At 37.8% G+C, this 144,179-nt stretch overlaps 6 protein-coding genes across 15 annotated transcripts in view; 4 read left to right on the forward strand and 2 right to left on the reverse strand.

Annotated features, from left to right (window-relative positions):
• The first annotated feature begins 302 nt into the window (after window positions 1–302).
• LOC110676106 (tubulin alpha-8 chain-like) lies at window positions 303–2,840 on the forward strand. The gene is made up of 2 exons (XM_021842647.1): window positions 303–539; window positions 1,374–2,840. The coding sequence occupies exons 1-2, from the start codon at window positions 537–539 to the stop codon at window positions 2,715–2,717; spliced, it is 1,347 nt and encodes a 448-aa protein (XP_021698339.1). The 5' UTR covers window positions 303–536; the 3' UTR covers window positions 2,718–2,840.
• Window positions 2,841–25,841: 23,001 nt separating this feature from the next.
• On the reverse strand, window positions 25,842–66,409 carry LOC5564225 (ribose-phosphate pyrophosphokinase 1). 4 transcript variants are annotated; one of them, XM_021842650.1, is made up of 7 exons: window positions 66,247–66,409; window positions 53,186–53,423; window positions 38,493–38,676; window positions 28,253–28,276; window positions 27,580–27,678; window positions 26,863–27,321; window positions 25,842–26,691 (listed from the first exon to the last, which is right to left on the reverse strand). In XM_021842650.1, the coding sequence occupies exons 1-7, from the start codon at window positions 66,296–66,298 to the stop codon at window positions 26,599–26,601; spliced, it is 1,149 nt and encodes a 382-aa protein (XP_021698342.1). In that variant the 5' UTR covers window positions 66,299–66,409; the 3' UTR covers window positions 25,842–26,598. The 4 variants fall into 4 exon arrangements, with proteins under 4 accessions (XP_021698342.1, XP_021698341.1, XP_001648571.1 ...); XM_021842649.1 differs by lacking the exon at window positions 28,253–28,276 and adding an exon at window positions 36,973–37,026; XM_001648521.2 differs by lacking the exons at window positions 28,253–28,276; window positions 66,247–66,409 and adding exons at window positions 36,973–37,026; window positions 53,588–53,602.
• LOC5564232 (ubiquitin-conjugating enzyme E2-22 kDa) lies at window positions 61,308–71,567 on the forward strand. Its single transcript, XM_001648519.2, has 3 exons — window positions 61,308–61,813; window positions 70,653–70,805; window positions 70,867–71,567. The coding sequence occupies exons 1-3, from the start codon at window positions 61,751–61,753 to the stop codon at window positions 71,248–71,250; spliced, it is 600 nt and encodes a 199-aa protein (XP_001648569.1). The 5' UTR covers window positions 61,308–61,750; the 3' UTR covers window positions 71,251–71,567.
• A 3,152-nt stretch (window positions 71,568–74,719) lies between these two features.
• Window positions 74,720–82,752, reverse strand: LOC5564220 (uncharacterized protein KIAA1841 homolog). Its single transcript, XM_001648518.2, has 4 exons — window positions 82,651–82,752; window positions 81,849–82,579; window positions 76,066–76,993; window positions 74,720–75,517 (listed from the first exon to the last, which is right to left on the reverse strand). The coding sequence occupies exons 2-4, from the start codon at window positions 82,544–82,546 to the stop codon at window positions 74,846–74,848; spliced, it is 2,298 nt and encodes a 765-aa protein (XP_001648568.2). The 5' UTR covers window positions 82,547–82,579; window positions 82,651–82,752; the 3' UTR covers window positions 74,720–74,845.
• Window positions 82,753–93,340: 10,588 nt separating this feature from the next.
• LOC5564226 (40S ribosomal protein S17) lies at window positions 93,341–99,919 on the forward strand. Its single transcript, XM_001648517.2, has 3 exons — window positions 93,341–93,472; window positions 93,805–93,956; window positions 99,518–99,919. The coding sequence occupies exons 1-3, from the start codon at window positions 93,470–93,472 to the stop codon at window positions 99,753–99,755; spliced, it is 393 nt and encodes a 130-aa protein (XP_001648567.1). The 5' UTR covers window positions 93,341–93,469; the 3' UTR covers window positions 99,756–99,919.
• An 8,374-nt stretch (window positions 99,920–108,293) lies between these two features.
• LOC5564231 (microtubule-associated protein RP/EB family member 1) overlaps window positions 108,294–144,179 on the forward strand; it is a 51,421-nt gene continuing 15,535 nt past the window's right edge. For 2 of the 7 annotated variants that reach the window (XM_021842656.1, XM_021842653.1), the window contains exons 1-2: window positions 108,343–108,722; window positions 143,243–143,511. In XM_021842656.1, the coding sequence (XP_021698348.1) occupies window positions 143,245–143,511 (267 nt within the window). In that variant the 5' untranslated portion in view covers window positions 108,343–108,722; window positions 143,243–143,244. Of the gene's footprint in view, window positions 108,723–120,549; window positions 120,638–143,242; window positions 143,512–143,668; window positions 143,919–144,179 lie in introns of those variants that run through there. The other 5 variants (XM_021842651.1, XM_021842652.1, XM_021842655.1 and 2 more) reach the window with 4 other exon arrangements.

The following is a 144,179-nucleotide window of genomic DNA, read 5'->3' on the forward strand; positions in this document are numbered from 1 at the left end:
AATAAATTTATGCGCTCATTTGTCTCATCAAACATCGAAATAAGTGACCTACGGGTCAAACTATTGAAAAACAATCAATTCTTTTTAAGTGATTTTGAATAATTTAGCTTATTTGCAACAACTTTTGTTCAAGCACTTTTTTTAGTAACGCCATTTTGACAGTTAAATTGTCGAACAAAGCTGTGGGAAAGAAAGGGTTAAATTTCATTAATTCTTATATATAGGCCTACCCAATACCGAATCAGTCTAATGTGCAAACCTTTTAGAGTAAATATTTTACGCCCCAGCCAACAGTACACGGTGCAAAATATTTCTGGGACTGAGAACCCAACAATCAGTACAACATGAAAAGTACCTTTCCATTGTCAAACAGATGTTTGTCCTTCAATCCAATTTGGGTCATATATTTGACCCCTTGTAGTACAGGCTATGTTAAGTAGGGAAAATAATTGAATGTCTGACATTTTTGTTGTGATTACTGAAAACTCAAAATTCTATTTTCAAATGCAACAAGCATATAATTGTGATACAGAACAATGGTAAGTATAGTAGCTGCAGTTTGATTTGATTTAAAAGCATTTTTCTAAATAGAACATATCACATACAAAGTGAATGCACAGTCATGACAAACATGCTTACAAGGGAAGGTCACGATGGTGTTACACGGGGTTTTCAACCGGACTATTTTTGTTAGATTCTACATGTCGAAATATGAAAAACTCCAAAGCCTTTCGGGTGATGGACCAGTGGTGTAGCCAGGAGGGGCTCTGAAAGGGGAAATTTTGTACGTATACTATATTATTAAGCTAATTGGAAATTTGACAAAAATATTTTTTTGGTGTCTATTGTGATGGTAGAGAACAGAATTGACACTAATGTATGTTTAAAATGTATTTTACATGCCATAGGCGCAATCGGGATGGGTTTAGTATTGGTATACTATTATAATAAAACCAAATTTGTTTTGGTGTCCATATTACATGTTAGTTACGCCAATGTCATGGAAAATACATTTTAAACATACACTAATGTCAATTCTGTTCTCTACCTTCACAATAGATACTAAAAAAATATTTTTGTCAAATTTCCAATTAGCTCGATAATATAGTATACGTGCAAAATTGCCCCTTTCAGCGCCCCTCTTGACTACACCACTGGTCCATCACCCGAAAGGCTTTGGGGTTTTTCATCTTTCGACATGTAGAATCTAACAAAAATACTCCGGTTGAAAACCCCGTGTAACACCATCGTGACCTTCCCTTGTTAGACCACTGCACTAAATTCTGAAAATAAATGATCTAAAGATTAGAAAGCGATACAATGTAATGCCACTTCATATGGTTTACATGACATAATTTGTGGTTCTTCCGCAGCGCGAGGTCATATCTATCCACATCGGGCAGGCCGGTTGCCAGATTGGGAACGCCTGCTGGCCATTGTTCGCGCTTGAGCATGGCGTCGGGGCCGACGGCAAGATTGGCTCGCGGGCCCAAGCTGACGACACTATGCACACGTTTTTCCACGACACCCGATCGGGTCGGGTCGTGCCACGCAATATGTTTCTAGATCTGGAAGAATCGGTGATAGACGACATCAAAAAGGGACCCTATCGAGACCTCTATCACCCACTGTACATGATCAGTGGTAAAGAGGACGCGGCCAATAACTACGCTCGAGGACACTACACAGTTGGTCGTCAGAACCTCGAACCTGTTACGAATGCTATACAAAAGCTTGCGGAGCAATGCGATGGACTGCAGGGATTCTTGATCTACCGTTCGTTCGGTGGAGGCACCGGGTCAGGATTTTCGTCCTTGCTGATGCATCAAATTGCTATGGACTTTGGCAAAATATCAAAGCTGGAATTCTCCGTATATCCTGCTCCTATGATTTCAACATCCGTCGTCGAGCCTTACAACACTGTGCTGACCACGCATACCTCCATGGAATCTTCCGATTGTTGCTTCATGATGGACAATGAAGCCACGTACGAGATATGCTCCAAAAACCTTCAAATTGGTAGACCGGACTATCGGCATTTGAACGGACTGGTCGCTCAAATTGTATCATCCGTGACCGCCTCGCTGCGCTTCAAGGGAACGATGAACGTGGATTTGAACGAGTTCCAAACTAATTTGGTTCCCTATCCTAGGGTACATTTCCCTCTGGTGTCGTATGCTCCTCTTTTATCAGCCTCAAAAGCCCAACACGAACTCTCCTCCGTAGCCGAGATAACCAACGCGGCATTCAGCCCCCAGAACACGATGGTTAAGTGCGATCCCAGAAGTGGCAAGTATATGGCGTGCTGTTTGCTCTATCGGGGAGACGTCGTTCCCAACGATATCAACAACGCGATCACGGCCATCAAAAACAAACGGAACATCATATTCGTCGATTGGTGTCCGACGGGATTCAAAATAGGCGTTAATCAGCAATCGCCGGACATCCTACCGGGAGGTGACCTGGCCAAACCCAAGAGGGCCGTTTGCCTGCTGTCCAATTCGACGGCCATTGCCGGAGCTTGGGAACGCATGAATTACAAGTTCGATCTCATGTACAGGAAGCGCGCGTTTGTCCATTGGTACGTCGGCGAGGGCATGGAGGAAGGCGAATTCAGCGAAGCGCGGGAGGATTTGGCCGCGCTGGAGCAGGACTATATTGAAGTCAGTTGTGATAGGGCCGCTGAGGGTGAAGATTACGGTGATGATGAATATTAGGTGTTGAGTTTTTTTTGGTTTTGGTCATGTCTTGTTTGTCTTTTTTTTATGAAATGAATGTGTTAGAATAATATATGTTTGATAATTTCTGAAAGAACGTCTGCTTCTTTATATTAATAAATTCTTAAATGAGAAAAATTGAATTGATATTGATATTGACTTGTATTGGTATTCTATGAGCTATTTTTTGGTGGACTCGATAGACTTGATCTCCTGGGAAACGGGCAGGATCTTGTGCATAGCATAGCATAGACTGACTGTACATGTCAATGGTTGCTACTCCGTGATTGATCGGAACAGGTAATAATTGCATTGCGATCCAAATTAATAAGGGATACGAGTTTCCGCTTACTCTCGGAGTGCAATTTCAGCAGATCTAATATTATTGATCAATAACGGCGCCGGCCAAGTCCTTACAGTCAGTTGGGATGGGGAAGGAATGTTAGAGTGTAATGATTGTTGGTTCTAGAGACAGAGAATACCTCTGCATCTCCACAATCACCACGGGAAGGGTGTTTATTAGTGGAGGAGGAAAAGATCTGGGAGTCACCTGTGGTCGGTCATGCGATCCATGGATATGGAGGAAAAATACGACTTATACTTAAAGCTAGCTGTGCATTTTTGTCTCAAGAAGAAAATTCTTTGGTAGATGTTAAAAAAAATACGTCAACATTCATAATGTCGAACAATTAAAAAAATATTTTAAGTAATGTCAAAAATTTTATATGTATATTAGAATTGTATAAAACAGGCATAATGCCGACACTTGTAGTGACGAACCATACAAAGTTTGATTGAATATTACATAAAAGTAACGCTCTCATGAAAAAATGTGTTAGCATGAAACGAGCTCACCAGTTGGTAATCCATCCTCGACTGAACACGAATATCTTTTCACACGCACACAGCGCGAACAGCAAACGGCGCCCCGAAAACGAATCGTCTTGCTTGGGCTTTCTTAAGCACTCAGGCGTTAACCACTTGATTCTACCCTTGTGTCCCAGTAACTCAAACAAAATTTTCATTTTTTTTAATTATTGCTTTTAAAAACATTATTATAGTGCTGTTAGACCATCCTTATGGAATCATATAATATCGAGAATACGGAACGGACCATTTCGCAGCCGATTTCCGTAGGGTTGGACTATGCTATGAATCTTTAGCCCTGTAATGTTAATTGTGACCTAGGTTCCACATACTTCATATCGCTTAAATGTCTTCAATGAGTTTGTATAAGTTAATTGCACACTATCTGCATGTATGGACCATGTAGAATCAATAATCGCATAAGTAACCTTTATTCAAGAACTGAACATTTTTCAGAGAGTCCATTTAAAATCAGTTTTCTAATTCTCGGATTTTTTTTTTTCGCATACCTAAGAAATTTAAAACGTGACAAGCCAAACCATGTCACGCTTACAAAATTTCCGGAGGACTCATACAAAAACCGTGACAAAGGCGGTCGAAAAAGTTGAAATTTAGCATGACATAATTTGTGTACCATCCCTTATAAGAATCGACTAATTACCTTTTCAGTGATCTTTCAAATAACTTTCAAGAAACTGGTCAATTATCGCCTCGATTCCCGTCGCAAAGGTCCCATTAAAAATTTGCCATGGACCTAAATGTAAATCCAGTAAATCTATCATGTACCTTGCCAGAAATCCCCAATAACCATTCTAGAAATGTTTCAAAGATGTTGGTAATGTGCTATAAGTTATTTTTTTTTAGTTTGCTGTCAGTAACACAGCGTAACAAAAACTACATTTTTGCTTGTCTCAATTAAATTATGTGTCTCTAGTAGATTTGGGATCGCTGAATCGAATGCGGTTCTCAGAAATGTTCCAGCACGTCACAATTTTTAGCTACAGGTAGCCGAAGTTGTATAAAACACTAGTTTAATGGATGTTTACATGAAATTTTAAGTATGATTAATTGAACTTTTTTGTGGTTTAACCCAGCAAGCAAACAAAACAGGACTTCAACTATAATTTGACTTCAGATATAATTTGATTGAAATTTCTCGATAAAAACAATATTAAGTCGATTTTTTCAACATGCTTGCAGTCTCCATACAAAACTCTTCGTTTCTCTTATATGGCAAAATACAATACTTTTCTAAAACACCAAAAAAAGCTTTTAAGCGTGGATAGTATTATGAACTTTGCTGATAAATATTGTTATACACATAAAGTTTGAATTCTGTGGCAAATTAAGCGAAGAAATTGTCTTACAAGCTAGCAAACTTGCATGCAAGGTGGCTGAAATAGTACACTCAAAATAATCCAAACGTCATTGTTACGTGAGAACATACGTGATTTTTTTCCATCGCACTTTTCACGTAGCTCTTACGTAAATCATAGGTAGCCCAGAATGAACGCATGAACTTTGGAAGTTCGTCCATTCCACCGTCGCTAAACGTAAGAGCTACGTGGATTTTCCGGTAGCCTTTACGAAGCGTTTCAATAGGACCTAGATGTACTAACTGTAATAAAGACCAATCTTATTTCTAACCCAAGTAACATTGGTAGCTGAATAACAGTTTATTCAGCTAAAAAGAGGCTGTATAAACCGCATTTTAGCTGAATAAGCTGTTATTCAGCTATCATTATTACTTGGGAATAGGCTTTGGAAGAAAACTAATTCCCAATTGGAAAATGTAAACAAACTTAAAAGATTGTGATATTTTTATTGTCAATCTTGTAAAATATCGTGAACAGGGTTTTAAGTCAGGGAACTATCAATTGGTTCTCCAAGGGGTTTTTAAAACACAAGTTGTTCGGTTGAGTACCAAATGATTTCTGACCAGATTTATTTCTCCTGTTTATCATTACACTTCTATCTTCCCTTTTCTTTATACCTTTCTCTTTTACGCATGCATCTCTCTTTCTCACTATTCTTGATTTACATTTTATGTTCGAAACCGGTGTCTTCCTATTTTACCGAATGTCATATTGAACTTGCATACCACAACTCCTCATCCCTTTAAGAAATTACTAAACATTTGTATATACAATTATCCAAACAGTTGTTCAACTAAAATTCATCAATCTTAGCATTTCCGATAGCTTATCTAATAATAAACAAAATCTTTCTTCCTTTTCTTCTTCGATCTTCTTTCACTTCTTCTGATAGGATTCTGTTGAATCTCTAAATTTTCATCTTCAAAACTTAAACCTTCTAAATCTTGTTCTTGAAATATAGACGAATCGGCAGGGTAACCGTAGAACGACGAACTTGATTCTGAAAATTCATCTTCTTCTCTTCTTCTTTTTCTATTATTATCTTCTACATTTTCTTCTTCATCACCTTCCTGCTGCTGTAAACAATCTGCGTGCGGCCGATGCGCTGCATCAACTGCACCCATCAAACTCTCTCCTCGAAAAACTACTTTGTGATCCCTTTTGTGGTATGAATCAGGCTGCACTTTCAGTTGACGCTTGTGCGCCCAAATCATCCTGCCACCGAGGGAAACTCTTAATGTCGTCAACCGTTTCCTTTTCCGTCAAAGCATTAATCCTCCCTGATGGTGTCGAAGGTCTAGCAAAAGTATTTCTCCATCCCTGATAAAAAACGTCCAGCCACGTACGACCCATCAATGGTACAAACTCGTTGTCGCACCGGAGTACTACCAGAGAAAGTTCTCTGCTGATGTCTCCTACCTGTATTGGGACGAAAACTTTTCCTAAAATCGCCAAACGCATTCCATCTATAACTACTAACTTTTTGTTGCAAGGTTTCAAGGAACGGGTACTGAAATTTCTCAAAAACAAATTTTCCGAAATGACGCTCTCTGCAGAGCCGCAATCAATTTCCATTGTTAGCCTCTTTCTGTCCGCTAAAACTTCAACATAACACGGTTCGCTAATCTTCTTAACCGCCGAAATCATCATGCAAGGGGATTCATCTTCCGATTCTGTATCTGTGTCATGTAAATCCGTCTTTAATCTCTTAAATAACGCGGATGTAGAAGCTTTTGAGGATTTAGGCGACTGAATACGGTTAACACTGCTTCTTTCCTTGCTTGGGCTCTTTTGGTTCAGCTTGTGACAAAACTTTCTAGTATGCCCGCGTCTTTTACAAAACGAGCATAAAAATGATGGTTTCCCACCATTGTTCTCGCGACGCTCTTCAAACCTGCGGTTTCTCCGGCCTCCTCTAGAAAACGATCTATCTCTGCTGTAACTCCTACTCCTGCTTCGACTTCTACGTTCAAATCTAACGCGAGAACGATCTACACTAGCACCAAGTCTTGCAATGACGTTACCTCGGGTACTGGTCCTTTTGTCATCGTCTTCCTTCAAATAACGCGTCCTGTCACTAGAGATCTCCTGATTGACGATGATACGCTCAGCTTTGGAAGCAGTGAGATCGTCTTCATCAAATAATCGCTTATGCAACTGCCGATCCAAAACACCGATTACTAATACATCGCGAATAGCTCTCTCTTTAAAACCACCAAAATCGCACTCTTCGGCCAATTGCTTGACGGCAAGTGTGGGGTTCGGATTACTCGTAGAAGTACACTTTCACGTTTCTCACGAATTCTATACACAGTCTATATTTTGCTCAACAACCGCTACATCCAACTTCCCTTGCTGACACTGATCTTCTTCCCTTCTCTCCTCTCTACCATCCATCATCCTACACTGAACTAAAACAGCTTTATTTATATTTAGGATTCAACCGAGGGTACGACCCTACAACCCCCCCTTAACTTATTTTAGTGTGGCAGGTAGTCCAAAAACCTAGCAGCACAGACAAACAGACGTAACACTTAGAACAAATCTCGATCAAAACCATAGTCACGAGGACATGTACGCCCAATGCTAAAATCGGTGTGTTTGGCCGACGGGCCAACAGATGGCGGTAGTGTGTAAACGTCACACACGTACAAAAACGATGCGAACGCTATGGGTGGCGGATTGGCCACCTGACATATATTTGAATCGACCGTTAAAAAGGAAGTCGATGGACAACGATAAGAGTGTGACGTCTGTTTGTCTGTGCTAGCAGGCTCTTTCCTATTTCGTTGCAAATGTAATCTTCGATCGATTAGTTCCCTAGCCTCAGTTGAAACTTGAATATCCTCATTTCCAGCAGCTAGACTGTGTTCTGCTTCTTCGTTTGAAGGCACTGCATCATTGCTGCTCTCGCAAGTTGAAGTCACATCTGACAACTTTTTGAGATGTGAGATGTTACGGCGACATTCCTTACCAGTTTCCAACGATTTTATGGTCACATCCGCTCCCCGTCTTCGAACAACAGAATGCTCTTCTGGTGAGAAATTTGTGCTAAGCTTATTCTCTTTGCGAAATCTTTTAACCAATACCTTATCGCCCACCTCAATGTTGCTTTGACAAGCTCGTCGTTTTTGATCAGCGTAAACCTTCCCCTTTTCTTTTTGTTCTCGATCGCGATCACTGACTCCTTCATCGGCTGAAACCTCACGTGGTATTTGCGGTAGTTTGCTGCGAATTCGCCTTCCAAACATTAGGTCAAAAGGACACCGTCCTGTTGTAGGATGAGGAGTAGAATGGTAGGACAAGATGTATTGATCCAGAACTCTTCTCCAGTCTTGACCTAACTCCTGAGCAATCTTTAGTCGTTTCAAAATGGATCGATTCTGTCGCTCCACTTCGCCATTTTGCTGCGGCCAGTATGGAATGGTATTCACCAGACGAATCCCCATCTCTTCACAAAAGGTGCTGAACTCTTCACAAGAAGTACTCAACTGAGGACCGTTATCTGCGCGTAAAGTTATGGGCACCCCGTAACGGCAAAAAATCTTAGACAGCTGTAAAATAGTGTCGTTTGCTGTAATCTGTGTCATCTCACAAATTTCTATGAAGCGACTGTAAAAATCCACAACAACGAACAGTGTCTGTCCCTCTGGTAATGGACCTAAAAAATCTACCGCAACTTCTTCCCAGGGCCCATAAGGCATCTCCTTACGAATCATCGGTACAGGTGGATCCGGAGCAGCAACCAAAGCACATGAGCGGCATTTCTTCACAAAATCCTCTACCGCTGAATCCATTTTAGGCCACCAAACAGCACAACGCAAATGAGCCTTCATCATTCGCATACCGATATGTCCTTCGTGGGCAACACACAACACACGGTGACGCAGCACAGCAGGTACAACAATTCTGTCAGTTCTCAAAAGGACATCATCACAACGACATAGTTCGTTGGCAACTATACGATAAGCCAACGGAATCTCATCGACCTTATCTTGATCCAGACACTCTAGAATTTGGCAAATCTCCGGATCTTCTCGTGACTCTTTAACTATTTCCTTCCAGTCTAATGCAGCTGTTGTTGCTGCATACAGAGCAACTTGTCTGATCGCAATTTCTTCTGATGGATCAAATGGGATCGGTTTGAGTGTCGCCAGCCGAGATAAAACATCTGCTACGTTTTTCTCGCCAGGTATGTAGATAACTCTGTAGTCGAATGCTTGAAGCCTCAATACCCAACGTTCGATTCTAGCACAAGGTCTCCAGCGCACGGTGAACAAGAACTCCAAGGCCTTGCAATCAGTCAAAATATCGAATTCATTTCCGTACAAATAGGTGTAAAAACGCTCAACGCTCCATACGATAGCCAAGGCTTCCTTCTCGGTTTGGCAGTACTTTTTCTCCGTCTCTGTTAAAGATTTTGAGGCACAACTGACGACTCGACTACATCCTGACCTATCTGTTTGAAGGAGCAGGGCCCCTAGCCCCGTTGGACTAGCATCAGCCATGACTGCAGTGCGGTCTTCAGTGTTGAAGAATCCTAATGACCCGGCATTGGCCATTGCAGCTTTGATTTGTTCAAAAGATTGTTGATGTTGCTCAGTCCAAACAAACGCACAGCCCTTTCTTGTTAACTGTCGCAGAGGTTCATCGAGAGTAGCCAAATCAGGAATGAATTTGTTTAAATAATTTGCCAATCCCAAGAAACTGCGGACCTCCGATTCAGAATCAGGTTGACGGAAGGACAGTATTGTTTCAATCTTTGAACTCAATGGATATATACCTTCAGCTGAAATAGTATAACCCACAAAATCAATTTTCTTTGCACGAAATACGCATTTCTCCCAGTTGAGTTGGACTGACGGATCGTTAAAACGTTTCAATACTTCATTAAGCCTTTCGTCGTGTTCTTGTAGATCCTTTCCTTCAACTACTACATCATCTAGATACCAATATGTTCCAGTGCAACCCGCTAATATCTGGTCCATGACCTTTTGGAACAGTTCCGGAGCACAGACCAATCCAAAAGGAAGTCTTTTAAACCGAAAAAACCCCTTGTTCGTGATAAATGTGGTGACATCTCTTGACGCGGGAGCTAATTCAACCTGACAAACACATCATAGATAGTTGCAATTGCTTTATTTAGTCATCTCTAACGACCTACCTGAAGGAATGCGTCCTTGATGTCCAACTTGCTCCAAATCTTACCTTCACCTAATCTGGCCATGTACTCATCCACCACAGGCATCGGATGACGTTCACGAAGAACCGCTTTGTTCACTCGCCGCAGATCAAGGCAAATTCTCGGCTCTCCATTGCTTTTTCCCACTACGACCAGAGGGGAAACCCAAGTGGCAGGGCCGTGCTTGACTTCAATAATATCCGTTGCTAACAGTTGATTCAACTTCTTGTCCACTGCAGCCTCGAGTGGAATTGGGACGCGTCGAACCGGTTGAAAAACAGGCTTAACTTCCGGATCTGTATGGATGTGTACCTGCACGTCTTTAATCTTTGGAAAAGGTTCGACCTGATGTGCGATACTGTTGACTTGCAGCCCTACTTGAAGGATCCCCAGTTGCTTGGCCGTTTGGTCTCCCAAAATGCTCCTTTGTCCACCTTTGATGACGAAAAACTCCGCCCGAACAGCCTTATGCCCAACTTTAACATCAGCCACGAAAGTTCCAAGTATCGGCAGAGGATTATCGTTTGCATAGCCTTTGAGAATTTTACTGCTGCCTTTCACGCACTGGTGTACTACAATACAAGCCTGCTTGAGGTTCTCCCACACATTGGCAGGAACAAGATTCACATCAGATCCAGAGTCAACTAGTAGATCCAACTGAATTCCGCCAACCACACATGGCACTACGTTGGATTCGTTGCCGGAATGGAATGTATAGTAGGTTTTCGATGATTCAGCCTCCTGGACAGCTAGCTCAGGGGCGGACTCCTCTACAGCTCTCACGTTTTTCGTCAGCGGTGGCTGCTTCCTCTTTCGGGATCGACAGCTCGACTCGAAGTGACCAACTCGTTTACAGGCATGACAAACTTTTCCTTTTGCTGGACAGGTTTCGGAAGTAGAAATATGATCACGGCGACCACAGTTATAGCAAGTATATCCGTCCTTTCCACTAAACTTTCCCTTGAATCCCGTAGACTGATAGCGAAACTTCTTCTGAAGTGAACCCGATTCGTTTCCAATTCTCAAAACCTGCTGTCCAAAACCTGCTTGTTCGTTCCTCCTGTTAAAACCTTTCACCTGATGATCTATCCCTTCCAACGTCACACCTAACGACTCAATCTCCGCCAAGCACCTATCTTGCTGTAGTATCCTACGCCGCAGTTCTTCAGACTGGCACCCTTCGATGATAGTATCGATAAGGAATATTTCACTCAACACCTCTTTAACTTCTTCCGGATATTTGTCAAAGCCGCAATCGGAAATCTGTTGTCTCAAACGTAGAATGAAATCGGCGAACCGTTCTCCTTCCTTCTGCTTTATCTGCCGCAACTTGTACCTCTCCAAACAGTCTTGGCGATACGGCTGGAAGAATGCATCTAATGCATTGACCGCCACATCATACCACTGCCTCTCAAGAGAAACCAATGGGAAGTTTTCTCTGTCCGGCAAATTGTGGAACACCCGTTGCAGTTGTGGACCGCCTAGATGTAGTAACTTCGCTCTTCTCTGCTTTTGGTCACAAATTCCATAAGCATCAAAGTAGCACTCAAGAGCTCCTTTCCAGGTCTTCCACTCCTTGAAAAGCTTTTGCTTTTCAATTTCTTTGCAACGAAATTGTGGGAGTGGCCGGGAGTCTTCCATCTGCAATTATAACACAATTTCGAAATTCTAAACCAACCGTTTCACGAGCTTGCATTTGAATATGTTTATTGTCATATTTGTTTATCTCAATTCGTCATATAAAATAATAAAGCAAAACACGAGAAAATCATATTTTATTTGATTCGTATACTTCAACTAATTAACTTTTAGAATACATTTGCAACCGAACCCGTGAAATTATATTTCACCTCCTGTCCATTGACCAGGTACACATACTCATTTGTAAATTATACCCGGGAGCATATCGCACACTCCCCCCCTGCTATGCCAACAGGTACATTCATATTTCACAACAGTACCCGTGAATAGACATTCACCTCCTGTACACTTACAGGTACAAACAACTTCACTGTGACCCGGGACCAAATTTCCTTTTTGATCCCCTCCTGTTACCTCAACAGGTACACTCTAGAAAATAACGCTTCTTCTTATCACTCCCCATTTGTAGCATATAAGTCAATGTTTTGTTAGCATCCATCTCAAAGACTATCATCAACTGCTCCCCTGTTTATTTTATTTCATCCGAACATTTTCAACAGGTCAACATTTTCTCATACACCCCTTCGACTTCAGAAAATCGGCATTACACACATACTATTGCCCGTCAGTAAAATGAAAGTATGAGCCAAGAAAATTTGACGCCATCTTCCACCTCTTTGCCAGCGGAACACAATGGTATAATGATAATCTCAAAACACTATTTTTCGGAAATCCATTTCTTACCTTCAATCCTCTATCTTCGTCGCCACTTTGTGGGGTTCGGATTACTCGTAGAAGTACACTTTCACGTTTCTCACGAATTCTATACACAGTCTATATTTTGCTCAACAACCGCTACATCCAACTTCCCTTGCTGACACTGATCTTCTTCCCTTCTCTCCTCTCTACCATCCATCATCCTACACTGAACTAAAACAGCTTTATTTATATTTAGGATTCAACCGAGGGTACGACCCTACAGCAAGGACAAAATCGATTGCTTTTTCGTATTGTCCTTGGCGACGAGTCCAAAATTTATAGCTATGTATGACATCTGACTCCTTTTTATCGAAACGCTTTGTCAACTCCTCAGTCATTTGCTTGTAGGTCAAGTCTTTAAAATCTTTACCCGGGAATAAAAGCTTTAATTGGGTAAAAACTTCACGGCCACATACCGCCAAGAACGAAGTTTTGTACTAGTCTTCCTTGATATTGTTATGCAAAAACAGCCATTCTAACTGCTCTTGGTATTGAGCAAATGGTATGGTACCAGGCAAATAAGGCTCAGTAGTGGTTTGCAACATACTGAAAGCTTTTCAGCCCGAGAACGCAACCGACTCCCAGCAGCAACAGCCCAACAGCAGCACAGCAACCTCCGGAATCCCATCCTCGTCGCCACTGTAAAATATCGTGAACAGGGTTTTAAGTCAGGGAACTATCAATTGGTTCTCCAAGGGGTTTTTAAAACACAAGTTGTTCGGTTGAGTACCAAATGATTTCTGACCAGATTTATTTCTCATGTTTATCATTACACTTCTATCTTCCCTTTTCTTTATACCTTTCTCTTTTACGCATGCATCTCTCTTTCTCACTATTCTTGATTTACATTCTATGTTCGAAATCGGTGTCTTCCTATTTTACCGAATGTCATATTGAACTTGCATACCACAAATCTGAGCATTTTGAATCCTGTTTCCCCAATTTTGTGGATTTGGTCTGTCTTGTTGAAGCCTTCCCGTGCTATAATTGATAGAAGTTATAAATCAGGTATAAAATATAAAGTAATGCAGGGATTCTTCGGTATTCGAAGCATATTTACCTTGAAATCAATCTTACACAGTGTTTAAAGCAGCAGCAGCTTCTGAAGTTCTTCAAAAATCAAGCGGGCGCCATCTTAGGATTTGAGCTCAACATCGAATGTACGTACACTATGCAGATGCCAAAATGAACTTAGGCACCTACGTGAATTCCACGTAAGTGCGATAGGTATCCTCAGTAAACATTACCGAGTCACTATTTGGTGGTTATGAACAGTCTTCCAAATTGCCTTTGCATTTCGTTGCTTTAATGTATAAAACAAAGAGAAAGAGAATGCACGATCCTTATTTTACAATCCAACAAGGCTTTGATTTGCTCCAATAATTTCGGTGAAAATACTGCATCATTTATTTGAATCATTTGTGGCTCCTTCGACTTAGCGCACTAGGCTGCAGGATGATAACAAACATTGTTGGTAGGCTTAGCAACCAAGAATGTTTTCTTTTCATTGCAAGGTCAAAAAGTTCTTGTCAGTACCTATCCAGTGGATGAATCGGCGCAATGTATTTCTTCTGATTTCATAAGACTGGGTGCCAAACCAAAGCAATTAAAATTATTGACAGTCTGATCTGCAATGTTTTTAAACATACACAGCGGGGATTCGCTGGTTGGAACACGACTGCCTTCCATTTAGCAAATCCGACCAGTTAGTTGGAGCGACTAACAGCTGGTGAAAATGTTCCAGACTAACGCATCTGGAGCGCAAATCCTTACGAAATATGTGCGTACATACACATTTGTTCTATATAGGGACACTTCAATGCCGATGTGGGGTATTAAGAGGTGCGGGCGAACATCAAATCAGTATTTGTGATAACATCAGTTTTGAAGTGGTAGTTGTGCAATGCCAACTTCGGCGAGCCGAAAGTTCACGAAGCAGCCGAAGATGACGTCACGTTGAGGAAACTGCGAACAAAATTTTTCGCAGCCCTGTCGTCACCATCAGCTGATCGTTTGTTTACATCTTTTTCGTGACTAATACAAGCAAACACATACTAAGAGCCGGACCTGTTATATATGACATTGCTTCAATGCGCCGGTACTCAGACGTCAAATCAGTTTGACATCTTTTCTTGGCATTCGAGTGCTTTTAAGTTGGATTTTTTTTTCAACCACCGAACATCCAACCAACGAGTCATTCCATGTAATGGACCCCCAGCGAGCAAATTCCCATTATAAATTGTCTCTTGCCAATAGGAAATATATTGCTGAGTTAAGTGATGATAAGCTAATAACTGCAGTACTAGCAGAATACTGACGACATAAATGACCTTAACTAACGAAAATATAACTGACCTTTACATCAGACTCTTTTTTTATTTTTCGTAGAAAGAGTTAATCTTTAAACGAATGATATTACTCATATAAATTATAAGTTTATACCCATGGTAAGTACATTAGACTACAACACTTTTATTTATTTACTATACTGTTTACATTGCCCTTTAGATAGGTTTGAAATAGGTTTCAAGAAGTTCCAATTGAAAGCTCGTTGAATACCGCATTTTTGAAAGGGGTAGTTTTTATGCTTACCAAGGCTGGCAATCCGAGGTCTAGAGTATGCAGTTTGCGGTGAAATGATTTGAATCAATGATGCATTATTTTTGATCAAGTGAGCACAGGAGCAATTGAATTGAAAAGGCGTGAATCCTACGCGAAGCATTGATATTTTCAAAGCATGCTTTTCAAAATATCTGTGCAGCAATGATGATCTTTGAAGACTGGTTATGAATAGTTTAGTCATCTTTATCTTAGTCAGATGAAGTGGAGGTAAAATTAATTTGGAATGATCTACGTGATTTTTCACGTAGCGATGACGTTTGGATTTTTTTGAGTGTAAAATTTTGCATTTTCAACAGCCAATAGGGAGCCGGATCGAATTCTTGGCACTTTTGATTCACTTCGGCAGTGGGGTTTTTTGAAAGCTACAATGCTCATATTCGGCCACAATATGCGTCATAGTGAAGTGCTCCTTATTGCAAAGTTTCAGACAATTCGGCAGAGAAAAAAACCCCATTCCAAAGTGAATCATGGAAGTGCCCAAGTAGTTCTGCACCCTATCTCAATAACTAGACGTGCTGTGATATTTTTGGCACTGGATTCAGCAATCCCTAATTAAGTAAATAGCGGTATTTTGATGTTTGAGACAAAATCGTGTTCCGCAGTGTAATCTAAAAAAAGTATTTCACGAGAAATCGGTACAATTGTTGAAATAAAACTACAGATCAACTTTACAGGAAACCAACGATTTTCACATGATTTGGAATAGAAATCGTTTACTAGCTTTACAAGCTTACCAAAAGTTAGCCGTGCACTTCCTGTCAAAGTTTTCTAGTGTAGTACTTCAAGTTGTAATAAATCGATGCGCCGTAGCGTGCGGTTGGCCAGGTTGGCACCCGCCAAGGGCGCCAGCCTAAAGGGGGCGCCAAAATGTGTAAATCACTTGGTAAAATTTTAGTAAATTAAAATATTAAATTAGGGTTTCTTATTAATAACAATCTCAAAAGAATTCTTAGGCATTATAAAGAAAATATCAAACATGCCTTGTATTTTTTAAGTTTGAAGTCCAAATAATCTATCTATCTATCTATCTGCCTTTTATCTTCTTCTTCTTCTATATAAATAAAAATGGAATGGTGTTTGTATGTCACGAAATGACATACGAACGGATCAGCGGATCTGAATGATTCTTTCTCCGTTTTGTTTGTCACGGGTTCCGATGTGTTTGTGTGTATAAAAATCCCAGGATATGCACCGGGAAAGTCGGAAAAACGAGAGTGAACGGAACTGTCGTTTTGTATGGGACGAACCACAGCATTTTTCTACAGCCTACTTGATGGCAAGACGAAGTTTGTCGGGACCACAAGTTATACATAAATTTAGTTTGTTAATGAGATGAAATAAAGATTTTGTATATGCTGGGAAGTTAGACTGTATGTTTCGATTACTCGATTAATGTATTAAAATTACAAGAAATACTTTCCCACCTATGACTCTTTAAGAAGTTGACAGGCCATATTGAAATTCTACTAAGCCGTGGTAAGGATTGCAGCATAATGACTAAAGTCATAGAACACAATCTCACTGCATCCCAAGCTGGATCCTAAAACAATTTTTCATACAATATTGAACATGAATCTAACATTAGTTTGAGTGGGATACACGAAACACTAGGCAAAACTTCAACAGCAAATTGGGCAAGATTTTCGCAAAACCGAGGACGGGATTCTAAGCGAAACTCTCGCTTCATCTTGATCGGGCTTTCACATAATTCTAGGTATGTTTCTGACAGAACGTTGTGGATTTTTTTCAAATATCTCTGACCTTTTTTAAATTTAAAATTTCTGAACCTTGCCGATAATTCTCACAGCAGGCATAATTTTACAATCTGTAATACATTATAATAACCTAAAAAATGTTCTACACTAGCTGATACTCGTTTGGTTCTCAAAAAAAATGTAGTAGAAAGGTTGATTGTAATTATTTAGACCTCTTTAGCATTGTAGATTTAAACACCTTTCAAAAAGTTTGCCTGGTTACGATTTTCCTTATTCATTTGATTTTTTTTTTTCAAATGCCGTAAAAAAATATATATTGTGGAATTACTTTTGATAGATCATTGATGAACCTTTTCTTCCACCATGAAGTTAAATTCAATTATAAAACTCTTGAAAAATAAAACTTTTGAAATCTTACTGTATACAAGCTTTCAATTTCAATGGTAATAGCAATTCCATTAACATTAATTGACAACTCTTTGAAATATTTGAAGATATTTTTTATTGATTTATGTCAAAATTTGAGACCCCTGACTTCATTATTTTGCAATAAAAATTAAGAATATCTTGACTAAATCTACGCGAAATTTCTAAAAAAAAAAATTCCCTTCAAATCTTAGATAATTTTCTTAGACTTCTCTATGAATTTCCTGAAAACAATAAATTTATTTCAATTTACGAAGAATCTAAACCATCCTATCCAATCTATTTGACAATCACAATTATGAAGTCAGTCTTTGCAAAACATTTTCAATTTTGTAAAGAGTTGCAATGGCTTTCGAATTCTATTTCAGGCATGAGCTCTTAAATTCTTTCCAGTTTTGTAGGGCAAAAAATGATATGCTTCAGCGATGTTTAGGAGAATTTGTTTAAAATTTTGTATTTCTATATTTTGTTCGAAACTTGTAGATTCTGTAGTTTTTTTTCCTAGCTTTGTGAACTGTAAATTTCATCGGATTTTTTCAAACCATATTCTAGATTTCATTCAAAAGTACTCAGACAATTTTCATTTAAAAATAATGTACATATCGTTCAGTCAATAATTTAGAAAATATTTTAACTATTTATGATATTTTTGATGCTTTTCATGAAAATTGCAGTAATCACTCAAACTAGTTTCAATTTTCTAAGAAATTTTGATTAAATGTTTTGATGAGCATTGACTAAGGGGCGCTAAAATGAAGGTTCGCCAAGAGCGCCACGAGGCCACGCTACGGCTCTGTGTATGCACTTATATTTGAAATACACCGTGTCCAATATATTCTCATACACTTTTTCTTTTCTTTGGTATAACTTAACTGAATGTAGGATAATCCAATGTTGTACACGGGAAAAAATTCTGTGGTAAAAATAACTATTTTAGCTGACTACGCCCATTCTTAAAACTACCATGGAAATTCAGACCAATTTACTATGTTTACGGTACACCCCCCGCATTGATGGTACATTTTACAGAAATAATTTACAACAATCTGATTCCAACTACAGACATGGTAAAATCAAGTGCATATCTGGTCTGCTGAAAATTGCCGGTGCGAGCGCTTAAGTTAACCCCCTAAAATGGTAGTTTTTACCGCACAATTTTTTTGCGTGTAGTATTTCATTGTAGTCTGGTAGTATTATACTAACGTTGAATAGCTTGTTTTATGAATAAGAAAAAAATAATTGCTATGATAAGTGATGAAATGAAGCTGAAGTCGTGTTTTGCACTTAAAATGAATTTTTGTTCATATTGGTCTGGTTTACAAAGTGAAAATCAGAGCATTCACAAAAAAGTTTCAGAAACTTTAAGTTAATCATATTGCGTTTTGAATAGATAAATATTGATAAAATTTGATAAATATATATGCGATAACTGCAGATTGAAATTGGGCTCTGCCTATGAGCGTGCCGCTGGAAATATTTTTCGTTAATTTTTAAGTTGATAAAATAAGTTTATAATTGAAATATTTCCAAAATATTTCCTGTAGTGAATCAGAATTATAACCACTTCCAAAAAATATTATCACCAATGATGTCAGTTAGACAAGCGCAAAGTAATGTTATCTTGAATTTGTATGAGAATATACTGGACACGGTGTACATTACATATTTTCCCGGTGAGTTCTTCAAATTTCCGGGTGTTTCCAGTATTTTTCCCGGTCATTTGTAATTCCCGGGATTTCCCGCTATTCAGGAATACCCGGACAAATGGACACTCTAATTTCTTTAAAACTGTGTAATAATATGAAAAAAAAAAACAATGTAAACAGTGATGCATTTTAAACTGAACGCGAGCCAAAAGTGAACTGAACGCGTTCTAATTTTGCGCGAGAACCTAGTAAGCATTGAACACTCGTGCAAGATTCTGCACATGCTCTTTGAAATGCACAATGAAGTTGAACCCAGGAAAAAGCTGCATCAGAACATATTGAATACATGTCATTACAAACATATGGAACCATAAATGTTTCCTAACATCTTTGCAAAGCTTCCACATTGACATATGTCGTGTATCTACCATGACGACAGTTTTCATTACATGTTCAATTTTCAGCTCGCACGGGTTCAAATTTTTGAACTGCTCAATGTTTGAACTAGAACGCAAACTGAACGCGTTCAAATGCAACACTGACTGTAAAGACGAATTTACAAAAAAAAAATGCTCTGGGTTTTACAAATACACAAAAAAGCTTCTTATAATTTTTATTTGAAATTAGTTTTAATTATTTTTTTCAGAAATTCAGCTTGATATATGTTATAATCCTATTTTTTGAAATCAACGGTAATTCACAGGATCCTACTATGAAACATCAAGAACCCAATAAGAATCTTCAGGTACTCGTAAGGAAACTACAGGAATACGCTGGACTCTGAAGCAACTTGCTACAAATCAACATGGTCCCGTCTAGAATTCCCAGGATCTCGCTTAGGATTCCGATAAGAATTTACATATGCCGAAAGGTTACCATTAGTATTCTTCCCAAGTTACCACTAGTATTTTTCCCAAGTTACCAAGGTCCACACGGTCCACTCTATCCATCAGCGAAGACGATGTCTCGATGTTAAATTCAAGGAACACTTAGCGGAAATAGGGAAAGCTCAGAAGACGATAGAAATGGGACAGGTAGGACATGTCCTACGTACAAAAACATCTGGGTACAGTCAAAGGATTGTCCTACACATGATTCAACAAAAAAAAACATGATCAGTAGAAAGCTAGAGAAATAAAATAAACTTTTTATCATCTATTCAATATACACACAAACTCGATAAACTTCGTAATTATTCTTATGGGGGATGAAAGACGATAAGATTTTTCATGGTATTCTCATGCCTAGTAATGCGTGACGACTCGCGAGAATAACGATTGACAATCTATAGTGAAAATCCTGGGAAACTAACTGTAACTTCAAGAAACTTCTTTGATAGTTACAACAACAAATGGAGCAATCTTCTTTGGCTTTTCTGAATGAATCAATTAAATGTTTTTTTTTATATATATATATATATATATAGAATACTTTCAGGGATCTCTCCAGAAGTTCTTCTAGAGTTTTCTCTACCAATTCTCATATAAACTCTTCCAGCGATTTTTCAGAGGATGCTCAGAAGAATTTCTCCAGAGTTTGCTCCATAAAGTTATTGACAACTCCAAAACTACTAACTCCAGTAATTTCCTCAGGCATTACTTTGTGGGTTCCCTCAAGAATTCTTCCACGTTTCCTCCTAAAAATCCAAATTTCCTTAAGAGGTTCTTCGTACAATTTTTTTTTCTAGAAATTTTTCCAGCATTTCATTTCTGCAGTTTAACCAAACATTCTCAAAATGTTTTTCAAAAAAATCCCATGCAGTCTTCAAAAGTTTATTTAAGTTTTCACACCAGTTTATACTACAGCATTTTTTCAATAATTTCTCCAATCATTCCTACACAAATTTCTATACAGATTCTGTCCAATGTTTTGCGAGAAATTTCTTTAAAAAATCTTACGGAATACTATCCTGAGATTCTATTGATTTACTTCGATTATCTAGAAAATCCAGATTATTTAGTTGAAATCTTATATAAATCTTGAAAGTTAATTCCTCAACTCAAAACAGAACCAAACTGTTTCTTACACCACTCGGCGTTTGATCCCCTCAAATAAAGTAACTTTCAAATTCCAGTTCAGAGTTAACGTTACTTAACTCTGTTAATCAAAAGCTTCAAAAATAAGGTTCCTTCCCCAACATTCCAAATCCTACTAGAAATTCGTAAAAAAAATTTCCAGTAGTTCATTGAGGATTTCGCTAAGCTATCTCCTAAGAATCAAACCAGAAATTATCAGATCTGGAGGTTCTACCTTGAATATTTCAAGAACCTTGCTAATGAGTTTCTAAGAAGCCAACTATCTGCTGTTGGGAGAATTTGTCATAAATTTCCCAAGGAAATCTTACGAAACCTTGTCAGATATCCATTAGCAATCCTCGCGGAAATCTACGCATAAGCAATCTGACAGATATTGAGCGAAAATTTTACAGAAAAAAAAATGCAGAGTTGCTAAATATCAATCATATCAGCTGATGGTTGATGTTTTAAAACTATCAATATCACTTGCGAGCTATCAATATCACTTTGATTTGACAACCAACAGCAGTGATGCGACATCGCACTCTAGATCATAATCACTGCAGAATGAGTGATCAAATGGTAATTATCTATGCTATTGATGTTTGAATCAGCGTGCGAAGTTCGACTTTTGACCAACTTCGCCGCGTCGCGAGGCACTTTGCTATAGTGCGCATCTATGCCCTCCGCCGTGTGCATTATGCGCACTATTGAGAATCGAGTTGCGACGCGACGAAGTTGGTCAAAAATCAAACTTCGCACGTTGGTTAACCCATTTTCTAACGCGAAGCAGTATACTACACGCAAAAAAATTGTGCGGTAAAAACTACCATTTTAGGGGGTTAACTTAAGCGCTAGCACCGGCAATTTTCAGCAGACCAGAAATGCGCTTGATTTTACCATGTCTGTAGTCGGAATCAGATTGTTGTAAATTATTTCTGTCAAATGTACCAGTAATGCGGTGGGGTGTACCGTAAACATAGTAAATTGGTCTGAATTTCCATGGTAGTTTCAAGAATGGGCGTAGTCAGCTAAAATAGTTATTTTTACCACAGAATTTTTTCCCGTGTAGGATCAAATTCCTCATATTTATTATTCGAGATAAACGACACTTAGGGGTCTATGCTATAAGTTGAGTCGATAAAACTGACTCGACTGGAGTCACTGTCGACCAAAAAATTCACTCGACACGGCTCTGTCACTCGAGTTCCTCGACATTTGTCACACTATGTGACTAGATTATTATGGACCTATGCACGGGTTCATTATTTGACGTTATTTCGAAATTATTTCGGTAAAAGTAATTTTGCATGAAGCAAAAAAATGAAATATTTTTCTTTTTTAAATTTTTTGTCAATGCGATTATTAATTGTTGATTTTTTCGGCTGTTTATTAGTTTGGATATGTAGCTCAAAGATCTATAACGAAACAAAATACACTTTTTAGCAATAAGGAAGCCATGTCCGTGTTACAATATTATTCTCGACGCCGAGCAAAATCAGCACTGCTGGTCTGTTGCCAAATAATTCCATTTTACTTCCGCTTATCTCTCTATAAAGGATCACTAATGGGAACTAGTGAATACGACACCGCTCAAACGTCAAATTAGTGAAGTCGTGCATCGGTCCATGGGAGTCGGCGGGTAACATCTGAAATATGCATGGTTACTTTGATCGACAGTGACTACAGATGAGTCACATGAATCTGCTCGATTTTCAAAATAGACCTCTTATTCTCAATGGCTTCGCGGGAGAACTTGTCACTCGAACCCCCTGGGGTCCGTCCTGATTTAATTCCACCAAAGTTTGTATCCTTTTGTGCTTATTCAGCGGGGCGTGTGAGGTGACAATTGTCGACTCACTCTAATTTGGTTAGCATTAATCGCCTTACGTTACTTGAGGTGAAAGTGACACTTCTCGACTCATACGTCGCGCAGAATAAGCACCTTTGACATATACACGTACTCTGACTGTACGGCCATCTTCAGTATCCTGTACTAGATTCGACACTGAAAACGGCTTTACAGTTGAGGTCGAAATACAGATATTTGTCAAAGGATACAAATCCTAGTGAGATTAAATGGTATAGTACTAAATAACCTAGTTTCAGCTCAAATATTTCCGTTAGCTGACACTTTCCGTAGAAAATCCATCCATCCAGTTTTTGTTAAATAACTAAGGAAATACTATTTTTAAATTAATTTGTTGTACAATTTGAAAACTAAATAAGTGTCAGATTAGTTTTCTCCAGGTTTTCCGGTTCGGAGACTTTCCAAAACTTTTTTCTACGCAGGAACACGTCGGAGTCCTGGACGAATGCAAGTGTGAAATAATTATGCAAACCCGATGACCCGTTCTAAAGCCATTTCGTGACATACAAACACCATTCCATTTTTATTGATGTAGATGTACAAAATGTTATGGAACGTATTTTTATCATGAAAACGTTGGGAATGTTAATTAAATGAATTGATTTATCAAAATATGAACAGTTCGTCACTGTAATTGTCGACATAAACTCTTGTACACTCACACTAAAAACCCCATACCTTTCCTTTCTCCAGTTTTTCACCCTTATAAAAAATAACATTTGAATGGTTCGACGCTACAAGTGTCGACTTTTCGTATGTTCACGTTGTCTTTAGAGTACTGATAGGTGAATTTTCGAACTGATGTTGCATGAATCGCATCACTTTCCAAGGTGAATCCTGATCATGCAGCTATGATCCTCCCCACTAACAAAACCCATTCCCATGACAACCATGGAGATGCAGAAGTGATCTCGTTTTCTAGTAACAATGGATGTCACACTAACATTTCTTTCCATCCCCGATGACCGTAAGGACGTGGCCGGCGCCGTTATTAACTTTTTAATGTTTGGAATTCTCGAAAATGTACGCTGAAGATGGAAAGCTACTCTCAAGCTACATCTTTTGATACCATGTGCAACTTCGATTATTCTGGTCAATCACGGAGTAGCAACTAGGGTAGATGTACCAGTTATGGACGTAGTGGTTCCCTATTTCGCCATACGGGATTACTTGAATGTTTTCACATTTTGAAAGATTTTGTGTGTTGTATTAGTAAGATTTAAGATATATCTTGATGTTTAAACATTCAAAAAGATTGAAAATGTGGAAGTTATCAAAATTTCCGGTATGGCCAAATAGGGAACCATTATGGCCATAACTGGTACACTTTCCCTAACTACGAATTGTACGATCATCAATGTTATTCTTAAATCCAGAGTTCAAAGTTTAAAAGTCAGTTACGGCGCCGGTCCTATAACACTTCCCCGAATACCATTACCCCGAAAACCATCTCCCCGAAAACCAGTACCCCGAAAACCATTACCCCGAATGCAACGTTACCCCGAATGACACATTACCCCGAAAACCATTACCCCGAATGGTAAATTACCCCGAAAACCAGTTCCCCTAATACGACACTTCCCTGAAAATCAGTGATGCACTTCAAGAAATTCTTCAAGGAAGCTCGCGAATTTGAGCCTGAAAGTTTTCGGCTTAGTAACTACTACTATTCCTATTAGTGATTTTTTATTCTTTCAATCATCGGCTGTTCTTTCGAGGTTGTATAATGGCAGTGTAAAAATTTTAATCAATGATTTTCTCTTCATTGAGTTATAGGCTGTTCTTTCGAGTTGTACCGTTTGAGTTGAAGTTTGAGCGATAGCGGTAAAAAAAATCGACTGACAAAATTGTCTTGAGCAAAATTCAAAGTTGACAGTGACTTCAAAAAATAAATGAAAATAAGCCCCTGCATTACTTGTCTGTATTACATCTTGTCAGTATTACAATTTCCAACAAGAGATTTGTCCTTCTTTTAGTTATCGGCTATTCTTTCGGAAGTTGCACTAGCAAAGTGATTGTTGGCATCATAATTATTGACGCTTTCAACAGTGATTTTTTCTTCTTTTATTATAGGCTGTTCTTTAGCGATGTACTTTTGAAATAGTGGTCAATTTAATATCAGTTAACATTTTCATCTGACATTTTTCAAACCATAGTCTAATGACATTTTAGAATATGTTGAATTCGCATTGCCTCCAGCAATATAAAAATATAATTATGCATTACCGAATAATATAACGCTTTTGAAAGAGGGCGGGAAAGGTCTCTAATATTAACATGTCAGCATTATCATCAGTTCGAAAAATGATTTATTGCTGTGAACACAATCATTCTCACAAAATCAAGTACATGCCTGTGAATAAATTTTGGGTTCTCACTTGGCTCATGAAGAATAGCTGTTGATTAAAAGAATAATAAATCTTTGATAACATGAAGAACATGAATTCAAATGAAAATCAAAATTCTATGAAATAGTTACATGGGATTCATTTGTCGGATCTTCAATTTTTCGTGCCAAGAAAATTCGGAATTATGGTCCATTCGAGGAAATGGTATTCGGGGCAACGGACTATTCGGGGTAATGGTTTTCGGGGTATTGGTTTTCGGGGTACTTGACCATTCGGGTATTGACTTTCGGGGTGATGGTTTTCGGGGTAATGGTATTCGGGGAAATGTTATAGGATCACGGCGCCGGCCACGCCCAATGTGGTCATCGAAAACCATCTAATACCGTAGTTAACAAAACCAACAAAGATTTGTTTGTTTCAAACAGCATCTTGACCATGCGGTTATCGACATCAGTCGTTTATTCGTATTGTGAATGCTATTAGGCGGGTGCGATTCCCGCTCTAGTCGTTGGAACCTTTTCGTCAACCCGTTCCAGTTCGTGGAAACTTTGGCTGAAGACGATGTACATTTTCTTTTTACATCTTGAAAAACTCGAATGACGTAGGTACAATAAGTAAAATAATTATTTCGGATAACAAAACATAACGACACAAAGGTTTTTTACTAGTGTAATACTATCTTTTTTATTTCTCTCCTGTTTTATAGCAAATAGCATAAAAATAAGAACTGTTTGTTGTTGTCTTACATAATAGTTTGATTTAAATTTATATTTCACTTTCTATCGCCTAGTTGATGTAGTTGTTCCAATAAAACCAATTCCACAACTGAAATTAATAAGAGTCTCGTTCTGGCATTCGCAGGTTTGGCTCACTATAGCAAAACTATGTTTAGGATGTGTGCAAGGGGATAGAATATTCCCTTTACGTTGCTAGGATGGGGAATTCACCGAATTGATATTACTTCAATGGGGTTCTAAATAATTAACGGAAGAAGATAAACAGATTCCATGCTATGCATGAAATGGGGAAATGGCTCCTGTGGACTTCCTGCCTTTAAGGAAGGAGGCCATTATAGTAGTGGGCCGTCGTTGCGGCGTTGAGCGGTGCCTTCGTTTGTCTAGGCTTCACTTTCGCGATATTTGAGATATTTAATGCAAAAATTGCGGAATCGTTTCTTTTAGCTTAATCCAATTGTTTCAGATTTTTTTTCTCAAGAATAGTTTAAGACAGTTGCGAGTCTTTTAATAGCCAAAAAGTATATATGGTCGTGTTATATAAATGTGTACACTTTTCGAAAGAAAAAAATATACGATGATAAAATAAATGTTAGAAAAAAAATGGCGATCACGAGTTTCGCGACTCAAATAATTTTCCTTGCCCTCCCCAGCATTGTCCAGGTACAAACGCGTCATATTTAGTAGGGAACGTTCGAAAACAGATAGGAAACACTTTCACCGTTGTGTGTTCGGCGAACCGCCTCAGCGAACATCATGGAAACATCAATGCACTGCAAAAAAAAATAATATGGTGTTCGCGATTATTATTTTGAATATTTTATGTTACGGTGCTTTCCAGACCGTTATGATTAGAAAAAAAATCTCCATCCATTCTATGCTCTCCAGTACATAATAACGGATATAACGGGAAGCACCGCGTAAAACAAAAGTTCGAAACTCACCTGAATCTTGGGACAATCTTTCATGTGCCCATCCTGAGGTATGGTATTCGTGACGACTACGGCTTCGAAGCATGCGTTGTTTATCCGCGAAACAGCCGGTCCACTGAATATTCCATGCGTGAGAATGGCGTACACTTTGGTGGCGCCCGCTTCCCTTAGCTTCTCCGCGGCGTGGCAAATGGTGCCGCACGTATCGGCCATGTCGTCCACCAAAATGGCTACCCGATCTTTCACGTCACCGACTAGCACCATTGAGGCCACTTCGTTGGCCTTCTTTCGCTCCTTGTGGATCAGAGCAAACTCCACATTGAGCCGGTCAGCAATTGACGTCACACGCTTGGCACCGCCGGCATCTGGGGACACAATAATCGAGTTTCGCCACTCGGCAATGTTCTCCCGAATCCACTTGAGCACGGCCGGTTCAGCGTACAGGTTATCCACCGGGATGTCGAAGAAACCCTAAGAGAATGGAAGGATGTTAGCAAAGGTTAGCACAAAATCTTAAACATCCTAACTGGATCATTTGATGAGGGGTATTTGGCATACCACCATTTAATATAAAGGACATTTAGCATAACATTCATTTGAATTCATATGTTTTATCAAGAACAGGTATATTTTTAAAGAAGGAATATATTTATTAGGGTGGTTCAAAATATCGATTATGTTTATATTTATGCCAAAGGCCCGTTCCCGATCAAAATTATAAAATCTTACCTGAATTTGTGAAGCATGGAGATCCATCGTAATGATGTGATCAGCGCCAGCAACGGACAACATGTTCGCCACCAGCTTCGCCGATATCGGGGCACGGCTCTGTAAAAGAGATTTAGTTCAAAACCAAATGTTAGTTTTACCCAATCATGAACGTTTAAAAAAATGTTGTTTAAAAACCCAAAAAAAGTTCAATCCTGTTAGTTTTGCTGCAAATTAGAAACTAGTTTGATGTACCCGCAATGAGTTGACCGTTGTTTTCCCACATCATGCTTTTAATCGTGAGTGCCGTTTTGAAATGATTGGACCGAAACATGTGATCTATGTATGAAACGAGTTAACTCTGCATCTGAGACGCCCCTCAAGTGCTACAAAGTTAAGGTTATTCCTAGTTTTCTACTTGTCCTATGTCGGAAATATAAAGTTCTGTGAAAGCGTTCTCAAGTACACACAAAATTGCTCTGAAAGCATTCAACCGAAACACATAAGTTTAAGGGAAACTATCTACAATGTTTTGGGAAGAAAAATAGATATCGGGAGTGGATTTTCAGTGGAAGTGCACGTTAAGTTTGGAGAGTAGTAGACAAGTATAGCTGCACGCCGTAGGAAATCTCACACTCGCCAGCGGAATCAATCAACTGCTGATAGAAACAACATCTCCCAAGCTACTACTCACAGTATAAACGTCGGGCACATAGTCCTAGAGGGATACGTTTCACGTAAGGAGAGAATAGTCATTAGAATCCGTGTTTCAGTAAATGATGATTGATATTGTATGGCCAAAAATCAAAAAACTCGTTTGAAAAATCGTTTGGCAACGCTTAAAAATTTAAACAGCATGGATATCTCGGAAAAATTAGGCTTTAATGTTTAAATGTTTGTTCCGTGTGGAATAAAAGTATCAGAATATATTCAGAGATAGATGTATTCGGGCGGATTTCATAGGTGACTTCTCAAGAAACTTTTTAGGAATTCGTGCATGGAGCCGTCAGAGAATTTTTTAAGAAATATTGGAGGATTTCTTTCCGCCTTTCAAAGGTAATCTTAAAGTAATCTCTGATGAAACTCCCAGAAAAATACCTGATGAAATACTGCCAAAAAAGCTCCTTCAAGGATCTCGGAAGGAACTTCTAGAACCTTTAAGGCAGGCTTGAAAGATTCCCTAGATAAATTGGTGGAATAATTGTAGAAATCATTATTCTATAAAACTCTGGAAAATTTACTAAGATATTTTCAGGATAAATCGCTGGCATATGCGGAATCCCTCTGAAATTGTGTTGAATAACTTGAGTAATTCCTGGATACAATGGTCAGAAGATCCCTAGAAAAATCTTTAAATGAACTTCAGGAGGAATGCTTGAACAAATGTATTGAGAATCCCTGCAGGAATTTCTGTATTGTATATTGTATACATCCTGGAAGAATCTTTGAAGCAATCTCTTAAGGAATCGGTGGAAAACTTGCTGATGGATAACACTGCGGAACACGTTTTTGTCTCAAGCACCAAAATACCGCTATATACTAAATTAAGGGTTGCTGAATCCATTGCCGTTTTCAGAAATATCATAGCACGTCTAGTTTTTGAGATATTGACTGTTGAAAATGCAAAATTTGACAATTTCAGCCAACTTGAATGCAAATTTGACAGCTAGTATGGCAATTTATTTGCTCAATTTGCCACATAATTCAAACTTTATGTATAGAACAATTATTATCAACAAAATTCATTATTCTTTCGATGTTTAAAAGTTTTTTATGATAGTTTTGAAAAGTATTGTGTTTTGCCATATAAGAGAAACGAGAAATTTTGTATGGAGAATGCAAGCATATTGAAAAAATCGATTTAATCTCAATTTAATCGTGCAATTTCAACCAAATTATATATGAAATGAAAGTTTAAGTCATATATTCCATGTTTGGTGTATTAGATCACAGAGAAGTTTGATACATCATACTTCAAATTTCATGTAAATATCAACGAAAACAGTGTTTTATACAACTTTGACGACCTTTAGCTAAAAATTGTGACGTGCTGGGACATTTCTGAGAACGGCATCAGAAACAGCAACCCCAAATCTACTAGAGACGCATAATTTGATCCTTGAGACACGCAAAACTGTCATTTTTGTTACGCTGTGTAATAGGAAATAATCCCTAGAGGATCCGTGGGCAGTATAATCGCTAATTTTTATACTTTGATTCGTAAGGAAGCCCAAGTGACCCAATCTTTTTGCTGAAATTTACTGTAAATCGGTCTCATACCATGGAAATCTATAGAGTCTCATAGTCATAGTCCGCTATTTTACTTGCGTTTCCTTTTTTGTACCTACAATTATTTAAACATAATGCCATACTGATCCAAGCAACCAAAAGTTCGCATAAAGAGCATGTTTTGGTTTAATCAGCTATTGTTTGCTTTGGACAGCGAAAAATTCGTTCTGGGGACGTTCTTCACAAACCAGTGATTCTTTAACGGATTTTCCTATGGATTTTTAAAAGAATTTTGTTCAGGGCACCATCAAGAATTCATTCAGGAATGTTTCTAATGATATCATCGAAATCATGAATTTCTTTGAAATTTCTCAAGGAAGTCTTCGAGGAAATTATCCAGTGATTCTTCTATAGATTTTTCTAGGACTTACTCCGATTACTTGGATTTTACTTCGGACATCTTGAAAAATTCAACCAATACAGTATCGGACATAAAAAGGGATTCAATGCATTCCCATACAAAATAGTCAACTTCAGAAAGCATTATCTCCGCCGTCTCTCAACCGATTCTTTTCACCGAAGACATCAAGATATTCCACCTTTCTGTAACTTTTGAATTAGTTTTCACACGATTTTTTGAAGTTATCAAAAATTGAGATTATTTGTAGTTCGTCACAGACAAATGAAAATAATTGCTTGAAAAACGACAGAGATATAGCTATCTGAAGTTTACCATTTTGTATGGAAAAACAGCTTCGCTGCATTTTACTTAGCCGATATTGTATCTCAAATTTAAGCAGGAACCCCTCTAAGGATACGCCCAAAAATTGTTCCAGGAATTCTTCCATTGTTTTTTCACGGTAGTCCTCATTTTTTGTTTTAGAAATTCATCCACGGATTTTTCTAGCAATTTCTCCAATGTTTTGTTTATGATTTTTTTTTTCAAGAGTTATATCAAAAATTTATATAAGGAGAATTACACCTGAGATTATCCCACAAATTCATTGTTTTTTATTATAGCTTCTTCTATCATTTTCTATTAAAAATTGATCGGGAAGTTCTGACTGTGATTTCTCTATAAATTCATTCCCAAATATCCTCAGATGTTCTCCAAAATTTTAGTACAAGATTTCTCCGAGATTCCAACCAGATATTTCTATTAAGATACCTCCTGAAGAGAATTTTTCAAAAGAAATTTCTCAATGAATCTATCCATTCTTATTGTAAATCCTCCAGGGAGCCGTCAGAGACATTTTTTTAGCAATTATTGGAGGATTTCCTGAAAAAAAAATCGAGAGATATCTGTTTCTAATGGAAATTCTAACGGCATCTCTGACGATACACCGAGATATACCTTATAAAGCCCTATAATGGACCTGTGAAGATATTTATGGACCTTGAAGGATTGTATAGATAAACTGCTGGAATAATTGTTTTAAAAATATTAAAACGAAAGAACAGTTTCTGAAGATCAGCGATTTCTCCTCGAACGGAGTTCTTGAAGATATTTGTGAAGAAAACATGGGAGGAATAAGTGGAAAAATATATTTTTATTTCCTGGTTTGAACCCTAAATAAACTTTTTATTTTTACAACTTTTCAAAAATTCATAAAAAATGTACTACTCGAGATTCTTCGATAAATATCTGATACAGTAATCTCTGGATAAAATGCGTATTCTCTAGGGAAATCTTTGAAGTAAATGTTTATGTTTGGAACTTCACAAGAAACCCCTAAACGAATTTAATACGAAGTCGTGCAGAAACTCTAGAAACATCTCTGGATAATGCCTGAAAGAGTTGCTGGAAAATTTCCGGAATATTCAGAGCAATTCTATGAATATCCGATAGGTGATTTTTTCACACAATACTTGGGGATATGCCTGAATATTAAAATGATGAACTGTAAACAACAAAAATACAGATTGTCCAGCGAAATCTACTATTTTACCGACAAAATCCGTGAAATCAACTATTTTACCGGAGAAAATCCGTGAAATCTGTGATTTTACCGGAAAAAATCCGCGAAACAAACAATTTTACTGTAACCCTGTGAAATACTAACGAACAGTTCGGTAACAGCATTATTTTCACCGAACTTCTGTGAAATCGTGTGACAGTCGCTCTGGCAGGCATGAGCTTCCTTTTGTTTTAGTTTTTGCACACCACTAACAAGCAGTGAAAGCTGGCGTAATGATAGCAAGCCTACTTCCTGATCGGTAGGTCGGGAGTTCGATCCCCGATCTGAACCATTTTCTTGTTTTTCTTTATGATTTTGTTCCCAGATTTTACAGATTGTTCGGTGATTTTTCACCGAAGCTTCAGCTGTTGAGATTACGGTGAAATTTCACCGTAATCCGTATTTTTTAAAAGTGTGTAGTGCAGTGGGAATTCGTGCGTCGGGGGTCCGCTACATGGAATGACTTGATGGTTGGATGTTCGCTAATTGGAAAATATTCCAACTAAAAAGCACTCGAATGTCAAGAGAAGATGTCAAACTGACTTTGACGTCTGAGCACCGTCGCATTGAAGTCACCATATATAGAACATATGTGCATGTATATGTGCGTTTCGTGATTATTTGCTCTCCAGATGCATGAATATGGAGCATTTTCACCATCTGTCAGTCGTTCCAACTAACAAGACGGATTCGCTAGATGGAAGGCCGTCGTGTTCCAACCAGCGAATCCCCGCTGTAGTAGGCTTGAATTTCGCGAAACTGACGTGGCTCTCCTCACTATAGTAGTTTGAAAAGGTGAATCTCATCATGTAGCCTATTTTGTTTTTTTTTAACACTAGTGCCATTACAGGCTGTAAATGCGGGAAATGCAACGAGAAATAGAACATTTTTCTACAGTAATTATGAATTGCTCTTAGCAACGGATATTTCGTTGCTTTCAAGGCATTTTGCCTACAGCAGCGATGGGCGTGAGTTTCACTGGCTTCGCTTACTGTGATTAGCTTTGCTTGGCTACTGTAGAATGAATCTCAGAACTTTTCCCAACCCTGCTTGTAATTACTTTGGAAAATTATCTCGCTCAAATAACGGCTAGGGTAGATGTACCAATAGTGGAGGTACTAAGCACGATTGAACTTCATTTAACCGCCTAAATTCAAGAAGCGTAATTAATATACATGTCAATGTTGTAACGGGAAGTAACGACCATTGACTTAATGAGTAAAATAGTTTCATCGCAGTAATCCACGGCATGTCAGTGAAAAATAATACCTCCACTATTGGTACACTGTTCCTTTAGTTGCGGTATATTTTTAATTTGTGTTCCTATAGTTGCAGTATCCGTTGTTCTCTTATGGGATCCTCCACTATAAGAACACTTTACCGCAACTGTTGGTACAAGCAAAAAAAGTTTTAAAAATTTTAGTGATATTTCATCATTTTTAAATCAATTTGAACGCTCTTTTCAACTATTCCGTGTATCAACAAGCCAATACGTCGATTGACAGTGTCGGTTCTGTGGCTTATATAATAAAATCAGTGAAAATGGCACTACCGCAACTATAGGATCACCCACAACTAAGGGAACACTTACCCTACATCAAATGTAAACTTTAATTTTTAAAATGGGTGCAAATTTGAACCTTGACCTTTTTGATCATTTTGCTATTCACTTAGTCTACAAAATCGTCACAGGGGTTTTACTTTTCAACACTGTGCTTATTCCTATCTGACATTTCAAAAGGGACACGGAAAACAAAATACACCCAAAACTAGAGTTTGAACTAAGGCGTGTGACAAAATCTTAAAAACCGTTTTTTTTTGGATCTAAACCAACGAAACACATCTAAAAATTGAGTAAACATGTGTTTTTGGTCTAAACTTAAGCGTTTGATTTCGTCTTTGGTTTGATACAAAAATTGACACTGGGCTTTAGGACCCTATTGATTATAATGAATCTCATGTCTGGATAGTTGAAGTACTGGATTTTTAGGGAGAATTAAATTTAAACAGATTCTTTTTCACAGGATATTTTACAGGATTGCACTAAATTCGAGACATAATTATCATGGAATCCTAGGAGGCTTTTTTTTAACCCTTGGTATGTTTGGACCGGGTTTTTAGCAAGATTCTTATAAAATCCTTCAACATTCTTCAGATTTCGAACTGAATCTTGGGCAAGCTATTGACGGACTCCTAGGAACAATTACCACAGGATTTTGCACACGATTTTTTCAAAATTCTGGACATCTTAACACGCTGAAGATAATTTCACGTGGAGCTCTGACATAATCTTATATAGATTTCTGACAAAGTGCTGAGAAGGATTAAAAAAAAGTCCAAGGCAGAATTGAAAAAAGTCCAGAAAAAATAAATCTAGAGAGCTAGATTCTGACGTAATCCTAAGCATAACCCTCATAGGATCCTGAAAACAGGTTTTCTACAGAATTCTAGACAAAATACACAGAATACAACAGATTTTTTTTTTTGTTTTTTTTTTGTCACTAGGCTAGAAGCACCGGTTTTGGCCATACGCTAGTTGTAGCCATAGTGGATTATACACCGTTTTGCATAGCCAATCTGCATGAGACCTTTTGTATTCAGTAGATCACATTCACATGATAGAGCTACATTCGTTTACTCGTCGGAATTGATTCAAACCATAAGAAAAACATTTTTTCCTCATAATTTCAACTTCCATACACCTAATTTGGCCAGGGTACTCCTAATTTGGCCACTCTCAAAAGAAATCAATGTGATTGGTCAGTTTAGGAACCGAAGTTAAATCTCTGGCCGAAACTGGTTCTGGAGGCCTATATTGACCAACGATTTTTTCGAAGCGAAACAATGGTTTTAGCTCATTTTCGATATTTACACACATAATGAGGATTGAAAGATATAATTTTTATCAGCATTTTGCCATAGGCTGGCCAAAACCGGTGCTTTTACTCTAGCTGATTGTTGCTCGAATTTACAGAAATTTTGGAAATATTCGTGCAATAACAAAATTTGGCTGGCGTCAGAATATTGTTCCAGAAAATTGGCCCGCGGTTCAAAAAGCTTGGACATGTCTGTTCTAAAAGCTATTGATGGCGCCTATTTATGTTCTATCGGTTCGTTTGTGTCAAATACTTGGACTGTTCTAATTTAATCAAATGTGCATTTTGAGAAAATTTGTGAAAAGTTCTCAACGAGATTTAGCGCTAAATTCTGAATCAATTTGTGTATTATTTTTTACCCACTTGTATGAAGGAATTTTTAAATAAATTTATGAAGGACTTCCTCTATGTATACTAGGTATAAAATACATTTTTCGAGATGCTTCGTAAAACACGATGTAACCATCAAGGCATCCCGACTAAAATTTCGTTAGCTATTTGACAAAAAAATCTACGCCATAAATTCCTATAGAAGTCCACTAGCAACTCATCTAGCACGTTTTTTAGTAGATAGTTATGCCAAAAAGTAAGCCGTAAATTTTACCAGAAATGCCTACAAAAAGCCTTTAGAGACATGAATTTGGAGTAACTTTCAATGATAACTCTCTATAAATCGGTATCGAGTTATAGATCCAACCTTTGCGTACCTGGCCAAATTTTTGTGCCCTAATTTTCACAATTTTCAGCCGATTTCTATAAAACTTTGACAAAGCGTCACAACACTATTAAAGTTTCATGAAATGCATTCGGAAGCCAAGTCGGGCGATCGGCTCCGTATTTATACGGATGTCCCGTGTGATCTGCTCGAAGGTCATTTGAGACATTTCCATTATTATTTTGCGCGGATTAAACAAAATTACAGTGTCTGTAACTGAATCGTAAACCTTTACTTGTAATGTTTTGTCAAAATTTCATTGAAAACGGGTAAAAATTGTGGAAATTAGAGCCAAAAGATCACGAAGATACAAAGGTTAAAAATTGTTTTTATGGATTTCTCGATAGTCCCTTATATTGCAATCGCACCGATTTTACTCTTGATACTTTAATATCGAGTTATGGAGAATTGACTGTTTTATTGACTACTATTGTTTGCATTAATTATTATAAGTTATTCATACCAATTAGGGTAACCAATATATTTTGGACCCCCTGGGCCATTTACCTGCAAATTCCTCAGTTTAAATCGAAAGACCAACTCAATTCGCATGCCATTTGGAATGATAGGGCTGTTCCGCACTTGCATCAACCGTTTGTACAAAGAAAATGTGTTTATTTTATCTGAAAATAATTGAGTAAAATCGGTTCATCCATGCAACCGTTACAACACGTTACACACAAAAATTGAAGCCGTCAGATTTTTTTCAAATGTAAACAAAAACTTTTTTCTAATTTCTGGACTAAACGCGTAGAATTTCTTCTGTTTTCCATTGTCAATCGATTGATTAGACTATGGGCAAGCATATTTTACAACCAGTGTCATGGAATTTGTCGCAAAACGATAGAAAATGCCGGGGGTCCAAAATGTAGGGGTGTGTCCAAAATAATGAAAAACAGTGCTTCACAATTCAATTATTTTCGACGTTTTTTGGATCCTTCATGACCGTTTGGGCATTTTTATCTCGTAGAGGAAGTTTTTCTTTACATTTTAACATGTGCTTTAACTTGGTTACGCTGTGCAATTAATTAATTAATTGGGACAAACAACTAAAATCTCTTCCTTAGAGGGTCCAAAATACGACCGTTACCCTAGTAAACGCCATTTTTGAAAAGTGACAGTTGGCCAATAAATTTGTATCTTCCTTTTGTCTCTATCCAACAATAAAAAGTGGTTTTAATTTTAAAATTTTATGTTTGCTTTTCTTTTTTTTTTGGATTTTTTTTCTTCTTGAACCAATGACCTTACTTCTACCCAAAAATGAATATGAACAATCACAGATGACAATTATTACAACAACAAAACATGTTTCACACTTGTTTCAAATACCATACAAAACTACCCATTCTATGCCGATACAAAATGTGGAAATTTTCCTATCATTACTTTTTTTGAAACTTTAATTCAATATATCAGTATCGTTACCAATCAAAAACATTTCGCAATAGGACAATCATTATATGCTGGGTTAAAAAACGGTGAACCAACTTGCTGATGTTCATCAAGTCACTTGAAAATGAAGGTGTTTAAAAGTCCCGATGAAACGAAACTGAACGATGAGGGTTTGTAATCGATGACGTTCTCCACAAATAGAACAAACAAAAGAGAGATTGAAAGATAATTGAAAGATCAATACCCGAAACTTCCACTCATGGGTTTTCATCAACATGGCCAGCTTTTCATCGCCTGCCTGAAGAAGCGATACAAAAGGCATTTGGTTATTATTGTTGTCGTTGATAATTATTTGTTCGCTGTAGTAATGTAACTAAAGTGACGGCTTTAGTGCAGTACACCATTCGGTGTAGGGGTAGACGGGGCAAGATGGCAACCCGGGGCAAGATGAGCACCATTCGCTTGTGAGGTTCTTGTTATAGTTCTTATATCAAGTATTTGCAATTCTGATCAATGAAAGTTGACAATTGATAACTTTGTTGCGATAATCAATTCACTCGTACTTTTAATAACTTAAAAAAAAATTCAACTTTATCAACAATTGTACATACGTGGGCAATACGACTCGAAATATAACGTCCTATGAGTGGAAGATATCAGGTCTGTGAAAAAGTTCTACAAACATAATATCACTACATTTTGTGTCGTTTTCAAGTTATTTGCGCAAAACACTGTTTTCAATTGAGGACGCTGGGCGTTAACGGGTAAATATTTTTGGCTTCAACCATGAGGTTTCTCTTTTTATATGATTTAAATTCAAAAGATGCTGGTTGTTGAAACGTTTGTTTCTAATAACTTTTAAAAATCAGTAGCATCCTAGTGGCGTCTATTTTAAATGTTATTTATAAAACTTCAGAACGAAACTTTTGGTGATTGGAGATTGAAGAGTATTAATGTCAAATATAATACTGATTACTAATTCGACCGTAACAAGAACATTCTTAGGGTGCTCATCTTGCCCCGTCTACCCCTTCATAAAGTCGCCTTATGGATTATTATGACGGACTGAAAACGCAACTTAATCTAAACGTTAAGGGACAACAAACGCGATTGATAATGGGCAGCGCCGGCATACATCGATTGACGAATTTCTAACGCTCGAAAGTGAAATCATTTACTTCGCTGCTTTGAGAGGCTTGTCGACGACGTTTTGTTCGTTTTGACGCGGATGTAACATATCAATGCATTGCAACTAGGTAGTAGCGGGTCGTCTCCGTACGTAGTAAAACGCCGTTGGTGATAAGTCGTCACACTCGTGATTGCAAACGGAAAACAAGAAAGAGTTGAAATCAATGCAGTAAAACCAATAGTCAAGTGAAGCTTTGACCGAAGCCCAATCATGCACCATAATATTATTCTGAATCATGGCCGCGCGGTGATAACCTATTGACCTGAACTCAATCCGATAGTGGGCTGTTTACGATTGCTCTCTACTTTGCACGGTTACTAATAGCGATGGAATAGTTTTACGTTGGAGGAACGAGAAAAAAAACACGAGAAGAAACTTAAAACTTAAGAAAATTTTCCACATTTTCGCATTACACTACAAATAAACAGCCATAAGTAAAAAGTTGCAAAAATCAAAAAAAAACTATAACAAACGGATCTGAATCTGACGAGATTACATGGAGATTGCAGTGATGAAGAGGTAAAAAATAAGGCATTTCCTACAGCTAGAAAACTAAAAGGGATGCGATGGCCTACCTTGTCCTTCTTGTCCTGGCGAGCGTACGGAAAGCAGGGTATCACAGCGGTCACTCGGGAAGCGGACGCAATCTTGCACGCGTTGATCATGATCAGCAGTTCCATCAGGTTGTCGTTGATCTCGCCGGATCCGGACTGTACGATATAGACATCTTCGCCGCGGACGGATTCGCCGATTTCAACACTGAAAAATACGATGGGAGTTTTTAGTTGATTTATTTATTTTATTCCATTCTTTTATTTGTTAGGCTCCCTAACCTGCAAGGATTTTCTGAAAAAAAATCTTTGAAAATGTCGGACGAAATCCCTAAACAATTGTCTAGGCAATGGTCGGATAATTACCGAAATAATTGCTGAATGCGGCTCAAGACCTCAAATAGAATTTTTAACATTAATATACATTTTACATAAGAATTATTCGAATAATATTTGGAAGAGCTGGAGGAGTGGTCCTAGGATAAAATGTCTTGAGAAATGTTTGCAACTTCATGATTAAATTTATTCCGAAATTCCTAAATGAGTTCTCAATACATTTCATGAAACAACCCCTGTAAGAATTTTTGAAGCATTTCCTGGAAGAAACCGTGGTTGATTCCTTGATAAAATCCATATGTAAATGGTTGGAAGAATTACTTAAAAATTACCGTAGGAACTCCTGAAGAAGTCCTTACTAAAATTCATAAACGGCTTTCTTCAAAATCTCTGTAATAAACCTTTACGGATTTTCTTGGAAAAACTCCTTTCGATTTTTTAGAATATCTGCTTGAGTAATAGGTAACTGGAGAAAATACTGGAATAGGAAGGAAATTACTGGAGGTGATAACGTTGGCTCAATGATTTATTTGAGTGATTTTAGAACGGTCTCTGGTTGAAAAAAAAAAGAGACTGAAGATGTTTCTTTAAAAATAGAAACTTTTCAGAGAAGTGCAGATTTCACATTGATCTGAGATCTGACTGTATCTGAAAAAAAGAAGTAATGACAAAAAGAATAATAACACCAAATAAAGAAACTCTTCGTAATTTGAAGGATTAGTCGAAAGAAATCATTATTAGAAAGTCCCATCACTGTCGAACAGCGAACAAAGCAAAGAATAGTTAAGGTGAAACAGTTTGGAATTAAAATTCAATAATGTACCAAAACTTTGAAGACACAAATCAAAAAAGCATCAAACTACAGTGCAATTTCTATTTAAGCTTTGTGCACTAGCATAGTTTAAAATAAGAAGACTTTATAACATTATACATGCATTTTTTCAGCAGATTAGTGCCTTCAAAATCGTGAGTAGGGGCATAAGCCGGCAATTGTGCCAGCCATGTTTGAATTCCGACAGTGACACATGTAATAAAATAGAAATCTTGAAATATTTCAAAAATATCATGAAATGGTTTATACATTCTTGTAGCTTTTTACTGTCAAGTTTGTATCAGGCATCAATTAATATATAATCTGAATAAGCATTAGGATCATATAGGCTTGAGTTATTTTCCAATTTGACGGAGAACCATCAAACAGTTTAGCCGAAGCCAGGAAATGTGTCGGGTTCAGGGCTGGTAGAGATTAAGTGTCTGAAAATAGGAAACCCTGGTAACCAAATTTCCATTTTCAAATAAACGCTTTTTTCCCGGTATAATTATCAAAATATTCCCGGTTTTTAATTGTGCTCATAGGACGCATCATAATTCTTTTGATTCATTTCGGCAGAGTGCTTTGTTGAATACTTCGTCTTCTTCTTGGCATTACGCTCCCACTGGGGCAGAGGCTGCTTCTCAGCTTTGTGTTCTTATGAGCGCTTCCACAGCTATTAACTGAAAGCTTTCTTTGCCTATGTGATTATTTTTCGCATTAGTTCATCCTGTTACAGTCAAGGAAATTTGCATTAAGAAAAGCTTCTCGACCGCCCGGGTATCAAACCCAGACACCAGCATTGCTTGCCACGGAGTTTACCACTATGCTAGGGGAGGCCTTAACTGCTATTTATTAACAATATGCTCCTCAAGTACATCCTACTGACGAGTTTCAGATAATTTGATCGACAAAAACTCCAGATGCCAAAATACATTATCGAGGCGCTCAAGTAATTCTTCTTCCTAATTGAAAGTATTTCGAACCCTGATCCTTCATTTCTTTCGTCATGGAATTAAAGTGTTCTCTAAAGCCACACATGTAGAAGCATTAAGCTTACCTATTCAATTTTTAATCGATTAGTAGACTAATAACAGATTGAAAGCTCTTATGTTTCCAAGAAAATCCGGATTATTCATTAAAATAATATAGATAAAATAAAAAAATTACCCCAATAAAAAAATAAATAATTTAGACATCGGTAAAAAACTTTTTCAAGCTAAATATATTAACTTATCATACCGAAACCGAGGTAATGTCCCTCGAACTCAAATAAAAAAAAAGAAATAATAGTTAATTTAAAAATAAATAAAATTCTATAAATATTTCTACCTAAAAAAATAACTCTAAATAATATGCTTATAAATAAAATACTAGAATACTCAGCTAAAAAAATTAAAGCAAACCCCCCTCTTCTATATTTTAAATCCAATATGTTTGAGTGCTAAAACTTTCGGTAAGATGCTTTCAAACTTTGATTCAAAACTCTAAGTCAAAAAAGTCAGAGAAAAGTTAAAAAAAGTCACTGTCAGTAAGAGGAAAAAATTGATATAAATATTTCGAAACATTGCTAATCATTGAGAAAAGTGAGACATTTTAAGAAGTATAGTGTAGCAAAGTAAAAATTAAATCATCAATTTTGAATACATCTCAATGAAACTTATTTGTCCAAAATCATAAATAGGGGGAGATCCCCCAGTACCGGACAGCACCCAATACCGGACAAAGTCGAAACATTGAGAAATCATGGTCCAATCAAGATGGTGTATTAGTAGTAAAGGAAGCTATTATGGAGACTAATGTTTGCGTAGAACAACACATCCTTGAAAAATGCATGCCTTCTTAAAAAAGTACAAAAATTTGAAAATTTCAAAAAAAATTACGTGTCGCCTTAATTTTGAGCCTATTTAGTAATTATTTTGAATATGAAAAAATACTTTGGATCACGCAAGCATATTCGAACATAATCCTATTTTGATAGTATGAATGTATTTTGTACCATAATTGGACTAAATATGGACAAATTACAATTTTGGTTAAGCACCTCCTGTCCCCCAGTTTCGGACAGCCTGATTTGTTATATGATATCTTTGTAATTATTGCACCAGTGTCTCAAAATACATTCATTTTTCATGGATTCCGTCGATCATGGTATCAAAGATGCAATAAAAATAAGGAAAATGAACATTCAGAACAACATCGTAAAATGTGCTATTTTTCATCATATAAGAAAGAAGTTTTTTTATGTACATGTTGCTAACTAAGAAATACTCAAATTGTTCTTGTAAATGTTGCAAATGCATTGAATTGGCAATTATATACTATTCCTATAGTAAACACATTCAATGATGTTCAAATTTACAGAATTCAAGGCATTTCCAGATCGTGTCCGGTATTGGGTGCCACCTTTCAAGATCGATTAATTTGGTACTAAAATACATAATCAAAATGCAATGTCAAAATTCATAATTATATTTTCAAATTTATTTGTGTACACTATAAATATGATAATATTTATCATAAATGAGTAACACGAGCACATAAAACGAATATTTTACGAATTATGAATTTGGTGGCTTAAGTGTCCGGTACTGGGGGATCTCCCCCTACTTTATGACGATATAATCAAACCTAACGGCTTATTTTTTGATGATTTGTAGATTTAGAGCTTGGAAATTTTCGTTCAAAACGATTTTCCCGGCGATCATCTCAAATTCCCGGTTTTTCTCGTCTTTTTTCCGGTGGATTCAAATTACAGTCTTTTTCCTGCTCTTCCAGTTTTTCCCGGTTCGGTGGCTACCCTGGCACACCACATGTTGGAAAAAAGACAAAACGGAATCAAAAAGAGACCAACCAAAAATCAAAAATAGAAAAAGACATTTGGAAACTCCTCGAGGCATTATGCCCAGATTATTTTTGTACTGTTTTTCTCCGCAATTTCACCAGAAATCGACTTCTACCTTTGCCAAACGTTTCCCAAGATTTATTTAGAAATTCATCTAAATATTTTTACACGGATTTCCTATAGCATTCTCTCAAGATTTTGGTTCAGGATACATTCATGCATGCATGCAGCAATTATTCTGAAGATGTTTCCATAAGTTACTACGGACATTCCGGTGCATGTTTGAAAATTCCTTGACAAATCTCCAAAAGAATCTCCTGGAGGAACTTCATGATGGAACCCTACTAAAATTCATCCAAACTCGTTCAATAATACACCCAGGAGTTATTCCAGACTATATCTGGGCTTTCTTAAAATTCTTAAATTCCTTCTCTTGAAAATTTGAGGTGTGGCTTCGTTAAGAACATATTTAAAGATTCCCTTGAAAATTTGCTGGAATAATTATTGGAAACATTATCAAACGATACCCAGGAAAATATTCTGAATTTCCTGGAGTTATTAATACTAGTTAGATATTATTGGAGTTATTAGTGAAACACTTCAATATTTTTTTGACAAAATCCATGGAAAATTAATTGGAGCAGTTACTTTACGAAAATTTTTGGAGGAGACTGATCCATGTTTGAAAATTCTTCGATAAATCTCTAAAATAAATTCTTAGAGCAACTTCATGATGTAATTTCTGCAGTTATCTCTGGAAAATCTTCTGGTCTGGAATAGGTAGGTAGTAAACTAAAAAAATGCAGGAATGATTCTTGAAAGTTTTCTTAAAAAAACTGGAGAACATTGTGGAGCAATTCCTGGGAGAACCCGGTCGCCTTTTGGAAGGAATCGATGTAAAAATTTCTTGAATAATAATAGAAAATCAGCATTGGAGCTCCTAAACGAGTTTTCTTAGGATTTCTTAGAGGTTTTTTTCTGGATATAGTTATGAAAAAATACATTTCAAATGGAAGAATTAGCGGTGGTACCTATGTGGAAGAACCTAGGAAGAGGTAACAGACCAATGTGCTATAAAGTAGGTGAGGAGAAAGTCATTGTGTGCTTGTATTAGTACAGTGTAAAACCAAAACAAACATTGAGGGGAAATGGGTGACGTCATACGGTTTCAATGAAATGCTGTAAGTGAGCAAAGAAGCCTCCATAACTTAAAGCACATTGGTAACAGACTGCTGAAGGATGCTCCTTGATGAAATTCTCGAACAATTCCCTGGAATAGCTGGAGGAATTTCTGTGCTGGGAGACTTGCTAGAAGCTGTCCTAAATGTATTTCTAGAGGAATCTCTCGAAAAAAGACCCAGGAAAAAAGCTGGAGCTTATCATCAAGGAATCTGTGAAGGAATTTCTGCAAAATCGATGGAATATGTAAATATGAAGTTTTGGATCCTTTGGGATTCACACTAGTGTTCTCCACCGTGACTCCTCCTCGAAATGGTGCAGAAATTCAATTTTCATTACTCATGGGCAAGGATGAAAATGTAGTGATCATGACAAAATAAATTATGCATCGCGGTTGTTCTTTATCCTGAGATCATAGCAACAACGATTAACCGTTTGTCGTCAAGTCATCACAACAAACTACGCTCCGCGAATAATGCATCATTCTGCATGTGTGCTAATGATCAAATGTTCGCAAACCGAAATTATAATTTCTGGAGTCAATGGTCTTTGACCATTCAACTAATGTGTTGTTAGTCGCTAGAGATGATTTTGTTTCATCCTTGCTCCACGACACGATTCGTAGGCATTTCTTAAGAACTTTCTGAAGATTTGGTTGTCGCAAAGCCAAAAGGAATCATTTGAAGTACCCTATTAGAAAACAAATAAGATTTGGAAGTATTAATTGAGCATAGTTTTCGAATAATATCTGGAAATGATATATCGATTCATTCCAATCTTAACCATATTCCAATCTGTAACAGATAAGTTATAACGTTTTTGATTAATGGTAGTACATTGCACGATGAAAAATGACGTGTCACGTTTGCTACAAGCAAAAACAGCATAATCATATAAACGCTGTAGGAGAGTTAGGAAACGTGATTGAAATGATTGTGAGGTTTTTAGTCTATTGAAGATTAAAAGACAAGTCCATAGAGAAATTGAAAAAGGTGGGTCTTTAGAGACCACTTTGCTTGCATAAAAAACAGACTGGATGGAATGGAATATCATTAAAATTAGAAATCCATTGACTTCCATCAAAATACTCTCCAAAAGAGACACAGATAATGATTGAAGTCTTACTCTTAAGTTTGCAGACTTCATCCCAACAGAAGGCAATGATTTGAATTAGAATAATTGTTTTAACCCTCTCCTTGATCGACTTTGTCTTTACGAAAACATTGTTTTTATATTATATGTATATGTAATGTGCTTGAATAAACAATGTTGCAAATGGTCCAAATTTTCCGAAATCAGTTTAAAAACTTTTGATTGTTTTTTTTTTCAATAGTAAATTGATTATTTATCAATAGTTTTACTATTGAAACAGTTTGCTGACTTTTTGATAAATCTGATGAGTATGCAATCATATTCTAGTACCGTCAAGCTACCATTCACCGTGCATTTAAAAAAAATTTGCTTTTTTAAATTATTCAAAGCATACTAGAATACCACTACGTGGCGTGCAATTATATAATAATTCAGGGAAAAATCTAAAACTAGTGATGCATAACAAAAAAATATTCAAAAATTATGTTTGAAAATGCCATGTTAAGGTCGCCCCGTACCGTTCTATGTCACCATTTACCGTGCACACTAGTGCACCATTCACCGTGCGTATAGTTTTCGTCTTGATTTAATTTTGTATCTTGAAGAAAGGTTATTGATGGAGCAACTATGTTGCTAGTAGTGTGCGCACTCATTTTTAAGAGTATGCAAATCTTCATTTGCAATAAAAAATCATAAAAATATAAAATTGTTTGAATAATTATTTTTTCATTAAAATCGTTATAGGGGTTTGACTGTATTGCCCAAACTATTCCATATTCACTCAAAAACTAAATATGAAGTAGTTTAATGACGCCATAACAATAAATCTAATATGATCGAATAGTTTCATGCCTTTTACACTGATGCACGGTAATAGGAACCATATATATTGAAAAGGGTCCATTCACCGTGCATTTGGGTTTCGACTGAAACAAAATAAAAAATTCTAATTTGCATAAAATCTCATTGCTCATACGATGAAATACATCTTACTCATAGTATCCACAGTGAAAACTTGTTGAAATTTTGAAAAATTTCATACTCTATCGTTAAAATGAAAAATGTGATTTTTTGGCGTTTCTACTAAGAGTGTTGAAAAATCTCATAATCTAACAGAATTCAAATGATTTTGACCACATAAACTAGGTTTTTCAAATTGCTTTGTGACAAAAACTACTTCATTTCATCAGTTTTATCTTATTCTGTTGACAAAAAAATAATTTGTGATAATTGTATGAATATTCTGTAGGAATTTGTATATGTGCACGGTGAATGGAGGCCGCACGGTGACTGGTGACTTAACGGTAACTATATATTGCACAGTATTTAATTGATTCGTCTTAAGTTTGTCGAAAATCAGTAGAGCTCTGGAGCTACCATGGGAAAAATAGAATTAAGTGTTGAATGCGATTATATACGTACTTGCATTATAATCACAGCAAAATTGTAGGAGGCGAAACAAATTCATGAGAAAATAAGTTTTATTAGGTATAATAAATCTGCAAACAGTTCAAAGTGAAACACCTATGATTAAATATAAGCCGAATTCAAAACTATACCGTTGAATTCTCCTATAGTGTGAATCATTAGACATAAACGCGTATCTCGACATCAATGGTATGGCAGTCTAACAGTTGAGGTCGAAATACTCGTATCTATGAAATGATACAAACTCTTGTGGCATTAAATGATAAAATACTAAATACAATTTCTAACTCATTTAATTTTTATTAATTTATTTTGTGCAATATTGCTCTGTCAAGCTTGAAAGATGACCCTATTCTCCCGATTCTATGCTATGCGTTGATCACACTACAACACCAATAAATCAAGATCATATTCATTAAATTTGATTGACTTTGCGAACGAAACCCAGCATAAAGTGAGAGTACCGACCGGCAAAACAGAAACCAAGCATATACATATACCTACAGGCAACAGCATCCAACCCATGCTTGATCGTGTACTGTACAGCTACATGTAGGTGAAAAGCTGACGTTAGCTGGGCAGGTATGGGTTGATGAAGCTGCCCACGAATGTGTAGTTTGGCGTCGAGGATTTACCCTCATCCCAGACATGTGACTCGCTATGGTATCGTAATTTTGGCAGCGTTTGTTTATGACAACAAGCAATAACACACATCTGAAGCTACCCCCAAATAATCACGAATCATCGAAACCCACTTGTTAATATTTAGCATTTGAACATCTAGTGCTGGGTTGGGATATGGATTAGCAGCAAATCGAACATGTTGTTACATCACTTCTGCGACAAAAGTGCATCGCAGATCCGTGCTGTTTATCCCGGAGGAAAAAAGAGTCCGTATAGGTATAGGATGCTCTAAAAATACCCAATCAAAATGAGTTCGGAATAAGAATAAAATAGAATGGAAACTATCGGCCAAAGATGTCGAGTCTAACCGGTGTGTGCCTCGTGGTGGTTCGGCTACAGCCTACTACATCGGCAAAGGACCCGAGCAGGGGATGAGAACATGTTCATAAAATAATGATAGCCATGATAGGTATCGAAATTTGTTTTTAACTATAAATAATCGTTTGAGATGTTTTGAGATGAAAAAATATTGATAGCTATTTTGCTCTTATGAGAAAATAAGAATTCGGTTATCATTTTGTATCATTTTATTGTAATTTATCTAATCTATTTAAGTTGAACTTAAGCATTGAAACATAATTAAATTGAGAACATGTTCTAGAATTCAACCAGTATTTTCTCCAGTGATTTTCTTGGATTCGCTTCAAATTTCGGGCATTCTACTTTATATGGGAAATTCCCATAATGGGAAAGGTTACACTTGAAAGCTTTCAAAATTTGCCGTTCAAATTTAGTCAATTTGGAAGAGTGATTTCCGTAGATACGCTAACCATTAAGTTTTAGAATGCCCAACTGGCTTACACGTATCTCTCATGGCTGTGCAACCCTTATCGATGGCTTGATTTTTCTGATTATGCTTTTCGTGAGCTGTGCTGTGTTCTAATCAAATATTGAGCTAGGGCAGGACGTGACAGCTCAACTAAGACTGCCCCGTTGTTTTTCAGTCGATAACCCTGACGATACAACAGCCAGTGAACAAATTCAATTATCAAAGCTCATAATTTGGTTGTTTCTTGTACACTCAATTCATTTAGTGTAATAAATGATGCAAGCTTTTTGAAAATCAGGTTAATACTCAAAACCGACGTTATTTTCAAAGATAATTGACATAATTTACATCAAATTGTTTACAATTAATTATTGTTATTATATTTTTCATTGTAAGCACATGCTTTAAACTTAACATCGAATATAAATAGATTTTTAACAAAAAGATTTCATGAAAATTTTCCAAACATTTGATAAAAACTTTAATCTATGAACTAGCAACACGGCCGGGCTAACAACAAAGTGCCCTGCTGCAATCCAACTCAACGATGTGAAAGTAGGCCTTTGCCAAAACGACCAATGAGTAGTGGTCTTTTTTGACAGGCAATTGGTTTTGTTTTTGCACTTTGACCTGTCGCGTCTTGTTTTAGGTTCTAACTAGTGATCCATAATAGCTGTGTTCAACGAGCTGCTCGAACTTGGTTGCAACCACTTGCGAGTCAGCTTTTGGTGTTCATTGAGCCACTCCAACCTACTTCGAGTCGCTCGGGTTTGTGTTCATTGAGCCGAGTCCAACCAACTCCGAGTCGCTCGAAACAGGTTGGAAGCTAGAGTCCGAGCTAGTTCAACCAGCTCGCAGTAGCTTGTGTTTTTGACGTTTAAAAACGTAAACATTGAAAAAAAAGCAAAATTCCGAAGCGATACGGATTGTTAAGTGCGCGAATTTTTTTTTCACGTGGAATTCCGGTAAATTAGTAAAAAGAGTAAAAAGAGCGTTCATTGAGAAAGCAGCTTGGAGTTGCTCGAAGTAGCTTTGACAGTTATTTGTTGACAAAAAATACGAGCTAGTACAACCAACCCCGAGCAAGTTCGATCAAAGTCATTGAACACAGCTAATATGGGTCAGGAAATGATTGTTTACCAAGGTTATGGATCACTTCCACAGAATGTCTATTTCTGCCATTTTAAGCATTGTATTCGACCTTTTCAGGCAACAGCACTAAGGATAATACTCATTAAACATCAAGGATTGTAAATTTCATTTTTTAACAGACACGAGCGAAAACAGTTCATGTCTCATTTACTACAATGCAGTATCACAAAAAAAATCTCAAAAAACATAAAACTTGAGCAGCAACTTATTCAGAGATGAAATATGCTTCCAAACAAGCACAATTATCATGGATGAATAGTCATAGCAGATTGTCTGAAAAGTGTGAACTAGCTGAAAAGCGCCTTCTGGTTTTATTTATTGATCCATTCCTAATTCTTAAGTTTACTAACCAAAGTTCCAATTTGAAACGTTTCAATTCGTGCTTTTACATTAAAATTTTCTATAGGGTTTAAGTCACCGTCGATTGTTATATTTGAAGATTGTTGATATTTTTCACCGAAAAATATCAACAATCTTCAAATATATTAAAATTTTATGTTTTCTAGGGTGATCAAAGTAATTTGGACAGACCGTTACACCCTATGCCGTTTTATTGAATTTTATAGGTTGGACTCAACACTATTTGATCCATAACTGTGGGGCCATGGTATTAAACAATTTGGGCAGGTATGTGGGATTCAGTAAGTTAACGACATGAACCTTTGATGACTTGTCTTTCAATTGAGGTGCTAATCAAGAAATTTCGTTAGGCCAGCAAAAAGTTATAAACGTTTAAAATAGTTCATACCAACGTAACGCTCTTGGTTTTGAAATTCCTATTTCACTCCTGTTATAGAGAAGAAAGACGTAGACCTACGTCAAAATCCTCTACGGGTTCCAATAATATGTGTCATTCAATATATGCAAAAACATGGTAGAATTTTCAATCGCTGTATAGTTAAGTATATTTCAGTTGTACTGTGTTAAGGTGATTATAAAACGAAGCCAAACTTTGTATTTTTCAAGTGCACAAGACTGGATAATCTGACAACAGTTCACGTTGAAAATCAATCAGATTGCTTGCTTGTTGGGGATCATTCAAATATTACGTAACGCAACAGGGAGAGGGAGGGGGTCTTACATTGTGTTACGGTCCATACAAGTATTTAAAATTCTGCATACAAAAGCTGTTACGTGGGGAAGGGAGGGGGTCTAAAGTTGGCAAATTTTGCGTTACGTAATATTTGAATGAACCCTTGGCATTTGTGACCAATGGGATAAATTTTGAAGGAAACAACTTCTTTTCAGTTTGATGGTTATTTATTGAATGTCAATCCCTTTACATATTAAGTCATGTGTCCCCAAGTCACTGCCTACCTTGATTATATTAATTTTATTATTCTTTATTACAACAAATTTTCAACGCAGAGCGCCATTTGGATCTCAAGACTTGCTCTTGAAAATTTGAGATGTGGCTTCGTTCTATAATCACCTTAAGTTTATGTCAAATGAAATTTTACTTTTTGAAAAGAAGCGAACTTAGGTAACACTGAAGACCGTGTTATTTTACCTATCTTTTGTCTCATTATAACAATTATCATTAAACTTTTCAGAAGCAAATCTCGACTTGAAGCTGAAAATTTAATGGGTTATGCGCTACATATATATAATAATACTGATCCCGTGGGGCCTTAACACTTTTCATTTGAAGCCTCATTAAAAAACCAACCATCCAACCATGTTGGTCCGGTTCAATCAGTTATTGTGGCGCTCATTTTAAATCCACATCCAGCGGCGGCGGGAACGCGCAAAAGATATGCGCGCAATTCAAACGCAACGTCAAAATTCAAGCAGGCTTGGATTTTTTCGTTCTTCAAGGACGCAAATGTTTCAAATTTGCTAAATCTGAAACATTTATTTGGTGATTTTCATTATCACTGCGACGGTATATCGACATTTTCAGATAATCGCATTACGTGGATTTATCTTGCAGAGCACAATATATTTACAAACATTTTGCCGCCACTGATCGAAAATATATCGGCGTACAGGTCTTATTGTGAATATAGGGACTTTGATGACATTTTTTCCAGAAATAATGACTTCAATAACTGACACTGCAGAAGACTGCAATTAGCAGTCGAAACACGCGTCGCGTATTTGTCAAGAGATAAGTATTAGGGCGGAATCAAGGCGCCAGGATCCGTTATTGATTTCAGAATTTAGAAAAGCAGTTATATCATTCAACATCGAAAAAAATTTACATGAAAAAGTGTGCTCTGTAATAAATATATTCTCCAACCGAAATACAGTGAACACATTTTTATCGAATAATATTCAGTTTTGAACAAAAAACTGCTTTTGAAGTTTCGATAATGGATCATTGAAGGTAGTTTTTGCAAGGGCTCACCGCATCAAAACAAAGGCGCCACTGTATATGGGATTTAATATTGTGACAGCATTGCTGTTCTGTCAAACACACAAGGCTACGGTGGCGCTACCTATGCTTTCCATAGCGGCCGTTTTGGTTATTTTAATGATCCAGTACGATGACGGAGCCTTGAACGTTAAAAGGTTCAATACTCAAATCTGCTCTCTTGGTTCTGATTATTGAGATTCTGTTCAGAGGGTTCGAATTCGTAAGAGTTTTGTTTTTACTTTATGACATAACACAATAAAATCTAATAACCTTTCAATAAATAAAACAAATCTCGAAAACTTATTCAAACAGACTCAAGTCAAAAAAGTATACAAACTTACTTTATCGATTCTACGTGTTTCGCAGACGAAATTCTACACATTTTGCTCTAAACCAACTCGATTTTTCACTTTTAGAACGTTTACTTTCCGGAATTACAAAACGACGAAAGTAAGATTTTCAACTTTCGCTACCTAACCACTACTTTCGCCGCTCCGCTGTTTGAAGAGACAAAGTGACTTAACCACGAATCAAAACAAAACACTACTTGAGCCGATTTTACACTGGTACAAAAACGCCGAAAGTAACTGAATAAATCGGCTTATCATTTTGTAATAATTTTTTTGTGGGAAATAACAGGAACTCCCTAGTTTTTGAATGCGAGCTTATTGTATGCAAAATTTAAGCAGTGTACACGGCGAAAAAATGTGAAAAATATGATTCATTTTAAAACAGTTTTAGAAGACAGGTTGTGATTCTTCTGAATTAATTTTCTCAAAACTGTATGGAAGTTACTTACGTCGATTTGAAAAAGTAATCGAGAAATAGAAATTGTTCAGTCAGAGTGGACCAAGTGCGCATAGTCCATCAAAAAATCGTTCAATCAGAGGTTTGGATTGTGATTTTTCATGATTATCACTTCACATTATATTGTTTGAAAGTAACACAAAGATGGGTAGAAATATTGAGCCAAAATTTTACTGAGTTAAAAAAAACAAAGCGTTAGACTTTGAGCCCGTTTCTCTCAAAATATGAAAAATGTCACTTGGTCCACTCTCGGCGTAGAGTATGTAACTAAAATAAATCATTATATCTCATTCAGTTATGATTCTGTTATAACTGAGAGCTAGTCATGTTATCACTAAAATCTTCCAAGTAGGTACACACTTTTGTTTGCGTTTTTGTTACTCAAGTCAAACACAACGAGATCTAATCAAAATCCAAAATATCCGAACAACTAAATTTGATACCATTTAGTTTTCATTCCCTGCTCGAGCGAGAGACCCGCAGACAGGTTTTTTTTCTCTTTTTCAGCACGCACATAATTGACTGATTATATTCATTGACGATGGAAGAAGGTCGTGTGTAACACTGTCGAGGCCAATTCACCATCTACCAAACATTTTGGGTAAAGGTAGTGGTTTAAAAGTAAGAGATCAGACGAGACATCAAAGGACCAATCAACTATACTGATGTATGATTGCACAGTCCGCAGCAAACAATACCAAGCTCAATATGTCGTCAGTTTTTGGGAAACGGTACTCTAACAGGTAGCTTTACCTGGTAATTTTTTGTAGCACTAAAAATGTCCCTTTTCATGAACCGCATTTCACCGAAAGGGCAGCTAAAACGTGAAACTCATAGATTTAGCACACAGAATTATGTTTTGGGAATTTTGCAAAACACTCAATACTTGTTCCGCCGAAAGCCCCAATTTCTGGTTCTTCCTGTGAATGATGTACAATCACTATATAGAGATAGAAGGAGCTGCTGTCACACTTCAAGGTTAAGTGTGAATTTTATTTTTAAAGCCATTTCTGCCATTTTAGCCAATAGCCGACCTCTACTTTTCTCCGATGTCACTCATGATAGTTGAATTCCTGAAAAATCTTCCATACACTGCCACAGTCTTATCGATCTTTCCCCATTATTGGGAAGCTCGTGCACAGCTTGTTTAATCAATAACACTGCTTGGTCATATAATAGAGGAACGACGAAAACAACCCCATTGGTCCCAAAATGAACCCATGAAAAGAAGCAATAGCAATAAGGAGTCACTCACCATGTTTCCAGATTGCTGAACTTCTTGGTGACGACCTTCCCGAGATCGATTCCGAGGCGGTCCACGATGCGCGACGCCAGATCCGGATGGGACGAGCCGGAGAAGACCTTGATGTTCGGCATTCTGGATTGCAGGTGCGGCTGCTGCTGCTGGTTGTTGCTGCTAGACTTCTCCAAGTTGTTCCGGATGAGACTTCTGGCGCGAATCGGGTTTGACGATCTGACTGGCATCACACAATCTACGGTATCAAATTAAATAAGCGAGAGAGCTCAGTCTCGGATCGGTTGGCTATATAGAAGTGTGCGCGCGGGATGTGGAAGTAGTGTTTTGCTTTTGAATGTGGAATATACCCACATTGATATAACACTGCAGGTAGTTGTGCACGGAACAATAATCTCTTACCCCCAACACTAGCAAATAACGGTCCTTGTAGTAGAGTAACTGTAAAAATGTCTGTAAATAACGAACGAGCGAATTGAGCTCTCGCTGAGCGGTGTCACGAACACATGCGCAAATTTGCTGGTTGAAAATGCTGTCATTTGATTTTGCTGGGAACAGCTGATCTTTGTTTATATTTTCAACCAGCAATTTCTAAGTAGTGTTGGTGACATGTACCGTGTATGTACACGAGCGCAGAAACCACTATGATGGATGACTGGATGACAGCTGCGGCTTGAAAACCATGTGGAAAATCAAAACAAATCACTTACACCGCCCGCGAAGCGAGGGACGGGCGAATACACCGACGACAACGGAGTTCGGTGGGAGTTATTCGAAAATGCATTAGGTTAACAAAGTACATTATTATATGCGTGGTGATCCTTTATATGAGAGATACGCGGAAGTAAAATGGAATGGTTTGGCAACAGACCAGCAGTGCTGAATTTCATCGGCGTCGAGAATAATATTGCAACACGGAAATGACTTCCTCATAGCTAAAAATTGTATTTTGTTTCGTTATAGGCCTCTGCACTGTTTTGATTTTGTATGGGATTTTGACTTTTACTGGTCTTGTTGTTTACAAATTTCATGAAAGAGTGAAATTGAGGGGTACATTTTTGTGCAGAACCCCATAGATCTTCGAACTACATTTCCAAACTAATCAACAGCACAAAAAATCAACAAATAATATTGCACTGACAAAAAAGGAAAATTTTTCAAATTTATTGCTCTAAGCAAAACAACTTTCACCGAAATAATTTCCAGCGGGTTACATTACTCCTCAAGAAAAGTCCAAAACAAACATAGGGCCCATTCACAAATTTCATAACGCTGAAGGGGGTGGGTGGGTGTCCTTAAGATGTTACAGCTCATACAAAATTCGAAAAATATTCATATAAAATGCGTTACGAGGAGGTGGGTGGGTGTCAAAAATGACCATTTTTGGCGTTATGAAATTTGTGAACAAACCCATAACGCATGATCGTTTGGCTCACGCTTTGACAGCTATCGCTGCTCGATTGGCTCACACTTAGATAAAAATGTCAGCTTCCGCGAATCTCTCTAATAAAGGATCACTAATTATGCGGTAGAAAATCTTGCGGAACATGTGCCTTCATGTGCATGACGCTTTGAGTTGTGACACGGGACATGCACAAGGATATGCTAACTTTTTGCCAGACAAAACAGCTCACTGAAGTGAACGACTCCGAACGGGTTAGCTCTATATTGTTTACCGAATTTTTGGATCAGCTCACTTGTAAACGAACCCATTGATCAGTGCAACGCCAGTCCGTAAACAAACGTAAGAATCGAGTCTATCGCAAAAAAAAAGATTGTGATCGAATTTTCATTACGATCTACCCCCAAAAACAAAAGACCATGCTTCGCACAACTTCCCCTGCCCGAACCGATCAAAACTGCCATGTCTTCACCGAATGATCTTATACACTGATGAACTGAATTCACTCGATTGAATATGACCAAATATTTGGGTTCAAAAATGAGCGATTTCTCTTAATTGATCCTCTCTGTCGATAATAACTTCGATTAATGGATTACCTGATTTGCTCTTGTTCACAGTTGATCAGCTTGTTTTCTTGTTTATTTTGTATGGGGAATGGCATCTAACTTCAAATTTCTCGTAAATAAAAGCAATAATCGAAAAATATGTGGTAGGCATGATAGCCATATTTTCTTACAGCTAATAACGTGCATATAGCACAGGCCTGCCCAACCTTTTTGGCACATTTTTGACATAAATGGATACCGCGTTCGCAATAATAGTCCGATCGGAAATATTTGTACCTCAAATGAAAACTTTGTATTACATCTGATCGATCCATGCATAAAAATTCAAAGTTATATTGAACTCTTGGCTAGCGATGCGAACAAAGGCAAAAATCAATCCGGCCCGCGGGCCGGACCAATTTTTTTGCCCAACTGCTTCTGTAACGAAGAGTTTAATACAACTTTGAATTTTTATGCATGAATCGAACAGATATAATTCCAAGCCTTCATTTGAGGTACAAATATTTCCGATCGGACTATTATTGCGAACGCGGCAACCATTTAAGTCAAAAAACAAGGTTGGGCAGGCCTGATATAGCAGTTATTACTGAAACCTATTTGAAACCTGGATCTAAACTCAAAAGAGATCCTAACTTTTTTGTTTATCGTAATGATCGACTTGATGGGGCATGTGGGGGTATTGCAATCATCATTCATAGGCGTATATAACATCAACTGTTTTCGTCATTTGAAACTTTAGGTGTTTCAATTGAAACACAATTTGATAAATATACTTTCATAGCTGCCTATTTGAATTTTCAATATTCTGGACAGCAAGTTAATTTGCTCCAGATTGACTTGCGAAAATTGACTCACAATATGTCATATTTTTTGTCATTGGTGACTTTAATGCCAAACATCGGTCATGGAATAATTCTCAAAGTAATTCCAACGGCAGAATTTTATTTGATGAGTACTCTTCAGGATATTTCTCAATTCAATACCCTGATAGCCCTACATGTTTTCCTCTTCTAGAAATCCATCTACGATTGATTTGGTCTTAACCGACTCTAGTCATCTTTGTAGCCAACTGATTACTCATGCTGATTTTGATTCTGATCATGTCCCTGTTACATTTCAAATATGCCATGAAGCGATTCTCAATCCTATCAGCTCTACTTTCAATTATTTTCGAGCCGACTGGAATATATATGAAACATTTGTTGACTCTAATCTTGATGTTAATATTCCTTTACAAATAAAACTTGATATTGACAATGCTCTTGAAACTTTAACAAATTCCATTGTTGAAGCCAGGAGCATTGCAATTCCAAAATGTGAAGTAAAATTTGAATCCATGATTATAGACGATGATCTTAAACTCTTGGGGTTCATTAATTTATTTCATAACGCCGAAAACGACCATTTCTGACACCCACCCACCCCTTCGTAACGCTTTTTGTATGAATATTCCACAAATTTTTTATGAGCCGTAACATCGTGAGGACACCCACCCACCCCCTTCAGCGTTATGAAATTTGTGAATAAGCCCTTGATCCGTCTTAAAAACGTAAAGAGAAGGCAATTTCAACGCACTCGCGATCCTGCTATGAAAATTATATGGCAGGATTTGCAAAAAGAAATCAAGAAACGTTTTGCACAATTAAGAAACAAAAATTATGAACATAAGATTTCTCAAGTGGACCCTGGCTCTAAGCCCTTTTGGAAATTATCTAAAATTTTGAAAAAAAAAAACCTCAGAAGCCAATACCGACATTGAAAGAGGAAAGCAAATTATTACTAACTAATTGCGAAAAAGCTCAAAAACTTGCTATGCAGTTTGAAAGTGTGCACAATTTTAATTTAGGACTTACTACATACCCGCATAATTATGAACTATACTTGTACTGTTTCCGAAACTGTTATGAACCACTTCAAACAATATCTGAATAGTTTCGAATAACATCCATATTAACAATAAACGCACCGTACCATAGTTGGTTTTGACAGTTTGGCAAATAGTTATTGAAGAAATAACAATGTGGGGAATAGGCGGTTAAGTTATGTAACCATACAGAAAAGCCGATTTTGTCGAACAAAATTTTTCGTTTACCGTTTACAAGATGGTAGATATATTATCCATTTTTTTCACAATCCACCTTACGAGAAACAGTTGCAGAACAGTATAACAATATGTTGAGAACAATACACGTTCACTCTTTGTGTAATTATTTAATTATGGTTTCAAATGGTTCCACATCCGCATGCGATACTGTACATTCGTGATTAAAAAAATGAAGACACAAACAAAACAAATAAAATATTTTAGCATTACATGTATTTAAACGATCTAAAGTCAACATTTTAAAAGCCAAGCAAAATGAAACAAAATTATTTCAGCTGGGCTCGTCTCATTCAGCGGCAAGGTTTCCTATCTCCGGAACTTTATTGCGTCAAATGAGCCACATCAAAAACATCACTGCTCAACTGCTGAAAGCTGCCAATCGGTCTAAAATCAAGTTCAGCGATCCATTTCTTGCTCTAAGGCCCAGCATTGATAGACGTAATAATGTCCCACAAAGTTTTGTGGCATTGTTGTATCGTATTTATGGAATTCTGTAAAGAACAATTGAAAATTTGTCAACTCTTATCCCAGCAAAAACTGAAAATATAACTCACCTGAGAATATTTTGCAACAGCATGCTGGAGTCAAGTAATGTTCCGACACCCCTAAAAACACAGAAAACAAATTAAGAACTTTATTTAGGCGCAATATAGGATGAAATATCTCACCAGGAACTCCAGAAATGCTTTTCGAAGAAATGAAAACAAATATGACAACCGACTGGTGAAAAAATTTCACCGAACTAGCCAAACGCACACAAGCGCCACATAACCATACCACTTACGGTATGTTTAATCTGAAACCATAAAATGTTTAATGTATGTGTGGCAACTGTTTCAGTTTTGTGAACAGTATGTAACCATCAATGAATGGTTTCCCAAAATGTTACCATCTGTGATACAACCCACGTATGTTTTTATATAATCGATTTGTTCATAATTTTCAAATGTGGATTATATGGAATTAATTGATAACATCAAGCTGTACGTTAACCGGTAATGGAATAGTAGATGTAGGGTGGGATACAGTAAATAACTGACAAATATTTATAGTCAAACAAATAGGCTACAATAACGGAAACAGCTAACGTATGACTTATGTTTTACATATTGTTTGGACAACCTATCAAAGTGTTTTTAGCTATGCGGGTAGTCCAATTGAAAATCAAGTTACTCAGGACTTCGAAAATATTCTCAATCAAGAGAACGTTTTCGAAAATGCCTGTGAGACTGATTTGGAAGAAGTGAGAATTATTATTAAAAAAAATCAAAAGTATGAAAACTTTATAAGGGTAATTTAGAACAGAATGATGGCCCACATCAACGAAAATTCCTTTTTTGCCAATGAACAGTTCGGATTCCGCCATGGACATTCGACCACTCATCAACTTTTACGTGTAACCAGGCTTCCAAATTCTCACTCACTCTCACGATAATGGATTTATCCCTCACAGCAATTTTCAGCGATTAGCTGCCTTGCGATTTTACCCGTCCACAAAACAAAGCGAAAATAGATAATAGGGTAACGACTGTTTATTTCGTTCTTAATCGCTAACAGTTGGCGCCAGCGGCAAATAGTACAGGCAACAACCTTTCAAACATTTAGTTTCTTTCACCGGCCACCGAGCGACGACACTGTTGTTTGTATTCCTCCCACTGATCACGCTACGCTGGATTCTCAAATTTCTCAAACTTTCAACACAAGCGCATGGAAGAATGGTAGTCGGAGAACTGTCAAAACGTATGGAAAATAATGAAAAACGTAAATTACTTGCAATTTGGAAACTGGATCAAAAAAGTAGTGATTAGAAATCAAGTGTAAAGTGAATACATAACTTTTTGTGTTTAGTTCATCTTCCGTGGAGCTTTCTTTGCTTCAGGATTTCGTTTTTACTACCACTGAAAAAGAGCCATCTATTGCCTTTTCAGTTTTGAATATCGCCCTATTGCACATTTCCGCAGCTGTGAGAAGTTTGTTTTCTCTTTCTCCGATCCATGGAGAACTTTTCCTGTATGCATCGCCACAAGCAGCAGTTGCTTTTATGCACCAAATTAACCACTCCTATCGTCAAGTTGGTGTGGTAGTATGGTTTTCGTGCACGCATCGCGGTTGTTTTTAGCAATGTTCTAGGTTCGAATCCGGTTATCCACCATCGTAGCTCCAGGGAAAATTAGTATGAGTGATAAAAGATGTTCACGTGAGGAAGCGAAAAAAGCATTCTCCTTACGTGCGAAAAATCGTAGATTTCGCATCATTGATACGAAAATTCAGAACCCTGCGTGTAACAAATTTGATCCATTCCAACAAATCTGAAGGCTATTCTACTGGTCTTGCTCTTCTAGACATATAAAAAGCATTCGACAGTGTTTGGCATGAAGATTTGATTGTAAAATTAAAAAACTTTAATTTTCCGACATACATTTTTAGAATAATTCAAAGTTATTTGTTCAAATTGTTAAGACACGAATGCCATGACAAATGGTAAAGTGTCTTAAATAAAACATAATAATAATAATAATATTTGTTCAAATCGTACACTTCAGGTTAATTATCAGAACTCCAGATCTGAAAGACTTCCTGTGAGAGCTGGTGTTCCTCAAGGCAGCATTTTGGGACCAATTGTATACAATATTTTCAAATCTGACTTACCTGAGTTACCTCAGGGATGTCAATAATCCTTGTTTGCGGATGACACAGACCTCTCCGCCAAAGGACGAAGCCTGCGTGTTATCTGTAGTCGATTGCAAAAAAGTTTGGATATTTTTCCTTTATACTTGCAAAAATGAAAGATTTATCCCAATTCTTCCAAAACTCAACTAATAATATTCCCACATAAACCAAAAGCTCTTCATTTGAAACCTTCAAGTAGACATGTTTTCACGGTTAGAGGGGTTCCAATAAATTGGTCAGATGAAGTTAAGTATCTAGGGCTCATGCTAGATAAGAATTTAACTTTCAAAAATCACATTGAGGGCATTCAAGCCAAATGTAATAAATATGTAAAATGTCTCTTTCCCCTTATTAATAGAAAATCAAAACTTTGTCTTAAGAACAAGCTTTTGATATTCAAACAAATTTTCAGGCCAGCCATGTTGTATGCTGTATCAATATGGACTAGCGGTTGTAATACCAGGAAGAAAGCTCTACAGAGAATTCAAAATAAAATTTTGAAAATGATTCTGAAGCTTCCTCACAGGTATAGTACCAATGAGTTACATAGAATATCCAATGTTGAAGTATTAGAACAAATGTCAAATAAAATAATTAATAATTTCAGGCAAAAAACTTTACAATCTTCTATTGCCACGATTAATGCGTTATATGTTTATGTTAAGTTAGGTTAAGTATATTCAAAGCGTTTTTTTTTCTCTTATAAGCAGGTGAAATCAACTCACCTGTAAAAAATCTGAACTGCTACGGCAAATGAAATGTAATGTGTTGTTAACAAAATGTTAATAAAATTTTAAATTTGTTTTACCAAATTAGGATGATAGTGTTGCCTAATAACACAAAACACCTAGATGTAAGAAATGAATGTAATGTTTGGAATGATGCTAATAAAGAAATTCAAAAATTAAATACAAAATGCAAACATGACAACTTTGGCAAAGAAAGCTCTCAGTTAATAAACTGTGGCAGTGCTCATAAGGACAGCTGAGAAGCAGTTTCTGTCCCAGTGAGGACGTTAATGCCGTAAAGAAGAAAGAAGATAATTATGATTATGTTTGCGGTGTAAAAAATTTTCGACCTTCAACCGCTTACACCGCTCGCTTAACACCGACGTATCAGATCAAAGTTTTATACTGTTAAGGTACCATTTGCAAAGTCATGCATTTGTATTGAGGAGCTACGAGATTTTTGTTCGAACTTTTTACGATTCATATCAAACACCAAAATCGATTTTCTAAGAAAATTCATAACATTTTCTATTTTGCATTATTTTAATCGAAAAAGTGCATGTTCACGAGACAAACTGACATTCATTTACCTATCGTCAATGCATACACACAAAAATTAAGATGGTGTGCGCCCTCCGTCGTGTGTAACACACGTGTTTGTGAATTAAAACGCCACATGCTTATGCATGTGTGTGTATGAAAATTAGCAACAAAAAATAAGAACAACGCTCGCCAAAAAGGAAAAAGTCAAAAAATTCAAGACCTCTGCTAAAAGTGTGTTGTTCGGTTTTTCGGTGCAAAAAAAAAATCAAAAACACAGCGCTTTTTGTTTGAAATTGTTTCGGAAAAGGAAGTGCTAGTTGCAAGTGAATCCTGGTATCTGGTGTCGGTAGAAAGGCAGCACTTTCGGGAAGTGATAAATCCAAGCCTTTATTTGCGAGTTCTTTGAATTGGGGTAAAAGGATTTCCACATCTGCTGCTGCATCTTCGGAAGCAAGAAAGAAAACCCCAAAGGAACATCACCGTAGTAAAGCCGGGTTCTCTTTAGTGGCAGTTGGTTTAGCAGCGGCGGTGACAGCGGAATAAGGCAAAATGGCGAATATGGCAGTATCCCGTATCAAACGAGAGTTCAAGGAGGTTCTTAAAAGCGAAGAAGTAAGTGACATTGATTTCCATTATCGGGCACCATAAGAGGACAGATAAAATCGAAATTGCATAACGTAACGAGAGAGGTTCCTTTGTTGGTGGCCGAGGAAAGAGGAGTGAAAGCAAGATGTCAAAAGTTTCCGTTTCTAGTTACAGGGCTGGTAGTAGATCTCTACTTAGAGATGGTCTCTAAAGTCACTGTTTTTCTTCAAGCAGTGAATTCAGTGGGTACGAGTAAATTACATTGAAGAAGGTTACAAGCGGTAGTCGAAATACGCGTATCTATCAAAGATAAGCAATTAGGGCGGAATTGAAAGGTACAAGGTACTACTACTTTTAAATTCTCTTTATTGAAATTCTGCTCAGAGGGTGAATTCTGATTCGAAATACCTAACCAGGAATTTCTCTAGGGAGTAATCTTAAAATTGTCTAAAATGCTAGTTCAGGAATCCTTTTAGCGAATTTTCCACCAATTCCAGCTTTCCATCAATTTTTCCAGTAGTTACTCTATAAGATCGTCCAAAAATTTCTGCAGGTGTTCTTCCAAGAAACTTCCAATGGGTTTATTCTAGAGTTTTTGGAGAAAATCGTTGAAAGATTTTTCCAGCAGTTTCACTCCTGCCATTTTCATATCAGGGTGTCTATTACCTGGTAAACCTGGAATTGTCAGCGAATTTTATTGAATCTAAAAAAAAACTGAAATGCTCAGGGAATTTCGATTTCAGTGAGGCTGTAGTTCATGATAGAATATGTTCATAACAACGGATTTTCGCGTTAATATTCCCCAAAAAATTTCGGCTGCGCCACTATCAAAACGCTTCTTTAGCTGTTCAATGAGGATCTTTTCGGGTATGCAATTTAATCGACTTCCCAAGATATTCAATTTTATGAACATGTCTAAATTTGATCATTAATAAATTCACACATTTTCAAGCACGATTTTTAAATTACTCCAAATTTGAAAAACTGGAAAACAATTGGATTTTGAGAAAGTAATCTGGAATTTTACCAGTTGTCAATTTAAAGTGTTGAAACAATCAATTTCGGGGCTGGTAGAATGTCTCTTTTTAGAAATTCGGTTTTTATTTTGATAGGATAGGATCTTTCTTTACTAAATCACAAATCTCATTTTTCCCTATCTTGTTTGCAGTGAATTCTGATGCAAAATTCAGTATGATCCAGAGTAACCTTTTGAGACTATTACGAGCGTATTCAACTGACTCTTTAAAAATAATCATCTTAAATTAAGCAAATATCCTAGTGGCTTTTCAGAGATTTAATCTGGAATACGTTCAGATACTTCTACAGGGATCTCTCCAAAAATTCTTCCAGAGATACCTCTATCAATTCCTCCAGATATTCTTCCAGCGATTTTCAAAGAATATCTTAAAAAATTAATCCAAAAGTTGCTCTTCGAAATTATTAATTTGAACTTTTTTTAGACGCTAACCCAGCACTTCCTCCAGATATTTTTCCACGAATTCTTCAACTGAATTTTCCATTAGTTACTCTAAGAGATCTTCCAAAGATTTTTACAAAATTTCTTAATTTCTTCCAATGAAACCCGAAGATTTATTACCGAGTTTTTGAAAATAAAAATACATGCCCAGGCTTTTTTCAAGAAAACCGACAAGAATGTCTACGTCACTTGATCCACGTTAACTCCAAAAATTCCTCGAAAGGTTATTCAAGAAAATCTTATAAGAAATTTTCAAAGAGTTTCGCAAACTTAACTTTGTGTTTCATCAATGAGTTCCTCTAGATGTTTCTATGAATTTCTCCAGAATTTCACCCAAGAATTACTACTGTTGTTCTTTCGAACATTTCTCGAAAAAAAATCCCCTAGAATCCTCTAAAGTGTATTTAGAATTCCATACCAGTTAATTCTGCAACATTTTTTGTCATTTTATGATCTTCTGATCACTCCTACGCATTTTTTTAAGATTCCGATGTTATTCAAGGAGTTCCTTCAGAAAATCCAGCAATCTGAATTTGTTTCGTGAACAGAATCCTCACATATAGTCCTTCGCAGGATTTTTAAAAGATCATGGGCGAGATTCTCATGGAACGCTGTGCCCAATTTCACAGAATCTATGAGCAAGATTATTGCAGATTCATGTAAAAGATTCTCAAAGAATGCTGAAAGTCTCTAAAAAGTTAGACAAGTCTGCCTTATATTTTGTGGCTCACATAGATGCTTGAAAGTATAGGGTAATGAACAATTTGACGAAATCTCAAGCTAGATTTCACACAAATTTGTTGCTGCTGCAAACGAACCATTTAGAAGCTATGGCTGCATAATTGCAAAACTCTATTCCGTTCCCAATTCTTTTTATTATGACCGTTGAATTAATAATGCAATAATTGCAAAAGGTAGTAATATTTACTGCGCGTGAAATGCGGGAGATTTTATTGATTTAAGTAAAGTGACCATACGTCCCGTTTTTCACGGGAAACTCCCGAATTTTGCACATTAATCCTGCGCTAAATAGTGTCTCGCGGATTTCATTTTAATCAATAAAATGTCCTTCATTTCTAGAGAAGTTATTACTTATTCTACACTGTTAAAATTCTCTAACTCAGGATAATGTGTGCGTCCTTCCCATGATTCTGTGATAATCTTGCATGGAAATCTGTGAGATTAGGTCCCAGGGTTCCATTAGGGTCTCGGCTAGGATTGTTTGAATTTTTTGAAGGATTATGTGAGAATGCTGTTTAGGATTTTATAAACTAAACCAATACGAGTCTTTTTCTGGATTCACTAGTAATTATTATTATTAATAGACAAATGCTCAAATTGCGGGACGCTTTATTTGGAGCAATATCAGAATTTAATAACTGGTCAAAGATTTTTAAATTTCAATGTTCAAAAGTGAAGCTCTGAGAATCACGATTTATTAAACTGTCAGCAGCACATTCATGATTCAAATCATACTTTCAACCAGTTTTTGTACAAAATTGTCCCATTGTGACTTGTCTTCAAAATCATCCAATCAAAAAAATCAGAACGCAAGGAAGACCATTTTACCTTCCAAAAAATAATGTTTTCAAGAAAATACAAGTAGTTTTGTACATGCATTATTCAAATAATTTCTGCTAGACATTGTAATGAAATCATAGGAGGAAACTTGGATATGAAATGAACGACAGTTCTGGATGAAATCCTAAGGAATCGGTGGAGGCATCCCTGGAGCGAGAAATTATTACTTGGGTTCCCAAAAATGTTTTAAACAAAACTCTTGGATGAAATTCTAAATCGATTGAGGGATCATTGGATGATCTCCAGGATTATTATGACAAATTCGTGAAAGAATATTTCAAGATAAAAACAATCTCACCACTAAGAGATAGAGGAGGATCTTTTCTTTACCGTAGCATTATTAAATAACGTGTAAATCCATTCGTTTACTCAGTAACAACAAGCTTCACACTTGATTGCCAATGGCTTTTAGGGCGAGATCATAAGTTATGAGAGATTTTTCTTAAATGCTCCATCTTTTTTTTTTTCAAAAAGCACAAAAAGCACATATTTTTATAGGTATTTGACCAAACACAGAAAAATCGTGTTAAGGTGATTATAAAACGAAGCCAAACTTTAAATTTTCAAGTGCACAAGTCTGGAGAATCTGCTTGCTGATGGTGACCAATCTGATAAATTTTCAACGCGGAGCGCTGTTTGGTTCTCAAGACTTATGGTCTTGAAAATTTGAGGTGTGGCTTAGTTCTATAATCATCCTAAGGCCTTTTGAAAAAAAAAATAATTGCTACATTGATCGCGAATTTACTAAGTGGATGCAAGTATTCATGATCAGGGTAGCTAATTGTCAAAATTTCAGAAAAATTCAAATGCTTATAAAACCTTTTCATTTGAAATGTAGCATCAGCAAATGATTCCAAATGATAGTAAACATGGAATCGTCATTAAGTAAAATATTTTCCGATGATCTTCCATGAGAAGGAATACATTCACAATCTACAATTATCAAAGTCACGTGATATTGATGACACTCAACAAAACTGCTGATGAGTATATACAGTTCTTTGTAGTATAACATACAGCAGTTGTCTCAATGACGAGCATTATTGGATTTTTTGTCGAATGCCTTACAAAAAAAAAATCGTTACATTCGTAGGAAAACAGATTGATTAAAAACCATATCAACTCAACTGAATCAACATTTCCTTCCATTTCCTTGACGAGAAACTCGCATTCTCAAGAAAATGAAAGTATCATGAATGACAAGAATACCTGGTTTATTTTCTTTTTGTTTACTTGATTTTCGTATGGTCTCTATTCAATTCTTGTGTGGTTTTTTCAGACATGAGTCGCTACCAGCCCTGTTAGTTATTTGCCGGGGGATTTCATTTCTATCGCCGACGTGAAGTTTTCCCGATGGCGGCTTCCACAACTCGAAAGAAAGCAATAACAATCCGGTACTGACCTTGTTCGAATTCCGTTTCGGAATTGCTGGATGCATTTTCCACATCACTCATTATAAGAGTAGTTGCCTGAACTAAACACTTGACAAAATTTACGGATACGCGGTTTCCCTTCCTAAACGTCACTGGAATTCATACACAATTTAGGTATACGTCAAACACTTCCAACCTCCCGACTGCAAACTATTGCGAAGGGAGAGGATGCGGATCAATATTTTGAAAAACCAATCGTTCGTGATAATGGATTGCTCTGGATTCTGTCGTTGCCATATGAACACGACGACGATTACACATTATCTCGAATCGAGAATCAATTTTGTTTTCCAAGAGCTAACAGTCTGACGAACTACTAAAGTACTTGTTGTGCATAATTAGTAGCATGCGCTCTCTAGTTTGAGAGGTTCTTAGGTCAAACAAATATGTTCGGCTAAACATATGTTTTTTGACGTCAGAAACGAAGGGAGCTGGCTAACTGTAATTCAAACCCTAAACTAGTTATACAGGTCGGACTCGATTATCCGGGGACTCGATTATTCGGGATTCGATTTTCCGGAATTTTAGACTCGATTATCCGGAATTTGTTTTTTGATGTTCTTGTTTTTAGATTTTTATGCATAAATCTGAGATAATTTGGTATTGCAATATACAATATGAATGGTTCTGCAGTTTAGAATCTACCGTAATCCGGGGTATCATTGATCAGCGGGGTAACATTGATCGGAATGACCCATCTCATAAAAAGTTCGCATTATCATTTATTGATGGAACATTTCCAAATCATGAATGGTTCTTTTCTTTCTTGTATTCATCAGCTGATAAAAGTGAAGATTTTTGTGAAAATTGCGTTTACCTTATGCGTAAATTTGGCAACTTTTCGAAACAATGATTTCAATGGTTAAGGATGACACTACCAAACATTCATGTCTCACATAAGTTCTGTAAATGATATGAGCAACGAAAATGCGGTTCTTACTAAAAACGGCATCGCCGAAAACGATGCCGTTTTCAAAACTTTCATAAGTATGTTCAATTAGGCAACATTACCTAATTACTGTTAAGAATGTAACTTTCCCTTAGAAAATTGCCTACCTTTAGGCGTATTCCGTGGTTCGAGTTGTTTTTAATTTTAAAATAACTCAAAAAGTAAATGACTTGTAAGCATTTGGCCTTCATATTCGGCTTCAGAGGCCATGATTTTAGTAGGTAACGCCATTTTCAATATTACCGAACATTGTTTACATAGGTGATCAATGTTACCCCATATCAGCTAAATAAAAAAATCACTTAAAACATTTTTTTAACATGCTTAAACCTTTCAAAAAACAAAATAAAGTATACAGTCTCGAGCTATGGGTGGCAGTACTTGTTTTAAAAATATAAAATTTGCAACTATTCCATTTTCGAACCAAATATTTAAGAAATATTAAAAAAAAAGATCAATGTTACCCCGGATTACGGTACTAATGTATGTATATTAGAGTGGTTCAAAAAATCGTTTTTGCTCCACACCGCTCATTCGATTCTAGATCAAATTCTGAGTGTCCTCCCAAAATTTGAGCTCATTTGGATGAAAACTGAGACTGCACAAGCCCTTTAAAGTTTATATGGGAATTACTATGGGAAAAGCAAGCAATTCATTCAATCGGTCATAGGGTTTTCCCATGTGCTCTTGGGGATTAGAACTATGTTGATACTGTGGGATACTATAATCAGCTACAACTTTGTCGAAGACCGTTTTCAAATCGGACGCCCCAGTAATTAGTTATTGGTTTTTGAATTAGTTGTAAAACTTTGGCTATAATTATCGGGCTGTTCTACAGGCATCACTGGATACATGCAGTAAAACATAGTAGCCATGATTTGTGCGTGCTATCTTTCGCGCCAGGTACAGCAATGTTGCCTGTTCAGAAGTTAAACGAACACTGTTGAAGAATTTGTGACTGGATATAAATCATATATATGTAAGGGTGATCATTCATTATTGCAGGGTACATCTGTTACACAGTAGACTGTTCTCCAATAAGTAGTTTTCATTTTGTGACTTCCTTGACCCGATAAAAATGTTAAAGCTGGTTATCGTAAGATTAATAAATACAATTACAATTACAATTACTGTCATTTTTATATGATGATATCCTGTTTATTGTTCCAGTTCCTTGTTATATTTTGAGGATTGCTTAAGGCACTTCAAAATTACAACCCGATCTACCGATCCTGCTTCATTGGCCGCCCGTGGTTGCTACTCCAGTATCGCCTGATCAGTTGCACTTACACAAGAAACCAATCAGATGACTGCTTGGGACTAACAGACACCCTCAGTGTATAAATGCTGGTGATTTTTAGGCAACAATGGCGCCTGCCACACCAGAATGCAGACCAATGAGGGCAAGGGCGGGAATTTGAGTTGCATTCCGTGGTTGCATTCAAAACTTGGCCACAGTAAATCGGATATACCTTTGCATCTAAGCCAGTTTATGCGGAAAGTGTAGGGGGTAAAGGTAATTTTGTGACTGAGAGGCTTTGCTTTTTGGTTAGCAGACTGCCTGTATATCAGGCGTAAGGAATGACGTGCTATAATGATGAAAGAATGGAAGCGCAGGGAAACGGTTTCTTGTCCGCCTCTGGTACTTGCGATTGATACGAACAAATAGTTTAGGGCAGGGTTTCTCAACCGGTGGTCCGCGGACCCCTGGGGGGCCGTAACGGCTTCTCAGGGGGTCCGCGAAGCTATTTCAAATAAGCGTCTAGTTGCTGTACAAATATTTCAAAACTGGAACTTATTTTATGTAACTTTCAAGAAGGCTAGTACTGATAAAATACATTCAATATCAGTTTGTTTACAAGAGTTTGTCAGGTCAAATTACTATTTGTGTAGTTGTTCTGAACTTTCTTCTCCTTGCTTGATTTTTATTCCAGCGTGAGCTTGAAAATAATTCTAAGCTCGTCCAATGAGGTATGAATAGGAATGTCCTTGCATGGCTTCGTTCGCTTGCTAAGTGCTTTGCGAAGGCCCAAGCTGTACGATTCATTTTTCACGCGGTCGGCGTGTTTTTTTTTCAGTTAGCACTTTATTCGTTGGTTCCCTGTTCAATTTCGATGATTCTTGTCAATCACGGAGTAGCTCATGCTCAAATTTCCTAAGATATATATAGTAGTATTAATTGGCAGGAACTTCGTCAGATAATCGTCGGGAACCCTTGCAAAGATTTTAGATAGATATCTGACAAAGTTTTCAGAGAGTTCCCGGAGATTTGTTCAACGAATTCTATCCACAACCTTTAGTTGGCTCTTCAGAAGCACATTTACAAATCTTCCACGAACTTTTATTTAGCAAACAATTTTGCTGAATAAAAGTTAAGTAAATTTTAAACATATTGTGACTGAACCAACTTTTATAAAGCTTACTTATGTTACTTGGGGTGGGAATATTATCAGCAGAATTTTATGTTGGGATCTTGACCTACATTTTTTTATTCAGGGTTTTGACAAGATACTTTATTGAGATTCATTATCAGATTCTTCGAAAGATATTTGTTAAACTCTTGACTAGTCTTAGTGGACTTCTTCGAAGGATGATAGCAGAATTCTTGCATTATCTACTTGTTTTGGGTTCTTCTTCTTTCTGGCGTTACGTCCCAACTGGGACAAAGCCTGCTTCCCAGATTAGTGTTCTTATGAGCACTTCCACAGTTATTAACTGGGAGCTTTCTTTGCCGATTGACCATTTTTGCATGTGTATATCGTGTGGCAGGTACGAAGATACTCTATGCCCTGGGAATCGAGAAAATTTCCTTTACGAAAAGATCCTCGACCAGCGGGATTCGAACCCACGACCCTCAGCATGGTCATGCTGAATAGCTGCGCGTTTACCGCTACGGCTATCTGGGCCCCTCACTTGTTTTGGGTATGACTGCCAAGAATATCTATGGATTTCAATATCAACCATATTCAGGGGGCCGTCGGATGTTTGTAGGACTCCAAAGGGGGTCGCAGCTACAAAAAGGTTGAGAACCACTGGTTTAGGGTTTATAGAGTAAGAGTGGTAGATAGATGCAAGTGAAATATACAACTACATAGTACGAGGGAAGAGATAGGGCCTGGGAATGAACCCATGACCTTCTGCTTATGAAGCAGAAGCGGTAGCCATTAGACCACCAACCCCGCCAAAAACATTTCTACTCATTTTGGATGGAATTTGTCAGTTGTGCCTATCGACGTCTGCTTCAAGAGGTTTCAATTCCAATCACAAAAAAATCTTTGTTCAAAACTGCTGGGGAAAATACAAATGGTTCTACTGTTCTCTACTAGCCACAGATGATAGTACCAATCTTTTTCGACTTTCAATACCCACCTATCTTAGTTGACATACTTATTTCTCAATATAAACAATTTTCATTTCTCTTTTCAGATTGTCCAATGTTCTATCAAATTAGACATAGTCAACGATAACTTTACAGAATTGCGCGGTGAAATAGCCGGACCTCCGGATACTCCTTATGAGGGCGGTAAATTCCTGCTCGAAATCAAGGTGCCTGAAACGTACCCTTTCAATCCACCGAAGGTAAGTTTGTTTCAGTAGACACTATGAAATGGATTGATCATGTTTATAACTTCCTTGACAGGTTAAATTCATCACAAAAATCTGGCACCCGAACATTTCTTCCGTTACCGGAGCCATTTGTCTGGACATCCTGAAAGATAACTGGGCAGCTGCTATGACACTGCGAACGGTTTTGCTGTCGCTGCAGGCCCTGCTGGCCGCTGCCGAACCGGACGATCCCCAGGATGCCATAGTGGCCACACAGTACAAAGACAACCACGAGATGTTCATCCTGACCGCCAAGCACTGGACAAACGTGTACGCGGGGGGACCTTGCCGCAATCCGGACTTTGACCAGAAGGTGCAACGATTGCGTGACATGGGAGTGGCCGATTATGAAGCGCGGGCCGCTCTTTCCAGGCATAATTGGCACCTCGAGCGCGCATCCGAACAATTGTTTAGTTAGTTTTATCGAATCTGTGGATTGCTATCTCGTATTCCTGTCTGTTCTGTCAGTGAATTGGTTTCCGGTTTTCTGTAAAATTCTTGTCAAATTATAAAACATGTTCTGGTTAAATTGCAAAGCAAGGCAGTCAAATATTGTGTACTATTGTCATCTGTTCCGAAGTGCGTAATATATAAGAAAGATATTTGATATACTAATAATTTCACGAAGAATAAAAGACAAGCATGTAACATTAACACTAAGGAGCTTGCTGCTGAGGATGGAGGAAGGTGATATCTTTTAAATAAATAGAAACCCATTGATGATTACGCTACTTATTTTTGTAGTTTTATTACACTCACTATAATCAGTGATTTACCAACTTGCTTTTTCACGATTGCGATCGACTATTGCGACATCCGAACAGCGTTTTCATAAGAAGCGAAGTTGTTGCAAATGCATATATTTTCAAAATCAAATATAAAATAATTGTGTGACTCACTACGATTTCATTGTTCATCAATAGTTTTACTATTGAAGCAAAAAATTGACTTCTAGACTACACCTGATTCTGTTTTTGCACGGCCGTGCAAAAAAAGTTTCCATGCATTTTTTTTTCGTCAAAACCTTATTTTTGCATGAAACGTCGAGAAATGGTGTTACTTTTTTTGCGCGGTTTTTGAAATTTTGAACTGAAAACTTGTTTTGCCCGGTACGAATCCCCCGTGCAAAAACAGAATCGGGTGTAATCTAACATGTAGGGCTGATAGCGACTAAGTGTCTAAAAATAGGAACTTTAAAGACATCGTGCCCAAAAATAAGAAACTTAAAATTTACTTCCTGTATTTTTCAGGTTTCTGTCCGAAAACTCTTCAAAATGTAATTCAGGATATACTCTTCCTTAGATTCGTAGTAAAGTTTACGGGTACAAAGCAAGGGGTCTATGTTCGATTCCCGGTCCGGAATGCGAAAATGGCAACTTTGGCAAATAAAGCTGGAAGTGTGGAAGTGCTCATCGAACACTAAGCTAAGGATCAGGCTCAATCCCAGTGGGGACGTAATGCCAAGATGAAGAAGTATTTGAGGAATTTTTTCATAGCTTCCTTCAAGCATTACTCCGCAGATTTCTTCAGGAAAGATTAAAAGGTTGTTCCACGAACTTCTCAAGGAATTCCTCCGGATGCGGAACCTTCAAAAGCCCAACCAGTATTTTTCTCCTAGTATAGGTACCTGCAGAATTGACATCACTGCAGAGATTCGTTTAGGAACTTCTCCAAAGATACAGTAATACCTCGATATAACGTAACTCGAATTTTATTTTCGTTACGTTATATCGAAGCAAAATATTTTTTTTTAAATTTCGTTGGACATGTATTGTTTGATGAGAAAATGCGTCTTACATTGATATTATTGAACTAGCAGGCATTTTCAGTGTATCTTACATTTTTTTCAATATTTTTCCGTATTTAAATTTTATTTATTTTGCTTTTTATTTTTATTTTTACCTATTGCATTTTTTCTATTGCAGTAATCCTTAAATAAATGTATTCTGAAAAATCTTTGGAGGAATTTTTGAACACTCGGAGCAAGAAATTCATAAATGAGATTCAGAAATCTTTAAAAATGTTACTGTTGAGCAGTCCATGAACATTTCTAGCAGGCAATTATCGAACTTCAAAATGTTGGTTATTAGGAACTCGTGGTAAAACTCCTAAAGCAATTCTGTTTGCAGTTTTTTTTTTGCAGATTTTCAGAATTCATTTCCTAAGAATTCTTTAAAATATTTTTTTTTTTTTCAGAATTCATGCAGAAATCACTTGAAAACTCCAAAAACAAGAACTATTTTCGAAGAATTTTCCATGCAAAAGTTCTTGAACGAATACGTGGTGGAATTATCGACAGTATTCTAGGAGATTTTTCTAGAGGATCTGGGGAACTTGCGTTTGGACGAATCGCTGAATATATTTTTGTAATACAAAAAATCCATAGAAAAATTTCCAGACTTATCGTCTTCAAGAATTACTTGAAGAACCCAATGAAAAAGAATCATTGAGAACTTTCTTAAAAAATTCCTGATGCAATGAATGAAGGATTTCATTTCACACAGAATCCTTGAAGAAACTGAAGTAGTACTTAAAATGTTTTTGGCATAAATATTTGGAAAATTCTACAGAAAATTAAATGAAATTACTAGAGAAATGCCAAAAAAAATGTTTTGCAGGTTTTTGTTGATAGAACCTGTACGATTTTTTTGAATAATTTGTAGAGCATTCCAAGAATTATAACTGTATTTTTCACTAAAAGGGCCACTGGAAGAATTTATGAAAAAAATGCTGAAATAATTTATGGATCTCTAGACTCCGAAAAATATGCGGAATGGTTTGATGAATTCATAGTTGAATCCATTTTATATCCTGGAGAAATTATTTGGTGAAATTTTTGTACAATGACACAGTAGAATGCATAGATGTGTTTAAAAAACTATATTTGTACCATTCCTTGGTGGAATTGAATGCGAACTTTCTGATGAAATCCCTCATGGAGTTTTTAAGACCGGAATCCTTTAAGTCAATATTGATGAAATGTTCCTAGAGACTCTTAGAGGAATCTCTAAAATCGCTTATAAAATCTAGTGGAATCCAGGGATTCATCATTTCTGAAGAAAACATGAATATCAGGAGGGTTAACTAGTGGAATTTCTAGAATATGCCTGTCGGAATTATTTCAAGTTTTATACATGAATACCAGGAGAGTTTAGAATTAGTCCATGGAGAAATTATTGGCGAATCTCTGGAGGCATCCTCAGAATGCTTCTAGTTTAAATCCGTGGAGAAATTGCAGGAAAAGCTTCAAATTCTTGGAGAAACAATCTGAAGGGTATCTGTAAGAATTCCTAAAGCAATAGCCTAATATTTCCTTAAACATTAAAAAAAAGGTTTATCAAATATACGTTAGATGGATCGGCGATGGCAGCGTGGTCCGGCGTTACACAAGTCTAATCTGAGTTTGATCTAGTCTTTTTGAATGAATAGTCTAAATCAGGGATTGAACCCTGAGAGAATCTCTCACGTATCGTTCTCTGTAACTTTCATAACATGCTGCACATTATTAGACTGTTTATCGTATAATGCTACAACTTTGATCAGATTGGGGGAATAGTAGTGCATGATGAAACCCCTCTAAACATGCTCCAAACCTGGGGGGCACTATTGCTATTGGAAGTTCATGGATTGTTTACCGTGCCAGTAAAGAAAAATCGTTGGGGATAGGAACGGCCCAATCCCTGTTTCAGCATGCATGCATGCAAAACCCGGAACCGTTAGGTGAACCGGTTCTACAATGTAGCTCTTGCAAACTAAGACAGATCTAAATCGGTAGCCATTCACGTTAAAAAAAAAATCGGTTACAAAATTAGTTTTCCACAGCTGACTGAAGGTTTGGAAATCTTCAAAACTAGCAGTTGAGTAGGCAAAGGGTAGTGTACCCGAAATTTCAATTTTGCATTGAGCTTTTCGTTAGACAAACTCAAACATTATTAACAAATAGAATAGCCATACAAACAAAATCTCTAGAACGTTTTCTCTTGCGATCGCTCTCGTAAATCGATAAACAGTCATCATTTGACCCCACTTGGTTTTGATTTGATACTAGCCAAATTCTTCTGCTTCATGGACTCTCGCCAGTCGGACTCAAGTTTGATGTAAGCTCCGCCTTGCTGATACGTAACGAACTGGTGATTTTGTTCGCCACCTGTCTTCTTACCCACCATTGCTATAATCTGTTTCATAGCACGTTCCTCGAACTCACGTTGGTTGTCCTGATTGCTGCGTGCGGACATATCCCCAGCCCAGTGACGACCGTAGGAGATCTTGGGCTTTTGTTTCCCATTCTTTGGACGAAACGAACGTGGACTACTGTACTCTGATTCACCGCCATCGCTGCTGCTGCTAGAACTATGGCTTAAAATGGTCCCGGATTTGTCTGCATCTTCCGAATCTGTTTCGGTATCCGACTCAGCTACCGATTGGGAAATTTGGCGGGTTATAAACTTCCGATTGCCACGACTGGGAGCCTCGCTATCGACATTGAACGTTGGCAGCAAACCTTGCCGGGAACGATGGGGTAGTATTCCGATCCCGCTCCACCACGGATCGTTGACCGAGTTTGGAGGCTTGAATGGGGCAGTTTCGTAGAGACATCCTCCTTCCGAGGCCTGCATGGCAAGCTGCAGGATTGCACGGTCGCGGTCCGTATCCGCTTGGACTGTATGTTCACGGAACTGGCAGCCCTGGGGAAGATTTATGCCGCGCGTTAGAAAATGATAACAGTGTTTAAATGACGAATTTTCATTTTTAGGAATCACGTTTAACATTTTTCAACCAACAGAGAATTTCAAAATTCAAAATTTTGGTCATTAGTCTTCTAGTCGGAACAAGAAGGCGTGGAGCACAGAGAGCTAGGTAGGCGGATGTACAACGATTTGGCGAGCGTGGATCATAACCGAGGATGGAGAAATGCGGCCACGAACCGAGCATTGTGGCGTGAAATAGTTGATTCAGTAATCTGCTTGGATGTTAATCAAATTAATGAATTAATGTCCAGAGCAATGGTTAATGGAAACATCTTTACTTTATTGATGAATTCCCTAGTGTATCTCTCCCTAAATGTGCAGTGAATGAACTTAATGTTTTTAAACTTTGTAGACATCACTTTAACGTAAAATTGCAATTAAAAGCGTGAGTTCCATCTTTCCTCCTAAAACCTCAATTCGTTAAAGTAGTAACTTTTTATAACTGAAAATGATTAGCTTATGTAGGAAAACAAAGTTAAACTCACCGTCGGACTGGGTAGTGTTTCGTAGCGATAGGCTTGCTTGCCGCAGCACGGATACCGTCCAGCTGGCCCGGCTACCCTTCCTTCAGCGGCCGGTCCCAAGAACTGCGGTTGCTCCGGATGATATTGGCACCACAGCATTTGGTACACCGCAAAATGGGTATCGCAGATGGCACAGTATAAAAAGTGGCAATGTCCCCAAAGGCGCCAGTACACCTTTCGCCACGATCGCAGTTCCTTGTGCAAACTAGCTACATAGCTGGTGATGTTCCAGGAGGGATCCTTCATGTGCGAACTGATTAGTTGGCCCCATCGGTTGAGGCGTATGTTTTGCGGAACACAATGTATGAATGTACTGACGGTTTGCGTAAGAAATTTGCCGCACCTCAAACAGCGGAACATACCGACCAGCGTTGCATAATGACCCCGTAAAGCTTGCGGTTCGATCTCACAGAGGCTCTGGATGAGTTTCGTCCACAATCGAGGTGCAATGCGATCCTTTTTGTCTTTAACCATTTCTAGTTCCAGATTGGTGAACATGGCTGCTAATCGTGTGATGATACTGTCGTTCAAACAGGCCAAGTTCGCCGAAGCCTTCACAACCTCGTTCAATCTAGCGTGACAAAATGAGAGGCAATCCAGGAGAAGAGGTTCCATTTGAAGGAAGCTGGCGGATACGAGTATAGGAACTACATTGGACGGATCAAGTGCAGGCCAGTCGTCTTGAGACATGGAATCTTTCTTAACCCACTTCATTAGCCATTCAAATATCTGTAGGTCGCAATGAACCGAAATGTCCATATCTTCCAGTCGTTGACCAGCTGTTACATCCGCGAAGTAACCCATTTTCGTTATCAGTAACTTCTGAGGGCAGGAAAAATCTCTGGACGTTCCTTTGACTTCATCGCACACATGGATTATAACTTCCGGTCTGAAAAAGATTAAAAGATTGATATGAGGCAACTTTTCATATTTTTAGGGCTAGTAGCAAAAAAGGTGTTTTAGTGACCAGATTTGAGAAAACAGTGACCAAATGAAAAACAATCAAATAGGTAATCTTGAATCTGAAATGATGATCTTGAAAAGAATGTAAACATATTTGAAATGGGTTGAGTGTTCATGAAGTTATGGTCAAACAAAGATTTTTTTTAGTTAAATGAGGAAACATTTGGAGAACATTATTTTTGTTGCGATCGTAGTAGCACAATAATACGCGTCGCTATGTGTTTGTTATTAGTTGCTAAGGTAGAAAAAAATTTTCATTCCACTGCTAGTAATCAGTCAAGCTAGACGTTTTATTTGATTGCTCTGCAATAGGTTATGGGCCCAGCAAGAGGACCATAACCGGAAGAAGTCTGGAAGATATTTAAATTCAAGAAACCTCAAGCAGTTTGATTTGGATTCAAAATGTCGCTGAATCACCTCAATAACGGAAGAGGAGAAAACGGAAGGACCGCAGCCGAAGCAAGAAGCGTTCGAGTTGGTGGAGGTTCCGTGGCGTTACCGGCCATCGAGAGGCTGCGCGGTAGGGAGAACTACACGACGTGGGCGTTTGCGATGCGGATGATTCTCATCCGAGAAGGATGCTGGGAAGCCGTGAGTGCCGAAACGGCCGAAGCTCAAGCGTTAGTGCCGGAGGATCAGAAGCAGAGGGCGTTGGCAACCATCTGTTTGAGCCTGGAGAACTATAATTACAGGTTGGTTCTGGATGCGACCGATGCGCGAGCGGCCTGGAGGAAGCTCGAATCTGCATTTCAAGACAGCGGCCTGAATCGAAAAATTGGGTTGCTAAGGAAGTTTACTTCGATACGTCTCGTCAACAGTCCAAGTGTCGAAGCCTACGTGGATGAGCTGATGAGTACCTGTCACAAGTTGGCCTCGGTAGGTTTCAAAGTGGACGATTCCTGGTTGGCTGCCATGTTGCTAATGGGGTTACCGGAGCATTACGAGCCTATGATAATGGGCCTCGAGGCGTCTGGTATCGCGCTGACGGCGGATGCAGTCAAGTCGAAGATTTTGCAAGATGTCAAGATCGAGCGAGGGCCGACCAGCTGCAGCAGTGAAGGAGCTCTATATAGCAAGCAGGGTTCCAGAAGAGGCAAGGTCACGCCGGCAAAATCGAAGAGCGACGAGAAAACCTGTTTCAACTGTAGGAAGCCTGGTCATTTTGCTGCCAAGTGCCCGGAGAAGCAACAGCAGTCGAAGATGAGCAAGCATAACGGTCTTTGTTCCATTTTTGCCATGGGAGACGTGAACGCTGGTGAATGGTATTTCGATTCGGGTGCCACTTGTCACATGGCACGGTCGGATCAAGAATTCACCAATGAAGCGAAGGTGTGTCACAACGTTGGGACGGCGAACAATACCAGCATGCAAGCCGTTGCCAAGGGTTCCGTCGCAATGGATAGCAGCAATGGTCGAATCGATGTCAGCGGAGTTCTGATGATCCCGGATCTCGCCACAAATTTGCTGTCGGTGAATGCTATCTGTAAGAAAGGGAAAACCGTTATTTTCACCAAAGATAAATGTGAGGTTCTGGACCATAATGGTGATCTGGTCGTCAGCGGAGTCGAGGAAGGAGGTTTGTACAGAGTCAACCGTCCGGAGAAATCGTTCTTGGCGGGCGGAATTGAGCTCTGGCATCGACGTCTTGGTCATCTACACGAAGGTGGTCTGAAGAAGCTGAAGCGGATCGCAAACGGAGTCGATTTTCAAGATGGATCGTTGGCTGGTTGTGTTGCCTGTCTCGAAGGCAAACAAGCAAGGCGTCCGTTCACAAGTAGTGCGTCCAGATCAGAAGAACTGTTGGAATTGGTACATTCCGACCTCTGCGGACCAGTGGAGGTTTCGTCGCTAGGTGGAAGTCGCTATTTTATGACGTTTTTGGACGATGCGAGCAAGCGTGTAACGGTGTATTTCTTGAAGAACAAGAGTCAAGCCCTTGAAGCGTTCAAGTCGTTCAAGGCAAAAGCGGAGAGGCAAACGAGTAAGAAGCTGAAAATCCTGCGTACAGACAATGGAAAAGAGTACGTGAATGCAGATTTCCGAAAGGTGTTGGAGCAAGACGGTATAAAGCATCAAACAACGTGTCCTTATACGCCTGAGCAGAACGGGGCAGCAGAGCGAATGAACCGCACGCTGGTTGAAAAAGCGCGGTGCATGCTCAACGATGCAAAACTAGGTAAGGAGTTTTGGGCAGAGGCTATTTCGACCGCAGCGCATGTGGTGAACCGATGTCCTACACGAACACTGGTAGACAAAACGCCGGAAGAAGCATGGACCGGCAAGAAGCCGAATCTGGGGCATCTCAAGATTTTTGGTTCAAGCGTGATGACGCTAGTACCAAAGGCGAAAAGGAAGAAGTTTGACCCCAAATCCGAAAAAGGTATTTTTGTCGGCTACTGTGAAGATACGAAGGGTTATCGAGTGTATGATCCGGTGAATGACCGTTTCAACGTCAGCCGAGATGTCGTGGTACTGCAAGAAGGTGGAGCCCTCCATGTACCAGAAAAACGAACGGAAAAGGTTGAGTTCATGGAGCTTTGGAACGAGTATATCGAACATCCCGGTGCTGCAGCACTTCCTGAAATCGATCGACCGACCGTTGTGTCGGAGGCAGCCCAGCCTGCCGGTGTTATCGATCAACCGATTGGTAATCCTGGCCATAGCGGAACACTGGGAGAAGCTATCGCAGACGACAGTGATAAAGAAGAGTTCGAGGATGCCTGTGCCGACATTGCGCTCCCACCGCAACTAATTAGACCAGCTGATGAGCAAGGGTTTAGGCGCAGCGGTCGGGAGCGCCGCTACCCAGGCAAGTACGATGATTTTATATGTTATAGTTCATTTTCTGGCGATGTCCATTCCTCTCAGTTATCAAGCAATTCGATGCGCGATGATGATCCGACGAGTTACGACGAAGTTTTGCGGCGACCCGATCGAGAACTTTGGATGGCGGCGATGCAAAAGGAAATCGCCTCCCTCGCCGAGAACAGCACATGGGTGCTAGCGGATTTGCCAGAAGGAAGAAAAGCGATTCGGAACAAATGGGTATTCAGAACGAAGAGAGGTCCAGACGGAAGTATCCAGAGGTACAAGGCCCGCCTCGTGGTGAAGGGCTGTTCTCAACGACCCGGTCTGGATTACAACGAAGTGTACTCACCGGTCGTGCGGTACGCGACCGTCCGATATTTGATGGCTCTGGCGGTGCGTTACAATTTGGATATCGATCAAATGGACGCTGTAACAGCGTTTTTGCAAGGCGAGCTGAAAGATGAAGACATCTACATGCTGCAGCCGGAAGGGTTCGTTGCGTCGAACGGAAAAGTCTGCAAATTGAAGAAGGCCCTCTACGGCCTTAAGCAGTCCAGTCGCGTGTGGAACGCGCAGTTGGATGCGGTGTTGCAGGAATTTGGATTGAAGCGATCGAGCGTAGATCCTTGTCTATACTGGTCAATGCGTGGGAACAAAATGATGTTTGTGACCATCTACGTCGACGATCTCCTAATATTCACAAACGACCGGATTCTGAAGAAGAAGTTGAAGGCTCATCTGCAGAAACGGTTCCAAATGAAGGACCTAGGAGAAGCACAGCATTGTCTCGGCATCCGGATCACTAGGAAGCGTGAAGATGGGAAGCTATGGTTGGACCAGCAAGCCTACATCGAAGACATCATCGATCGTTTTGGTGTGGCTGAAGCCCACCCGGTTGCAACACCGGCGGATCCGAGCGTCAAGTTAGATAAATCGATGGCGCCGAAGACGAAATCTGAAATTGAAGAAATGAAGTTAGTTCCGTTTAAGGAAGCGGTAGGGTGCTTGTCTTTTGCAGCTCAAGTTACTCGGCCGGATATCGCTTTTGCCGTCAACGTTGTGAGCCACTACAGTGCCAACCCTGGCCGTCCTCACTGGGAAGCGGTGAAGAGGATAATCCGGTACCTGAAAGGTACTACCACGAAGAAACTGGAGTATTCGGCAAGCGCTCCAGCGGAAATTGTTGGATACAGCGATGCCGATTGGGGAGGAGATGTGGATGATCGGAAATCCATGACCGGCTACGTGTTCCTGATGCAAGGCGGTGCTATCTCGTGGAACGTCAAGAAGCAACCCACCGTTGCTCTCTCATCGTGTGAAGCGGAGTATATGGCCATGTCGCGCACTATTCAGGAAGCTATGTGGTGGAGAAACCTTCAGTCGCAGTTTTTCGAAGCAAGACCGATTTTCGTGCGATGCGATAATCAATCGGCGATCAGCATTGCCAACAATGGAGCGTACAACCCAAGGACAAAGCACGTCAGCATACGGTATCACTTCGTTTATGACAGTCTACATCAAGGCATCGTGAAGCTCAATTACATTTCTACAACGGAACAGCCAGCTGACGGATTCACCAAACCGATGACCGTACAGAAGCAGCAGAAGTTCCGGAAGTTAATAGGCGTCGCGGATTAGGGAGGAGTGTTGCGATCGTAGTAGCACAGTAATACGCGTCGCTATGTGTTTGTTATTAGTTGCTAAGGTAGAATAAAATTTTCATTCCACTGCTAGTAATCAGTCAAGCTAGACGTTTTATTTGATTGCTCTGCAATAATTTTTAATTAAGACTACTTTTGATTTGAGGCAAATTTGACTAAGGTTGATACTGTTTAGGCTGACGCAGAGCTTCGAAGTATGCAATGAAGGTGTCATACACTTGAGAATAATTGACTTTACTGTTTACTCATGGTTAAAAAAAAGTACAAGTTGAAATTGCTCAACGCTCTGTGCGCTCCACATGCGATACTCACTCCGCTCTGCTGTCCGGTATGGTAATCTGCGAGACAGATGATTTCCGCCGAGCGTTGACTTTACTGGCACTGCTCGCGATCAGGAAGTTCTGCGAAACGTCCCCCACCGCGGAAATCCCGACCTTCTTCCCGTGAAGGTCCGCAGGTGAGGATGCTGCCTCACAAGTGGTTACGCCACGACCCGAAGTAATCTGCACCACCGGATGCGCCGAGGGTTTCGGATTTGCGCCTTTACTGTAAGACGAAGGCCCCGAAGTCGAAGTGGCCACATTGTTCGGACATATGAACGGAAGCACCGAATCCAGAATGCCCTCGTTCAACACTTCGTCCAGCTTCTCGTTCAACAAATCGTCCAGTCCCTTCTTAGGGGTCAAATCCGGAACTTCCGTTGGTTTAATTTTCTGGGATTTGCCATGCGAGACAGACTTCTTTTTGTAGGCCTTCCGTTGCCCAGTGCCATCTTCCCTCTTAACGGTGACCTGTCGTGCCGGGGAAGTTCCCTCAGTGGCACCCCTTGGCCGGATGTGGACACTGTTGACCAGTTCATTCCGTGCCAGCTGGTTGTAATCGAAGGGCGGGGGATTCTTCTTGCTGCTGTTGAAAGAATCATTAACCTGACACGTAATTTTAAGAAACTCCAAGAAATCATGCATCGAAATGGACTCGCCGCGATCCTGTTCTACCGCATTGTCTGCCATTAGTCCCCGCAGCACTAAAAGAAACCTAAAACACTTTAAAAACAACAGAATTCAAAACGAAAAATTTATTACGGCAATCGATATCATCGAAAAAAAAGTTTTACTGGGTCATCGGCTAAAACAAGGTGGTCGTCGTCCGTAGCAACGGTTGCTATTTCCGGTACCGATCCCTGCGCGCGCAAACGCGATTTGAAAATGTAAACAATGCTGCCCAACGGGTGTTCGGGTGGTCAGTCACGGTTACACTTTGTATTTGAACTGCTGCTTTGCACTGAACGAAAACGTTGTGCATTTTGTTTATTTATATTCGCGTAATTGGCTTGTTTAGGGTTATCCTGCCCAAGTAACCACAAGCATTATACCATTGCATTAATTTGACCGGAAGTCAACATTTTTTGCATTAATAATGTTATCATGCATTTATTCAATAACTGTCAAGCAATGATCCATTTGATTGACATTATAAATGCTTTGTAGCATTATTTTAATTCAGCATTATGTTACAGTTATGCTGTCATACAAGATTACGTAACCACATCAAACGCACTCAAATCTGTAATAAATAACCCGCATAAATCCAAACCACATCAAAACCTCACTGAATATGGTCTATGGTTCACTTTCAACCATTTCCAGTAAGGTACATTCGACCATAAGCGTACTATTGCTGGGTAATGTTTCCACTGTAACAGCTTAGGTTTTCCAAGATCCGACCATACGAACAACGGGTTGTTAAGAATGTTTACCGTTCCGAAAATCATTATTTCTCAAGTAAATTTCAAACGAGAACCACAACGGGAGAAAAACCATAGGTTGAAAAATTTACCACCGGAGAATTGGAACTATAGTTGGGGTACAATCCTACAATAAAAACAAATATTTGGTAATATGGTTCAGATTCTATAACATTCCCCAGAAGACCATTCCCCCGAAACCCATTTCCCAGAATTCCGTTCCCCAGAACGAACCATTCCCCAGAATCTCATTCCCCAGAATGTACCATTCCCCAGAATTCCATTCCCCAGAATGCACCATTTCCCAGAAAGCTATATGAATATCCTTTTTTTTCTTTTTTAATTTTTGCTTTGCGTGAGTCACTTATGTGACAGGCTAAGGTCCTGATGTGACAAAACAAATATGTAGGTAGGGGGGTTAGGGGCATAATGAACACACGGGGCGAAATGGACACCCCCTTATTCTCTAGGAATATGCATATTTCAGCAAAACTTTATAAACTGTACGAAATTTGTATTGTATATGAACTTTTTGACGGTATAAAAGTTTATGCTTTGCTTCATTTGTCCTTTAAAATTCTACTATATTTTTTTCTCGCCTTCAAATCAGTTTATAAGCAAAGCGGTGGAAGAATTTAATTTTAAAACAAAGTAACTAACTTAGAGAAGTTTCTTCTTGCTAATGTGAAAGGGGGGAAGTACTTTTACATATCAATACGTTTTGACACCCATATATAATTAAGTTTTCACCAAATTCCACGAAAGTGTTTATTTTACCCGGATACCTTTTTATCAGTCGTGTTTTGGACCCAATTTTCTATCTCGTTTTTTTGATATTTGATAAGATTTTTTCTTACCATGAATGGATGCAGCGCGTCATACTAATTACGAACTTGGATACCAGCCGAGAGTAACTGAAACATATTTCCATTCTTTGTAAAAAAAAAAAGCATTTGGCTAATGTGTATATTATGCCTATTCATGATTATTTTGCATATTATAATAATACACTCTTCTTTCAGTAAATTCCCATAAAATATACAAATTATATGTTTATTTTTGCCTATATAGTGATGCACCCTTCTTTCAGTATTATCTCATTAATGATAAAGGCAAAATATATCGATGGAGAGCCCATATAGCATAAGGTCATTTGGCATAAAATGATTTGGTATAAAGCCATTTGCCATCTAGCCATATATATGCTCCTTCCTTTCAAAAAGGATGTTCTTCATGTTATGCCAAATGGTCATTGGCCAAATTACCATTATGTCAAATGATCCTTGATCATTCTTGCCATTTGGCAACCTTACGGAACATTTTATCTATATCGTCAACAGGATAAGACTGAAAGAAGGGTGTATCACTATTTTGTGCAAAATTAAACAAGTCATTTTTAATTTGGACTTGACGTAAAGAAGAGTGTATCATTTTAATGTGCAGAATAGTACGTTTTTATTTTGCCGAACTTACGTAATAATTATATCGGAAACGTATAATATGAAACTACGAACGTCTTTATTCTATTCGGGGTAGACCCAAAAGGTAAGCTATGATGCACCTTCTTAAAACATTGATGAAAAAGCTAGATACATCACCATATTTGATAAAAATTGGACATACATGTGAATTTATACATTTGGAAACTACTATACCGAAAGAAGGGTGTAGCTCTATTTTGTGCAGAATAGTGATGAGTTGTATATTCTTTTAAATAAATATTGGATATTGTGTTTCCCCTAGACTGATCTATCAGTCTTCATTAGTGCCAATAAAAGTGAAACTACTGTGACAGTTCATTTGCAAATGAAATTTGAATTATGCGTAAAGTGTTCACAATTAGCAGCACCAATGCTAATCTTCTCATGTACTTGTAAACAACTTTGTATGGAGTTTCATTTTCAAGTATTTTTAACTACATTATTTCAAAACTTTAAAGTAGGTATATAATTTTCTGGGGAATGGTCCATTCTGGGGATTGGTATTCTGGGGAATGGTTCATTCTGGGGAGTGAAATTCTGGGGAATGGTACATTCTGGGGAATGAGATTCTGGGGAATGGAATTCTGGGGAATGGGTTTCGGGGGAATGGTTTTCTGGGGAATGTTATAGAATCTATGGTTCATGTTGAATTGTTTTGTTTTTCGTTTGAAACAAAATCGAATCACAATTTAATTTGGAGCATTTGGAATTTATTTGCTTTATAAGTGTGGTGCTCAGTTAGCATGTTCAAGCTTATTCGAACACACAAAAGAAAACTAGTAATATTATTTAACATTCCTACCATGATTACCACAAGGTAGTCATGGTAGGAATGTTAAATAATATTATTGTTCGTTTTGTTGACGAACAATAATATTATTTATCGTGCACATTTTCAACGTGGAAAAATAAATACTCACACGTCAGTTTACATGGCACTTTAATAGAAGCCCGCACCTTGCATACAATGTACAATCCAACAGAATGCGTTACTTGTGCGTTATTTGTTGGTTTTGTTAGCTACGACGCAATCCAATATATGGCAAATATGGTGGGAGAATATTTTGGTGTGACAAAATTATTTAGGTGTGAGTCTATTAGCGGGAAAAATCCTCAATACTATAGCCCAACTAACATTTAGTGCAAATGTAAACATTCTCCAGGCCTTCTTTATACGGCTTTATGCTGAGTAAAGGCGCTGTACATACGAACGAAAGCTTCTATGCGATCCTTTTACCAACAAATCTGGCGAATCTACTCAGCTACTTTTAAGCTGTGTTGGCAGCTCTTATTCATACCGATCATTGCTCTATCTCGACAGTTATACGACAAGTAGCTGTGTAACATCTTCGGAAGGCGCTTTCTCAACCATTTTGCAACTGTTGAATAATTATTATACAGCTTCGCTGTATTATCGATTAAATATTATTTTCAAGCTGTTTCACAGCTTCTGGAATTCATATAATAAGTATCTGAATTTAATGTTCCCAACGTTACTTGCCACCGCTTGGAAACGAACTCACGATCTCTGCACCCACAAGTCTCGACGCTGTCCTTGTTGCCACCACAGTCGTTATCGAAAGGCAAAGAAAACACACCGTTTTGTTCTACATCGAAAACGGTTTACACAATATTTTATAATGATCGTAAAAGATGCCATAGCCACGCTTACACCACTTCATCAGGCTGTATAAGGGTGCAAAACGTCAAACTCAATGTTTACATCCAACAAGCTGAGTAGATGCGCCACAAGTTGTTGTTTTACAGCATACTGCTGATTGCTCGCTGTATAACTAACGACAAAGCGCTTCTTAAATATATATTGAGCAGCATAACAAATCCTATTGTATAGAAGCAGCCGGATTGATGATGGCGAGTTTTATTCCACATCATTAGGTTGCTATCCTTTAAGGTGTTGAGTTACAGCTTAGTGAAAGCTGCAAAAGCGATAACTGACAAAATTTATTCAGCTAAGATTTGTAGCTGCAAAACGTTTGCGTTACAGCTGTATTAACGCTAATCGTTCTATTTTTGACAGCTTTCATTTTTTGCTGCGTTCGCTGCTTCAATTCAACTGTTATACAGCACAAAGCAAATAATCTTGGCTTATAGCGCTAAAATTGTTAGTTGGGAGTTTTCCTTTTGTGTGTGTTCGAATAAGCTTGAACATGCTAACTGAGCATCACTAATTGGAATCAGTGTGTGAACATGCCAGAGAGGTAAAAACTGAACGAAAGTTTGCATCGGCTTCAAAAGAATGCAACTGTATTGGAATTGGATGATGCGGAATAAGAACGGGAGATTTGCAATGTACTTCGTGTTGCGTTTGTGTGTGAGTTTCGGGTTGAGAAGGATTGGGTGATAGGAAGCGTGTGAATTCATTCTTGTAACCATTGCAGTAGCGGATGGATGTTAATTTATCCAAAATCGTTCGTTTACTACAATAAGCTTATTTATTGCAACACATATTCGTTTTCCAAAATATAGCGCACATGTAGGTATGAAATCCCAAAGCGGTAGGGAATTTGTCAGCGCACGGGGGTTAAATTTAGGTGCAGCATAAATGTTGTTGTATTTTCCCGAAGCGCTTCCACGGTTGAAGCCCAGGGCGCTTCTTACGACTGTTGGACTCAGGTTATCTGGTTCACATCCTGAACATCCACTACTGTTCCTGCTGCCGGTGTTGTCGACATCCGCGATATTTTTCCGAAAAAATCGGGCATTGTGTGTGATGCACATTGGTTTTGACAATGGAAGAAGAGACTTAGCATTTGTACCATTAATATTTTACTCTGAACTTACCCGATGTACTAATACGAAGGCTTCTGAAAGATCGCAATATTGAATACGCTCAAATAACAAAAAGAGAACGAGGTACACAAAACTGTATTTTGGTCTTTTTGCCAAATCATGTTTTAGGTTTAAGCTAAGTATGCTGTTTCGCTCAAGAAAAGTAAAGAAATTCCTTGACTGAAAGGGTCAAGAAATTTCCTACAGAGAGCCCCCTTTGAAGTGACACTTCTTCTCAACTGCGTACTGCGATCAGAAAAAAGTGATTTTCTTGACCATTTCTTGGGAGAAATTTTCCACGCATCGAGATAGGCGATTCCTTTTCTTGTCAGTAGCAAACCGGCCTTTAAGCTAAGTACCCAAGTAACCACAAGCATTATATTATGGATCCGACAGAAATAAGGACAAACATTTTTTTTAAATATATTTTTTCTCAATCTCCAAGCGTCACGTCTAATATTTGAATAGTGCGCAGTGTTCATAAACATCGCAAGAATGCAGCGCCACACATGTCATTATGACAGTTATGTCGGGAACGAGTCACACGTCGCGTGTCCCACACGCGCGTTCCGATTTGGTGGGCGCGCGACAATAACATTGCACGTATTCTACTGCATATCAACACCATTGATGCAACATTGCTTTTATTCAACAAATTTCAAGAGCTGTCAAGCAATAAACCATTAACCCTACATTACAAATGTATCAATGCACTAACATCACTTTATAAATTGTACTGCTGCATTAATATTACTTTATAAGTTGCTTCATTGCTTTATCGTCCTTTTTGCATTAATTTAACTGTAAAAATGCCCTTTTCCACTTTTAAACTACTTTAATGATAGGCTTACGGCAATGCAGCTGCATTATATATGCAATTATATAATGCTCCATGGTTACTTGGGTATGCTGTTCCGCTCAAGAAAAGTAAAGAAATTCCTTGACTGAATGGGTCAAGAAATTTCCTACAGAGAGTCCCCTTTGAATTGACATTTCTTCTCAACTGCGTACTGCGATCAGAAAAATGTGAGTTTCTGGATCATTTCTGGGAAGAAATTTTCCACGCATCGAGATAGGCGTTTCCTTTTCTTGTCAGTAGCAAACCAGCCTTTACGCTGGATTGGATCAGTATTCGCTCAGCTGCCAGTTCTCTTTTCATGTTATCAGCGTATTGAGGGCATGTAGGGAAATGATATTGAGCATCATGATCTTATCACAGACAAACAGACGTCACACTCTCATCATTGTCCATCGACCACCTTTTTAACGGTCGATTCAAAAATATTGTAGGTAGCTAATCCGCCACCTGCAGCGCTCGCGTCGTTTTTGTTCGTGGTTGACGTTTACACACTACCGCCATCTGTTGGCCTGTTTGCCAAACACACCGATTTTAGCATTGGGCGTATATGTCTTCGTGACTATGATTTTGATCGAGATTTGTTCTAAGTGTTACGTCTGTTTGTCTGTGATCTTATTGTATCAATCCGATTCAGATCCATGGTCGTGCATGCGCGACTTGCGCACATATATTTGCAGAGCAATCATTCACCGAAGAGCGGAGAAGCTGTATGTATTGTCGCACCGACACCAAACCGGATCGCGCCAGTGAGACTCGCGACGCGCCTCAACTCGCGCGATTTTGATATCAGTTTTTTAATGTGGCACTGCATTCTTACGATTTTTATGAACACAGAGCACTATTCACATATTAGCTGCGACGCACGGGGCCCGAGAAAACAATAATTATAAATAAATGTTGGTCTTGATTTCTACCGGATACATAATATTTGTTTGGCATTGGTTTCCTACAACACAATCGACGGCGCCGTCATCGTCATCATTTCCCACCGCTATTTCTTGTTTGCGTCGACGGCTGGTACCGAATGCAACACAGTCGTCACCACCCGTCGTGCAGTGGATAACTCACACACGAACAAGTGTGGGCAAAACCAGCATTGAAAGGGAGGGAAGATTAGGAGAGAAACAGCGAGAAAGCAAATACCAGAGAACCCAAATACAGCTCAACGTTTCCCCTCCTTCTGTTGTTACATAGGACACATAGACGGAGGGGAAAAAGTGACGGCGTGGCACTGAATGAATCAAATTGTTGTTGTTTGTGAGAGACTTTAACCCGAAGGTCATTCGTCCCTTCTTCAAATGAATCAAAACAAAGCACAGCTGGTGCCTGCGATTATCACACCGCAACAAAATGAGCAGTTCAACTTAAATGTTGAAGCAGTTCAACGCACGTGGATACAAAATGAAATAAAACATGCTTGCTGTGTGCTCAAATCAAAATGTCCGATGTTACTATAACTGAAAAAAAAATGACCGAAGTGATTGTCCAATTTAACAATTGTTGAAACAGAACGACCTATGTGATTTATCATATGTACATATTTTTGGTCAAAACGTCCTATTTGATTTTTTCATAGATTTCAGTGTAATTTCCAAATAAATTAACAAAATTTCATTTCTTACGTTGAACTCTATTACACTGCTTCCCACTACAAGCAACACAGTGCCCGCATAGCAAAAAACAGCTTGTCTTATATTAAAAACAGTTAACTTCTTCTATCTGAAATGGTTAATGTACCACAAACAGTTGTTTTGATGTAATACAACATGGATCTCAAAACACTTTTTTATTTGAAACTGTTTAAGCAACCCATACCAAACAGTAACAGAATACCATACTGTTCAGAATCCGTTCAACAATTTGGAGATGCCATTCTAAAAGAAATGGAGGAAATATTTCGCTACCATTTGGCAAATGAGTTTTGTTTGAATTTGTGCAGCACACTAAAACATGTATATTTTACTTTATTTTACCAATGCTTAACAATTTGGCGTATACAGCGGGGATTCGCTGGTTGGAACACGACTGCCTTCCATCTAACGAATCCGATTCGTTAGTTGGAACGACTGACAGCTGGTGAAAATGCTCCACACTAACGCATCTGGAGTGCAAATCGTCACGAAACGCACCTATGCATACGCATTTGTTCTATATATGGAGACTACGATGCGACGGTACTCAGACGTCAAAGTCAGTTTGACATTTTCTGTTGACATTTGAGTGCTTTTTAGTTGGAATATTTTCCTACCAGCGAACATCCAACCATCGAGTCATTCCATGTAGCGGACCTCCAACGAGCGAATCCCCACTGTAGTTACATATTTTGGTATTTGTGAACGATATAGATTTACAAATTATCTTCGTTTCATAATAACTCTAAATAAATGATCTTGATTTTAGGGGTTCACACTGGTAATAAAAAAATGATTTTCTGTACATCTTAACCAAAAGAGCTAAACAACCTGGGCACAGCAATACAAATTTGCAAAAATTTCACTTTTTTAATCGATAGAGGAATATTTATTTTTTCACTTATTTGTGAAATTGCAACCGCTGTGTGAAGCTTTTTGAGCGTGTAATGTTTCCGTGAGTTTATTTTTGTTTTGTTCTCGGTGCCAAAGTGAAATAGATTCAGAAGTCCAGTGGAAGTTTAACAAGTTAAGTTCGCTTTAGACAGATGCACGAAGCAATCGAGTTAACGGAAATATTCCAGCAGCACCTCGAAGCACACCCGGATGATCTCTGAAGTCACAGGCGGATGATTCCTGAAATTCCTCCTGTGTCGAACGTGACGGCTCGCCTTCAAACTTCCCAAGTAACCATGGAGCATTATATAATTGCATATATAATGCAGCTGCATTGCCGTAAGCCTATCATTAAAGTAGTTTAAAAGTGGAAAAGGGCATTTTTACAGTTAAATTAATGCAAAAAGGACGATAAAGCAATGAAGCAACTTATAAAGTAATATTAATGCAGCAGTACAATTTATAAAGTGATGTTAGTGCATTGATACATTTGTAATGTAGGGTTAATGGTTTATTGCTTGACAGCTCTTGAAATTTGTTGAATAAAAGCAATGTTGCATCAATGGTGTTGATATGCAGTAGAATACGTGCAATGTTATAATGCTTGTGGTTACTTGGGTTTCCTCCTGTTGAATGTCGATCCGGAAGCGCCACTAGGATTTTCCCGTAATGTCCCGTATGGTTCGATACCGACCTAATGCTCGGCGGGTGGCGTCGAAGAAAAGAGGATTACTCGGAAGCCTGCGATGTTCCAGATTAACCACTAACCAACCGATGGATAGTGAATGGTGTATAAGTGTATAGCAGTAGAAAATATAATGGTACAGTATGAAGTGGACTCATATTAAAGTGTGTAAATAAATTATTTATTTAAATTGCTCAAATGAGAAGAAACATAAAGAAAATCGTAGCCATAATACAGGTTCCGAAAAATCCAACTAGAAACCAGCTGTGGGAAGAGAATGGGAATAATCAAATTTAACATTGTGTGTTTTAATTGTACCTTTTATAAGAAACAATGAAACAAGGAAAAGTGTGTTCACATACTACCTTGTTTCATTTTTCTCTTATTTATTCAATTTGATTCGCATATTCATGTCTTATAATATAATCACAACATGACAATACAGTATAGTGTAAAAATACGTTAAAGAACCGTAACCTAATAATTACACATACGTTATTTGTTTTTCTAATAAATATATGGTTGAACTGTTCCTCAACTGTTTGTCGTATGATGAATTTAGCAAAAAATAGATAATAAAGCTACCGTTTTAAAAATTGTCGATCGAAAATTTTGTTCGAGAATATCGCCGATTCTGAATGGTTACATAACTTAACCGCCTATTCGCCACATTGTTATTTTCCTATTTACTGTTTGCCGAATTGTGAAACCCGTTTTACGTAGGGGTGATATATTGTTATTTAGCAAATTATTCGAAATGGTTCAGATACTGTTGGAAATGGTTTAGGAAGCTATGGGGAACAGTACTGATACGGTTCATATTTATTCGGGTGGGGAAAAATTGTTTCATTTTGATACAGTTTCAAAATATATTTTCACAACCTTCAAGCTTGATTTACTCGAAATGTGTGAATTGTTAGATAGGCCGTTTTGAAAAGTTACGCGAGGATTTTTATAATGAAATGACTTCTTCCATCTCGAACCCCCATTTCATGATCTAAGGATATATTTATTCATTCAGAATTATGTTGTATTTTTTCTATTTAAGCCTGATTTGCTACTGAAAAGGAATCGCTAAAGAAACTTCTCGCCGATTCCTTGGAGAAATTTTCTACAGCGACTCCCATTTGAATTGACATTTCTTTTCAATTGCGTACTGCGATCAGAAAAAAACGCATTCTTGATCGATTCCTTGCAGAAATTTCCCATGCATCAAGATAGGCCGAGAAATTACTTGTCAGCAGCGAATCAGGCTTTATGAGCGAGAAGAAATGTCGATCAATTTCTCTCCCCTGAAATCTTTTCAATGCGCTGGGGCTTTGTTTTGTGGGTTGAGTCCTGCTATTTCCTCTATACGAGAAAGAATGGTGATCAAATTCTTTCTATTGATGTTTCATTTGGTGAGGAAAGAAAATCACTGTTGTTCTATCGCCAAAGAGAATAATTCTAATGAAGATAGCCATATTATATACGCGTAATGCTCTGTCCAAATACATAAAACACCCTACTTCCCATTACGTCAAAACTGGAACAAGCCGTCACTCTTGTTTACAGGCACTCTAGCTGAAAGCAATAAAGAATATCAAAATCAATAATTATTTTGAAATGATGTTTTCCCGGTGTGCACATCACAATCAGCCTCGATCACACTAGTGCACAAAGCCAAAGCTCAAACCGTAAACCACCCAACCGCTGGGCCACCGACCACAAGCTGACAGTTTTAGGCTCGTCCTGTTGGCAGCTCTGCCCACTGACAGCTGTCAGAATTTAGCATCGGAAGGACGTGACGTCACCGATTTCTTTTCCTCACGTTTTCGTAGTGAACGACAGCAGCGAAACTTGAATCAAAATGGTAAATAATTGAATTTTTCGGTGTTTTGTGGCTTAGAATACATGAAACGGTAGATAAAACGTAGGAGAAGGCAGTGTTCCGACAAATCGTTGAATTTTCTCGGGGAAATTTGCAGAAAATGGGAAAATATTTAGTGTTGTATGGTTTGTTTGTGAAGCTGCTTTTTGACAGGGAGCTGAGAGCTCTGCCGGGACTCGAATTTTGTCCCACGATTGATTAGGTTATGTGGGTATATCGGAACACTGCCGGAGAAAAGCCGTACGAAATGGATTACTGATGGAATGATTCGATTCAAGAATGCTAATGGATTTTTTTTTCCTGTTTTCCTCTAGGGTCGCGTTCGTACAAAGACCGTCAAGAAGGCCTCTAAGGTCATTATTGAGAAATACTACACCCGGTTGACGATGGATTTCCACACGAACAAGCGGATCGTCGAAGAAGTGGCCATCATTCCAACGAAGCCCCTGCGCAACAAGATCGCTGGGTAAGTCTAATAGAGTAGGGTGCCGACTACCGGGGAATCGCACTTCAGATCAGCCAACAAAAGTTTCAATGTCCAATATTGCAGGGCTGATAGCGAATCACTTTTTAATGACGGTCACTGTTTTAGGTCGATCGCTAAAAAGTCTCTATTGAAAGTATTTGTTTTGAACAAAATTGTCACCATTTTCAACTACAGGGTGTTTACTATCTGGAATTAATCAGGGAATTTAAATTATTTTAGAAAAAATGGACTTCTCAAGGAACTTCTGCCACCATCAGGGAAATAATTTTGAATCAGTAATACTAATAATCAGTGACAGAATATATCCATTTTATTGTACAAAGCGTTTGAGTGAAAAAAATGTGGCTACGCCGTCATCCAAACGCAACGTGATTTGTTCAGTTCAGAAAGCCGGACTTTTGAATGTCAAGCTGGTAAGTGTTCCAGTTCCAGTTGAGTGTCGTTTATGAGAAAAGTTTCTACAGAAATGTTCATTTGCCCATTCTGCAAAAACAAAATAAAAAAAAAATGTTGGAAAAAGGCAATTATTAGAACAGGTGCGAAAAATGGTTCATATCAATTAGATATAAATTCAGGGTGGTCCCAAATAGGGGAATACATGATGGTCACCTGGTAAATAATCGTTTTGAACGAACTTGTTCTAATTCTAAAATAATCTCTCAAACTCTAAAAATAAGTTGTAGAAAGTCATTATGTTTGATTATATTGTTATTGAGCAACAATACATGTGGCTTCTGTTGATCTTCACTCTAAACTTATTTGCTTCAAGAGAAACTTGAAGGATTAGAACAGGGCTGCCCAACGAATATTCGACTCATATCTAGACCGTTGAATGTTTTACCAATTTAAAATATAGTATAACCATGTCCAATTTTTCCTTTTATTTTATTCTATTATACTTAACTTCTAAGTGGGCTTCGTGGTCGTTCGGTTAGTGTTACCAAGCATTTAGACGCATCGAGTCAAGGAGGGTGGGGTCGATTCCCGCTTCAGTTCGAAAAACTCGTCAGAAATGTATTTCGACTGTGCCACTTGGCGTTGCATGCTAGTCCGTTGTCTAGTGTGGTGCACGCTATGTCTAAACCAGCAGATTATAAAGATCGGATGTATCTCGGATTTTTCCCGCTACATATCAGTAGGGAGCCTGATCCTATTCTTGGCACTTTTGATTCACTTCGGCAGTGGTGTTTTTTGAAAGCTACTGAGCTCATATTTGGCCACAATATGCATCATATCGAAATGCTTCTTTTTGCACAGTTTCAGACAATTCGGTCGAGAAAAAACCCCCATGACAAAGTGAATCTTGGAAGTGCCCAAGTAGCTCTGCACCCTATTTAAAGACTAACAATTCAAAAGGCCTCATCTCCAAAAAGTAAACAAAGAGAAAAACGCAATCTTGTTTTGTCATACAATAACTCTTTTTTATATTATAAATATAAGCATTGTGTGTTTTTTTGTTGTCCAGAAAGTCGCTCAACAAATTGATATATAGCAATGAATATTCATTACTATCATTTTAGCGAAAAAAATCTACTGAAAAAAGGTTTGAAGGAAATGAGGCTTTTATTTCACTAAAAGCTATGGAGCCCTTTTGATTTGTGCCCATAGACGCCGGCAGACGCTGATGAGGCCAGTGAGTTGATGCCTTTGTTTACTCTAACAAACATGTGTTGAGGCCTTCTAGTTGTGGCTTATTTTTTCATCATCTTCAGATGTGGCCTTTTGAAAATAATTCTAAATTGATTATGAAATAAGACAATTGAAGAGTAGAAGAGTTTTGAGTAGTGAAATGAGATACATGGGAATCTATACAGCAAGAGAAGTTTCGTACGGTAGATTGAATATTCCGTCATCCATGAATATTATGTATGAGCTACGCGAATTTGTCGTCGAGAAATTGTATGAAAATATTGGTTCAATTGAAATAATATTGGAATTGAACGTTATTTTTCATGCCGTTTAAACCCAAATCGTGTTTTTGATGAAAAGTTGTGAAGTACAGACAGGCTGACACAGGTATTATTAGGTAGTATAATATAAAATACATCAGTCTACAGGATCCCGACGGAAAACTCGATAACGTTCGCAGTTGAGACAATCACTGTGTAAAATATTTAATACATCGAGCAGTCGCTCCGCAGTATAATCTGCATCTACTTAGTAAATTTCGAACGTTTTTCGCAATCTACATTGCAATTTTGATGTTTGTTTAATAGGCTTCACACTAAGCTCTTACGGTGAATTTCACCGTAATCTCAACAGCTGAACTGTTCGGTGAAATAAAACACCGTAACTTCGTCGGAATTTAACGGATTCCGGTGTTTTTTTTACGGAATACTGTAAAAATTTATCGTACTCCATTGATTTATTTTACCGAACTGTTCAGCTGTTGAGATTTCACAGGAATCCGTAAAATAATTTAAGTGTGTTCAACTCCGTTTTTGGTCAGATATAGAAATAAGGCCTTTTTGAGAGAAGGCTGCATTTGCGATAAATACTCTGGTTAGCGGAAAATGAGATGGGGCCTTTTAGAAAAATGTAATTTTTTAAACTTTTAGTAAGAATAGGCTCTAATACACTAAAATCAGTAGGAAAACCGATTTGTTTACATTTTGGACTTGAGGCCTTTTCAATTGTTGGTCTTGATTTGGTCTATAGTTTCATAATCGGAAGGTTTCAAAATATTCTATCGGTGAAATTTTTCCCATACATTTTGTATGGGCTGAAATGTGTAGGAAAACGTGATTTTCATTGATTTCATAGGCTGTATATGAAAAAAAAAAAAAAAATAGCTAAAAAGTGGTTTTTGTCTTCTGATTGTTTTACATATATTCTAGACATCATTGGGGCTACAATTTGCCTGTTGATGTGTTTCAAATAAATAAAAAACAAGGTTGGGCAGTTCTGGATTTTAAATTGAAATAGGGTGCCGATACCAATGGTTGTAATGTACCACTAGATTGGCCTATGGAATAAAACGTAGTTATATTTTTCAATAAGAACAACATGCTCTATTTTTTGGTGGATAGATCCTCTTTAGCAGGGTGTCAACTAACTGGAAAGTCAGGGAATTTGATTTTTGATCTGGAAGGTCAGGTAAAGGCAGGGTATTTTACTTAAGGGTAATAATATTGGTAAATATTTGTTTGTGAAGAAACCAGAGGAACTGAAAAGAGTTAATTTTTGAACCTTGTTTTTGAAAAGCATTGTTTCAATATAAGTTGGTCTAATAACTTGGTAAAATATTATAAAAGATGAAAGTTTGATGATTTTAATAATTTGTTATGGTTTTTTTTTGATACTAATTTTAAAAAGCTAAACCCATTAATTCATCTATTGGATCGTCCAAACGATGTTTTTAGAAACATTGCTTGGACAAAAGCTGTTGTAAGCAAATCACCTCAACAGTTTCCAAGTGAAAAGCAATGATTAGATGATTGTTTATCAAAAGTTTTACCATAAGTTCACTCATTTCTATATTTGGTGTGATAAATAAGCGTATAAATTCTTTCTATTCATTATTCCCTCCCCTTGGTTATGCGACCTTGCCGCGATGGGAGGGCATAATCCATTAGCCCATATGATGGAAACCAAAGGCGTAACCTGTAGTGGTGGTATCACATTTTGGTATTTTTTGCTTAAAGCCGCGTCATAATTCATATGGCATAGACGCAATAATATCTCGGATGTGATCCAACGGACATTCTGCGTCATTGATAGAATTGATGCCCATTTCAAATAATTAATCTATTCGAAGTGGACATTAATACTATTGGTGACGTTCAGTTTGCCTTTGGCTAACCAGAATGATCCGTAGCCACTCTTACTATTAGCTAGCTAGATACATCGTTATCATATACGACGTAGGGAATACTTAGGACTCTTAGGAAAATGACTAGTAGATTTACTGAGTAGAAATAATTGGCGACAATCTTATTTTAATATGGTTTTTACATTGCCATAATAAGAAATACCTCTTTTGTAACAGCGGTATAAATAATCTAATTCCAGCTTCATTTTCGCAAAATTTACAAGTAGAAAGTAGGCGTTGTGAAGCATTGCATTTGCCACCGAAAAGTGAATCTTGTAGGAGACTGTAATAGAAGCCTAAGGTAACTTTACTCTTCAATATTCACTATAAAAATGACTATGGAAAGTAAGACGCTGAGATCGATCATTAGGGTACACTTGCTAGTTTCGAAAAATTGTTAAACAGACAAGGAAAGCGACTTTTTTCTTTAAGGATATATGAACGTAATGACCAATGAATACTTTTAACAACAAGAAATGAAATTAACTAGAACTACTACTAAACAGCCTAATTTTGTTAAGACTTGACGACACTTGACATTTAAGACTCTAATCTTACGTAAAAGACAATAGTAATCAGAATAGCACTTGAATGACAAATTATTCAAAACCATTTCGACTAGACAGTATTAGTAATGCACTACTATTTCAAACAAATTCTAATGGAGCTGCTGATTTTCATAATGCTTCCTTTTCTCAGAAGCAAGGGAATATGGGTAGTTTTCAAAAACTACCACGTCACAATACTAATAAAAAACAGTGTTCATGTGGGCGCCATTGCCTAGTCCGTCTGAGTATTGGTCCTGGTAGAGGGGAAACTTGGCAAAAGCCAGACCGAGGGTTCAGCCTTGACAAGTTAAGCTGTCAGGCAGCTCCAACTGAATACCATACAAAAAAAAAAAAAAAAAAAAAAAAAAAAAAAAAAAAAATTTTTTTATTCATTATTGAGCTGATCGTACAGCTTAGCTAGTAGATGCTGAAAATCAATGGATCCCTTTGTATTTGTTGTTTAATCATCATTAATATCTAGAAAGGAGCACACTTCTAAACAATCATTAAAAAAAGGCACATCGATATTGGTAAACAATCACTTTTCCAGTCGCTGTAGAGCCAAATTAAATTCGTTCATGCTCATCAATACCACTATGAGGAAGAATCTATCTTCCTGATAGTGGTGTTAGTTTGCGTGGGCGGGCTAAAATGGACTCAAGAGCAACGGTTCCGAAAAAAAGGCGCAATACCTCTTGAGCCCTTTTCAAATGTTTGTCCAGACCCGTTGAGCCCGTTTAGTGAAAAAGAATACTCTAACAAGAGTACGTCTAGTAATCTTATCCATAGAGTACCCGTCGTATTATGGAGGAACTGTGCACGGTGTTCAAATCTAAATCGCATTTCAGTGTCCAAAACCTGAATATTGTAATGTAAAGTGTTGAAATAATCTTTAATCTGGAGTATAGTGAAGTAAAAAGTTAAATTAGAAATTAAACTTCAATTTTTTAATATAATTCTGAAGCTTTTCCGTTGTCATGTTATTGTAATCGTGCATTCTTATTTACCACTATCCAAACAAGTTCGCAGGGCTAGTAGCGAGTCACATTTTATTGACTTGGTAGCTAGGGAAACTCAGGAAATTTTATTATAAAAACTGAGTCGATACCAATAGTAGTCTAACAGAGATAATCGAAATAACAGGCAGTTCATTTAATCGTTATCCCCTTCTAATCTTTCAGTTTCGTGACACATCTGATGAAGCGCCTGCGCCACTCCCAGGTCCGTGGTATCTCCATCAAGCTGCAGGAGGAGGAACGTGAGCGCAGAGACAACTACGTGCCGGAAGTGTCCGCCCTGGAGCAGGACATCATCGAAGTCGACCCGGAGACCAAGGAGATGTTGAAGCAGCTGGACTTCAACAACATCGTTGTCCAGGTCACCAACCCATCGGCACAGGGCTACAGCCGCCGGAACTAAGTCTGCTAAAGTATCACGTCCTGGTCCTGGTGCAGTTGGGATGTTGTTCTAGAATTTCCCACACCGGAACATCCATGGTTGGGTTTGCGAGAGTGTATCGTATAAGTAAAAGAATATGATCCTTTGGAAGTTAAGGAAAGATAAACGATAACAAGGTAATCTAATTGCGTTCCTCAAACTTATTCAGATGTCTGATGACAATTTCTTGAAACATGAGATATGGACTGAACTGCCCAGAAAAGCATTATGCGGTGGGTTGTGCAAAGGGCCCATTCATAAATTTCATAACGCTGGAGGGGGTGGGTGGGTATCCTAACGATGTTACGGCCCATGCAAAAATGGAATAATATTCATACAAAAAGCATTACAAGGGGGTGGGTGGGTATCCAAAATGGCCAATTTCAGCGTTATGAATGAAATGAATGAGCCCAAAGTGCTTGTGAAAAAAGTTATTAAGCATAGAAGTGTTGCCCAATTTTGTTGTTATTGTTATTCTTTTACGTGTTAATCAACGTCGTCCTGCCAATAGTTTTCATTGTAGAATTTTTCACAAGTGTCTGATTGTCTCTGCAATAGGCCAGGAGAAGCGGATGAACTTCTTTAGCCGAGTGGTTAGAGTCCGCGTCTTTAAAGCAAAGCTATGCTGAAGGTGTCTGGGTTCGATTCCCGGTCGGTCCAGGATCTTTTCGTAATGGAAATTTCTTCGACTTCCCTGGGCATAGAGTATCATCGTACCTGCCACACAATATACGAATGCGAAAACGGCAACTTTGGCAAATGTGCTTATTCTGCGCGGTGTGTGGGTCGAGACAAGTGACGTGAGACAACTAATGTTAATCAAATGGGAGCGAGTCGACAATTGTCACCTCATTCGACTCGTCTCACCTCACACGCCGCGTGGTACGTTAACCTTAAGGCCACAGATAACAGACGTTGAAGTCCGTTTGTAAAACTGTGTAAGACAATTAACGGTCATTTTGAATGGCAACACAAGTAGCAACACCGTGGTGGCGCTGTCATCGCTAAGTTCCCATGACGATATCATTGGTGAATATGAAATATTTCAAGATACTGATATTCACCACTAATTGACGCAATTCGCTGTGTGGCGGCGCTAGGGGCTAATTCACAAATTTCATAACGCTGCAGAGGGTGGGTGGGTATCCCCATGATGTTACGGCTCATACAACATTTGTAGAACATCCATACTAAAAGCGTTACGAGGGGGTGGGTGGGTGTCGAAAATAATCATTTTTGGCGTTATGAATATGTGAATGAACCCTAGTGACTGGAAGGATTTTCAATTTAAATATTTACACAGGTTTTCAGAAATTTTTTGTTCTAGCATAAACATCTGTTTCTGTGGTTTGGCAAACAGTATAGGCCAGTGGTCACCAAACTGCGGCCCGCGGGCCGCATGCGGCCCTCAAGAAGGTTTTGTGCGGCCCGCGGAGTGATTTTGAATATTGGAGTTGTGCGGCCCGCATCTTGTGATTTCAGAAGTTATCTTAGATAACTAGATATCTTCTGCAATATCTGGCAAAGTAAGCCATTCGATAATTTTCCAGATTTTCTCTTCCTTATGGAATGGTTATCAAGAAACGAATGAAAACAATTTCAATTTCTTATTCCTTTGTTTGTTTGATAACCCAAAGTTTCTTCAAGTCTGATATCATCGTTCCTTTAAAACACCAAAGTTTCCAACGTACTAGTAGCGCAGTTTACAAAGTTCAAGTAAGGAAGCGATTTTTCTAAGTATTTTTTATTTTAATTCTAAAATAACGCTGAAGTCATAGTTTTTATTCGGCTAAGGTTTTTTTTCTTCTATGGAGGTTAATTGTTGTCATTATTCTAATGATACAATTATTGTATTAAAAATGTTTATAATATTAAATATTTATCAAATCCATCCTCATTTTTAAAGAAATAATACACTCGCCTTATCATTCATTTTCGGAAATCCTATAATTTTTGACATTTATCTTTGCACTAAGGATGAACTCTTGAGAATCCAGGGACATCAGTGTTATTTGGAAAGATGATTGAAATCGCTAGTAACTGCCAGACATAATAAGCACGCAAATTCCAGAAATCACCTGCCGACCCCTAAAACAAAATGTGACACCTGGCTTCTTATTAGTTCTCTTCTGCTCTTGTATGATCATTGTGTTGCCAGAAAACTGGTACACATCATTGAAAATTGAAAAGGAGAGAAAAAAAAGCAGAACACAGAAGGTGCGGAACCTATTGTAAAATAATCATTGATGGTAACGCTGTCTGGCGGACCAATCAGAGGCTGGTTCATTTTGGCACGAAATTTAAGTAAGTGTTGTCGAGTCTCGTTTCAAATCGACCCCAATCGTTCAAGTTAAGTAACAAAAGTCAAAAAACTTGTTTGAATGAGTCGTGCCAATAGAATTATTTTGGTCGAAAATAATTCTAATCGAGTCGTTTTGGTCGAACTTATATGTTTACATCTAGTGGCCCGCGACGTGTTTTAAGAGCAAAAGGGTGGCCCGCACAACCAGTTAGGCTGAGGACCACTGGTATAGGCTATTTTTTTCAAACCTAAACGATCACTTTGACATCTGGTGGCTAGTAGGAGTGCCGTCGAAAAAGAGATTGAATTAAGAACGCACCGTGTGCAGCATAAGAAGAAGCACAAAATTTACTCAGAATAGTTATTTTGTAGACGACCAGAGAGCATTGAACAACATGATAAACTTTTTTTCCTTCGAAAATGTACAGATCCAGTCAGTGCTCCTGTACGATTAGTGGGATAAAATTGGTGTTTGGCAGCAACTGCCGGATTCTTGGTCATGGTTAAATTTGTTGTGAAATCACGCGTATCGCAAGAATAAAGGGTATAATGCATATGCCAATGAAAAACAGTTCAATAATAGATCATTTCCTTTTTTTTTCGACTTTTTGCAGTCAGCTATTTTTACTTTTAGGGGAAAGGTATTCAATATCGGCAGATAGAGATATGTTTGCCAAATTAAGGGTCTGTCTCAATTGCGATATTAAAATTAGTCCGAACTTAAATTTGACAGTTCGTAAATTATTTTTCCTCCAATTAATCAATGAACTGTCAAATTTGATTTTTGTCTGGTCCAATTCGAAAACGTTGTCGATTCAGGAAATTTTAACCCCAGCGCAAGCAAGTTAACACAACATACCATCAAAATGTTATTTGAGGATTAATTTCTAATTCTTGCATTTACTTGTTTTTATTTTCTGCTCTAAGGGCTTATTCACAAATTTCATAACGCTGAAGGGGGTGGGTGGGTGTTACGGCTCATACAAAATTTTTAGAATGTTCATACAAAAAGCGTTACAAAGGGGTGGGTGGGTGTCAAAAGTGGTCGTTTTCGGCGTTATGAAATAAATGAATGAACCCTAAAAGTTTGTAGCTGCTGTTCCTCTACTGTTGGATTATAGTTATTACTGATTTACATGATGCGTAATGAGCAAATATGCCATGAATGTCACGTCAGCATAAAACAAAATCTGCACGTATTCGATCCGTACTGATATTCCATAGTGCTATTAGTGTGAAACCAAAGAAGAGACCACGAATTGAGGTTTTCTACATTTTATGCTGCATTATTGCGTAGTCAGCGTGAGCGCAAAATTTTTGAGAGGGCAAATATTATCTCCTCTCCGAACACATCAACGATTCTAGTTAGTGCTTTTGTAGGTGTTTATGTACTATTGGTATAAGATACTGCACTATTCGTTTCTCATGAAACACTTTTTGGACAGAAATTTGAATCCATGATCATAACTGCACATTTCCACGAAGATTCATGAATTTTAGGATAGGGCAAGAAATGCATGGTATTGAAAGCCCAACACTTGGGACCCCCATAAATCACTTTCTCTTTCTGTGTGTATCCTGGAGCAAAATATCAGCATTTTAGATTTGTATCCCTAAGAATGAAGATAAACTTGAGGTTTACACAACATATTTAAACATATTTAATTGTCACATCTCAATTTAAATTCTAAGGTTTTAAAAAATATATATTTTTATCGTTGCTCAAAAATCTGTATAAATCTGTACAATTTTGGAAGAATTGTGTTTACAGAATCTGTATAACAGTATTTAAAAAAATGAACTGTATGTACAGATTCTTGATCACAAAATATACGAACAATTCTGTAAAATAAAGATAAATCTGTATATGTAGCAACCCTGCTGAGGTCTAGCTGTTCTAGCGAACAACTAGCCTTGCAGTTCAGGTAGTAGTTAGACAGCAACTTAATGTTGAATTAAGTGACTAAAATGATCAAAATAGAGACTAATAAGTGACTTCAGAACTACAAGTATTTATCCAAAAAATGCCTAGAAACAAAAGTGGATGTTAAAATTGAAGATAACAGTAAACAGTTGCTATAGTAATTTGAAATATGTCTATTCAACAGGAATAAAAGTTGAGAGTCAACAATTGTTTTTAATTAATCAGATCACCTTTTTTGGCGAATTTTTCGTTTCTGACAAATTCTTCGGCAAAAGTTTATAGGTGATTTTTCAAATTATGTAGAGTTGCAAAACGAATTACTTAGGGCATTCTTGAATATATTCATGGAGGTGTTGGAGGGTAAATATTCAATGGTGATTGTGGACGGATTTCTTTCAATGTTTGTGGATACATTTTATCTTCTAAATGGCGGAGTTTATTGCAAAATAAAAAACGGAATCTATTGTAAAACTTGTAGCAAAATTCCGGTAATATTAAACCAATTCAACAATTCGATCAAACTCGTGAGAAAGAGAGAATTGTAGCTTAGTCAGCGAATATCTGAAATAATCAATGCAAAAGTTTATGAAACGGAAAAGTTTATGAAAAGTTATTTTAATATTGTTTGGTTTGAGGGTTTGCCTTACATTCCTAAGTTGTTTTCAAAAGTTTGTTCAAAAGGCTGGTTGGAGATTTCTTTTGATTTACAACGGAATGTAATTTTATAAACTTCTCTAGCTATTAATTCTGAACATCAATCAAAAATTCGTCCTGGTTCTCGTTCAAGAAAATCTCGGCCAGAACGATCAGCTAAGAATGGTTTCTAAAATTTGTCCGGATTATCTCCAAAAATTCTCTAAAGAGCGCAACTAAACATTTAAACTATTCGTAAGAAATCTCTGAGAAATATTAACCTAAAACTTTCCAGGAAGAGCCAGAGATCCCTATCTTTCCATTATTTCAAATTTAACAAAGTTGATGTTTTTAAAACTGTGAAACATTATTGTTTGCAGTTCTAGTTTGAGGAACTAGACAAATAGTGACTTTTTGGTTACCAGGTTGAAAATAGTGACCAAGTCACTAAAAAGTGATTCGCTACCAGCACTGCAGCTGTAATTTTGGACAACACATTTCTGTGTGACTATCCGGATTGAATGAACCTACCCCACCATACATGGGAGCTTTATAGTTCCTTGGAAGCGATCTGTGATGTACGAAAAGGAGCCTTTTTCTACTGCAGTGACAGCAATCGGTAGACCACTGGATACCAGAGCGTTCCATTGGCATACATACACTGTTTAGCCAGCCCACCGGGGGAAAACTTACCCATTCACTGAGCAGCAATTTATCATCCCACTTGATGTGCCGTCCGGAAGCCGCTGGACGATCATACCGATGTCCATATAGGTAATCCACCGAAGCAGGACCAAAAAATAAAACGACATCCAAACAGCTAACACGAACTAGCGAAATAATTCTCGATCTGTCAAAAATAAGTCTCCTCTGGAGCAGACTTATTTTTGACAGATCGAAATCAGAGGGGAAATAATTTCCGAACTGTCAAATTTAAGTTCGGACTCGTTTTAATAGCCCAATTGAGACAGACCCTAAGTGTAATTGTGGTAACATTGTGCTAAAAGATTATGTAGCCGGCGGGACTTGAACCCACAATTTCCATTCTGTACACGGACGCATTACCAATTAAACTACAGCTACGCTACGGTAAACTGAAGTATTTGGCTAATGACCTTTATAGCATCCCCAAGCCCCAAAATCTTACTAGTCCAATATACCGTAAAGTACCCATATTTTGCGCGCGCTCCTAATTTCGCTCATTGACATTTTAAACATGTTTGGCGAAAGAAATTTTTGTTGGCTAGTAGTTTGAATAATTTTAGTTCAGTCGTAGTTTCACAACATGCAATTATATAGTCCAATATGTATCAACTAATATGGGTAAAATGTCTGTGAGCGAAATTAGGAGCGTGCGTGAAATATGGTAGCATCACGGTACCACACTTATCCCTCACCATATCTCTATCTGCCGGCATTGAATACAGTCGGTGTGAGAAAACGCAACACTATTGTACCTACATCCTCATATGATCGCACGGGTTGTAGATTCGGCTGAAGAATAGGTGCGTGGCTGCTGCCGTACACACTGACCAACGACGGCTATGATACATCCGTATCAAAGAAGTTTACTCTTCTTTTTTTTTTTTTTTTATTTTCGACTTTTTGCAGTCAGCTATTTTTACTTTTAGGGGAAAGGTATTCAATATCGGCAGATAGAGATATGCTTGCCAAATTAAGTGTAATTGTGGTAACATTGTGCTAAAAGATTATGTAGCCGGCGGGACTTGAACCCACAATTTCCATTCTGTACACGGACGCATTACCAATTATACTACAGCTACGCTACGGTAAACTGAAGTATTTGGCATCCCCAAGCCCCACAACCTTACTAGTCCAATATACCACCACACTTATCCCTCACCATATCTCTATCTGCCGGCATTGAATACAGTCGGTGTGAGAAAACGCAACACTGTTTTCAAAACATGCACAGTTGGTTCAACCCTATGGGTATCAGCGTGGCGATTTTTCAACAGTTTTTCGATTCCACCCCTGCATTGGGATGCTTGTTTACATTTGGAAACGTCAAATCAGGTGCGCGCTCAAACTGACCGTGATCCCGGTCAGGGCACCCCAAACTGGAGCACCAACGAAACTAACGTGAAATTACTCAAACTAACGTTTTTGAACCAGGTTGGAACTTGCGCAACCCGTTCTGAATCACAGTTTCAACCCCATCCCGATTCAGGTCTTCCTTTGGGAAAATATATTTTCCTCCACAGATTCAAAACTCAAAACCACCCCCTAACAACAAATCTCTCATCGACCCAACAGTTACAGCACCGCTAGTCCTATTGACTGTTTACCGATAAACTTGCGACGATCGACGCGCCACCATATTTCATATAACGGAGGTTATTAGAACTAACTTGGAGGTGATGTTTTGGAGGTTATTTGGCAATTTGGATGTTAAAATCACCTCCAAACACTAGCGATTTTGCGGTGGGATGTTGACGTTTGATCACGAATTAGAGGCTATTTTTTACTATTCATGACGACAAATGCCTAAATCTATCTGTTGGCTGTTGATCCGGAAGATTTCTGCCTTGAGGCGGATGTAAGAAACCATTTTATTAAGTTTAACTACATTATTATCATAAGTGTGGAGAAGAGGGCGAATGTGGCGAATAGAGTTGTTACAGATTGAAATATAAAAAATAGAGTAAATTGATTTCGATTTTACTTGTATTATGCTAAGCGTGTACAAGAAATGTCAAACAACGAGCGAAAGAAAACGAAAAGCGGATCAGACGAAACGGGCGAAACGAGAATTGTGGGAAAGAAGCCAGTTTTGAAAACAACTCGATCAGTTCGGTGACAACTTTTGTAGCAAACGGACGGTGTTTGCCATAGTGTGTTTATTCGTCGGTTCGGCTCAAGTTTGGCCGATCAGTTGGGTTTCGGTTACTACAAAAGCCTAATGAGAACCATGAACAAGGTTTTAAATTTATTGTTCCAATCACGAATGAGCTTGAGATCGCTTTTTATTTGCGTTTTGGTCCCTCTTAATCCAACCGCATCGATAGTCGAGCGGTAAGCGGTCGTTCTTGACAATCGCAAGATCCTCGATTCGATTCTGGCTTGATGCAAGTTTTTAACCATGATATAGTAATTTTTACTGGCGAAATGGTACAATGGTAACATTGAATGCACAAAATATTTGAAATAAATGCAAATTTAGTCTGCACAAATCAAGTAGCGTTGTGTATTTAATTTAACCCTCTAATATAGTTAATTTGAACGGTACCTCATGCAAACCATCGGGGTTTATTTTTAATTTGAACATCTAGTCACCCTAGAAACGTGTTTCTCGTCACCTCTTTTACTGTTTTGTTTTGATTCTGCGTTCCGTTCCACAGCGTTGAATTCCACTTTACTCCGTTCCATGAGCTAAATGACGTTTGAACCATTTTTAATCTGAACGATGTGCAAATTAGCGGGGTACAGATTAAAAAGTGTTCAGATTAAATGTGGTCAAAACAACGGGGTACCCGGTATTTTCAACTGCAACACTTCTCAGTGTAGATCTGCAGATCTGCGTTTCCGTGCATGTCGATGTTTTCTTTAAGCGAGATTCTTTCCCCCCTGCGCTAAATTAGTTTGACAACGTCAAAAAGTCTCCACCGGGAGAGCTTTTTGTAGACTCGCACCCAAGAACATCGCACCCGTGGTGCGGCCGAAGAGAAGAAGAGTGTGAAACAACGGCATTCGCGACAGTTTGAAACCGAAACTCGCTCCGATCGAAAGTGCAGAGAGGTTGTTTCGCGGTGTACGTTCCATTTTTCGCAGATATGCATTCGGCTGACGGTGTTCTGCAGTGAAAAAGTGATATTTATGTGCTTTCCTCATAATTTCAGTGACTAGTGCCGCTGTAAACCGTTGATTGTCTATCCGAAGCAAATCGGAAATTGGTTGTTCGGGATTGGAAACAACCGAAAAAGTGATAAAACGTTCCCGGAAGTGTGTTTCGAGTCGCAGAAATTTTCTAGCTCGTTTTTTCTTCTCGTTTTCCCCGCACGGTGGAGCAGAGCAGAAACAGCAGACAGATACACGGATTCGAGTCAGCAGCGGAGAAATTTTTGCTAAAGTGAGTTTAAACTTGTACTAACACAATCTTCTCGCGTATGCCGAAATGTGTGTGAGGGTTGAGAGCGCTAGGGTGGTTATCAAAAAAAGTTCATTTGAACGGATGCTTGGATCGTACAGTAGACGTTCAATAATTGCAAAACATTTCAACAGCATTACTTTTGATATCCAGTTTTTGACCACCTGCAAGTCCGATGAGGGCAACAAAAACGTTGCATATACTGCACCGATATCCGCTAATCGATGGAATCAATGATGCACATTAAATTGCTAATGTGTCGTTTTGATTCATATTACGGACACTTAAGGTGCAAGTAAAAATGAAGCAAATGTCATAAATGAAAAAGCAGTTTTCGCCCTTGAAATCAACAAATTGGAAAAAATAAAAACACACAGCCTTTTTATTTTGGAAATAAAACAGCTGTATGTTTTTATTTTTTTCGATTTGTCGATGTAAACGGCGAAAACTGCTTTTTCACTTTTAACATTTGCTCCATTTTTACTTGGGCCTTAAGGCCTCAGTGAGTATAACTCACAAAAAAGTATGTAAAATGAATCACTCCGTATGACTCCTCCGTGTTATCGAACCTTCAAACCCCTTAACTTTCAAATGGTGAGTGAAGATTTCGATTCCGAAACATGAATAATTTTAAATAAATAGAAATGTGTGGACTTTACATGATTCTTATTCCGGACGCTTTCTTACATTTGCCTCATATTCTAGACACTTCGATTCGAATTTCGGACAGGTCAAACAAATCATAAATAGAAAAGTCAAATCATCAAATGAAATCGTTAAACAACTAAAGAGACGATTAAATAAGTTGGGCATTATAAATTTTCATAGATATCTATGGAAAATACTTATCAAAACGAGCCTTGAAAGTGAGAACATTTGAACGGCAAAAATTGAAACATTTCGTGTGAAAAGTTTCCCATACAAAGTAGAGTGTCCGGAATGTGAAGCTGTTCGTAATATGAATCAAAACGGTATTTGAAGTTTTGATGGATCCAAGGAATCAGCGAAAACTTTAAGATCTGGAATGACGATTTTGTGCTAGGTACTACAAAGCTAATAAGTTGTTAGGAAATTCAATATTATTAGAACTATGTGTCTGACACATCTTGGACATCTTGGAATTTTATCAAGTTTTTGGCTCTGTTGTGGATCAATCCTTGTGAACGTATAGTGCATAAGATAATGTTATAAAATTTTAGAATAGATGACGAGGTTTTATGCCTTTTTGAGAATGACTTCATCAAAAGTGATCACCCGACTGGATTTTCCTCTCTTTCAAAATCGTTAATTAAATATGTTATTACTTTTTTACAAGACTTTCCATAGAGATTCCATCAGTATTCAGAGAGATCTCATTTTAGAAATTTCCAAATTCTAATGCAAGTCTCTAAAACGCCTCTATTTATAACGAAAGGTCTCTCAAGTCTATTTTAACCAAACTGGTCTTTAAAGTCACTGTTTACCTGATTCTGCTTGCAGTGAATCCTGCTGTCAAAGGGATTTTAGAGAAACCTTCAAAGACTATCACACAACTATTTCCACAGGATCTTCAGGATTTTCTTGTAAGACTCATTGAGAAAAAGCTTTAGAAATACTTTCACGGGTACCTCCAGAAATTCCACTAATGATTCCTCTACAAATTGCCCCATAAAATCTTACAGCAGTGTTTCAAGGGATGCTTGAAGAAATCTTCAGATTTTTTGTCAGGAAATCCTTAAGCACTCCAACTCCCTCTAATTTCCACAAATTGTTTTTCAAATTCTTCAGTTGTTACGGTAACAATGCAACACAATGCAAAAAGGTTCAATCTTGAGTTTTTAAAGCAACTTTTTTTTTTTTTATTTTTGAAAGATCACTGAAAAAGTAATAAGCAGATGTTTAATAAGGATTTTAATGGTTTCTAGAAAAGATCCTTTTTAAACTATTATAGTCTTACATATTCTGAATATACGTTAAAAAATGAACCAGAATCCAAAGATTCACAAATTTTCGTGACCTGAAACTATTTTTAAAACAGGCTTGAAATTAGTATGGAAATCACTTTTGAATCACCTTTAGCAAATTTTACTTCGGGACGAGCTGTCATTATGTAAATTGAAATGTCATTGAGTCGACGGAATGAAATCTTTTTAAATCATTCATAATATCAAAACTAAGATATTGAAGCGCAATAAAATCGTGTTGTATTAAAAATGTGCTCTTGTGGTCAAGCTACAAAAAACTGGAAATTTTTCATCACTTTACAACCTAATTTAGATAATTAGTTCATTAATATGTAAAATCATTCTGAACGTCCTAGGGATGGTACATAAATTATGTCACGCTAAATTCGACTTTTTCGACCCCTCCCACCCTTTGCCACATCTTTTGTATAAGTCCTTTAACAATTTTGTAAGGCTTGTCACGCTTGGCTTGACCACCACCCCCTTGGAGCGTGACATAATTTGTGCCCTATGAATTCTAAAAAGAAAATGGTCTAGGGCCTTCCTTAGCCGAGTGGTTAGAGTCCGCGGCTACAAAACAAAGCCACGCTGAAGGTGTCTGGGCTCGATTCCCGGTCGGTCCAGGATCTTTTCGTATTGGAAATTTTTTTGACTTCCCTGGTCATAGAGTATAATCGTACCTGCCACGCGATATACGAGTGCGAAAATGGCAAGTTTTTTTTTGATAAAGAAAGCTCTCAGTTGATAACTGCGGAAGTGCTCTTAAGAACACTAAGCTGAGAAGCAGGCTCTGTCCCAGTGAGGACGTTAATGCCAAGAAGAAGAAGCAGAAGTAGAAGAAGAAGAAGATACCTAAACAAACGTTTATATCTTTTTATTTGATTTAATTTGAGCTTACATTATTTTGTAGATTTAATAAAAATTGTCAAATAACTTAGACCAAGTCCTCCAACCTTGAGCATTTTTTTTAGGATCAGTTTGTTACACGTTTTAATTTTTTTATGCATACGAGAATCAATTGGAAAACTGATTTTGAAAGGACACTTGGTACTAAGAATGTTAAAAGTAGATGGAGTACCGTATACCTTTTAATTCCGCTCCTAAATGCTTATCTTTGACAGATACGCGTATTTCGACTACCACTTGCAGTCTTCTTCAGTGTCAGTTACTCGTATCCAAGTATATCCAAGTGGATACGAGTAACTGACACTGAAGAAGACCGCAAGTGGTAGTCGAAATACGCGTATCTGTCAAGGATAAGCATTTAGGAGCGGAATTAAAAGGTATACGGTACTCCATCTACTTTTAAGTTTCTCTATTGAGATTCTGCTCAGAGGATTCGAACATTAATTTAAGGAGACTAAGAATGTGTTAATTTTAACTATCGCCCTTATTCCAGCTCTGTATTTTAATATATTCAATTTCATTATCACGAAATTTGAAATTTTCGAAGCTCCGGTTAAAAAGTTAAGCACCAGGTGAAATTGCTCAAAATAATACTAGTTTTTTGTATTATTTTTTCAACAACAATTTTGTAAGACATTTGCATGCTTATACATTTCTAGCTTGTATGAGTTAAGACAAATTTCAAACTAAAGCACAGCAGATGTTTAAATTATTAAAACTATTATTATTCTCAACGATTGCACCCGGTGCTTAACTTTCTGGTAAACACACTGTAACAAAAATGCAATTTTCGCGTGTCCCAAGGACCAAATAATTTGTCTTCAGTAGATTTGGGGTTGCTGAATCTTATGCCGTTCTCTGAAATGTTCCAGCTCTTCACAATTTTTAGCTACATGTCGCGAAAGTTGTATAAATGACTAGTTTCATCGATGTTTACATGGCCTTGAAAGTATGATTTATCAAACTCAGAATTAATTGACAAAGATATTTTCCGCAGTGAAATTATTGTGATAACGAAAATAAGCATTATTTACATTTTTCTGTCAAAATTTCATGCAGATTACTAATACGGAGATAAAGTTACAGCATGCCAAAGTTTTGTATGAAAATTGGCTTTTGCTATTATTCTTCTGCACACAGCTGTACTCTAAAACTTAATCAAATTTGATCAGATGTTAGTTTAGGATTTCCTTCTGAGTACCTTCCGGATTAAAAAAATCTTAGAAAATACCTACTAGTTGTATTCTTAAAAATGTTCTCAACGGGAATCGTGTTTGATGTCCTAGACCCTAGAGAAAACGATGTTAGAAACATTCAATAAATTCCTGGAGGACCTAGGATATCCTTGAATAATAATAATACATGGAAGCATTTCTGATTTCTACCTCAGAGAAAACTTCTGTGCTTATCCTTAGAAAAAAAATCAGTTTGAATACTATCTACAGGGTGTCCGCAAATTATCCGTACAAACTTTGAAAACATGGCTCTATACAATCAAGCACAATCAATTCAATATTCTCGCATGGTTTTAAACATTGGCCTATTATATTCTTAAGAAGTAAGTTTGACACATTTCCGATTTAAAATATTTGCAAAACCAAACCAAATGTATTGAGGTGTCTTAAAAGGAGCTGTTTTTTAAGCTTTATGACGGAAGAGAAATGTCCATAGAACTCACTGAATTTGAACCGTAAAATTTTCTATTTCCAGTCTAACTTGAAGCCACTGAACTGCAGGTAACTTCAAAAAATAATAGGACATTTGGATTCATCTCTTTTAGATTTTAGGGATAACACATCTGCAGTACGACTAGCGGCCCTCAGGAAAAACGTCTCCGAAAAATTTAAATGTGCCTATCTCAGTAACAAAAAATCATTTCGAAATTATTTGAAGTTGTATTTTGTGCTAACATATAGATGTATTATGAAATGTACATGGACTTTGAATTTTCATTGTTTTCAATGCGAGATCGTGTTTCGAATATTTTGCTGTTCGGATAATTTGCGGACACCCTGTAAGAATGGTATCTAAGACAAAACTTTTGAAGGATTCCTTAAAAGGTCCCTAAACATCAAATCCGTAAATGAACTCCTGAAGAAGTCTTTGAAGTAATAATCAAACTATAGATTTCTATTTGTTTTATAGGTTTCCTGTTTGTCTCTTTTTGGTTCTTGTTTGGTCTCTTTTTGTTTCGGTGGTCTCTAAAGTTCCTATGTTCGAGACGCTTAATCGGTACCAGCCCTGGATTTTCCATAGGTTCCAGCAGACATTTTCCTTTGAATTCTTTAAGCAGTCCTTTTGAGAACAATGCGGGCATAACTTCTAAAAATCGTGCAGGCATTCTCTAAAAACCTTAAAACACCCTCTAAGAGTATCTGCAGAAATTCTATTGCGTATTTTGATTCAACAGGAGTTGCACCAAAGATTTATCCAAGAACCATCTCACGAATTACTTGAATTTCTTCAAGGATTTTTTGTGGATGGAAATATTCCACAATGGATTTCTAGTGATTTCTTTGAAAAAAAAAAGGTTCAAGTCCAGAGATTTTCCTCGAATTCCTCCAGGTTTTTTTTCATCACAAGAATTACTTGAAGGATCCCTTTAAAAACTAATCAAGTATATATTCACACAATTCTTTAAGAATTTCTCCGAGAATTTATTTCGAAATTCTCCCAAGAAATATCCAATGGCTTTTTTTTAACATTAGTGTTGCTACGAATTCTTGTAGGAATTCCTCGTAGAGCTCCTACATAATTGTTTCTAAGATCTCTGCAGCAGTTTCTCTAGATTTCGTTTTAATGAAATTGGTCAAAACTGAACACAATGCACTAGAAGTGTTCATGAACTGACCACATTCACCTTTTAAGCTTAAGGAATTCATGCAGGTGAGAATTTTTTCTCCAAGTATTCGTCCAAGGATTTTCAAGAAATATTACAATGCATTCCTCCAAGGATTACTCTAGTAAACATTAACTATGCGTTCCTCCAGGGATTATCGAAGAAATGCGTTAGCAATTTCTCTATGAATTTTTCTTCAGAGATAAATGGTAACAGCAATTCTAGAATTTCTCTAGAAATTTGTCGCTTTTAGAGATTTGTAGGCGAATTCAGGCACATATTTTTTTTTCAAAGAAAAGAAAATTTTCTAGCTAATAAGTGATGGAAAAAAATTCTTCTTTCCAAAGAAATTGTTCATCATAATTCACTTACTGGTCATTATTTCAACTTTTCTTTAAAGAAGTCTGTTTTTAGTAAATGCATTGTTAAAGTCCTTTTTCTATCCAAAATGGTCTCTATAGTCACTGTTTTCCCCTTTCTGCTTGCAGTGAATCCTGGTGCAAATCCTAGAGGTTCCAGAAAATTTTTCAGACACTCTGACTCGACTACTTCGCAGATTCTTCCGAAAATTCTGCTCAGATTCTTCGGGTAAAAGCTTAAGGAATTTTTCCAGTTATTTCTCCAAAGATTTCATCTGTAATAATGTCAAAAAGTCTTCCAGGAATCGTTATGAAAATTCCTCTAGAGGCTGATTCACATATTCTCCCAAAAATTTGTCCAAAATTTCATTTTTTATCCGAAATTTATTCCAGGAAACACTTGAGCACTCCAAGGCTTCTCCTTTCTAGTGTTAAGTCTCAACTGCGACTCAATCTACTTCTGAGCACATTCACAGTTAAAAACTGAGAGCTTTTTTTGACAATTGATCATTTTATTCATTCGTATATTGTGTGACAATCACGAAGATATTCTATGTCCTGAGAATCCGAGAAAATTCCCTTTATGAAAAGATCCTTGACCGATGGGTTCGAAACCAAGGCTCTCAGCTTTGTCTTGCTGAATAACTGCGCGCTTACCGCTATGGCTATGTGGGCCTCAAAGCCATTAACTCCAGTAATTTCCTCTGGGATTACTCTGGAAAATGTCCCTGGGTAGTATCGGAATGATTTCCTGTAGAGATTTTTCCACAGACTCTTCTACCGATTTATCCAGTTGTTACTCTAAGAGATTTTTCAAAGCTTTTTACAATAGTTGTTCCACAGTAAAATCCACACAGTCCACAAAGATTTTTCCCGGAAACCTTACAAAAAAATCCAAAAAAGACATTTTTACGCGGATACTCAAGAATTCATCCACAATTTCTCTAATGAACTGTTTTAAAATTTCCTCTAGAGATTAATACAGGAAATCTATTGGAAACTGTTTCGGGAATACCTCAATAAATTCGAGCTGGAATTCCTCATGTAGTGCCGTCTGAAATTGTTATATACCTATTTATTTATTCAGCATTTGATACGGGGATTACTCTTGCAGTTCTTCCAAACATGTCTCAAGTAAAATTTCCATAGATTCTTCTGGCGGAGATTCTCCTTAACTTAATAACAGGTTTCACTACAGCATATACTATAGCAATTATAATAATAGTTCCAACAATCATTTCTTCACAAATGTCTTCACGGATTCCGTTCTATCTTTTTTCAATTAATACCTACAACATGTTCTGCAGTTTATTAGCCGAGTGGTTAGAGTCCGCGGATACAAAGCACAGCCATACTGAAGGTGTCTGGATTCGATTTCCGGTTGGTCCACGATCTTTTCGTAAAGGAAATGTTCTAAACTTCCCTGGGCATAAAGTATCATCGTACCTGCCATACGATATACGAATGCGAAAATGGCAAGATTGACATTGAAAGCTCTCAGTTAATAATTGTGGAAGTGCTTATAAAAAACACTAAGCTGAGAAGCAGGTTCTGTCCCAGTGAGGACGTAATGCCAAGAAGAAGAAGTCTATTTAAATTATATCCTATTTATTATTTTAGCAATTAATCTAAAGAGCTTCAAACTTTTTAAATATTCCACAATGAATGACAAGAGATCCTTACAGCAGTTAAACAGATATTCTACAGAAGTTTCACCAGAGATTAATTTTTGATTTCCTTTAGAAAACTCTCCCGGATTTTTTCGGAGTTTTTTCATTAATTTCCAGCTGAAAAATCCTTTCAAACGTTTCTGGAAGTATTCATGTAAAATTCTTATGGCGGATTTTTTAAATGAATCTTATGAGGAATCACCGGCGTAATTTCTGAAGGCATAGTTAGGGGAACTCTTGGTTGAAAACTCAAAGAAATCATAAAAGAAAAATTCTTTGCGTCTGGAAAAACTCTTGGTTGAATTTATGAACATGTTCTTTGAAATTTTTGTTGAGGGAATTAATGGAAGAATCACTGGATAATTGTCTGGTGAACTTAAAAATTTCGGAAAAATCTGCGAAGAAATTCTTGGTTAAATCTCTGGTGCAATTTCTGGGCATTAGAAAAAAATCCTGGTTGATTTCTTGAACAACATTCTTGGATGAATTCTAGACGTAAAAGTTATCGAGATGTACCAAGGACTAAAATCATCTACAGTAAAGACCCGATTTTGTCAGCCCTTCGATGAATTTTAGGCTGATAAAATGGGGAACCTGACAAAATCGGGTCATTTTATTTTGTTCCGGTTTTCCAAATTTTGACGTGTTACATGGTTACATGGACTTTTAAGAGGGCGATGGACATTGGCGTAGCCAGTTTTTTTTTATCAGGGGCTCCCCCTCCCTTATATTGGTATTATCGATTTTAAACACTTACTAAAAGGCATTGCCATTGCCCCCTCTGGCTACGCCCATGCGTGCATGACATCAAACATCATCATTTTAATGTAAACGTGGTAAAACATGACGATAACCATTTTTTGACAAATTTAAAATAGGCTGACAAAATCGGATCAAAAAGCTTACAAAATCGGGGGCAGACAAAATCGGGTCAGTACTGTATTAGAAATATTTTACTGAGAAATTAGCATTTCATCATTAGCTCTGATAAATCCTTATCTCTCGTATCTCCGGATTCGGTTTGGTTTCTTCATATTTTCTTGATTCCTGTTAGATCTTTTGTAATAACAGGGTGTCTACTACCTGGAAAAACCTGGAAAACCTGGAATTATCAGGGAATTTTATTCAACCTGGAAAAAACCTGGAATTCTCAGGGAATTGCGATCAGAATCAGGGAAATTATTTTGAGTCTGTAATTTATGATAAAATATGTTCGCGACAAAGAATTTTGGCATCAAAACCCAGAGCTAACTACTAGGTATTTGCTGGAAATTTATCTGGAATTGAAAAAAATTCGGCTGCGCCGCTTTCAAACCACTATTTCAGCTGTTCAGTGAGGATTTTTTTTGATTATGAAATTTTATCGACTTACCAAAACATGATTTTTTTTTTAATATCTCTATATTTGATCAGTAAAGGATTCTCATTTGTAGGATTGGTAGCAGGTTTGTTTTTGGAAACTTGGTCTCTATATTAATGCAAGTCTTTATTTGTGATGAAAGTTCTCTGCAGTCTTTATTTTATTCGAAAGGGTCTCTAAAGTCCCTTTCTTCCTTATTTTGCTTGAAGTGCAAAATTTCATCTCATATTTCTCGAGAAAATCTTCAGGAATTATCCTAGTGATTTTTTCAGAGATTTCATCTGGAATACTTTCAGGTACAAGTACAGGGTTCTCTCCAGAAATTCTTCAAGAGATTCCTCTATCAATTCTTCTAGCAATTTTTCAATGGATGCTTAAACTATTTCTCCAGAATTTGCTTCAGCACTACTACTTCCAGTATTTTTCACTTGAGCACTTCAACATTACTACCTCCGGTAATTTTCTCATGGGTTAATTGAACAATTTTTCAAAGACTAGCTTAGGACTTCCTATTTTACTCTCTCTAGTTTTCTCTAGTTGTTGCTCTAAAAGATCTTCCAAAGATTTCCACATATTTTCTTCCAAGAAAACCCGCCAAGGTCCAGAGTTTTTGATAAAATTCGTTTAAGGATTTTTTTTCAAGGAACCCGACAAGAATTGCTGTGCTATTTCATTCACGGTTATTGTAAAGAATTACTTCGAAAATTCTACAAGGTGTTAATCGAGTAAATTATTGAGTTTCTCTACAAATTTTCTTGGAAAACAGGATAACTGCAGTTCTTTCAAACATTAGTAAACAAACCTGTTGGAATCTCCAAAAGGTGATTAAATGTACCACACCAGATAACACTACAGCAATTTTGCCATGAAATCCATCGATCATTCCTACACAATCTAGGTATTTCGCCTGATGTTTTTCAAGAAGTTCCTTCACAAAATTCTGCAATATGTTATCAAGAGATTCAACTGATTTGTTTTTTTTTATTATCTTAGCAAAAATCTAGAAGATCTTCTAAAGTTTCATCAAGAGTGAGTTCTTATAGAAATCCTTATTCATCAAGATTGACACAATAACATACACAAGTTTACCATTTGCTATAGGAATACGTCATGAGTTTTTTCAATTTTCAATTCCATAGTTTTGTGGAAAAATTCATTCATTCACTGTGAAACAACTCCTGGATGAATGCTTGAATTTATTTTTGAAAACTTCCTTGAGGAATCTGTTAGAATTACTGGAGGAATTCCCAAAGAAATCTTATTTGCAACCTCTGAAACGGTAGTCTTGGAGGATGTTCAAGAAAAACTGATGGGAGAATCGCCGGTTAAAATCTTGGGAGACTAAGGGCTTTATTGAAGAATATCTGAAATAATATATGAAGAAATTCCTCAGAGAATCTCTTAGCCTATGAGGTAATTTTTGTGGTATTCGTTGGAAAAACCCAGATTATATTTTTAAATATAAAAAAAATCTTGGAGGAACTCTGTCCATCTATCTAACCTCAAGAAATCTTTGAAGTTATATCTGAATCTTTGGGCGAATACCTAAAATAATTTCTGTTGAAATTGCTTGAGAAAATCATTGAAATTGCATACAGTAATACAAAATGTTTTATTTGTCGTAATGTCACGAAAAATTAAAATAGTTTTAGAAATATTTTCAGAAAAATGTCTGATCTGATTCCATGAGGAATCAAACTTTTTGCTACTGATTACTGTAACCATTTATAAAATTATTGGAAAATATTTGATATAAAAAAATCCAATTTTGCAAAAACAATCTGGTATTGAACAATTATTGATGTAAAATTTCGTAACAATTATTCAATTAAAAACTCTCGAAACATCGGTAAACGGAATTTTTATGTTAAAATATTGTCACTAATAAAAAAAGAATTAATTTTGCATGTCAGTAGGCGAATTCCGGCGCGTATTTTCTTCGAAGAAAAGAAAATATTCTTGCTGGCGGATTATGGAAGAAAATTTCTTCTCTTCGAAGAAAATGTGCGCCGGAATTCACCTGCAGGTGTTCAAATAACCCATGGAAATTGATGAATAATCTTCTTTTTGCACGAGAACGCAGTTCACAATGACGAACAGAGAATTTACAAACGAAATAGAAAACATCATCATGATCAAATACAATTCAACTGAGTAATATTTAAGCTTAGATATATTTAGCACCTTATTATTAGAATATTGGATATTGTAATAGCTCCAGATTGCTTTAAAAAATGTAAAGAGTAGAGTAAATAGCTATTGAATTATAAACACTTTAAAATTTGTCATTAGTTTGTTTAAGCCATATAAAATAAGAGTATTTCTTGCACCTGGAATTATTTGATAGAACCTTGAAAAATCCTGGAAATATCAGGGAATTTCATTTTGATAAACGAGTAGACACCCTGAATAATAGAATTATTCTTGTTAGGTCTCTTTTTGGTTCCTGTTCAATATATTTTGCAATTAGTATTCCTCAATCACATCCACTTAACTCGATTTATTCATAAAAACACTTCTCAATGTAAACAAATTCGTTCAATGAATCGTTTACCCTCCACCCTACTCGGTGTTCGATGTTGATACAAGTCCCATGGAGAGCAATTTATTCCCCCATAGGAGAGTGGGAAGTGTTGAGGCATTTTCCAAAAAAGAATTTGACCTCCTTTGTTTGTGTGGTGTGTACCGTAAAGCAGTGTTCAACGCCGAGAGGAGATTCTACGTTTCGGCATAAGCAAGGTATAGTAGTTACACGGTGTGCGTTTCTTCGATTTTCTCTACTTTGACAGCTGGTTGAGTTATTCTGCTGCCTAAATTACGGTAAATATTGGCAACTTTCTTTTGGATTGTTGAACAAAGGTGTTGCGATAATCGATATAGAAAAAAAGTTTATCATCACTTGAGTGTAGATTATCTTCTATTATTGGATGGAACGGTGTTGCGGTCGGAAAAACACAATATATGAATCATCGTCAGCATTTGCGGACTCGTCTCAGCCGCACACGCGACGACGATGAACATGTAGTGAGAGTGCATTCATAGATTAGGTTTGTGTTTGTGTTTTTGGTGATTCTTCCGCGGTGGATAAGGCGAATGATTGTCGGGTATGCCACCGAAATACAGCTAGGTTTTGTCGCATCTAATTCGATTTAACATGTGCACTGAAAGTCGGTGAATCTTGGGGAACGTGATACTTTTCACATTCTGGTGGTTTAAGTCAGATGTCGCGGCATATCTTCGTTCGAGTTCAAGCGATTGTTCTAGAGCCTTGTAGTGGAGCATATTTTGTAAAAATATGTATTGAAATGTGTTTTCATGACTCACTATTCCATTGCACATTAAGTAATTATTCTTTCTAAATTTCATGTTTTGCTATGAGCAACCGATACTTAGCGAATAATATGTTTTCCTCACTATATTGCATCCATTCTTTCGTACCACACAGTTCAATGACTGACGGGTAATTGATGAAGATAGTATTTTCATTGTATCATGTTCTATGATAGACACGTCAACACCCTTTCAAAGCTTTACTGGTTCTTATTGAATTTTTGAGTAGCATATGGTTTATTGTGAAAGAATGGGTTTATCATATTAAGGTGAAGATGAAACAAAGCCAAACATCAAATTTCCAAGAGCACACATCTGGAGAACCGAAAACCCGTATGAGAAAACATAATCGATTGGTCACTCCCAGCTAGTGACCAATTGATTTTAATTTCAGCTTAAATTAATGTTTGGCTCTCCAGATTTGTGTTCATGAACATTTGATATTTGACTTCGATTCATCTTCACCTTATTGTTTCCTAATTTATTACTAACTAATCAAAATTTAGTTGCTATTCAAACTTCTAAACTCGTATGTAGCTGAACTATGGTAATGGTGGACGTTGTTGCCGACGAAAGCTAACAAGCGATTAACATTCTAATACCGGTCCCTAATTTTGGTATTCAAAGCTATTATCTTATGATCTAAACATGTGATGCTCATTTAGATTGTGCCCACTGCATTAGGCCTTTGTGTACGGTTATAAATTCATGTCGTGTTCATTACTTGTCAGACTAATCGATAACGATTTTGGGCTTCAATAGTAGAACATATAAAATTTCCTATCGTTTTAACTTGAATTACATGGAGATGGACAATTCTTGTCAGTAAAGCAGGAAGCTTGTACGAATTGTAATTTTGAGTCGGTTCAGGATCTTTTCGACATCATAAAGAAACAAATGCAAAAATGGCAACTTTGGCAAAGGATGCTCTTAGTGAATAACTGTGGAGGTGCTCATTGAACACTAAACTGAGAAGCGGGGTCTGTTCCGGTTGAAACGTAAGGCAAGAAATCAAAAATATGCCGTAATTTTAATGACCGAAAATAGTGTTTACACTTGCCATCTGTAAGGCAGTGATAGATTTTCATGAGGATTTCTTTAAATATGAATGAAAAAACTGTTTTTCATTTTTGATGATTGCTGATGATTGAATGATGGATTCTTAAGCCTTAACGGATAATTTCTGCTCGAATAAAAAAAAAGTATTTGGAATAATTCATGGAGGAATCATAGGCCCAATTTTTGTAGTAATCGCTTGTCGAAGTTTTTGAGAAGAGTTTCTTCAAAAAGATGAAGAAAATCTGTATAAATGTCTTGTAGAAAGTCTTCGTTAAATTTATACAGAAATTAATCCTGGAATACTTATGTTATTCTTTAGGGTAATTCCAGAAGGAATATTTGGATGAAACCTTGAACGTATTACTGAATATATTTCTTTTGAAATCATTTAATAGGAATACAGGTAAAAAGCATTCATTTAAAAAACCTTCGGAAGTCTTGGTCAATTTTTAAGAATTTATGAAATGAATAATGACAGAACCTGGAGAAATCCATACAACAATATTTACTAATGTCCCTAATAGAATCTTTGGAAAAATGCCTTAATAGCTGGATACATTTCTGAAGAAATTCTGGAAAATATTCTGAGACAAAAGGAGTTCTTAGAAAAATCCTCGATGAACTCTTTGAAAGAATTCCCAAAAAAAAAAAAACACTTGTGAAATAGGTAATTTATAGAGAAATCCCTGAACGAATTTTAGAAGGAACCCTTGTATGCAGTCTTGAACATTAGGAAATTGGAAGATTTGCTTGAATATCTGGTGGATTTCTTGGGGAGATTCTGGTGAAAATCAGTTTTTAAGGTAACCTTGAAGAAATTCTAAGTAAATTTTATAGAAAAATGCTTTAAGAGAAAGAAGAAGGACTCCCCAGATCAATTTCTTGAGGAATCGCATGTTTGAAAGATATCTTTGATGGACTTCTTGTAGAAAGTAATAGAAGTATTCGTAAACAGATTCATAAAAGAATTTCTGGATAAATACTTGATGAAATTTCTACAAAAATTTCTGAAAAAAACATACACGGTGGAATCCCTGGAATAAACCTTGAGATTACTTTGAAATAAGCTCAAAAACAATCGTACAGGGATCTCTGAAAGTATAGTATGGCCCATGAAAATTGCGAAAATCTTCATATTATATTTTATGGTAATTTTTATATGGAAAATGAAAACGAAACTAAAATGTTATTTATTATTTGTGTTGTTTAGCCTGTTTAGACTCGGTTTGTTGATTTGGACATGATTTTTAAGTGGTACTTTCTTCTTACTAGAGAGGAATTGAAAGCATACCGTAAAATTTTATCATGCAATCATAAAGCTCAATATCTTTGTGATAGAAGCTTTTAAAACGTCAACTCTAGCGTTCTTCCCATGCCTTGTCTCGAATATTCATTCATTTCAAATTATTGAATGGATTCATATCTGGTGCGCTGGATACTTAAACATATTTTAGAATAAACGGTTTATTCTGGAAAGCCGTGGTTGAAAGTAGCTTTGTTTTGCTAAAAACCTATTAGCTGGTATTGGTCTAAGTTGTCTCTTACCAAAAGAAAAACGTTTTCTTTTAAAATGCTCATATATCTCTGTATTTATTTTTTTTATTAAACTTTAACAAAAAATGAACGTACTTCAAACTTATAAGGGGCAAATGGTCCCAAGATTGTGCTACTTTTCCCCGATTGTCGTTTCCCCGAATGCCGGTTCCCTGAACGCCAGTTCCCCGAATGACCCTTTTTCCCGAATACCATTTCCCCGAATGACCCAGTTTCTCGAAAAGTAGTATGGTTCAAATAGTTTTTAGTGGCAGGATGGTGAACTACAAAGATCAATAAGCAATCGAATGAAAGAGGTTTTTGGTCTTTCTCGACTATACACATGTTGCCAAAAATAGTGAGGACGATAAAACATGTAAGAATCGCCAATCAAATAATGAAGGGTGCATATCAGATGACCAGTACGTTCATTTGTCTGAAATGTAAAAATTTAATTGTAAATAGTAAACATTAAGATTGCCAAAAACTTTTCGGAAAAGTGGGTCATTCGGAATATTCGGGAACGGCCATTCGTGGAACTAGCGTTCGGGGAAAAGTAGGACAACCGGTCCCAAAACCATGGTAAATATTTTATTGTTACCATGAAAATGCCAAACATACTATTATTTTCAACAATTAAAAGTGATTTTCCAAGGTTTTCACCAGTTTATCACTATAATATGCGACGATCCAACACTGTTTCTGACTTCTATAAAACAGATCCTTCTGTCTATGTTGCTTTAGTACATTATTTGGGTTAGTTAAAATATGACAAAAATTCTACTCTATGGCGAAGATATGTCAGACTCAACTACAGTATTCAAAAATAACATTGACTCACGATAACCCCCATGAATCCCTGGAATAATATTTTAAGAAATACCTAATTGGAGGTATTATTGAAGATTTTGTGAAGAACTCCTGAAGAAATCTAGGAAGATTTTTTCTAAGAAATCTAAGAGACGCTCTGGGAATCCGTTTAAAAAATATTAGACCCTTCAGTACCAGAGATTTGTTCTCGCCGCCTTTTGTAATTGTGGATTGTGAAGCCTGACAAGTTTCATGTCTTCTACTGCTTTATTACATGCTGATTCCAATGGCCCATCAGCCCTCTGTCGAAAAACCTTATTATTTTTGTTACAATTGTCGGGCAAAAGTATGATAGGTGTTTCGAGTTATCTTCATATCACAAATAGTGTACTTAACCTTTTCAGTACAGGGTGCCGAAATCAAAATTTCATCCTATGCCATCAGATCACCATGTTCTATCAATCATTGTGATTACTTTACACATTCATGCGATGGATTATAAACCAGGTTTACGAGTAAAATATCTCGCGTTACATTTCAAAATGACCAATGATCAAATTGTAAAGAAACTGAGTTTTTATGCCTTTCGATAGCATCTCTCAACACTCCCCAACCATGTAAACATTGGTAACATAATTTTAAAACTCACAGCAAATATTTGAAGAGGTCTCAAGAGGTCTTTGCCCCATTTTTTGAATCATTGCTGTTGAGCCTATTTTAGCCCGCCCACGCAAGCTAACACCAATATCAAGAAGATGAATGTTGGATCTTCCTGATAGTGGTATTGGTGAGCGTGAGCGGATTAAATTGGGCTCAACAGCACCTTGCAAAATATTTGTTTAGAAATGTCGATGTGTCCTTCTCTAATGTTTGTCCAGTATTTACTGTTATAAATCCGATTTTCAAAACGGCTAATAATTGCTTGTTTCCAAATCATTCATTGACCTGAGCATTGTGTACTTCATTCGAAGTAAACAGAAAGGGGCCAATGCACGCTAATAAAAATCGAGTTGGCCTATAAAAAGGCTAATGCTTGGTTGAAAATTTAAACTCATATTTTATCTACATTGATGTCAGTTTTTTTAATGGAATTGATTATTACCGTTTAGGGTGCCGGTACCAATGGTTGTAATGTACCAGTAGATAGGACTATGGAATAAAACATACATTTTTTATAGAAACGACATATGTTATTTTTGGTGGATAGATCGCCTCTAGTTTAGTCGATTTGCCAATTTTCAGCTTTTTATATTATCAAAAAGTCATATAAATAATTAAGTTTATGCAAAATATTTCCAGTAGTGGATCAACGGATGGAAGCAGTTTTTTAAGGCGACACGGGAGACCGTGTTATTTTCCCTATCTTTTGTCTCACTCTAACAATTATCATCAAAACTTTGTGAAAGCAAATCTCGAATTCTAGTGAACCGATGAAGCTGAAAATCTATTGGGTTGTGCACTACATATATAGAATCATAGTGATACAATTTTTGCATCGATATATGGAGTGGTTCTTGGGATTTGCTTCTTCAAATGGATAGGGTGATTATGATGACGTCCCGTGCGGCCTTAAATGGATGAATAAAAATGAAGACCTACTGGAGCAATAGCGCAACTACTGGAACACGTGTACCAATAGTGGCTCAAGCGATTTTATGTCAAAAAATTAGTTTTATCACTCTTTTTATATTTTTCCCATATAGTAGAGGTTGAAATCTTTCTGTTGACGCCAGAAGATCTCTGTTAAGGCTTTTCGTTATTTTGTTATGATTTTTTTATAGCTGAATTTTCACAAATGGCACCGGCACCCTAGTTATAATAAATCGTTACTCATTGAGCAAGAAATTACAATGGTTGATTTGAATTATGAGAAATACGAATTGAAAATGTGGTTAACAAAATTCACATCGATTTTTTTTTCAAACCCAACGATATGAGGATTGGTCCTTGTGAATTTTTACGCGAGACATCTATTATAGATTATTAATAAAATAATGTATTAGAACACTAAGTTCAATAAATGGAGGATCTTTACACTAGGCAAATGGCAGGAAAAATCAATAAAATAAAATTGTTTCGAAATTAAGCAATATATGAATAAGTTCTATAACTTCGATGTTCAAAATAGTGGCACATCCTGTAAACGTGGTTTGAAAACTTACAGATCTGCACTGCACCTATGTATCAACAGCTTGAGATGGGCTGCGTTGGGTGCAAACAATACACACTATTAGTCATTCTACCTATCCATATTAGTTCATATCCTATGTTAGCAAATCGACCGGTGAGAATGGCTCATTGAGTAACATTCGGCTTTGGATGATGGAGCTTGTTTTATGTTTAGGTGGCAAATCGACGACGAAGTGGATCTATGTCAATCGTATTACCTATTACGCCCCCACATGTTGCATATAGATTTGCTAGCATTAACTCCAGTCGTCTTGGGGTAACCTGAAATTGAAAAGGAAATCTTATAATCTAAGAAGATTCGATGGATGCTTGACGAAGAAGCTAGTATGCGATATCGCGTCATCGTCAACCGTTGTCTCGTTTGAAAGTCATTCTCTTTTTTTTTACAATCGAAAAAAAAAACTACTCAACGTTATCGAAATGTAGGTGGCTTTTACTTCTCCTTTTTTTGCTCCATCGGAAACTGAACGTTGTTCGCCAATTATTTGTCTTGAATGACAACTTTTAGTGGAATCATTGATCGGTGCACTAGAGCCGTACCGCACGTACATACAGTATTGGGCAAAACATTTGCAACTTTTTAAATTTCACAAGCCAAATTGTAATTTTTGAAGGGTGTGAATTTGAGTTATTTATGGAATGATTTCAATGGAATTTTGATAGTTTTCAGACATAACATGAATATGACCATCTATTTTTGAGTAATTTTTCGAATTAGTTCAACAGTAATAACGATTTGCCAAAAGTAGAATTTTTGACAAATAATTATAAACAATTTATCTCAAAATAAGAAAACCCAATACAAAACTGAAGATTTGAGTATTGTACCTTTTAATTCGGCCATAATTGCTTATCTTTTGACAGATACGCGTAATTCGATTATTACTATAGTTCTTTAGTGTATCTACATTTTTGTATGCGAATAACTGGCATTGAAGAAGACTACAAGTGGTAGTCGAAATACGCGTATCTGTCAAAAGATAGGCAATTAGGACGGAATTAAAAGGTACAATACACAACTCTACTTGTTTGATTCTCTTTATTGAGATACTACTCAGAGGTTTCGAATAGTAAAAATGTTCATCCTGTCAAAATCTACAATTTTGTTTAAGATACTCTGAAGCAATTCCTTATTTTTTTAAAGTTATGTTAATTAATAAGGTTTGTCCAAAAATTCAAACTAGTGGACTAGTGATTGGAGAAAATGTCTCAAAATTATTTGTTGAAATTCAAGTTATGTCTGAATAACTAAACATTTCATTCAAATCGGTCCATGAAAACGCAGATGTAACTCTCTAGAATAGACCATTTTGTTTAGAAAATCGAAAAAGTTGCAAATGCAATGTCCATTACTGTATATATCTAAATCAATGACTTTGGTTGCGCTTGAGTCGAGGCGAATGGTTCATTAGGCGACCCAATATATGTGCCATCGTGTATTGCCACGCTTAGCTGCACCCAAAAACACTTGCGGCCTGGCCAGACCCATCCGCCCCGTTACTCACTGAGTCACTACTGTAGGCTAAGAAGACTTCCACTTCTGTGCCGTGGAAGTCGAGCCTGTTTCGGAGTAGGCAGTCGTATCGTCGCTAGCAGTGTCTTCGCGCTAGCTCCCCATCAGTGGCGATGCGTACGTGTTGTAATTATGCATAATTTACATCAAGTTTCAATTTTATCACGTTGATGAATATTCCGGCTCCAGCTTTCTTAGTTTTGCTCTATCCATACGACTTCCTTCCGAATCATTTTCAGTTGGTTTAAGCAAATCGATAGACATTGAACTATAAAGTGTACCTGAAATTGAGACGATAATTTAAGTCAACTGTAACGAGTATTTGTTCAAGCGGTAAAAGAGTTGTTTTTGTATGTTCATCAAACATATCTAATATCGAGTAAGGGATAATTGACTGTTGATGGACGATGTGTCACGAGATAATAACTCATTGACCAGTGGGATTAGGATTCTTCTTCTTATTGGCATAAGGTCCTCACTGGGACAGAGCCTGCTTCTCAGCTCAGTGTTCTTATGAGCACTTCCACAGTTATTACCTGAGAACTTTCTTTGCCAAAGTTGCCATTTTCGCATTCGTATATCGTTTGACAAATATAATTATATTTTATGCCCCAGGGAAGTCAAGGAAATTTCCATTACAAAAAGATCCTGGACCGACCGCGGATCGAACCCAGACACCTTCAGCAGGACTTTGCTTTGTAGCCGCGGACTCTAACCACTCGGCTAAGGAAGGGTTAGAGTTATTCCCAGCTGTATATTTTCGATGGTTTTTCTCATCGAATTCTGATTCTAATTTATGTCACACGTCCCTCCTTGGATCTTGAAGAGGTTGGCCATAAGCCACGTGATCTATTTTTTATATTAGGCCCCTCTTGGTTTTTGGTTTTACAATAAGTTTCAATTTTGTATGGTCTTTTGGAAATGCACAGATAACAGGTGGTAGTTCACTTCCCCATGGTTTCTTTCATACCAATCTTACACATTTCGTATTAGCCGATGAGTCTACCTTTAGTGGAGCTATCCCATTTCTGCCGCCAACCTCTAAACGTTGTCTCTTTATACGCGTTGCGGACATCTTCCTTAATTATGAGCCCGATTGGCGCTGGTAATATCAGCTGAGCTGTTCGACATCATCCTCCAAGTGCCGCTATAGCCGTAGATACCCTATTACAGGCATATTCTACGTGGCTAGCGAAGCTGAGCTTGTCATCGATCATTACCCCAAGGGATTGCTTGGACTTTATATTTTATGGTGCAATCACCTTCCGAGATAAGCGCCCGTAGCTCGGACTTGCTGTTGTTGATCACCACCACCTCAGTCTTATCTTGGGTCAGTCCTAGTTTCCTAGACTTCATCCATTCCTCCATTCCATTCATTCCATAACATCGGGCCCAGAATTGAACCTTGAGGTAATCCCGAACGCTTCTCTGCCGCTCCACTGTGTCATACAGTAGAATCTTTCTTCTTTCTGGCGTTACGTCCCAACTGGGACAAAGCCTGCTCCTCATATTAGTGTTCTTATGAGCACTTTCACAGTTATTAACTGAGAGCTTTCTTTGCCGATTGACCATTTTTGCATGTGTATATCGTGTGGCAGGTACGAAGATACTCTATGCCCTGGGAATCGAGAAAATTTCCTTTACGAAAAGATCCTCGACCAGCGGGATTTGAACCCACGACCCTCAGCATGGTCATGCTGAATAGCTGCGCGTTTACCGCTACGGCTATCTGGGCCCCTACAGTAGAATCCTACCATCAAAATTGCTTTCTAGAACTAGAAGGTTACACAACTGCACCGGTACCTCAAGACAGTGAAGTGCGTGGGCTTTCGCTTCCCAGCTTGCGCTGTTACTCTTCACATCCAGAGTGACAACCGCGCAGTAACGGATGCAGCTTCTTTTATACTCGATTGCCCCCTCAGCTGTACGACTGGATAGCGCCAAGACTTACTTGAATCCAAACTGGTTGTTGGACAATCCTTCCGCACTTTCCGTATACTATACAAGCCTGTTGAGGATCAAACTCTCCAACAACTTGCCCGTCGTATTTAGTAGAGAGATAGGTCTATACGCCGACGGGTCACCTGGTGGTTTCCCCGCCTTTGGTAGTAGCAATAATTTCTGTCGCTTCTATACATCCGGAAAGATTCCTTGATCTATGCAGCGACAGCTCTTCGTTCTTCACCCTCGTCACTTCTTCTCCTTCATCTGCCGCATACGGCACAGGGGGGCATGGGTTTGTCAGTCTTGATAATACTCCTCAACATCATCAGAGTTCCATGACATACTCTAGAGCAGCGTTCCGCCTTTGTATCTTTGCGAGAGAGCGAAAAAATGCGAAGCAGAGAGGCAACGAAAAATAAACAAGGAAGATGCAGCACAAAACACAACAGAGTAAAATTCCATAAAAAAGAATGCTCTCACAACTCCCCAAGGACTGTCTTGTTCGGACGGCACACTCAAGAGTTCATTTGAAGCGTGAGTAAAGGTGAGCATCGCAACAACAGAGAGAGAGAGAGCAGTATTCCCAAACGAACACCGAACTCGTTGGTTCAGGCGGTTTCGTACTCTCCTTGTAATCTGTTTTCGTGTAAAGTGAACATCGGTGCAAACGCCAGTTCGAAAACCGGTCCATTTTACCTCGATTTATCGATCGCAGCAGCTCCACCGACTTCTCTTGGGCAGTATGGCACCTTTGGTCTTATCTGGATGATGCCGTTGATACTACAACATCCTACATTATGGAAGCTTTTGAAGAAGCATGTCCTCTGCGGTCTGTAAAGACTACAAGAGGGACCCCATGGTGGAATTCCGATCTGACTAGACTCAGGAAACAATGTAGAAGGAGTTGGAACAGACGCCGTTCAGCTGGATCAGAGTCGTTCAAGTCAGCTCGCAAGGCTTACAAGAAGGCTCTTCGTTCTGCTGAACGATCCGGCTGGAAATACCTTTGTACAAATGTTTCCAGTTTGAGTGAAGTCAGTCGGTTGAACAAAATTCTTGCAAAATCTAAGGATTTCCAAGTGAACGAAATTCGCTTACCTAATGGTGACTTTACTTCTTCCGATGAAGAAGTTTTAGAATGTTTATTCAATACACACTTCCCCGGATGTGTGGACATAGCATCTACGGATGAACCAAATGTCTTTTCATGTAGTTACGAGTCTCTGGCCTCGGCTCGCAGTATCGTAACTACTGAATCGATTCAATGGGCACTTAACAGTTTTGCTCCTTTCAAATCTCCAGGAGCGGATGGGATTTATCCTGTTCTGCTCCAAAAGGGATTTGAGTCTATCAAACATGTTTTGAAAAAGCTACTTGTAAGCAGTTTTGCTACCGGGTACATTCCCAAATCCTGGCGTGATATTACTGTAAAGTTTATCCCAAAAGGAGGACGTGCGTCGTATGAGGAAGCGAAGAGTTTTAGACCAATCAGTCTGACCTCTTTTCTTCTGAAATGTCTGGAACGCATTATCGATCATCACATCCGTGATGTTTATTTGGCAAACATGCCTCTTCATGTGAATCAACATGCTTACCAATCTGGAAAGTCCACTGTGACTCTTTTACACAAAGTTGTATACGATATCGAGAAAGCATTCGCTCAGAAGCAATCGTGCTTGGGTGTTTTCTTGGATATTGAGGGTGCCTTTGATAACGTGTCTTTCGATGCCATATTGGAAGCCGCACGAAACCATGGGCTACCTACAATGATTACCAATTGGATTCATCAAATGCTCAAAAACCGACATCTCTTCTCGACATTGCGTCAAGCAGCGATTCGAAAATTGAGTGTTTGCGGATGCCCCCAAGGGGGAGTCTTGTCACCACTTTTGTGGAATCTCGTAGCAGATACGCTATTGAGGCAACTCAATAATTGCGGTTTTCCAACATATGGATTTGCCGACGACTATCTAGCTCTGATAGTTGGTATGTGCATAAGCACCCTATTCGACCTGATGCAAAGTGCTCTTCAGGTAGTCGAGAGTTGGTGTCGCCAATATGGCCTTTCGGTTAACCCGAATAAAACATCTATTGTTCTTTTTTCGGAAAGACGAAACCGCGATGGAATTCGACCTTTACGTCTTTTTGGCACTGAGATTAATGTGACTGATCAAGTAAAGTATGTCGGAGTCATTCTAGATTCCAAACTTTTATGGACAGCTCACATTGATTTCAGAGTCAAAAAAGCTTGTATGGCCTTCGGTCAATGCCGGCGAACCTTTGGTAAAACTTGGGGCCTCAAACCCAAATATATCAAATGGATTTACACAACAGTTGTTCGACCAATATTGGCATATGGATGTCTTGTGTGGTGGCAAAAGGGCGAAGTGAGAACAATCCAATCAAAATTGGGCCATCTCCAAAGGATGTGCTTGATGGCGATGTCTGGTGCGTTCTCTACAACTCCCACAGCAGCGCTCGAGGCCCTTTTCGACGTTGCGCCACTACACATATATCTTGAACAAGAAGCACTTTCTTGCTCTTACCGTTTATGGGTACTGGATCTACTGGAGAAAAATCCAGTGAATCGTAGATCTACACACACTTCGTTATTTCCACTTTTGGTGAATTGGGACAAAATTGTCCTTGCTCCAAGTGATCTCACAATTGCTTGTAACTTTCCTTACAGGACATTTACCACAAAATTCCCTTCACGGGAAGAGTGGACGTCTGGCTATTTGGAAAGAAGTATATCAAACAATAAAGTATGTTACACTGATGGCTCCCTTCTTGAAGGTAGAGCTGGTGCAGGAGTATATTCTCGTGAGCTAAGGCTGAATCAGTTTTACTCACTTGGTAGAAACTGCACCGTTTTTCAGGCGGAAATATTTGCTCTTATGTGTGGAGTGCAATCAGCACTTCAACAGCGCGTAATGGGTAAAGTCATATACTTCTGTTCAGATAGTCAGGCTGCTATAAAAGCTCTCGCTTCGGCCAACTCAAGGTCGAAGCTTGTTATCGCATGTCGAACTCAAATTGAGGAACTGAATTCAGTCAACTCTGTAAACCTTGTATGGGTACCTGGCCATTCTTCCATCGCTGGAAATGAATTGGCTGATTAGCTAGCTCGCGATGGAGCATCGCATGACTTCATTGGCCCTGAGCCGGCTATTCCAATTTCGAAGTGCTGGGTGAAGCTTCAGATAAACTCTTGGGCGGCAACTCAGCACAAGCAATATTGGAATAGTTTGGAGTCGTGTCGTCAAACAATATTGTATATTACTGAGCCATCTCCAAAGGTGGCGAAGTATTTGACAAATCTGTCAAAGCAGAATTGCAGTCTCTTGGTCAGAGCGTTGACAGGCCACTGCCGACTCAACTATCACATGGCAAATATTCAGCGTGCTGACTCATTTGTGTGTGATAGTTGTGACTCCGATTATGGAACTTCGTATCACCTGATATGTAACCGTCCAGTTTTTGCGCAAATGCGATTCCAATTACTTGGTAAACACTTATTAAGTGAAACTAAATACAGAAGCCTGAATCTTCAGGACATCCTGTTATTCTTAACCCGCTGTGGTAATGAGCTATAGGCTCTCTTTACGCTCATGCGTTTTGCAGTGCCCTTTTTAGGGCGCTGTTCGAACCCATTGTGGTATGGAGCTACATGCTCTCATTTCGCTTATGCGATCGTCCCTCTTCAAGGGATGATGAAATAGGCTCAAATATGGCGATGGCACAAATCTCCCAACTGGTGGGGAACGTGCCTTTGGAGCCGGCCTTCTGATACCTGATACCTCAAGAGTTCATTTGAAGCGTGAGTAAAGGTGAGCATCGCAACAACAGAGAGAGAGAGAGAGCAGTATTCCCAAACGAACACCGAACTCGTTGGTTCAGGCGGTTTCGTACTCTCCTTGTAATCTGTTTTCGTGTAAAGTGAACATCGGTGCAAACGCCAGTTCGAAAACCGGTCCATTTTACCTCGATTTATCGATCGCAGCAGCTCCACCGACTTCTCTTGGGCAGTATGACACCTTTGGTCTTAGCTCCCAGGTCTTAGCCATGGGTCACTGCACATAAATATTCCTCTCTCTTTTACTCTTACATAAAATTTATAAACAACAAGGCCAGTAAACGTCAAAATCCCATAAAATCAAAACAATGCAGTTACCTATTACCACTCTGTAGGCGTCACCACAAGGACTCGAGTTGGTATTCTGGCATAAATCTGAGAGAGAGGGAACAGCTGACTTAGATTGCGAGTTCCCAAAAGTCAAGGGAACCTGTCACCAACTGTCACTGGAAACCCGCACATTCGAAGGACTGAGCGTGAAAAATCGTCAAAATTCAAGTAAAAGTAAATGAAATTTCTAGGTGATTTCCGATGATTTCACATTTTAAAAAATTGAATACCTAAATATAGTTGTGTGTTTGCAAACTTGATTTTTTCATATTTATATCGTTTTTCCAAAATAAGTTCATCCGACCGTTGTGCACAATCCAAGAATTAGAAAAAGAAGTAAAAGAAGGCAAGAAAACATGCCAACTGTCAGTGAACTGTCTCCTCTCTCTCAGGCATAGACTATCAAGCATGTTCGTTTCCGACTCTTGATTTCCTTTTTGAGAGCTAACTTTGCCTCTATGAATGCTGCTCCGCGTTCTTCTTTTACTGGCTATGTCGATGTCACACTGCTCTTTGAGGGTAGCCGAGACTTCCGCTGCATCGGTGATTTCATTTAGATGTTTACACTGGAGAGTCGCTTCTGCAGTCAGGTATCTCACATCGGCCTCGTCGCCAAGTGCTGTGTGCTAGTTGCTTATAATCTGCATCCTTTTGCTGATAACTGTGGAAGTGCTCATGAGAACATTAATAATCTGATGAGGAGCAGCTCTGTTGAGAATCAAGCATTTTACAGAACTCAAAAAGCAGGTTTGGGAATCTTTTGACTCAAAAAGTTGAAAAAAATTCTAATATTGAAAAAATAAGGAAATGATTGAAAATAACAAAGTATATTGAGAAAGTAAAAATATGCAGTTCTACAATTTTGTTATGGATGAGAACTATTCATGATCGTAAGACGGAATGCGCTTTTCAACGCCCAACGAGTAAGTTCGGTCGTTGCGTCCCTGGAATGGATTTTTTTCTCTCGGTTTTCGCGTTTGCTGGGCCGAAAAGTTTGTGATCTTTTGATTCTGTTGCATGCTCATGTGGGGCATAGAATCCGGTTCGCTTCTGGTTCGCGTTGCGCGAGAGCGAAAAGATATACGGATTCAATCGAGGATGGAGTGCCAACTGATGAGCTCGTTTCATGCTTATTATAACACATTTTTATCATAGTAACGATTCATTTAAGTAATTTTCAAACAAAATATGGATGCTTCATCATTATGATGCAAAATGCAAGTGATGTAAAAACCCTTATTCCTATTTCATATAACTTCAATAAACACATACCTTTCTTTTCCGTCAATAGTAATGACTCATTACTAAAAATAAACTTTGAATAGTTCGACATTATGGATGGTGCCGTAGTTTTGTTTGATCTTATACCACTGCGTGCCAAAAGGCAAAACTAGTTTTCAATAAAAGTCGTTTTTCCCCCTTATCTTCACCGACCAAAGGTGACTCCCAGATCTTTTTTCTCCTTCAATAATCAACACCCTTCCCGTGGTGATTATGGAGATGCAGAGGTACTCTCGGACTTTATAAACAACAAACGTCACGCACTAACATACCTTCCTCACTCAACTGAGGATGCAAGGACATAGCCGTCGCCGTTGTTGACCAATAATAAGAGAGCTGCCAAAATGTGCATTCCGAGAGTAACCGGAAAGTCCCATATTCCTTACCGATTTGGATCGAAGTGCAATTCATACCAGTTCCAATCACTGAGTAACAATCGTTGACATGTACAGTAGTGTGGGATAAAATTTAGATTATCGCTCCAGTCCACTTTTTGGATTGCATTTAGGTCCCATAACAACTGTGCACATTTTCAGCTCGATCGGAGCGCCAGCCCTTCGTATGGAATTTACTATGGGAAAATTTAATTTTTCAAAGTAAAATCGCCAGAGGTCCCCCATTGTCCTTTATAAAAATTCTGAACACAGACCTCGATATGTATTTTTACGATGAAGAATATTGCCAAAGACCGCGAAACAATCCGACACTTGTGAAAAAAGTAATTCAATGAAAACCTATTGGCAAGGCAACGTTGATTAACACGTAAAAAAAAAAAAAACAAAAATAACAAAATCGGGCAAAATTCACGAATAGTCTATGCCTAATAACTTTTTTCACAAGCATCGGATTGCTTTGCGGTTTTCGGCAATATTGTTCATCGTAGAAATACCTATCGAGGTGTTCAGAATGATTAAAGAGGACAATGGGTGACTTTTGGCGATTTTTCTTTGCAAAAGTGAGTTTTCCCATAGTAGATCCCATACAAACTTTGAACGGCTGGTGCTAAAATATATGTAGATTCTCCGATCGAGCTGAAATTTTGCACAGTTGTTATGGGACCTAAATGCAATCCAAAAAGTGGACTGAAGCGAGAATTTTAATTTTTCATATGACCGTGTCCCAGGCTAATGTACAGTCTATGCTATGCTACAATATGCTAGAATTAGTCATGCTCGTAGGACGATTTTCTGTTATTATAAAAGCATTGAAATACTTGTGACATGTATTTAACCCATATGAAAAACTTTCGTCTCCTGTGATCTATACCCATCTCTCCGCAGATTACCTCAGAAATAAATGAATCGATTAAGTTCCGTACCGTAAATCTAGGTTTATGACCACTATTTGCGACATGAATAGAAAGCAAAAAGTGTACTACCTTTAATGATTTTGCTCTTCCTAAGACCTCCTTACGGCCCACCTGTACTGTTTTGTGTTTTCTTTGCTGTTGCTCTTGAAGTTCGCAATTAAGGCCGTGCTTTTTCACTCATCGTTTATTTAGTTTCATCTCGAGAGGCTGCCCAGCGCCACCGGGTCTCACGCGCTGTGATCGTTTGGAAAATGCATTTCCTGCGGTAGTCAGTCAGAAAATCGATAGTGAAGCTGAAAATTATTTCCTTCTGGTGGGTATAAGGTTCAGCTGGAAGGCTATCCACGACCCGGCAGGTTGCACACCTGTGAGGTGAGCTGTGAAGTATGCAAGTGGATACGTACTCGTTTGGCACACCTTGCTGCATACCGTAGCAGCAGCAGCAAATAACTTCTGGGTGACATTGCTCGCGTGCTTGAGGTAAAAAAAACAGATGAATCAATTATCTGCTGGAATCAGAGCAACAGTCGAACGTGGCACGATTTACGGTTAACCGATACAAATGATATCGTTTATTCAAAACATATAGCGTTCGATGCCATTATGATATTGCTTTCGATATGATAAAACTTTCATCGTCTGAATTTGTGTATTCAACATAACATATGAAATAAACGATCTCAAATATAACAGATTGGTTTAAACAGTGATTGTAAATTAATCGACCGGCAAGAACTGTTGAAATGGGACCAAATAAAACGCGTTCTTTGTTTGAATAGGGTAATTATACCCTTAGTAGACGGTCCCTAAAAGTAGTCACACAAATGGATTATCACGGATGTTTTGATATAAACCGTTACAATATATGTTTTTGCCATGAAGGCCAGTCGTTATTTTGGTAAATAACGTTAATTACCAACTCTATTTTGTCAAAAAAATGATCGAAATTATTGTTGTTGCATAAAATTTCAGCTCCCTTGTACCTTTAGTAACGTTTTTGTATTTAGCACTGAGATATTTTGTTGACTTCAATCGAAAGTATGCAATATATCGAAGCGCATGGTTTAACAAACAAATTCTGATGATAAGCTTCAGAGATTTTAGATGGTTTGGCTTAAGGTCAGTACAGTCCTAATATTTGGTTCCCAGAGAGAAGTAGGTATGGTATCGACGATTTTAAAAACTAGCTCGACGCAAGCTAGTTTTTAAAATCGTCGATATTAAACATTGATTGCAATTTGTTTTTAGATTACTTTACTACATTCTACTACAACTACTACTACTCAGGATATCTGATTTCCTTGGGAAAACGATCACTTCTTTGAAGACTCTTAAATCTAAAATCAATGAAAAATCAAGGAAAGGATAAATTTAAAACATGGCTCAAGCAATGTTTGTACGGAGATAGCCTTAGGAAATTCCGCCCAAATATTCAAACTCCCTGGGCTTGGAATTATGTTTTTCCATGGAGCGATGCTTTTGGATATTTTTTGGGTCCCGGGACACCTAAAACTTACGATCAAATGGCCAATTCGTATCTGAACATCTGTGCCAAGCTTATGGGAATGCATTGATTTTTAATTTTCGAGAATTTAAGGGGTTTAGTATTCAACAAATCTATAGCCGGTTCTTCCGGGCATTACGTCCGAATGGCCACATCTGGTGTATTTTAAACGGTGCAAAACTCTTCATTTATTATGCTGAATACCAGATCTTAATGATTTATGCAAATTTAAATGATTGTCGTTGCAAATAAATTAAGGTAACTTGGCATGTCCCAACAAATAGCCCTTGTTTACCCGACTTGACCCAGGAATAACTCCGGCCACAGTAATATTTCCGAGCTCCTCTGGACCCTTCTGGAAACTAGGTTGTTTCGCTACATAAGTTAATGTTTTCAATTTAACAGCTCTCTTGTTACTATTCAAAGTTTATTTTTCAAATTTATTAGATTTGATCAGTAGTTTTCATATATTTTTTTCTAATATTGTTTTTTCCTTACATATATATTTTTATATGCTAAAAAAACTATTTCAATATTGAATCACTTTGCTCGTAGGTTCTAAAATAATCGATAGAATTGTTTGACATACGGGTTCATTATATTTTGCAGCATTATTAGCATTATTGTGTCAAGTGTATCCTATTTACCTAACACCTAAGCCAATCCTGTTTTCCTTCTCTCATGGCGTTTTAGCTTGCGACGAGCTAGTTTTTAAAATCGTTTCAGCATAGACTATTCAGCCATTACCCCTCGTATCATCGGCTTTGGATTGACTTGCGCTTTTATTATGCCATCAAACGCTGCAAAATGAAAATGAAAATGGAGATAGCATTAGGAAATTCCGCCCAAATATTCAAACTCGAAATTTTGCATCGAAAATCTCTTGAACTATAGTTTTTTTGATCTTGTTTGCAAAAACATGGAATTTGATGTGTCGTAAGCTCTGTTAGGGACTCAATGTGGAAGTGGTACTGAACCCTTAGTATTCTCCAATATGGATTGCTTAGCCTAATTATAACGTCCGCGGCTTAAATGCAATCCAATGCTACGCGTATTTTGCTTTGGATTCCCGGACGGTTCAAGATATTTTCATAAAAAACCCTGAATTTCTTGGTCATACAATCTAAAAAAATGTACAAAGGTTTATTTTTGGGTTTAGGGTTCGATTAGGGTCATTCCACGTGATATCTTATAAGAATTTCTTGAGAAGTTTCCAAGCAGATATTTTCATAGTAAATCTTTCAATCAATTTCATACAGATTCCTTCAAGAAATATTCCACTGGTTCTCCCAGGAATTGGTCTTCTAGGGCCTTGTAGGTATTATTCTGTAAAATCTTTTGGCAACTCTTCCATGCACTACAAAAAATCGACTGGAATCCCCAACGAGCGAATCCCCACTGTGGTTTTACTGATACTAATCAGCATAATAAATTAACAGGTTGTTCTAAAAAGAAAGCAACCATATGGAATGGACTTTATTTCCACATTAAGCAAGTATCCAGACCATAAACACGGCCTGCTTAAAAGGTAAGAAGAATCACGTCTAACAAATTTTAATATGTACTTATTCAACGCTTTTCCAACAGATGATAAATTAACAAAATTCGAACAAAAGCTACACGCAAACAAATTTTGTTGTATAATCTATAGATTCGGTATACCGAATCCATGGTAGAATTAGGAACTGCACCAACGATTTTCAACCGACTACAAAAATCTGTTAAGTTTACTATAATCTGGTGAAAATCACTGAGCAGTGCAGTAAATTTGACTATGTCCATAGTAGCATCCACTACACAGCATTGTATTTCAATCCGTGACACCCACCGTACAACACAGAGTGGTCAAAATGTTTCTAGTCAAAAATACTACAACTCTGGTTAAAGGCTGGTTTGCTACTGACAAGAAAAGGAATCGCCTATCTCGATGCGTGGAAAATTTCTTCCAAGAAATGGTCAAGAAAATCTCATTTTTCTGATCGCAGTACGCAGTTGAGAAGAAATGTCACTTCAAAAGGGGGATCTCTGTAGGAAATTTCTTGACCCATTTAGTCAAGAAATTTCTTTACTTTTCTTGAGCGAAACAGCATACTTAGCTTAAATCTTCTTAAAAGTTTCTCCAGGAATTTCCTCCTGCAATTTCTCTAGGGATTTCTCCGGAATTTAATGTATGTACAGTGATCCTGCAATGCCTTTCAAAGATTCCTCGAGTGGGTTCTCAAAATTCCTCGTGGATTCTGTGAGGGTGTATTAGGGTTTCACACCAGAAAATACAACATTATTTATTCATTTAATTCTCCCGATATATGTATGCTGTATTCCTACATAAATTACCCAAAGGATTCATTTCGAAGTGTTCAGGGATTCTTGCAAAAAATCCTGCTTGTTATTATTCTGTTTTTTTCCAATACTTATTTTAGCATATTTTTCTGGACATTCTTCCAACTTTCTCTCGAGGAAGGAGATTTTTGCAGGAGTTTCACCAGGAGTTTCATTGATGTTTTCCTTTAGAAAAACCTTCCAAGCTGGATCCCAATCCTCAATGATCTCTGAAAATATTGGCTTGACTAAATTTGTTAGAAGAATTCCTCGATAAATACATTGAGGATTTTTTCCTGAAAAATGTCTGGATTCATAGCAGAATCATTGATGAAGTCTGGTAGGGCTGACGACTTCCTCCAGACATTTTTTGAAGAATCTTTAGTAGAACTCCTGAATGCAATTCTGGAGTTTTGGAAAGGTTCCTGGCTGAATTCTCGAAGAAGTCCGTGAAAGAATAGCTGGATAATCTCCTAAAGAAATGTTCTGAGTATAACATATCGAAATTTCTGGAGAAATCATGTAACATACTTTACGTATTGACATGAGGAATTTAGAAGATATTTTTAGAAATGACTTTAAAGCGTTGTCTGATCAGATTCTCTGAGGAATCCGCATTACAAGGTTATGGTTTATCCTGGCTCCTGTTTGGTCATTTTCAGTCTTTGGTTCCTGTTCAGTCATTTTCAGACGCTTTATTTAGGTATGTGATCCCTAATTTTCCTAATTTTTAGACACTTACTTGTTACCAGCTCTATGTGTGTTAAGGAAAACTTTGAATGAGAAACTTTGGACGAAGTGTGTGAAATTGAGCCTTACGGATCAGTGAACTTTACTGTATGTTTTAAGGAGAAGATGAATCGAAGCCACACCTCAAAACTTCAGGAGCACACATTTAAGAGAAGCAGTTAACCGTTCGATCTGAAAACTTGATCGTTTGGTGATGACGAATCGATCAAATTTTCAGCTTGAACCATTGTGTGCACCTCTAGATTTGTACTCTTGAAAACTTGAGGTGTGGCTCCGATTCATTTTCTCCTTCCCTTTTATTTTCGTTCCTGTTAATCAGTTTAATGAATGATTATAAAATTACCAGGATTAGATTAGGATATGTTGATGGTGTTCCTCTTCACTCTTATCAAACAGTCACTCGACACTGATACAGTGTACCATATTAGTCATCAAGTCCAATACACGCTAATGTAAGTATTGATGTTTACATATTGCTATCAGAGTACTGAATAGAAGTAATAAACCATAGAAGAAGAATGTCGCTGGCGTCGCAGCAGGAACATCTTTTGCTGGCGGAGATAGGCGGGGCTATAAATGTCAACGCGAAAATGTATGCAATTTGACATTTTTGTACCCAACATGTTTCTGAGCGAGAACAAAGGGAACACCAGCGACATTATTCTTCTATGGTTTATTATTTCTATTGAGTACTGAGCTGTACTCCACCTGAACACTCACTCTTGCGGGAGCATATCAAACTTTCGCTTGCGACAATCGTTTGTTTACCCATATTGTCCGACTGTTGTTTTATGTCGTGTTCCTAGATATCGAATATGTTCAGTGGAATGTGGCTATTTAGCACACACATCAATACGAGATATGTTCGGGCACATTTTTTTGGGCGAAAATCCTGTTATGCAAACATACAGCCAGCGATTGGATGATGCTTGAAGCGCTCAAAATTTGTGCTAACGGATGACGACTTGACGGTATAATTTGTTTTGCGGGATATGTGCTTGGCATGTCCGGGATTCGGCACTGTTTCGGCTTTTGCTTACATACAACACCGGTGTTTGTCTCTTTCCTCTTTTTCGGTTCAGCCCACCGAATCAGATGATCGGTAATTTTCGTGATTTTAGTGGATTGTTTGCGGTTTCGTTGGGTATACCTACTTCCTACCGGGTGTTTGATTGTACGATGGTACTGCTGCAGGTAGGTGAAATTGAATTCGCCTGATTGTTTCGCCACTTGACCTTCATTTGGAAATTTGTATTAATACATGTACAGGGCTGGTTGCAGGTCTTGATACTTGATAACTACTTTAATGCAAGTCTCCAAAAAGTTTGATTTGAATGGAAGGCCCTAAAAGTCTCTATTTTATACTAAAAGAATTTTATTATATTATGAAATTATATTCTAAATTAATTTATGCATGTTTTAGATCAAGTTCTCTAAATTGAAGCAAAAGTCATTAGAAAAGATGTAGCGTCTGTTAATGAAAATTTTGAAAGTCTGGTCTGATTCTACAGGTCTCTAGAGCTCCTATTTTCGTAGCACCCAGTCGCTACCAGCCCTGAATGTATTTGGGCTCTACGATTGTTCCGCTTTCCATTCGATGGGAGTATTAAATGTGAATCAATAAGTTGTGCAATTGCACAATTGAGTGTAGGCATGATTTAATAATACATATTTCATTTTCTTTTTTTTTTTTGCAGAAATGGCCGTGAACGTGTACTCGACGAACGTAACGACAGACAACCTGTCGCGGCATGATATGCTCTCGTGGGTCAACGACTGCCTCCGGTCGCAGTTCACGAAAATCGAAGAACTATGTACGGGTGCCGCTTACTGCCAGTATATGGACATGCTCTTTCCGGGCTCAGTGCCAATGAAACGCATAAAGTTTCGTACGAACCTAGAACACGAATACATTCAGAACTTCAAAATCCTGCAGGCGGCTTTCAAGAAGATGAATGTTGATAAGGTAAGTGCTTGTGTTCACTAAATCATGTGTTTTTTTCTTCGTGACATAGAATCTCTACTGTAATGTGACAAAAAGTTACGCATAGGTACACAATTATATGCTCTAGTGCTGCGAATCACAGCATCTGTTTTCGGATATTTTGATCCTTTCCCTATAGGTCATTCCAGTGGACAAACTAATAAAGGGTCGCTTTCAAGATAACTTTGAGTTTTTGCAATGGTTCAAGAAGTTCTTTGATGCTAACTATGACGGTCGAGAGTACGACGCGTTGGAGGCTCGGTTCGGAATCCAGCTCGGATCGGGTGCCATCCAAAATGAACTTGGCGTAGGCGAGCTGCCGAAACGACACATTCAGGCTCCAAAATCGCAGAAATATCCCGCTCAACAACCACACGTCACTTCCACTGGTAGTGTAATTTTGTCTTTGTTAAACTTGACGTTCGTTTTACTTTCCGTTAGTTAAGCGAATGAGGAGGGAGAGACGAAAATTGTCTGATCGCATATGGTTTCATCGATTGCCACTTGCTCCAATATGTAAAGAATCTCATCTTTCAATAAAACTTACATTCCGCAAGGTCAGGGATTATCCAACCCGTCATCACGTTACCAATACGACTATAGCTTTACCCCCAGTCATTATAATACCTCATTATACCATTTCAGCTTTT

The sequence above is a fragment of the Aedes aegypti genome, chromosome 2, assembly GCF_002204515.2.
Source record: "Aedes aegypti strain LVP_AGWG chromosome 2, AaegL5.0 Primary Assembly, whole genome shotgun sequence".
Classification (NCBI taxonomy): Eukaryota; Metazoa; Arthropoda; class Insecta; order Diptera; family Culicidae; genus Aedes; species Aedes aegypti.

Bases quoted from the DNA above. Each gene is read 5' to 3' on its own strand.
- LOC5564225 (XM_021842649.1), bottom strand. From the start codon at position 66,298: ATGAGTGATGTGGAAAATGCATCCAGCAATTCCGAAACGGAATTCGAA. The intron at 38,677-53,185 runs GTGAGTGACTCC...CGTATTTTTCAG, and splicing joins TTCAGCAATCTGGAAACATG to TGTTGAAATCGGCGAATCCG. The intron at 26,692-26,862 runs GTGAGTTTCGAA...TTTTTTTTGCAG, and splicing joins AAGATTGTCCCAAGATTCAG to TGCATTGATGTTTCCATGAT.
- LOC5564232 (XM_001648519.2), top strand. From the start codon at position 61,751: ATGGCGAATATGGCAGTATCCCGTATCAAACGAGAGTTCAAGGAGGTT. The intron at 61,814-70,652 runs GTAAGTGACATT...TTCTCTTTTCAG, and splicing joins AGGTTCTTAAAAGCGAAGAA to ATTGTCCAATGTTCTATCAA. The intron at 70,806-70,866 runs GTAAGTTTGTTT...CTTCCTTGACAG, and splicing joins ACCCTTTCAATCCACCGAAG to GTTAAATTCATCACAAAAAT.
- LOC5564226 (XM_001648517.2), top strand. The intron at 93,957-99,517 runs GTAAGTCTAATA...CTAATCTTTCAG, and splicing joins CTGCGCAACAAGATCGCTGG to TTTCGTGACACATCTGATGA.
- LOC5564220 (XM_001648518.2), bottom strand. From the start codon at position 82,546: ATGGCAGACAATGCGGTAGAACAGGATCGCGGCGAGTCCATTTCGATG. The intron at 76,994-81,848 runs GTGAGTATCGCA...AATCTTTTTCAG, and splicing joins ATACCGGACAGCAGAGCGGA to ACCGGAAGTTATAATCCATG. The intron at 75,518-76,065 runs GTGAGTTTAACT...AATCTTCCCCAG, and splicing joins AAACACTACCCAGTCCGACG to GGCTGCCAGTTCCGTGAACA.